The 144,179-nt window shown below is 33.8% G+C and overlaps 16 protein-coding genes across 24 annotated transcripts; 2 read left to right on the top strand and 14 right to left on the bottom strand.

Annotated features, from left to right (window-relative positions):
* Positions 1-5,177: 5,177 nt before the first annotated feature.
* On the bottom strand, positions 5,178-7,804 carry LOC128184581 (uncharacterized). Its single transcript, XM_052854120.1, has one exon. It carries the CDS (start codon positions 7,733-7,735, stop codon positions 5,879-5,881), a length of 1,857 nt encoding a protein of 618 aa, XP_052710080.1. The 5' UTR covers positions 7,736-7,804; the 3' UTR covers positions 5,178-5,878.
* A 3,917-nt stretch (positions 7,805-11,721) lies between these two features.
* Positions 11,722-26,097, bottom strand: LOC128183526 (centrosomal protein of 85 kDa-like). Of its 3 annotated transcripts, none has more exons than XM_052852566.1 (16): positions 25,778-26,097; positions 24,280-24,382; positions 21,346-21,384; positions 19,927-20,612; positions 19,427-19,453; positions 18,473-18,526; positions 17,597-17,733; positions 17,218-17,332; positions 16,701-16,795; positions 16,415-16,493; positions 15,965-16,117; positions 15,607-15,732; positions 15,236-15,394; positions 14,892-15,062; positions 13,824-14,043; positions 11,722-13,549 (listed from the first exon to the last, which is right to left on the bottom strand). In XM_052852566.1, exons 2-16 carry the CDS (start codon positions 24,323-24,325, stop codon positions 13,377-13,379), a joined length of 2,280 nt encoding a protein of 759 aa, XP_052708526.1. In that variant the 5' UTR covers positions 24,326-24,382; positions 25,778-26,097; the 3' UTR covers positions 11,722-13,376. The 3 variants fall into 3 exon arrangements, with proteins under 3 accessions (XP_052708526.1, XP_052708527.1, XP_052708525.1); XM_052852567.1 differs by lacking the exon at positions 25,778-26,097 and adding an exon at positions 25,232-25,764; XM_052852565.1 differs by lacking the exon at positions 25,778-26,097 and adding an exon at positions 25,106-25,764.
* Positions 26,098-26,489: 392 nt separating this feature from the next.
* On the bottom strand, positions 26,490-31,100 carry LOC128183525 (coiled-coil domain-containing protein 191-like). 2 transcript variants are annotated; one of them, XM_052852563.1, is made up of 2 exons: positions 31,001-31,100; positions 26,490-30,087 (listed from the first exon to the last, which is right to left on the bottom strand). In XM_052852563.1, the coding sequence occupies exon 2, from the start codon at positions 29,985-29,987 to the stop codon at positions 27,081-27,083; it is 2,907 nt and encodes a 968-aa protein (XP_052708523.1). In that variant the 5' UTR covers positions 29,988-30,087; positions 31,001-31,100; the 3' UTR covers positions 26,490-27,080. The 2 variants fall into 2 exon arrangements, with proteins under 2 accessions (XP_052708523.1, XP_052708524.1); XM_052852564.1 differs by lacking the exon at positions 31,001-31,100 and adding an exon at positions 30,298-30,976.
* A 215-nt stretch (positions 31,101-31,315) lies between these two features.
* On the top strand, positions 31,316-32,809 carry LOC128184568 (molybdenum cofactor biosynthesis protein 1-like). Its single transcript, XM_052854108.1, has one exon. It carries the CDS (start codon positions 31,512-31,514, stop codon positions 32,682-32,684), a length of 1,173 nt encoding a protein of 390 aa, XP_052710068.1. The 5' UTR covers positions 31,316-31,511; the 3' UTR covers positions 32,685-32,809.
* A 1,565-nt stretch (positions 32,810-34,374) lies between these two features.
* Positions 34,375-39,855, bottom strand: LOC128184569 (CUE domain-containing protein 2-B-like). Its single transcript, XM_052854109.1, has 9 exons — positions 39,778-39,855; positions 39,109-39,206; positions 38,693-38,836; positions 38,305-38,363; positions 37,945-38,063; positions 37,508-37,675; positions 37,190-37,266; positions 36,922-36,982; positions 34,375-36,375 (listed from the first exon to the last, which is right to left on the bottom strand). Exons 2-9 carry the CDS (start codon positions 39,189-39,191, stop codon positions 36,229-36,231), a joined length of 858 nt encoding a protein of 285 aa, XP_052710069.1. The 5' UTR covers positions 39,192-39,206; positions 39,778-39,855; the 3' UTR covers positions 34,375-36,228.
* Positions 39,856-51,839: 11,984 nt separating this feature from the next.
* On the top strand, positions 51,840-63,256 carry LOC128183624 (NADP-dependent malic enzyme-like). Its single transcript, XM_052852731.1, has 13 exons — positions 51,840-51,994; positions 53,361-53,502; positions 53,664-53,947; positions 54,670-54,745; positions 55,382-55,543; positions 56,041-56,144; positions 56,713-56,822; positions 57,626-57,723; positions 58,175-58,288; positions 58,679-58,790; positions 59,330-59,472; positions 59,847-60,017; positions 60,473-63,256. Exons 1-13 carry the CDS (start codon positions 51,933-51,935, stop codon positions 60,719-60,721), a joined length of 1,827 nt encoding a protein of 608 aa, XP_052708691.1. The 5' UTR covers positions 51,840-51,932; the 3' UTR covers positions 60,722-63,256.
* Positions 63,257-68,722: 5,466 nt separating this feature from the next.
* On the bottom strand, positions 68,723-75,178 carry LOC128186244 (uncharacterized). Of its 4 annotated transcripts, none has more exons than XM_052856029.1 (3): positions 75,029-75,178; positions 69,498-70,733; positions 68,723-69,071 (listed from the first exon to the last, which is right to left on the bottom strand). In XM_052856029.1, exons 2-3 carry the CDS (start codon positions 70,609-70,611, stop codon positions 68,869-68,871), a joined length of 1,317 nt encoding a protein of 438 aa, XP_052711989.1. In that variant the 5' UTR covers positions 70,612-70,733; positions 75,029-75,178; the 3' UTR covers positions 68,723-68,868. The 4 variants fall into 4 exon arrangements, with proteins under 4 accessions (XP_052711989.1, XP_052711990.1, XP_052711991.1 ...); XM_052856030.1 differs by lacking the exon at positions 75,029-75,178 and adding an exon at positions 73,222-73,364; XM_052856031.1 differs by lacking the exon at positions 75,029-75,178 and adding an exon at positions 72,583-72,718.
* Positions 75,179-77,086: 1,908 nt separating this feature from the next.
* Positions 77,087-85,594, bottom strand: LOC128186369 (uncharacterized). Its single transcript, XM_052856171.1, has 6 exons — positions 85,368-85,594; positions 85,158-85,190; positions 78,923-79,243; positions 78,369-78,710; positions 78,140-78,218; positions 77,087-77,949 (listed from the first exon to the last, which is right to left on the bottom strand). Exons 1-6 carry the CDS (start codon positions 85,423-85,425, stop codon positions 77,319-77,321), a joined length of 1,464 nt encoding a protein of 487 aa, XP_052712131.1. The 5' UTR covers positions 85,426-85,594; the 3' UTR covers positions 77,087-77,318.
* Positions 85,595-85,722: 128 nt separating this feature from the next.
* LOC128186370 (cystatin-A-like) lies at positions 85,723-87,745 on the bottom strand. Its single transcript, XM_052856172.1, has 3 exons — positions 87,586-87,745; positions 87,009-87,119; positions 85,723-86,436 (listed from the first exon to the last, which is right to left on the bottom strand). Exons 1-3 carry the CDS (start codon positions 87,706-87,708, stop codon positions 86,314-86,316), a joined length of 357 nt encoding a protein of 118 aa, XP_052712132.1. The 5' UTR covers positions 87,709-87,745; the 3' UTR covers positions 85,723-86,313.
* A 585-nt stretch (positions 87,746-88,330) lies between these two features.
* On the bottom strand, positions 88,331-90,380 carry LOC128182771 (cystatin-A-like). Its single transcript, XM_052851521.1, has 3 exons — positions 90,194-90,380; positions 89,228-89,338; positions 88,331-88,858 (listed from the first exon to the last, which is right to left on the bottom strand). Exons 1-3 carry the CDS (start codon positions 90,314-90,316, stop codon positions 88,742-88,744), a joined length of 351 nt encoding a protein of 116 aa, XP_052707481.1. The 5' UTR covers positions 90,317-90,380; the 3' UTR covers positions 88,331-88,741.
* Positions 90,381-91,183: 803 nt separating this feature from the next.
* On the bottom strand, positions 91,184-120,862 carry LOC128182691 (uncharacterized). Of its 3 annotated transcripts, none has more exons than XM_052851408.1 (3): positions 120,604-120,856; positions 93,615-93,725; positions 91,184-91,342 (listed from the first exon to the last, which is right to left on the bottom strand). In XM_052851408.1, exons 1-3 carry the CDS (start codon positions 120,724-120,726, stop codon positions 91,229-91,231), a joined length of 348 nt encoding a protein of 115 aa, XP_052707368.1. In that variant the 5' UTR covers positions 120,727-120,856; the 3' UTR covers positions 91,184-91,228. The 3 variants fall into 3 exon arrangements, 2 of the variants coding, with proteins under 2 accessions (XP_052707368.1, XP_052707369.1); XM_052851409.1 differs by lacking the exon at positions 120,604-120,856 and adding an exon at positions 93,888-94,012; XR_008243454.1 differs by lacking the exons at positions 91,184-91,342; positions 93,615-93,725 and adding an exon at positions 120,329-120,437 and having other exon boundaries at positions 120,604-120,862.
* LOC128182694 (uncharacterized) lies at positions 98,035-107,401 on the bottom strand. The gene is made up of 5 exons (XM_052851411.1): positions 106,738-107,401; positions 105,039-105,177; positions 103,681-103,878; positions 99,436-99,606; positions 98,035-99,339 (listed from the first exon to the last, which is right to left on the bottom strand). Exons 1-5 carry the CDS (start codon positions 106,873-106,875, stop codon positions 98,507-98,509), a joined length of 1,479 nt encoding a protein of 492 aa, XP_052707371.1. The 5' UTR covers positions 106,876-107,401; the 3' UTR covers positions 98,035-98,506.
* LOC128182693 (cystatin-A-like) lies at positions 116,260-117,604 on the bottom strand. The gene is made up of 3 exons (XM_052851410.1): positions 117,461-117,604; positions 116,755-116,865; positions 116,260-116,387 (listed from the first exon to the last, which is right to left on the bottom strand). Exons 1-3 carry the CDS (start codon positions 117,584-117,586, stop codon positions 116,271-116,273), a joined length of 354 nt encoding a protein of 117 aa, XP_052707370.1. The 5' UTR covers positions 117,587-117,604; the 3' UTR covers positions 116,260-116,270.
* Positions 120,863-134,870: 14,008 nt separating the features above from the next.
* LOC128184537 (uncharacterized protein KIAA1958-like) lies at positions 134,871-137,070 on the bottom strand. Its single transcript, XM_052854072.1, has 2 exons — positions 135,886-137,070; positions 134,871-135,581 (listed from the first exon to the last, which is right to left on the bottom strand). The coding sequence occupies exons 1-2, from the start codon at positions 136,838-136,840 to the stop codon at positions 135,079-135,081; spliced, it is 1,458 nt and encodes a 485-aa protein (XP_052710032.1). The 5' UTR covers positions 136,841-137,070; the 3' UTR covers positions 134,871-135,078.
* Positions 137,071-139,385: 2,315 nt separating this feature from the next.
* LOC128186124 (ankyrin repeat domain-containing protein 29-like) lies at positions 139,386-141,528 on the bottom strand. Its single transcript, XM_052855858.1, has one exon. It carries the CDS (start codon positions 141,360-141,362, stop codon positions 140,166-140,168), a length of 1,197 nt encoding a protein of 398 aa, XP_052711818.1. The 5' UTR covers positions 141,363-141,528; the 3' UTR covers positions 139,386-140,165.
* On the bottom strand, positions 141,521-143,940 carry LOC128185470 (uncharacterized). The gene is made up of 3 exons (XM_052855059.1): positions 143,841-143,940; positions 141,645-143,581; positions 141,521-141,544 (listed from the first exon to the last, which is right to left on the bottom strand). Exons 2-3 carry the CDS (start codon positions 143,178-143,180, stop codon positions 141,521-141,523), a joined length of 1,560 nt encoding a protein of 519 aa, XP_052711019.1. The 5' UTR covers positions 143,181-143,581; positions 143,841-143,940.
* Positions 143,941-144,179: the final 239 nt, after the last annotated feature.

Below are 144,179 nucleotides of genomic sequence, written 5' to 3' on the forward strand. Positions count from 1 at the left end.
TTGTGGAATAAACAAAACTGTCTCAAACTATAAGCTATATTTGGGCTTGGGTCAAAAACGTGAAGAGGGTTCACCAAGCCTAGCCCTCTGTCACGTTTTCTTAACCCGACTAAATATAGCTTAATTCATATATTTCAAGACAGTAACCATGTATGTTATATTAATGACCCTTAATATGTGATGTTTTATATTTATTTATCACTTACATATGTCCGAATGTTTTAATAATAGTTAAAAGATCACCATTTCCGCCTTTGTCAAATAAAATAAAGCCATTATCTGACAAATCTGGGAAATAGGTCCGACAAAACAACTTTAATAAGACCCCTGGAACAAACCAGGAGGTAAAAGGGTTTTTTTTATTTGACCATTTGATGCCTTTCAATAACTTTAATATGTAGAACAGAAAGAGACATCCCTAGGGCAGAACTTTAAAAAAAATGTAAAAAATGTGCAAAATTGATACATTATAAGTAAAATCCCGTAGGGTCCTATGTTAAAAATTAAAATTTTGAGATGACCCCTTAAAAACGATGTGGTAAATGTCTTATTTCTTTATCTTATAATAATGATTATATCAGTAGAAATTCATGAAAAAATTTCATTCCAAAATCTAGGGCAGAACAAATTAGACACGGCCTTGTTAATAAATGGCAAAAATCATAGTAATATAATTTGAAGAATTTCTTTACAATACGGTATCATGATAGTACGATGATTTTATTTGTCGAATAAATTCCAGAGCAGAACTCTCTCTCTCTCTCTCTCTCTCTCTCTCTCTCTCTCTCTCTCTCTCTCTCTCTCTCTCTCAATCCGAATAGGGTATTTCTTCACTACGATATATACAAGTATTGGTACTAGTTTAAAAGCACTTTATTTTTCTTAACAACACCTTGACTTCATCACAATTATCTTAATTAGACCTTTCTTTATTATCACTTCAAAACAGTGCACCTATTTCTAAAGTTTACACTAGATATGATAGGATAGGATGTTGGATATAGGATACAGAATGCAGGATACACGATAAAGGATAAAGAAAAAGATGGCATAATCCTTTCCATCCTATCGTGCATCCATCAACCAATCAAAATCAAGCTTGGGCTTTTTTATACAAACAATACTAAATGAAGTATTTATATACTGAACACGTCTAAAAGATAAATCAAAAATCTCTATTACGTCTTTACATATATATTTCAAAACAGAGTTGAAGAAATTGTTTTGCATCGAAATCTTTTAGTGGATGTTAGAATAAGTTCTTGCAAAACTATTTCGTTTTTTTTTAAAGAGTCAATTCAGGCTTTTTTATATCTGATAAAATAGAATGTATAATTAATAGATATGATATAACGGATATGATAACAGATGTTGAATACACGATACATATACATGTTATAATGGATAAAGGTTGTATGATTTATTTTGTAAAATAATATAGAGTAGCTCTGTTTAAAACAACTAAAATATATTCTCGTTAAAATCTGTGGATTACTGATAAGAGTGAGGTAAATATTTAGGATTTTTTTCAATCTAATAAATTTTAAATATAGCATTAAGATGAATACATTTCAACATATCTTTGTCGGTGCGTTTCGCTCTATCGATGGCGTCCCCCAATCTGGATTTGATTACAAACCGTTTACTCTGGTCTATGCAAGTATTCAATAAAAAAAAAAGTTTAATGTTCTTAATCTCGCTTATAGAATTATGATGTATTTTTTGTCTATCATTTAGTCTACCTTTTTGTCTCCAGAAGTCTTACGTTTATAAAATGCTTTTTGAATCGTTGTTCATAATCTTCCCAAGTATGACAGATACATTCAATAACATGAACGTTTGCAGTTGTATAACTGAAATGATGCAATCGGGTCATTGACCCCCTTTCTCTTTGTATGATGTTGAGATCATTTATTGATGTAGATATCCTTTTATTCCCTTTACTGATATGGTCTTCAAGTATGTTTTGATGTTCCATTAAAACAGTTTGCTACCGAAGTCTGGCTGTTATATATTTCGGACGTAATAAGTTGAACGTCAGACATATTGATTTTTTAAGCAGTTATTTGGTCTGCATGCATTTAAATGACATGATATTAGGCTATTTTTATTCTGCACATTTTTCCAAAAATTATTTTTGACTTATTTCGGACGTCAGTGCATTTTCAGAAAACCTATTCGTTATATATGGACATGCAAAGCGATAAGCTATGTTATCTTTGTACCTTACCCTGAAAACCCATTTTACTTTCTGTATCCATATAAAATATACTGAAATGGATAATACATTTATTCTACTAAAACGTGATAAGCAGCTATTTTAGTAATGTATTGATTATGAGAATGCATCACCGATATCAAAACATAACTTATTAGTTTATGTTAAATATTTTTCAATATTTAAATATACTCACATTGATTTAAAAAAATTACAAACAAAAACTGACTGGCTATATGCTTCTTTCGGCACTGTGTTGCTTCTGACATGAGCGTATGCAACTTACGGATACATCACCGTTTCCTCTACTATATCTTTTTGGAAAGAACCATGTCACCAAATAAAAACTTATTCTACTTTCAATACATGAATTAAAATAACTTTCCCCAACCTCATCTTCTAATCAATATTTTGAGCTAGTTGCACTAATAAAACGTTGTTTTTAGACATTTAAGATTAAACATGCAATTTCTTTATTTAAAAGTCTCGAACTGTAACTCATATTATAACAGACTTTAAAAAAAAAATCTTATTGATTCAAAAATAAAATCAAAAGTTTTGTCTATAATGTATTTTTTTTACATCATGTACTAGGCTAATTTTAGGCAAAAATTGGAGTTAATCTTATTTTGATTTTTTATTTGCTTAACATGCCAAAATATGTCAATTAAAATATTAAAAAATTGTATAAATATATTTCTGGAACCAAATGAAAAATCCGATTGCACAAAATACCTGGAAGCTTGTCTGCAATAAAAAAAGAAGCTTGAGTTACAGTTTACCCTAGAAATATTATATTAATAAGAAAAATGTTCATTTTCGATTAAAAAAAAACCCCTCCGCTTCAAATATTTTCTAATTAAGGTAGTACAAAACAGATAAGCTAAATTTTTCCTATAATTCAATTTTTCAAAAAAATTTATATTTTTTTTTGGAATGAAATCTTTTAATACGTAAAATTTTTAAAAAATCCGACCTCACAATTTTTGCCCACATTGCCCCAAACCTACCATTGGAAGCTCCTTTCAGTGGAGTGTAAAATGAAATAGTAATTGTTATAATTTTCTATGCCATTAAGTTATATTTCCAGATATTACAAATATTTGTGCTGCTATATAAACAGGAGACCTTCTTGTTACTTAAAGATACTGAAATAAATTCTAACTGCCAGTGGTAACTTAAGATAATTTCTCATGCGATATAATGTAAAACTAGCACTTATGAATACTCTTTTAAGACGAAAATTTGCAGCACTTAACGGTATCTAAAAAGAAAACGTATAATTCAAAGAATGTGGGCGCTTAAGATGTAGATTCGGCAGGAATCTGGGCGCACAAGGAGAGTGAAAATTTCATCAATTAAGTTTGAATATTTTTCGAATTATAACCGTTATTTGGTTTCTGTTGGATGTGGAATGAGTGGAAAAATATTTGAAATGCAAAAGGTTTTATTATAATATGGGTCTAAATATAGCAACACGATGCAATTCATGCAAAATCCTACTTATTTACAACTGTTTTTAAATGATTTTGTTGTCTCTGGGTCTTCTCTCCACAAATTTGAAACGTGTAAAGGTAACATATTTCAACATTAAAAATGTCGCTTTTTAAAAAAAGATGGAGAGATGACCCAGAGATGACTAATTATGTACTTTTTCAAATTATTTTTTGAAGGATAAAAAACAAAGTCCATTGATATGACAATGTTGTTTCAAACAGTACTTTATAGAACATATATTGACAAGTCTCCGTGGCGCAGTGGTTTCGTCCTGGATTTAGTGAATACATACATTCAGTGTTTTGGGTTCAAATCCAACTGGTCGTCTTTTTAAAAAATATTAAACTTTTTTGTTTTAAATGTTTGTTATTATAACATGATGTTGAATTATAATATACCGGAATATTTTAATTTGTTTTTATTGATTTCTAGATCTGCTGTATGAACACTATAAAAAAATTCTTTTTTTATTACTAGTTTTTAGGATATACCGGGTACACAATATAACTTCATTAAAATATGTTTACATTAACATTTCCAACTAGTTATCGCTTTACCTCTCATTGCCATTTTTTGAAAGCTTTGTGAGTTTTTTAATAACCGGAATAGCCATGTACTTCGACTCTCAACATAATATATTTTTGTTGAAACCTGTACATAGCCTTTCGAGGTTATAGACATTTAAATCCCAATTGATTCGTGTCGAGGATTCCTGCAAACTTACAATCTTGTGCGCTCACTTTCTTTGAATAAAATTAAACAGTATGATTGTCATGACCCTGTAATTAAAATATATCAAAATAAAGAAAATTTAACCATTGGTTTTAGATTAATTAAGGTTTAAGTATGTTTGTCGGAGGTATAAATTGATAAAAATCTTAGATGACGTCATCATATTTGACCTTTGACCTGTTGATATGACCTTGAAATTTGTTTGACATAAAGCCTAAGCACTGATGGTGGTTGTTTTTAAATTTGAGGTCTTTACTTTAAAAAGAACACAAATTACGCATTTTTAAATGATATAAGGCTAAATTGCACAAAAATCATATGAACACCATCCAAATGTATGTTTCAAAATTATCGAAATACGTTGTATCTCAAATTTTTTGGGCCTTGATTAATTAATGGGTATGATTTATATTTTTTTCTTAAAATAATGGACTGAAATTATTTCTTACATAATATTAAGTCATTATTTTGTGTATTTGAGAAAATATTTCAAAGAAATAATTTGAGAGATGTTTCGTACTACCTTAATTCGATGAATGCATGAATTTTCTTTAATTATTTTATTGAATTTATTGTAACATATATATATATATATATATATATATATATATATATATATATATATATATATATATATATGAGAAGAATTTATATACGTCGCAGATTTTTCAGCAAAAAGAGAGGGGGCGCTTAGCCCCCCCCCCCCCCCCCCCCCCGGATCCGACGCCTATGCAGTTATTTGGACTGATTAGGTAAATAATTGATTTCATCAGTAAAGGAATGTAAATATATGCATTAAATGATTTAGTTTTTAGGGTCGTCAAATCAATAACTGCCATTAGATGAGCAGACAAATTGAATAACGCGCGTTGGCTATAATTAGATCAAACATTTATCTACTAAAACGTGATAAACAGTTCTTTTAGTACTGTAGTAATCATAAGACTGCATCATCGATATCAAAACATAACTTATTAGTTTATGTTAAGCCCGTGATATCAAAATGGATCTCTGGGTGTTTTCAGCACATACGATTATTTAAAATATCTGGCATTTTCACACTCGATCGACCCAATGCACGCATAATTATTCTAAGATTATGTAATTAAAGCAATGAATAGAAAATGATACAATACATGTGATTTTCAAATGCCAAAAAATATAGATACCGTTATTTTATAATTTGATATTATCAGTTTTACTAATGATTCTGTTAATACCTTCAAACGTGATTATTTTTCAGAAAAATTCATTTTCAAGCTGCTTTTTTGTTTTTGTTATAAAGTATAACTGTTATATCATTCAATCAGTAGATGCTAAAAAAGTTCTTTTTTGCTAATATAACTTCTAATGTTTGACTAATTGTTATGACATACTATCATATTTAATGACAGTATATGTTTTTACAATATAAAATTGTTCATCATAGTATTAGGATGTTTTCACCCGTCGGATGTATTCCAGCATAAACCTTTCTTCCATTGTATGTCTCGTTATGTCCATCTTGATATCCACATCCCTGATGTTATCAGAGGTAAAGCTGTGAAACATGATATAATCCATACTGATCTTTACGTTTCCAATAACTCTCAATGGTCCCCTTGCAACTTCTGCGTTTTTCAAGATCCATAGTTTTTGGTTTTCCAATGCATAATATTTACAATTGTGTTCAATCACACTGATTTCGTGAATTGTTGTTTCGGAAGAATAAACCTTAATTAGTTCCTTGACTATGGAATGTCCGTTGTATGTATCCAGAATTGTTTTTGTTGAATACAGGATATCTGCGGGATTTAAGAGTTTTCTCTTCTTTGTTGGAAGACCGTGTAGCATAGTGAGTTGTTTCCACTTTTCCCCACCAACTCTGTCGACTGATATTACACAATTTCGAAGTTGCATTGTTAAAATATCGGCTGGTGCAGGAACGACGTCTCCTGCTATTGTAATTTTATCAGAAAATCTGTTCAAAGACTGTATCATCCATAAATTCAAACGTTCCTCCGAATAGTATTTTCCTCTATATATAAAGACTTTTAGTTTAAAAGTAATCATCTTTTGTGGCAACATTTGTAAATTTTTGTCTAAACACTCGCCCATTAAGTTTCCATCAAAATTTCCATCAAAAGATACGAAATATCCTGAACCACCAGCAAATCCCACATCTAATGGGTTTAAGTTAACAGTTTTTACTAATTCTTGGGTGTAAGGTTGTCGAACTACTTTTTTCTCTTCTGACCATGCAACCTTACTTGAACATGTTTTAGTTAATTCGGCTTCTGATTCATATGCTTCACGTGACGTTTGACAAACACTAGTTGGTCTATATTCACGTTTAGAGTCATTCTTGGTAGTTTGATCTGTAATAGACGAAATCGAAGTTAAACCTGAATATCCAGTCCTTCTGGCAACACCGCGGTAACCAGGAAATGTACTGTCAGAGACAAAACACATCTGGGACGATGCCTCAGATGAATGTTCAGTACGATCACTGAGTGACATCGAATCTAGTGATGCTTCTCTGAGAGAAATAAAAGGGTTGACTGGTGTCCTATAATAAGGATTAGGTTGTCGAACTACTTTTTTCTCTTCTGACCATGCAACCTTACTTGAACAGATTTTAGCTAATTTGGCTTCTGATTCATATGTTTCACGTGACGTTTGGCAAACACTAGTTGGTCTAAATTCACGTTTATAGTCATTCTTGGTAGTTTGATCTGTAATAGACGAAATCGAAGTTAAACCTGCATATCCAGGCCTTCTGGCAACACCGCGGTAACCAGGAAATGTACTGTCAGAGACAGAACACATCTGGGACGACTCCTCAGATGAATGTTCAGTACGATCACTGAGTGACATCGAATCTAGTGATGCTTCTCTGAGAGAAAAAAAAGGGTTGACTGGTGTCCCATAATAAGGATTAGATTGTTTAGATTCTAGCGATCTCCACAGAGTTCCTCCTTCATTTCCTCTCACTCTGGTGCTTGAAAGAATATAACATTTTGTTGGTTTAATGAAGTAAGTTACTACAGCATCAATCGTATGACATTTTCCAAGCTTTTGGAGCTTTTTGAAAACCCACAATCTTCGATTATCTGCTGTTACCCATTTATTTCCTTTCTTTATCACATTTATAGTTGGAAGAGCTGTGAGAGTGCTCTTTCCCGAAATTATGTCGTCCAGAGTTTCACCAATAGTTTTATTACGATGCGGTGTATAGCTTCCAAAACAATTTGATATCGAATCTTGACTGAAGAATATTTCTGATGGTGATAATTTCACTATTGCCATTGTGCAACGGGAAGTCGAAAACAAAACAGAAAGTAGAGAGTATAATTTTCCGGGAAAAATCTAGTATCATTCAACCAGACGCTCGGCCAGGGAAAATATTATATGGTACGAAATCGATTATTAAAAGGACAGTTAATGATTTTGTAAATTATTTCTGGGAGTATTCCTTGCATTATATACAAAATGAGTCTTGAACATTTGAATGACATTATATTTTACACCTATTCTCTGTATGCAGTGAATGTACATAAATACATATCATTTTCTCTAATATTTCCTCTCTATAGTTTAGTCAATTGGACTTTTTCTAAAACCTAAGTCCTGTCTGTATGCAGAAAAATCGCCAATGTTACTTTAAAAAGCACAAAAAAGAACAGCTTCAAAGTAGAAGCTTTTGCTATTTAATTTAGTAACATAGACGGCAGACCTTTAGCAATTAATGCTCCAGTAAAGATGAATTTTAGTTTCTGCTGTTTTATTTATAGTATAACGATATAATTGCACACTCTGGGCACATACACTGTGTATAAAACGTTGAATAATCAAACAACTAAGATTTTACAATAATTTTAATTTTGGTATATCAGCCTAATTGAGACAGAATGGTCAGCAAATCATCCATCAGTACTTTAAATATTTAGATATGATATTTTTAGCCAGAAATGTCATTTAGTGAAAAAATTCCAAATAATTTTACTTTAAAATTTGAATGTGTTCAGTCATATTTATATTTTATATAGAAATCTTCTTCTCAACGATCAATATAGTCTACAAATGGCTATGTCTATCCAATCCCTTGGAGATTCCACGTAATAAAATAATTACTGAATAAACTCGACGTGTTCATTCTCCTTTCATTTTTCTATTTCACATTATTTGTAAAAAATTTTATTTAAAATACATTTGTAATTAGCACAACAACTTACATTTAATAATTGCAAACAACGCCTCTAATATACCTTGGTTGACACAATAAACAAAATCAACCCCAAATGGTTTTAGAATGGTTAAGTCTAAATAAAAGGAATGAATAACGGGACGCAAACAAAATCATGCTTCTATGTATACAAGTAAAAGTACAGATGAATTATGGTCTATATAGAAAAGTGAGTTAAGCGGTGTAAACAAATAAGAAAAAAAATAGCTGCATAGATGAATAAGGAGAACTTAAGCCGAGTCCTTAAATTTTTACAGAAAATAACAAATAAAGCGTTCCTTAAAATGATTTGCCTAAAGCATGTTAAACAATTTGAAATATCACAGCATCATGCGCACATCAGTAACAGACCCAGCAGTCCAATAGGTCACATCGCTCGTAAGAGCAAGTATATTGCTAGCTAGTTTGATTAATACAGCGGCATGTCTGAATTTCATGTAAACATTTCATCATTCATCTTTAAAATAAACAATTACATTCTTTGCCCGAGAAAAATTTAAAAGTTTCATAATTTCTTTCTATATATTTATATAAATGATAAATTGCTTTCCTTTTCATCTTTTCACTGTAGTGCTCTGTCGAATATAATATTAGCTGGACTGTGGAATGCTGTGTAACTACAACTTCGATTGAATTGCAAACGCCAAGCAATGGAAATTTCTGGAATATCCAGATCCATCGTTTGTCCACAGTAATCCGCAAACTTATATTAGTTACATTGATAGTTGATAGATAAGCTATCTTGTATCCTCCTGCTAAAATGCCATCCACCGTTTTACCGATCATATTTTACGATAAGGTATATTGTTTCAAAGGTAATATTGAGACAAAATTCTTCTTTACTTTAAAAATTCAGACGAACCTATTTGAACATGCATCCAGACCTGATTTCTGTTATCTATAGGCATATTTTAAAAAAAAAACTAAAGGGTATGAATTTCAGAAGGAATTGTTGGATGTAAAAATTAATTTAAACGGGAAAAACAGTAAATAAAAACTATATAGAGCCTTCTTAAGTATCCAATCGTCCATTAAGTAAGGATGATTCTAGTATCTGGCAATTAACTATTGTCAGTATATTTCATCATAGTTCTGATACTTTTCGAACAAGACAGATTTAAAATGACACCTAAATGGTGTCGACAGTTCGAATAGTTTCAACATTGTAGGAATGCAGCATCATCGGAGATTTTAAGACCTTTTGGTAGCAAAAATCGTTGTTTTGTGGCTCTTTGTAATTATATAAATAAAGGTTAAAGACTGCAAGGTCTCCAGAAAAAACAGACGAAATGCATAGTAGTACCAAACAATTGAATAGATCGTGTTGACTCTCGTCTGCATTAGCAATAAAATGACAAAATGCAACTAATAAAACTTGTGAGATAACATTGAGAGATAATGTCACAGACGCGTCAAACACGTATATCGATTCTATATCAGAAAGGTAAAAGCAAGATCCCGCCATATAAAACAATCATTTACAATGGAGGGGGCAGCTAAAATTTTCCTACTTTTTTTTTGAAAATAATATCTGAGCGCATGCAGTAATATACACTTCATTCTTTCATATACAAAATTAATACAATTCGATAAAATTCACAAACAGGGACAGCAGAATGAGAAAATTGTACCCCAATTTTAAAGCATTTTCAAATGGGCTGCAGTAGATTTAAAATATAGTATGAATGTAAACTGTGTACCCGAGCCACAATAAATTATCAATGTAGTGGTCTCCAATGTGACCGCTACTATTGCGGTTAATAGCATTACTAGACGAGTATCTATGAGTGTACTTGTTTCAAGTATTACATAGTTCTCCCGAGGGAGGCCTTATTCCAAGAAACAATCTTACGAAAGTAGAAAACGGTTTTATGATTTTATTTCTCTCAGCATTAAATGAACTTCAAACACAAAATTCTAAGCATACAACATGTATCATCAATTTCAGAAGTTCTCTCTGAAGTTCTCTCGTCTTTGGCAGTGACTTGCATTTCATATCCTTTAATACTGAAACTCAATAAGAACACTTTTTCGAAGAAATTATGATCTGTTCAATGACATTTAATCATAATTTGTATCGAATTAAATGATATACATGTGCAATAACTTTTTAGGCATCAAAATCTGTCATATATTCCTGAGGTCATACTAACTTGATATCAAACCTACAATGAGATAGATATTAAAAACATGCGATTTGATATTTCAGTATTAAATATTGTTTTATGACTTCTTTCACCCATCAAATGATCCAAAAATGAGTACTTGTAAATGCAATGCCATCTTTTTGTTTTATTTCTGCAAATCACTCGCCAATTACATATTTTAAATTAAAAAAATAATAACTATCCATAGCACTACATACAGATCCCTGTAAATGAAAGTTCTTCACTATGCTGATGTAGCATTCACATGTAAGACAGCAGTTTGATTTACGAGATTCACACATTTAACATTGAACACAATCAAAGACACAAATCCTATACAGTATTTACATCTCCCTGAGTTTTCATTGCACATTACATTTGGATGAAATTTAATTCTACGTGTTTTTTAATCACTATGAGAAACAAATCTTTTATCAAATATAGTTTATGAAACATATCAAATTTTGGTTTAAAAAAAAAAGAAAAAAAAATATTGTATGATAATGATCAGACCCCAGTGTCATGTTCAAATGAAAACAAAATACTTTATAACAGTCCTTTTGGCATTGTGATATGTTAGCTCTCTAATATATACACAGCAGAACAACACTCTCTGTATTAAATATGATAGTAATACAATAACACCTATTGACAAAAATAATCTTACTGTTTGGAATGTATATGTACAATAAAGCAAGATCATGTGCGGATCCAGATTTAATATCCAGGGGTGGGGTGGTTCTGAGAGATATTTCAGTTTGCCAGGGAATCCAAGGCATGGTCTGAGGGATATTCGAGTTTGCAAAGGGGGCCCCGAGGCCTATTTTCAGTACTTTTACTATGTAAATTAAGAAATTTGAATTTTCCTGGTCTCTACCCCCCCCCCCCCCCCATTCCCTCAAGATCTGCTTCATGAAGATCAGCTATGAAATACTTTACTCAGCTTCAAATCTATCAACAAAGATATAAAATCGTAGCATTTCGTTACCTATCAACAGTACATATAATCAACAATAGTTTAAGTTAATAATAAAAAGTTGAAATAAAAACTGAGAATTCATGACATACAACTTACAACAAATAATTCTTACCAAACATACACATGCACATTTTGATTTTAAAATTCTCTCAGTACAACCATTTAATCACAATGTATGCTTAATTTTCTATCAACATTCACACAACAATCAAACCCTCTGACAAAACTCTCTTTCATGACAGATTCATGTTTCTCTATTAAGTGATCTACAAGTTTATGGCACCTGTGTGTAAATCTCGTGGGATTTGGCAATACAGAATGATATGATTGTATCCACATACCATCAGAAAGTTCATAGCTATTACATGTATTGATAACTCAATTTCATCAAATAAAATCATATAATTCAAGTGAAGGCCTTTTTGGACAAATATCACACATTCATGACAACTTTTCTTCAAAAATAAAAATTTACTAATTTGTTTTTTTTCTTAATCATATTTGCAAAACCATCTTACACTGAAATAATTTTTGTTTCATAAGTTTAAAATTTCATAATCTATGACAGTACTTTTTTGTGGTGTTTATTTCCTAGAGACTGAATTTTCAAAAAAAATTCAATTTAGTTAAATTAGTTATGTTACTTAGAAGTTTGATATGAATATGATATTCATGCTGCCTTTCTTTTCATAAAAATGGTTATATTACAATCAGAATAAACTCAAACGTGATGCAATACACATTACCTATATGCAAAAGATATATTTTTTTTTAACTATGCACAAATGAAAACCTTCAATATCACTGTTAAATACACAATCTCAAAAATGTATAACCAACCAATACCCTTTTATTTTGAACATTTTGAAGAAACTGGCAATGTGAATGGAGCCAAATTCAGCATAACTTAACAAAAAAACATTTACAAAAAATTTGCGAGACAGATTTACAGACTAGCAAACTGGAGATTAAAGGGGCATAACTGCACCCATGATCTCAACCTTGTTGAAATATGAACATGGTTTTTTTATGTACATAGTACAGATATGTTCACACTAACTTAATCCTTAAACTCACCCGCGAAACATATTACAGTACTTTTATCATAAAAGAAGTTAATCATCTTTTTTTGTATTTCCATTCAAAGGCAATTCTCTGGCATTCAGATTTCATGAACATTAAAAGAAACCTACCAGATATTTCCAGAACATAAAAATGTGTTCAGCCTTATCAGTAGCCTTAAATTTAACATATTCAGCAAGATCCTCCAAGGTATGGTGTATCCTTGGAAATCTAAATGATGGATTTCATTGGCTGACACAGTTCATGTTAAACTAGGTATTTCCCAGGTATTCTATGGATTTCTTTGGGTAAATATTACGTTATCCCGAGATTCCTTTTTGACAAGGTGTTTCTCAGGAATTCCATGGATTTCATTGGGTGACACTGTTCATGCTATCTCTGAGGTTCTCACAGACAAGCTGTTTACAAGGAGTTCCATGGACTTTGTTTGGTGACACATTTCATGTTATTCCCAAGGTCCCTCACAAAAGGAATTTCCCGGAAATCTCGAGGATTTCACTGGGTAACACAGTTCATGTTATCCCCGAGGTCCTCTGCGTACTTGTTACAGATTAGGCCCCGTAGGCCCTCAATCTCTGCCCTCAGTTCCTTCACTTTCCCTAGCCACTGTTTCAGTGTATGGGCCTCCTGGTCTTTGTTTGCTTGGCCTGACTCTAACTCAGATGGAGCTGAAATTTAATTAAATACAAAAATTACTACATAAACAAAACTAAAGTTAATATCATATTAAACTACAAAATTTCTTTACAGTCAAAGATGTTTTCATCTGAGCAGAAACTAGTTTTATGTTACTAAATCAATCAAAATGCCAAAAACTTGTTTCATATACACTTTTTTATTGATACAAAAAACTGAATTTTTTTTTTAATTAGTCAATTTCTCTGTCCACTTAAGCTTGTGTTTACTACTAAAAAGTTTAAATTAAGGCCAATGACCACTCACCTCTGACCCCAAGGAGCAGTGACATATTGGGGTCGTTGCCCTCCGCCCGTTGAACACACACTTGGACCAGGGACTGTAACTCATGGTAACACATGCTGAGCTCCTGTGTGAACTGTCTCTGAATCTTCTGGTTCTCGTCCGCCATTTGTTCCTCCAATGTTTTAAGCTGCTCTCTTATGATCAGAATCTGCTCCATCAAGTCCTGATTTTTACTCCCCATCTAATTATACAAGAAATCATAGTTAACTCTCTTCTCAAACAGAACTAAATTTATATCTGATATTAACATTAAAGCTAAACACCACTTGTAAATAAGCACCGTCATACAGGTACCTGGTATATAAACCCTTCATTTTCGTTAAACTCGATTGCACACCTTTAACTCGTGGCCGATGGGTAGTATTCCTCTCAGGGTCTTTGGATTTTATGCATTTATTTCTTATTTTATATGCATATTCTGTTGGTAAATTATGCACTGACCAATTTATTTGATGTTTGTATTCTTCTGGCTTGAAAAAAAGTGTGTACAATTTGATAATTTCATCGCAACCGAGTAACATGGCGAGGCAAGATGTACGTTCACACAGGTGAGACCTCTACAGCAAAGTACTTTGAACTGTTTAGAGGTATAGGGGTTGTAGGGACAGAAGTGATGATAGAGAAATATGGCGGACAATGCCTATTTACGAGCGATGTTCAGCTTTAATATGATTTGATTTTGTTGCTATCTACATAATTATAAAAGAATTATTTAACTAAGATCAAACAAAACCAAAATTACATATTTTTTTATTCAAAGTAATTAATAAATAATATAAAAAAATAATAATAAATTTTTCTTGCCAATTTTTGAAGTTTCAACTCCACCAAAAAAAATATGTTTATTATTGTCTTTTTTTTTTTTTTAATTATAGGTCATGTGTTAAGAAACAATTTTTCAATTTTTCTTTTGGAATCAAAATAATAAAAATTGGCAACCAAAAAAAACAGCCAGTGTGAACTGAAAATAAAATAGCAATAATATTTTTAAAAAACCTATTTTAAGTATCTTTAAAGACTTTCCCTGACCTCTTTCATTGAGCGTTTTAATTTTTTCATGGTCTCCTCCTTCATCCGACAGTCCCCTCGGAGGGCCTCCACTGACTCCTCTTCGTGGGTCAGTCTCTCCTGTAGCTGTTTCATCTCGTTCTGACTCTTGACCTCTGAATGTCTCAACTTCCTGTAGCTAGTTTCCAAAAGCTATAAAACACAAAATGGATGAATTATTACAAATGCATTGGGAACTCACATTGGTTTATTCTCCATATAGACTAACCTTATAAAAATCAGTCATGCAAACAGGTATTTATTTAACTAATAAACTCTTTTCACAAATTACAATCCATTGAAGAATTGCAGAACTCTGGGTGTACCTTTTTGGCCTTGTCAAGGTCGACAGCTAGGCGCTCATTCTCGAGTTTGACTCTCTGTAACTGGTCCTCACATTTCTGGAGTTCTGCTCCCTCACCCTCAGACTTGATCCTGTCTATCTCCTCTGTTACCACAGCAACCTGACCGGCTAACCTCTTCTCCTGTAATTTTTTTTTTTTTAAAATCTCATAAGTCAGCTACCAAAGTTATGGAACACTGTTTTAATTCTTGATAAACCAGGAATGTAAAGTTAATATTGTCTGATTTTGTCCAAAAGTATAACAAATTCTTATAAATTCACTAAAAGTACTTTTACAAATCTGATATAAAGTGCATAAAAATCAAACAAACTACACCTTCTAAGTGTCCCCACCTTGTGTTCTAGTTCCTGTATCTGGACTTCCCGAGAAGTCAGGGCTTTCTTGCCCTGGTACAGTCGTTGCTGAAGTTCTTCAATGCGGCTCTCCTGGAACTGAGTTTTCTCATGCAAACTATGAAGGTGGCTTTGGTTAAGGAAAAATCAAAATACCTTGCCATATGCTCCATGAATCAACACAAAATAATTTTGGTACAAAAAAAATTTGGCATTGAAAATAGGTAAACTTTGCGAATGATGACAAATATAATATGTCTAATAAGTCAAACTTCCATTAAATCTTCTCTTTTTCTCTAAAAAACTTCGTAAATTAATGCTGATCAGTCATATGTCATTCACATTACATAAAGGATATTTCCTGGACGTTTTTGAGGCTCTCCTCCACTGTGGGTAGGGCGGACAGGTAGCTCTGTAACTCGTCCAGTTTCTCCTTCATCTGTCCGTGGTTGTCAAACATCTCCAGGTACTTCCTCTTCCAGTCCTCCTTCTCTCTCTCCAACTCATAGAACTGTACACATAAAACATATAATCAATCCTCAACTAATAGAAATGTCAGGAAAATTGATTGGTTAACTCCCAACTCATATATCTTTACAAAAGCAAATGATTGGTCGATTCCTAACTCGTATAACTGTACAGATTTAATGGATAATCAATTCACAACTTGTAGAACATGAAGAGAAAATGAAAATTTATAGAGATGTTTACTCCATTTCCATCTCATAGAACAGTGCTTGGAAAAAGATTTACAAATCCTCATCATATTATTGCTGATAAAACAGTGGGTATAGGTATTTGGTGTTACCTGTGCGTCCGAGTACTCAGGCCCTGAGCCTCTCTTCCTCAGGGCAGCTCTCAACTGGTCCACCTCCTGTTCTGTGGCCCTGAGAAAATATTAAAAGTATTAATGAGATAGACAACATACTCACACTACAAGACAAGCAGTGACGAAGTTTAATCATTCTTCCATGGCATCACATGAAACTTTCATGATTTCTTCATTCTAAATTTGATTATAATTTAAATGCCTACTACTAAAAATACACTTAATTCTAACACAGTGAAATTCAAGGCTTCAAACGCAAACTTACCCAAGTTTCATCTCTAGCTCATCCAGCTCAGCATTTTTCTTGGTTCTTATTTCTGCATTCTCTGCTTTAAGTTGAGCATTCTTCAACTCAAGCTCCTATAAAATGATAGCCAGCCAATTACTAGCAATATAGAAATACATACATGTACTAGTAAAATTACATAATTTGGTATCTTAAGAATGTATCATTTCTGAAACTGTCTACCTGTTTGTTTATCCATATCTGTCTATCTACTGGTTTTTACCGATATCTGCAAAGCTGACTTCCTATTAACTTTTGTCTGACCAAGAACTTATTCACTTGTGACTATATATACTTTCTGTATCTACCAAGTTCCTATCAACTAGCATTAAATTTGTTAGTTACATGTAATGAATGATTCATCTGTAGCGTTCTTTTACATCCACCTGTCTGACATCTTATCAGTTTGTATCTGTCATTTTACCTGTCTACTTTATACCTGTATTTGTCTATCTTGTACCTGTATTTGTCTATTTTATACCTGTCTATGTTATACCTGTATTTGTTTGTAGGACTCGCCATCTCCCCCCTCTCCATTTAATACAGCTCTCTTCAGTTTCCCCTCATATTGTTTATTATCCTCCTCCAATCTCATGACCTGCATCTTTAATCTAAAGAAAAGGTCACAAGTCATTAATTTATAATCAATTCAATAAACATTAATCATCAATTTGTAAGAATAATATTATCCTATTCTAACTATTGCACAGTATAAACAAAATATCAATGTACCATAGTTCCTTCTAGGATGAAATAAGTATCTAATGTACTAGTCAGTGTATTCATAATGAAATCTCATTTCTTACTCATATAAACATCAAAATATCTATTGTCATCACAATTCTTTAACATGAGTTTAGCATGTTTAGACTCACTTTTCAATGAGGGAGTCCTTTTCTTTGTGAATGTCATCGGCTGCCTTGCTGACCGACGTCCATTTTCGGGGATTATCGTCAATGTGCTTCAACAGAGAGTCCAGGCCTCCATTTGTTTCTGCAGCCTTTGGAGTTCTCTGTAAAAATAGGACAAAAGAATTAAATTACATCTGGGTTTGATGTCTGATCCCATTCTATCACGGTAACTAAGAGATATGAGAAATGAAATGTATGAGATGCAAGTGAGAGATTTGGTCTTCTTTATTGACAACAGTTTCATTGTATAGTTGATAGAAAGTGAACAATGTCAACATTTTCCATATTTTCCATATACAATGTACTTTTAATGTATCAAGTAAACACTGTGCCTAAATTCTTATCAAATATAGGAAAAATCATTTGTAAGTTTTTCACCAAGTGAGGAGGCATGACAAGTGTGTTGATATTGATGTTTGGGGTGTATATGCAATTCAAAACACAGATTAACTCAGGTTACAACTGAACAGATATTTTTTTAAACTGTAGGGGGCAGAATATTCAAGCATATGAAAAATAATAACCATTTCACAGTTCTACAAGTTTAACAACATGATAATAAAAATCACCACACTGATATGCAAAATAAAAAGAAACAAAAAATCTACTTATTTAGCATTTTAAATCACCAATTATCTACATTAATCAAATTCTGATTTTTGATAGTGAATAATAATGTTCACCCTTTATCAGAAATTGCCTAGAAATAAAATTTTTAAAAATTGAACAAAAATATAGCATTTCACATTGAAAGCTGATCTAATTAAAACAATTAAATTTCCCTACAAGTTTGTTAAAAGATAAATTCCACTACTTAACTAATCTATATTCAATACCTACACTGTATCGAAAGTCTGTGCTATAGGTCCGGTAGGGGGAATATGATGATGTGTGCTGGTGTAAAGAAAAACTTGGTCATCAGATTAGAGTTATCTCCCTTAACAGAATCATTCTTGATCCTCGTCTCCATAAAGTTTATTTCCTTCTAATTCAATTTATCTTCTAATCCAATTTATCTTTCACTATTTCAACGACTAAAGCTATTGTTCACATCACTAATCATGCTTATTTAATTTAAATTTGTAATTTTCATGCTTATTGTGATACAGAATTAATTTTTAAATCATCAGCATGCAGCTATTTTCTACATGCAATAGAACCAGAGGTGTATTCAACAGATCGGGTGCTCGCTCTGCTGAACACGCCCTAGGAATGCTCTAAACACCTAGCTGTTATATTGGGCTAGTCAATCAGTTCACTTGTTAAACTTGTTACAACTCCCTGTCAATTAGAGGTCAACATACTCCATGCTTTTACTTATTTTCATGAATGAAATTGTGAGGTTGATGAAGTTGATGCTAAAATAAAGTTGTGAGTTGTATGCCCTCATATTTACATGAAATGAATTGTGAGCTGAATTTTTACGGATGAATGAAATTGTGAGCTTGGATTTTGATTGTAATTAAGCACTGGACACTCTCAGGGTAACTGATTAACATGAAAAGAATAGTGAGCTGAATCTTTGAATGGAAATGCAAGACGGAGGCTCTTGGGTTGACAAATTCAAATAAGTGGTTTAGTTATCTGCTCTTGGGTTGACAGATTCAAATAAATGGATTAGTGATCTAAATGCCAAACTGTTGGTATGATGATGATAAATGAATGATGATGTTGGGAGTGTTTTTATGTTCATTGTGATGTTTCACAAATGCACAAGCTACAGAATGTCTGGTGACAAAAATTATTCCAAACACAATACCTAGTGTACCATACTTACATATGTACTATACTTACATATGTACTAGAAATACTTGGCCAGATCTACAAGTACAGTTTTTCATGTACAAGGTATATCCAAGTGTACACAAAATCATTTAATCTACAAATCAAAGAACATCGAGGCTGTCCTTGAATATGTTAAGATTTTTTTTTCCAAGATGGTAAGCATTGCTTTAAAGATACATGTTTTAAGATTGTGCCTATTGATACAAACTGGTGCACTGATGATAACCACAACAATGGTAAATGATAATCCAAATTACCAGACTGCGTTATGAATTCAATAACAATATCACAAGTAATTGTGGCGATATGATAGTCAACATGTTTGCACTTGGTATTTTAAGAGTACCTGTATTTATATTACTAATAAAATGCAACCTTTTTTTTTTTTTTTTTTTTTACTAAAATTTAGATTTCATTTTTTGGAGGCAAATAAAGCCAAAATTCTCCAACATTCCAAAGATTCCTGAAATATGTTATATCATGATCAAGACAGGTAAAAAAAAAATTACCTGTGAGCTTGGCGAGTTAGTTTCACCGTAAGAATCCAGATGGCCCCTCTGCCATTGTCTGAGGTCACCAGACATGTACTTTAGATCACTGCCATACCTGGACCGCGTTTTGGAGCCACCAGACACAGCGTCATTGTCCGAATAATACTTGTCTTCGTATAACGTGGAAGACTTTCTTTCCCTAATAAAATCAGGTGCATCTGTCACAGATGTCCGAGATCTCACAGGGGGCGCATATAAAGAGCTGGGAACATCGGTGGGGGTCGATTTTGGGGGCGAGGCCCAGTTTGTGTCCTCGATCGGACCGTCGATATCGTCCCCTCGAGAGGCAGAATAACTGGAGTATTTTCTTTGGTACAAATCATTTGATGGTTCATATTTACTAGGACGGTCTAGTGAACCCTTACTGTCATAGCGAGGCCTTTCTAGAGGGTCTTTACTAATTGTACTGTCATACTTTGGGTAAGTATAAGTGTCCTCCGCTGACAATTCCTTGAAGTCTTTATCTAAATATGAAGGTTCAGAAATTCCATAATTGGATGGTCGGTATGACTGGTAGTGAGGCCGGCGAGTGGTGTCTGAGTAAGGCAGACCATTGGGTAGGCCGTCCTGGGGGGTGGGGGAGAGTGGACTCTGGGAGTGGGAGTAACTGTTGTATCTGTCTGAACTTCCTCTGCTGCTCCATCCTACAAAACACAGATCAAACAGTGTTAAATCCATTTTTACATAGTGTCCAAAGAAATGAAACCCATCATGTACTTACACAAGGCTTAATGTGTATCATCTTCATTGTCATATGAAGAATTCTGGCTTGTAGCATAAACATATCTCACCAGTTAAATGACTCCCATTTCACTTTTGATAAATTTAAGCATATATTGCAGTAGTCTACATTCTTTGAATGTCTTTGCTTATTATACATTTTCCCATACTCAGCAATTCATAAAGGACATCTAAAGCATACCAAATTATTTATTTCTAGAGGTTGGATAAGCAAGGCTTTGAAAGTTGTCCAAAAGATTGTTTAAATTAAGCCTGTTTATATACACATTGACCATAAATATGTGTATGATAAACATATCTCTGAGGCAAATTCATCACCTGAATAGTCAACAGTCCCAACCCCAGGCCTCTCATTAGGAATTTTTAACTTGACACAACCTTGAAAAATTTGCTCTCTATATATACTAACACACCACATTTACAATAACACACCACATTGTTAAAGGGATTGTTTTATTTTTTTTGGTTCAATCTCATTGCAACTAAGCTTTCAAATCAAATCAGTCCCAATTACATCAGAGTGTGTTAAAATTAGTTCGTTGTTTACAAAAACAAAACAATGGGTCTCAAAAACGATTCAATAAAATGATGTGCTGTTCAAAAGATGAACGAACATGTAAACAAAACGTTCCATACCTGTTGATAGAAGATTACTCTGGAGCATCTTCTGATAATCTGGAAGAACAAGAAGAAATCATCTATGATTATAGGAGAAAAAAATATATCAACATATGTACAGACTACAGAGCAGCTGTCATTGTGCATTAATTCCCAGGCCGAGCTGACAGAATCACAAGCTTCAGCACTCACTGAAATAACGCCTGATTATATCCATTCTTACATCACCGCCACACAGTCAGGTCAAATTTTTCGTTTCAAAACTTGTTCCAATATCATAACTACCTATGCTTTGTATTTTCAGATATAAAATTTTTTTCAAAGGACAGGAATATTTAAATAGTCTATTACTTTAAAATAAAGGCATCATTGATTTGTGGAATCTCAGGTGTTTTTAGTATAGATTTCATTTCTCCTAAGGTACTTAAAACATCTCATTGTTACTGGATTTAAATTTTGCACTTGCATTAGAAATCTTATATTTTTTTCATGCAATGATGTTAGCTATTTCATGTTAGACAAGCATGATACTTACATTTCTATATTAGTCATTGTTAAAGATAACACAATGTTCCAACAGTGTTTCAGCACTGTGTCAGATTGAAATTATAAAGTTGGTTTGCACACATATCATGTTGATAGTTTTGCTAGTTTTAACATGACTAGCTGCAATCAAAAACATTTCAATACTATTATAGGACTAAATAGTCATAATTTGGTTTAAACCCCTACATTATATACTACATGTAGAATAGATTCAAAACATCTTAATACATCTCAATCAGCTTATAAGCTACATAACATGAGTTGAGACTCTTTCAATTTATAAGGAAACAGCATGCAATTAAAACATCTTGCATTGAATCAATATACCTGCAGATATGATTATGGAAAACTGTCAACCCAAAATATCAAAACTATAGGTCTAGAATGTTTAGTGTTTCCATGGAAACTTAATAAGATATAGATCTGCAGGTAAGAAGCACCTGTTGTAGATTCCCCAAATCTTGTCTTACCTGTAATTAAACAGAGCTCAATGCCTCAATGTGCAATGAACCGACAGAGCTTAATTACAGACACACACTGCAGCATAAATCCACGGCCCAGGTCTACGGTCTCAATTAAGTGGAATTTTAAACATTAAATGGCCATTACTTATCATTATGGAGATAAACATCATCATTTCTATACAGAACATGGCAAATCATCTCAATATATTGTGTACAAAGGCCCAACATACACACTCCTTATGAAGATAATGCTGCATGATTAACCTACATTCTGCACCTATAGTTTGTAGTACCGTACATGTCCCTATAAACAACGCACCTCTTTGACAGATTTTTCTATGTTCTGTCCAATGTAACTTTGAAATTTCTTATTAATCTAAAGTTCATTAAAAGTCAATTCAATAAGGCCTAATGCCCATCATAAAATGGCTGTATAAGCAGGATATCTCTCAACCTCTTATGTAACATATATGTTTAACTTTTATGTGACTAGTTACATGTATGTGGTACGTCTGATGATGAAAGAGCATTTATTGAGGAAACTATACACTGTTATCAGTTTTCCTGATAAAGTTAAGTACTAAGTTACATCTTTGCATACTATTATTGCATACTATTAAAGTAGAATTACATCCAAGTTAATAAATAACAGGATCTCCTAGTCATATTCAGTCGCAATAAAATTGATTCGCTGTTGCTACAATATGATAATCAAATACATTCAACATTAAAATCTCAATTCATTTTCCAATAATCAGACTACATAGAGGTCATTCTTGTACATGTATTTTTGGTTTTTTGATTTTAAATTTTGGTTATGTAAATAAACTCTAAACTTCATTATTGATAAAATTGATCACAAAATCGTCTATAGCCCCTGGTACCACTAGGGGGGTAGAAAGAATGGCCCACATTCAGGAGTTGCCATCAAATTGAAAGCCCCGAGGAAAAAAGACAAACATAGGGGAATTATGTTCCAAATGTTCTTTTGATTTTCTGTCAAACATTCCAGTAGACTCAAGAGAGACGAGAGTGTGTTAGACATTGACAGTGACAATGTGCGGTATTTGACAGCAAACATGCTTAGAATAGTATCTCCTCAATATATTCAGGACACTTGTATTTATCTCGACATTGTCATGAACAATAAAAGGAGCTTTAATGTAGGTATTTACTTTTTTAATTCAATCTGCATCTAAAGCCCATCTCTCCATGAATACATTAGAGATTTCACAAGCTTATCATCAGAACATGTTTGAATTCAGTTCCAGGTATATAAACATAGGAATTCAAAAAAGAAATTTCAGTTATTGAAATCTTAAAATCAAACCACTTAAAACTAGGTCACTTTCATTTTCTATAACACATGTACCTTTACATTAAGTTTTCAAAGGCACATTTTTCAGATTAAAAAATGATTACTACATCCGAACTAATCTATATTCATTGCAAATTTATCATGCATACTTCATAAATCCTAATGCATAGTGTTTTTTTTTAATAAGTTATAACCTGTAATTACATAGATAAGATAGGATGTCATGAATGAATAAATGACCATACGGTGTAATACATGAAGATAAAGAAGTGGTAATTACAGGCTCTGACCATGAGGTCCATTTCCAGCAAATACATATGCTGTGAAAGCAGTAATAGTCGTTGAGGATATAATTTTGTTATTTTTATAAGTATTAATGAATACAGACATGATATGTGATACATTTTAAAGATTACAATGTGACGAAATTATAAATGCCAACAAAAATTTGTTTCGTTTAAAAACAACAAAATTTTGACCCAACGAAAATATATACTTCTACAGAAATTTAAAAGTATAAAAAAAATCTTTCAAACATGTAATAATCTGTAACTGCATGCATGTCATGTACAAATGACCATACAGTTTATAACATGGAGATAAAACAATGGTAAAGATTCTCACCTGGTACATTACTTTGGATAGGGGTCCCTGAACCAGTCCATGACATGGCTAAAGTACCACTACACAAATTGTCCGAGTCCCCGAAATCTTCACATTACACAACCTGCAGATTAAAAAAAACCAATGATTTCAAGTCAAACAAAGACCTGTCCATGGTCACTGGGTTTTATTTTCTACTTTTTTTTAGAAATTAAGTAAGCTGACCTCATCGAATAATGAGTGTGGTCTTTACACTGGGATTATTGCAGAAGAAAGCAGCGATTAGTGAATTACATGCAAATCAGCTTGACTTTTACCCTGGAATAAACCGAAATCTATACTGCCTGGCCAGATAACAAAGCCAAATTTTCATGTGTCCAGTCTTGCAATTGGCCATTATTAAAGGACGCAGGATATTTTATCAATACGCATTGTTCCCAAGTTATTGTTAACGCCTTCGTTTGACTTTCCCTTGATCTTAAGATCGTGTTAAGTGGAGATATTCTGTTATAACAGCCCTATAATCTTTCCTCTCAGCCTACCCAACTACCCTACTGCCAAATTCAATACCTGGTATTAAAGGTGACAAATAGGACACTAAATTCCACTTGAATATATATACTCCAACACACACACATATATCAATGGTCACAATTAAGAAAGAGTCAATAAAGAGTGACACACTTACTGCAGCCGAAATTAATCAGTCTACTTTCACATTTCATTCCATACATACTCAAAATTATACAACTATTATAAAATTACCAATGTTAAATATGGCTCCAAGACCCTATACTTGTATGCAAATTGAAAAATTTCATAAAAAAATAACAGTTTAATCACATACCTGATCATCAGAGTTATAATTTCATAAGTCAGAATGATATTTCTCCCCTGAGGTTTATATGCTACAGAACGTGCACATTACTGCTAACAAATCCAATCAGATCTTGACATTGAATGCTATACAAACCTTTCACTCCATTTGCAAAAGAGCTAATGACTGAACGGCAAGTACACAAAAATTTAAAGGACCCTTTGTCTCGGGTCAGACCAAGCCATTCATGCATGTATATATATTATATAGAACATAAATATCAAAGTCCTCCCCTCCAGTTAACATGTCTCCATAATTGATCTCATTGTTAAAAACCAATTTTCCCAAGCAAATGCAGAAATAATACAAGACGCTGTCAATAGGAGAAAGTGTTTAAGAAATCAATGAGAGGGGAATTGCTTTTGGTTATCAAGATGTCAAGATAAAATACGAATGTAGTGTTATTATTTGAGGCTTATCCCTCATTGGGAAAGATAAATAGATGTAAAAAGCTTCTTTTTTTCATACTTCAGGTTTAAACCACTCAAACACAATAATATTGATGTTTTCGGTTTTAACTCCTTGACATGTTTTTTAGAATCATTATCTTTATTTTTAAATTGACCTCTAGCTATAGACAAAAGTAGCATAGATTTGTTCAGCTTAAAAATTCATTGAACTGCTAATAAAACAAAAACATACCAAGGCATGTAAATCCAGTGTGTATTTGTTTGTCTAAATCTAAGAGCATTATACCTGGCAGATCCTTGTTTTGTGTACAGACATTCATGTTTCTACATGCTATTTAACAGATAGGTCGTATTTAACACCTAAAACAACCTCTGGGGTCAGTTCTAAATATTCTATCAAAATATTACTCCCAATAAAGACATAAGCAGATCACTGCCATTATCTCCGCTGTTAACTGTCAGGGTCATGAGACACCTGTAACTCGACACTTACCAATTAATACTAAATCTAACAGGTGCTGAAATGGTGTCAATGACAATTATCAACAAAGTAACATATGCATTTGCATCATACCCATGTTACAAAAGCTCATTTTGGTACAGGAGCTGTGAGACTTTCAATCAGAATTTTTTTTACCATTAAACCACACAATCATGTTAAAATGCCTAGGATTACTAACTTTCTACCTGAAAAATTCAAATTGTCATTACAAAGATTTTTGAAAGCCATTTCAGTAATATATGTCATTCTTGAATTAATTAGAATTATGAACAGAGAGCTCTCATGTCAGTTAACTGACCTGATTTTTGGCTGAGATTAATCAGATTACACAACTGGGAATCATATTTTCTACTTACTATTCATTCAATTTTTAACAAAAACAGCCCGGATGTCATTTGACGTGTCAAGCAAAATTCACACACCAAAAAAATACTTCACACTATCATGTTCCAATCATTTTTATTTTCATTCAAGTCATTGAATGTAGCAAGTCAAATTCATGGAATGAAGAGTTGTTCCCCTTTCATTACAGTACATACACTTTTGAGAAATAAGCAATTTCTTGGAAAATGTTTAGCATTTCATAGCAAAATAAACTTTATTTAATATCAAATAAGTACACAACTGTATAATTTCAAAATGATCTGCTTAATTGCAGTCAGAGCAAACTGGGGCATTTTACATTTAATCATAATCAGATGTACAGGCCTGTATATCATTATTCTTGACAAATTTCAACAGCAGTATGATGTTCAAGGTCCAACTTCTTGTACTTGTCATATTATACTGAAAGACCCATTTAAATGCTCTTATACTACTTTTTCTGCCATGTAAGGCACAACTACTTGTACATTTATTCACGTAGCACAGACATAAGAAGATTCTTCCCCAAAAATTTGATGTAAAAATTTAACATCTGTTTATATGTGTATACAAGTCTTACTATTGCAACAAAATACAATATTTAATAAATTAGAAATATAATTAACAATTGAGCAAAAAATAAAACTGATTATCACAACATCACTAGTTTTCAATCATCCAGATTGTGACTTTTCTTGTTGGATCCCTCATAGTCCGGTAAGAGAGCAGCCACAGTTAGCCGCATCTCTTTCCTTCGCTTCTCTCTCGCCTTCTCCTTCTTCAGTTCCTCTGGATGCCTTTTCCACTTGTGAAAATACTTGGATTTCAAGCTCCACACACAATGCTCCCTGGCTCTTCTCTCTTTCTCCACATTGTCTATTTTTTCTTGCTTGGCCCATTCCCTCCACGTAACAAAAATCTTGTTCTTCTGATTCCGATTGAAATAACGTTTTGCTCTACCTTCAAGGATCTCCACATGATTCTTCACAAGTGTCCAGTTTCTAAAGCACCGCTTGATCAACAAATACTGGAACATATTGTCCGCCATTTTCTCTTTTTGTAGCTGGATCTCCTTTACATTGTCCTTCCACTGTATCAGAGCTTTCCTTTTCAAACACTCCTTCCAGTGCTTCACTGCCTTGACTTCATTCTGCCTGGACATCTCCACCAACTTCTTGAATCTAAGCATGCCTTTGTACTTCATCAAAGACTTTAGATAATGCCGCTCTGCCAATGCACTAAGATGCTTCATCTTCTCCTCATGTTCAATTTTCTTTTGTTCCCGTAATTTTTCCTGTCTCTTTTTCTCCTGAAGAGCTGCAATTCTAGCCTTTTTCTCCTCTTGTTCTTTTTTAATAAGTTCTTCCTCTTCAGCTTTGAGCCTCTCTAGCTTCTCTTCCTCCATCTGCCTTCGTTTCTCTTCCCTTTCCTTCTTCTTCCTTGCCCTCTCTTCTGCTCTCTCATCCATCTTTTTCTGCAAGGCTAGGTATTTACTATTGGATTCAGCAGTGGTTGAGGACACATTTGTTCTACTTGTTCTGTCGCCTTCAGTAGCAGACGACCTGTCTGTTAATGGTGGATCGCTGGAATGTTCTTTAATTTTAACACCTTTATTTGTCTCCTCTCTCTTCACAGTGGCCTGATCTGATAACCATCCTCTCTCCTTCAACACACTCTCTGATATGGGTTCTTTATCAATCAGATTTTGAATTTCTTTCTGAGTGTCAGCCTGTTGCTGAAGTAATTGTTTTTGTTTAGTAAACTTCAGCTCCTCGATCATTCTTTTTTGCTCATGCAGCTGCTTTTGTTGATCTTTTATAATTTTCTCTTGAGCTTTGTGTCGGTTTTCAAAGTTATTTGTAATGTACTTTGTGTTCATCCATGGTTGAGTACCAAACCTCTTTCTAACTTGTAAATCTGTTGGTTTTTCCTGCTCATCCATTGGTTCTCCTCCCCCTAACTTTGCTATCTCCTCTGGGGTCAGATTCAAGTGTTTCCTGGTCACTTGCCATGCCTGTGTTGGGATTCTATTCGGAGGTGACCTTTTCTGTTTTTGGGAGACACTAGTGTTAGAGGACACAGTACTTAACGAAGAGGAAGGCCGTTTAGGTTGAGATTTGAAAAAGTCATCTACATTTACGGAGGAAACTCTCTGGACCTCTTCAGTAACACTTTCATCATCATGACCATCTTTCCAGAGTTTACCTTCGGAGGCAGCCTCTAGAAACACTGCCATCTTCTTTTTGGTTTCTTCCTGCATGTTTTTCATTTCTTTTCTCTCCTGCTCCTGTTGAACCCACACTTGCCAGGCCATGAAGTACTTTCTTAAAATGGCACATTTATGGTGATTCTCTGCTATTTGATTATTTCTGTGAGTTTTGATAATGTCAATTTCATGCTGCTTGGCCTCCAACTCAAGTCTTTTAGACCGCACAACAGACCTCCACGCATTCCATGTTCGTAAGAGTAACTTCCAATCAAAGAGAGCTCTTGCCTTTCCCATTTGTAATCTTCTTTCTAGAGCAATATTGTACCAAGCCTTGAAACAGTTGTGTAAAATTTTCATCTCATTAGCTTTTTTGCGAATCTCCATCTCCTCCATTTTCTGTATTAATACCCTCTGTCGTTCTTCAATTTCTAGCTGCTTTTGCAATCTCTCTGCTAACTCTTCCTCCCGCTCCTGATCCACCAGAAGTTTGGCCTCTGAAATGATAGTTTTCTTCTCCGTCTCTTCACTTTTCTTTGCTTCTTTATGTTTCTTTCTTTCCTCCTGCATTTCTTTCCTGATCCGAGCCATTTCCTTTTTTATGGCCATTTCCTCCTGTCTTGCTCTAGTCATCTTGTCCTTTTCCTCCTTCATAATCAAAAGTTTAGCATGATTCTGAGCTGTCTTCTTGGACTGATGTGCTCTCCTCTTCATCTCTAATTCTCTCTCCCTCTTCTCACGATTTTCTTTAACCTGTTTATGCCTAAGCTCCATTTTAGTTCTTGGATCCTTGTACATAGACATCTCATCCAAACCAAGGTCCTCTGTAAATGCATCTTTCACAAGCTTTTTGTTCAGCATATGTTCAATGATCGAGTCCACAGCTTCTTTTTCATCCATTTTGTCCAGATATGCATAAGGATCAGACTTGTCCTCCTTCATTTTCCTCGGCATATCAACAGGTTCACCATTATTATCCAATAAGTGATCCCATTCCTTCTTCACCTTAGATTCAAGTGTCCTCTGATACAATGCATCATTTGCATATGCATCATCCTCACCATCTTCCACATTCAAATTAACTTTCTCTTCCATCCACTGGGACAAAAGATCCTGTGCCTCTGTGAGGGCTGTGTCATGTTCTCTCAGTTGATCCAGAGTCTGCAGTGCTGCAACACGTTTTCCAGAATGCCCTCTGGAAGGTTTTCCCTGGAAAACACTTTCTGCTGCTCTGTTCGAGGCATCCTCCACTTTCTGGATCCAATTTTGAATGTCTGAGGTTGTTGCCACTTTTTGAGACCTGGAATAAACTTTATTGTCAGTTTGCCTTTTCCAGCGATATAGGCCTCCTTTATGGTTATGATCTGACATTGTTATGGATGGTTGTTGTGGAATCTGCTGTGCTTTCCTTCACATTTTTTTTAATATTTCACATGTCTAAAGATGAAATGTTTAATCTGGTATCCTTGCTCTGTAATACAAGAAGAGAAAAATGAAGTCAATGAAGAATGATATTAATCCTATGATTTTATGTGTGTTTCCATTTGTTTTCTTTTTTATTAATCGCGTAGATAAAACTAAGAAAAAAAATTTATTTCTCTTAACTTTGAAATCTAAAGTACTTTGAAACAATTAATTCTATTATATGATGCATAGACAATATATACCAGTATGTACATACCTGAAGTTGTGATCCTTTGATCTAAGTTTTTCTTCTTTGTTTAATGATACTAAATTGGACTTCACAAAACCAATCATTTTTCTCAAATTCTCTCTTTTCACACAAGAATGACTGCATTGACTTCATCGACAATGTTATGAATTTTAATACAAATGGAAACACACAAAATTGTAAATACATAAAATACATCTATTAAACAATTCATGTCCATATAATATAATGGTAAGAATGAGACATATTTTTTTCATTTAACTACCTTAATAATAATTTTACTCAAATCTAAAAAGAAAGAAATTTATCTTTGCAATCAAATTTAAAAATAATAAAGACGCACGTGACAAAATATTACAGAGCAGGTAGAGATACTGGTTTTAACATTATTGATTTAATTCATTTTGAAGAGGCTCGAATTTCCTCAGCTTTCAATCACAATTATATATCATAATAGAGAGAATGGGAATATATACTTATCTGATCATGCATTGATTGTTATCAGTTTTAATCTTTTCTTTCTATTACAATATATTTCACCAAGTAAAGCCATTTTAGCATGTTTAGTATACACCAAAAAATACCTCGAAAGCTGGAAGTTGAAACAAGTCAGGATTCCGTTTAATTTCTTTGGACATATTTTACATTCTAACGCTAAATAAAACTTCTACGCACGCACACCAGGGCTTAAAAGTAAAACTATTCTACTTACCACAACTGAAATTGAAGAAAGTAAAGGCAGCCACTCTAAACGAAAACAGTAATACTGAATCCAAGTTAAACAAAATATTCGGTATGGCGGGTGTATGACAGCGCCGTCTGGTGAGAAAAGATTTTAATTTATAACCGACAAGATAAGAAAAGTTATCTAGGTAGTAATAGTCTGATTTATAATCTCTTCTAAAAAGCAAAGTAGTTACATATTATAAAGAACAAACTTGTTTGTTTAAAAATCTAAAGATAATATAAGGATATAGAGTATTGTAATTTTACGAACGACTTAACATATTGTGGATACTACTTTCACTTTCATTATGTGGTTTGTTGACAAGTTACAGAGCATAAGGTGAAAAAACATGTGTAAGTTGGATAACTGAAATAAATGGAATATTCATTTGTGTAGTTAATGAGTAACCGAAGAGTGTGCAGTAAAAAAGGCATACTACGTTAAGTAAATACAGGCGTGACCTACTTAACATTGTCCTATATCTTAACAGCAGCACATGCTACATTGCTTTTTTCCTACAATGAAGAGAACAATTTTTGGAGTGTTTCAAAGAGCCCATACTTATGGTGGACACTCTGTAGTGTGCAGAAGAGAAGGAGGAAGGCGTTCACAATTTACAACGTGTTTGGAACAAGAGGAAAAACAAGTACAACCTGAAAGTGAAAAAATCAAATCTTCAGTACTAACAGATTTATTTGGAAGACACCACAACTATCTCAGAATATCAGTCAGTGAACGATGCAACTTAAGGTGTCAGTATTGCATGCCAGAGGAAGGAGTGGATCTTTCCCCCAAGGACCGCATTCTGTCAGGCAAGGAAATTGTTCGAATATCTGAACTGTTCATGAAGCAAGGAGTGAACAAGATTCGCTTGACAGGAGGTGAACCTTTGGTTCGAGGAGACCTCAAAGATATTATAAAGGGAATAAACTCATTCAGATCACAGTACAATCTCGAAACAATAGCCATAACAACCAATGGAGTTACATTAGGAAAGAAACTTCCACAGTTAAAAGAAGCAGGACTTGATTTGATAAATATCAGCCTGGATACCTTGATTCCTGCAAAGTTTGAGTTCATCACAAGGCGGAAGGGATGGGAAAGAGTGATGAACAGTATCGATACTGCAATAGATTTGGGTTACAGCCCTGTAAAGGTGAACTGTGTAGTTATGAGAGGAGTGAACGAAGAAGAAATTGTGGACTTCGTGAAACTGACAAAGGATAAAAACATAGATGTTAGGTTTATTGAGTACATGCCCTTTGATGGGAACAAATGGAACTTCAAGAAAATGGTATCTTATGCAGAGATGATTGACACTATCAAGTCTACATTCCCGGATCTTCAACGAATGTCAGACCATGCGAATGACACATCCAAGGCATACAAAGTTCCTGGCCATGAAGGGCAGATTGGGTTTATTACCTCCATGAGTGAGCATTTCTGTGGCTCCTGTAATAGACTTAGAGTCACAGCAGATGGAAACCTGAAAGTGTGCTTGTTTGGGAACGCAGAAGTCTCACTCAGGGATGAGCTCAGGAGAGGCGCGGAGGAAGAAGAAATATGGCAGTTTATCGAGGAAGCTGTTAAGCGCAAGAAGAAACAGCATGCTGGGATGTTTAACCTGTCCAAAATGAAGAACAGACCTATGATTCTAATTGGCGGTTAATTTTATAAGTTCCACTGTGGGCATTATTGAATCCCAAAACATTTTTATATGTATCATTTCCATTATATGAACTGTGATAAATAAGATGTAAATTGGATTGTTCCATGTTTATTTTAACAGGTTATTCATTGACAAAAAGGCAAATTAATAGCATAGATGACTGGAGTGTGTGTTTGATGCATAAATATTAGCAATACATGAATAAAACATCTTCCCTAGCCAAGGGTTTTCAGTCCACTTCGCTCCCCATTTATGGGGAGCAGAGTGGACAGAAAACCCCTGGCAAGCGAAGATGTTTTTTTGGTCCACTTCGCTTCCCATTTATGGGGAGCAGATCGAGTGGACCAAAATCCCTTGGCTAGGGAAGATGGAATAAAACTGTTACAGTTTTTTTTTTAAATCATGTGCTGTCTCTGGTGCTATATATAACATTCAAAGAAACAAAATGCAAATAGATGTTACTTTGATTACCGGTATTTTGGATCAGAAGTATATATTTCTTATTGCAGTATGATACCTGTATTACTATTCATGTAGTAGTTTAAAAGTGGAACAAAATTAATGTTGTTTCTCTTCTCTCAAATAACACATGTATGTCCTCCAAAATGCTGTTTCTAATTTACATGTTTTATTTGCAGTTAATTACCCTGCATTATTCAACTTTATTACAGATGATAAAACCATACTTTTTGGAATGCACTTTACGTTTTCGCGTAATTTTTATGTATATATAGCCACTAGCTAGTCTTTTTTCATAGATTATATATTCATGTACCTGTACCTGTTTGAAGCTGTGTGTGCAACTGCATTCCATTAACAAATTGTTGATATTTATTTTTATAATACCTGTATACTGCGTTGTACAATGAAGCAGCTCTCAAAACCTAGAACTATGTATCAGAGCCCAAGAGAGCTTCATATTTGTATCATTTTATCAACATTTTTTATAGAAATTCTGAAAAGTTTACATCTGATTTTACTTTGAGATTGCAAGCATGGTCATTGCACAATTATAACATGAGATAAAGAAGACACATTAATCCAGACACATTGGTTCTGAACAAACTTGCTTAAATTAAAGAAGCATCATGCAAACCTAACAATGGCAAAACTAATTTTAGGATTACCATTTCAAGAATCTATTTCCAATAACATTCATCAACTATAGATAATGATTTTTTAGACACTGAAAACTCAGATACATGCCATTGTTTGTGATATTAATAACTGCAATTAAAGATATTAGTTTTGGAAACATTAATTTTCTTGTTCAAGTTTATTATGATTCATTTGTTGTGATGACTTATTCAGTGTAGAAAATTATAAAAAAAAAGAAATTAACTAAATGGACCTGTATCTAGTACCATAACTTTATTAATTTCTGTGATATGTTAGAATCTAGTTGGGAGAACATCAAAAGTTCATGGAATGATTTTAGAACTTTACAAAGTCCTCTGACATTGTTAAATAAGATAACAAGTATACATGTAGTATCAGATATATATACAGGATTCTAGCGAGCCTTTTCTTTGGTAGAATAGTTTAAAATGTACGATGTACTAAACTTTGCATATCAGTGAATAAAATCAAGGAAAACACTGAACTAAAATGATTTGTTTACGCAAATATATATATATATATATATATATATATATATATATATACACACACACACACACACTTTTGGGGGGGGGCGGGGGTATATATATTTTCTTTCGTTTGAACGTAGTGATTTAGATTGAAAATATTTTCTTTTATGGTAATAATGAATATTCAAGAGGTAGGCGGGGTTAAAAGGTGATTATGGGTAGAGTATATTCAAGTAGTATTCATTCTGACGATTCTGGACTGCACGAGAAAGTCGATTTTTATTTAAAAATTAAATATTCAATCTAAAGATTTTGAACATGTTAGACGTTGCAAAGATGCATATATGATGAACAATTTCTAGTGTTACTGACAAGGTGCTTGTCAGGTACACGAAGTTTTGCGAATGGTTTGGTTTGAATTGATGAAAATGTGTGTTATGGTATTTTGAAATTGAATGATTTTTTTTGATGAGCGACTACTTGTATCGGACGTCAATGCACAAAATAATAAATATTATAGAAAAATGTGGTGTTAATGTTATGTTTTATTCGAGGTGGAAGTACATAAGAAGTGTATATTTCTCCTTTGAACCTTTGAATGCATTAGCTTTTGGGAGTGGTTTGACATACAGACTACAAAATACTTGATATAAAATGTTACATATTACTATTAAAACCCAGTCTTACATAAGCCTATAAAAGTAAACAGAGTTTGTAAACTTTAAAAAAAAACATCACAAAACCAGACAAATGTTTCAAACATTTACTATACATACATGTAACACGAAATTAAATATTAACAAAATGTATATTAAAAATGGTATAAAATACACATAATGCAAATTGTCAACAAGTCCTTTGTAATAATAAAGAATGCTTTAAGCTTGTTCAAATGCTAATTGTTCCGCAAGGTTTAAAGATTCAGAAATACATGTATATGTAATGGAATTGATGTAATGAACATTATTAAGATACCATAAATGCATTTCGAAATGGTTACAACACACATAAATGCCAACAACAAAATATCATAATTATGTTAAATGTATACTGCTATTAGGCAATGTATAAAACATGCTAAATTTGCACGTAATAAAAGCAATTTTGATTTTTTTTTTAGAGACAAACCAGTGAGATTTTACTGTTTTCTACATGCAAGTATAAATACATGTAGGCTGACAATTAACAGGGTAGAAGTGTCAATTGACTAAAAATCTGATAAACATTATATTCTTTGGTTTTTAAAAGGACAATTAAGGTGTCACATTAAATGATAAGTGAAGTATTGTAAATGTTCATGGCTCAGTTATAATTATAAAATCAAAATGTTTGTTACCAATGTATACAGAGTTTAATTCAGATCATACATGTGTTTATATTTAAAGTATGGCACAGAACCATCATGTAAACATTTAAATAAATCAATTTATGTGTCCAGTGGACAAGACATGTATCACATGTATATCAATTCAAAAATACTGATATATGAATTCAAAGATAAATTGGTTCTTGTACCATGTACTGGTTGGGAATGGATGAATTAATTATTCATGATAAGAATACAATTTTAAGTGGTTCTTACTAATGGAATATGATATACAGTCTGTTCCATTAACTGAAAATTTTTATCTTACCACATACAAATTAGAAACACAATGATGCATGCTTTCATTTGTTAATGTACATGTATGTTTAATAAAAGAATGTTTACGAACACAACCAGTGTGTAAATTGCTCAATGAAATGGAATCATGGAGAAATGGACACAATACAAATATTATATTAATCAGAACACATACATTTATTTGCTGAAACAAATTGACTTGTTTACGTTTTAAAAATTCTTGTACCCAGTACAATGTATAATGAATCAGAGTTCATCTGATTGTAAACAAGAACTAAGTATATGTGCTACATGATATAAGATAGCTTATTTCAATAGAAAACCAAGTACATCAATGAAACCGGTATTTCCTGGCTGGTTTAAGATTTACGTAAGTCTTTTTCATTTCATCGCTGTCTTCTTTTTTGATTTCTGTGAATCTCTCCCCTTTAGTGCTCACAACACGACCATCCAAATAACGCAGCATCTTTTTGGGCTCCTAGATGAGATAAACACCATTGGTTCAAGATTTCTAATGTACTTATATAGATATCCAAGAAAATTATAACAATGAAGGTCCATGTAAATCAAAATTCTTGGCCAACTTTTAAAACTTCCTGAAACATGATAGTTTACTTCTTGTTACTGAGTATGAACTTATCAAATCTAGACAGTTTTCCATGGTTAGTGATGGTACATGTACATTTTTTCTTTTGCAAACAAGTTGAATTGTAATTGTAAGGCAAATGGAGAGAAAACAGTGAATTTAAAATGAAATAGCCATTAGGCTAAAAAAAATTGAGATGGTCATCCCTTTTAGCTTATGCATCAATTTCATTTTCCATAAATTGGTAGTTTTATTCATGTCATGCATAGACATACATAAAGTCCAATATATTAGAAATGCATCTGAATAGTGAAGAATAGATGTGAAAATATATTGTTCACAAAATTAAATTCACAAGTTTTGACAAGGCTTCATGAAGTTTTACTCATTTGTACATAAAGAACACAATTAATACCTATTTATATTGTATCAAAGTACCTGCTTAAGTGGAGGGGGTCTAAATGTTTTCTTGTCTTCATCTGTATCCTGATAGCCATATCTAAACATTAAGTATCTATTATTTTTATGAGTTTGGTGGCAAACAAAAGTAAGTGATTTAATACTGTCTCATGAAATATACACAGTGTAAATTTAATTTCCGATTGAAGTGCTTACAATATACACAATTCATAAAGATATATCAAATGTATGTTGGAACTTAAAGGAAAATCCATAATGTAAAGAATATTTGGCAATGGCAGAATACCTTTCAACCATCTTCTTCTTCAGGTCTTTGTCATCTAATAATACCAGTCCTTTTTTCGGGGAAAAATTGGATTTCTCCTAAATGATAAAATATTCAACATGAGGCTTAATAAATCTCCACTTTCTCAAAGAAAACAATAATAAGTTTCATTATCTATAATCAGGAAACAATATAGTAACAATAAATTAAAAATTGCTGCAGAGACCTTTGGAGAAAATGTAGATACATTGTATCAGGTACTTGAAAAATTGATTAATATAAGCGAAGAGAAAATTGTCCGCTAAGGGACACAAATCCTAACTACGTGGCTAGACTGACCTTTGGCTTTTTAATGCTGGTTCCTGCCTCTGCTCTTTCCAGAACTAGCTGGGCTGCAGATTCTAGATTACCCTTAGTCAGACCCAAACAATGGGTGATCTCAAGTGTGCAGGCATTAGGAAACATCTCCAGCAACAATTGTATGTCTTCATTTGGTTCTTCCTCCTCCTATTACAGAAACAGCATACCAGGTGATAGTTATTAAGGCACAGCAAAAAATTTTCATTAGAAGCCAAAATTTGCTTTATAATGTACAATCTTTGTACAATATAAATGAAACTTCAAAATTGTTTAAATAAATAGTGTATGATTTGTATCATATATATTTTTCTCTTGAAATTAACTGCCATGTTACATTGTATATATACCAGAATAAAATAAATCAATAAAAGCAAATGTGATTGAGGAGTATGAAATAGAGACATGTTAATTCTCACCAGTGATATATTCCCATTTGTTTCAGTGGGAGTGTTATCATTTGTGGGTGGGAGAATGCCACTGGGTTTATCTCCCTTAGTGCACAGTTCCTCCTCTTCCTTTGAATTTTGATTTTTATCTGGAGAAGTATAAAAAAAAAATTTAAATCTTTTTCCTAATTCTGTGCATGATTAACACTAAAATCTACATGTATTACAAATGTCAATGGTCATGACGCATTACTAAATTTTAATTTATTGTTTGAAGTCGTATAAACTATTAATATTAAGCATTCTGCTTTTAATTTGGAGGAAGTTGACGTTCTTGTCATCAGATTGTTCCAACAAGGCAACAACTAGCTATTAATTAAAAGTTCATACCTTGATTGTCAGCTCTGATTGTGTAAGACAGCTCAAACATCCATTCACAAACTTTGACACTGAAATGTTAGACTTGGTATTGTGAGTTTTAATTTCATTGTTTTATTTTGTTTTTTTTAAAGATAAAATGGTTAATAAACATTACAATACATGTTAATCAATTTTTGAAATATCTTGGACACTCTAAACTTTTCTTTTTTCTGTTTTCTTAACATTTGCCACAGGTACAAGACTAATTTAATATGGGGATCAATTTGCAGATGAAAAAAGATCTGCTAATGAAAACTTTGGGAAAAGTCTTGTCCAATAACTAAGAGCAATGGGTTAACTCTGTAACATTGTAGAAGAAAAGTTGAGTCAGTTTTGAATTCTAATACATGTACCGAACCTGTCTATGTTTCCAAATCCTGGGATATATGCCTCCATCATCTCTGCAAACTGGTCGACATCAATGTTTTCCTCTGCATTGCTGTCATCACCAAGATCCTCCAAGATACTGATTACATAACTCAACACTATCTCATCTATATCTCTGAAATAGTCACAGCACTTCATTATATATCTCAACATCTATCCATCTACATCGTTCTTTAACATAATGCCGGTAATAATGGTTGATTCTTGTTGATTAATACAAAAACACTGCCGGAACGTGTGTAAGAATTTGATGTTCATTAAATTCAAGTTCTATGTAAATGGGAATCCTAACTAACTTTGACACAGATGGTAGAAAAGATATTGAGTTTCAAGAAACAGATAATGAATTTCAGCTTTAGAAGTTTACGTTACAAAACCAATATTCACCCTATGCTATCCTCCAATCCATGACTTTGCAGGAACTCTCCAAGCTTTCCTCGTACTACCAATTCTTTTCCAGGTGTTGCCATGCATTCAATTGGTATCTAGATTTGTATAACAGATAAAAAACAATATAGGTTTTCGGACAATGCATTTTAAAATCAAATTCATCGCATTATCTAACATGAAAGTTTTCATAGAACCGCTGTGTTTTCTTTTGGATTCCTTGTCAATCAAAATATATTATGATAATGTAAGATAAATTGAACAGAAATTTCAAATGGCTACACATGCAAATGATTCGTTTGGTAAACAACTAATCATGCAAATTAAATGTAAATATATATCTTAATATTAATGCACGAAATTACAGTAAATGAATTACACCACATTTTTATTTCTTGAAATCAAAATAAATATCACCGTGGACTCAGTATTCCCTAGCTGCAATAACGTAGCCCTCTCCCGAATTCTTTTTTCCAAAAATTTATTTTAAAAAAAATGTCATCGGAAATGCAATTGCTGTGGCAGTGCGATATAATTTCCGCCGATATAAGCAATATGCATTTGTCAGGCATAATAATTAGTTTTTAAAACACGATTTCGTTAACGCATAAATATGCACTGGATAATTAACAGTTACAAAACTCGGTTGTCTTGAGGTTGCATACTTACCAAACAAGCGAAAACGAACGTTGTTTACACAGGAACAATAGCAGAGGTTCTAAAGGTTAAAATAACTATGTTAAACTCTTTTGAATCCGGATAAATTTTAAGGCGGTATTTGACACTTCCATGTTGTGAAGTATTGTTTATCACGTAATTATATAAGTAGTTTCTTTCACAGTTTTGTTACCTAACAGTGTAGCGCAGTGGGTTAGAGGGTTTACTACGAATCCGTAAGTCGTGTGTTTTACAATTGTTACCGCTCCAAATACTTTTAAAAGTTATTCTTTGGATAAATATTGTAAAATTTGAAAATTCTAAACCGGTTAAAATATTTTAATTATTTTGCACTTTAATCCGTATTGATATCAACAGATGTCCCATACCACCTTAACTCTCGTCAGATGGAAAATACAGAAACACCTAAGGTACATTGTAAAAAAAAAAAAGCCGTGACATTTTTTGTTTTGTACATGTGCATGCTTGATATTGAAAATAGAAGGTTTATCAAAACCATGGTGAAATTCTAGCATGATCTGAAACCAGCAGTCGGTTGGACAGGAAAATTAAATTTGGGACCCTAACGTTACGTTCATAAAAAAACTTTTGATTAACAGTCAAATGCAACAAATAAACTTTTAGCTTACAGCAATCGTACTAATTTCAAGTTTGATTAATTTGGAGAAAAATTCGAATGCTGATAGTTAACTTCCGTCGGATTAGTATTCCATATAGGCGACAGCCAACTGTCAGCTGCCAACTGCTTACTGCTTACTGCCAACTGCTTAATCATGTTAATTAATTACTGCCAACTGCGTACTGCCAAATGCTTTCTTTACCTCTTTATTGGGTTAAGCGCATGTGCAAACATTTATTTGAGGATGGAGGGATTGAAAGATTAAAAGCGTTTATTTTATTTTACACATATTAAACACAAATTAACAACCATTTGTCAGCCCTGAAACACTGCATTCCATATCATCTGCCATTTTACCTTAAATCACAACTATAGCTAGCGAGCGAGCTTAGAGTGCCACGCCACTGCATGATCCTACTATTTATATTACCTGATCACGTGACCAGAAACCTATTCGAGTACGTATGAAAACCCACCACGCACATAATTCCAAATTGACTTCAACAATAATTCTTAACATGTTTGAAAATATACAGGCAACTAAAAATGATTTTGTAATGGGCACATTGAACGAGTTTTCTGAAATTGCTTTAGAAACGATGCTGCATCTAACTATTGCACCCGAGCAAATTTTTGTTGTAATTTGAAATCGTGATTTCATTGCTCTGTACGCGATAATGTTACTAGTTTCCCCTTGCGCAACTTGCTGCAAAGAATTTGCGCTTATATGATGGATTATGAGTGACTGCCAATATTATCCACGGCTTTTAAAACGTGTTTTGACCACCTTTATGTGAGCATATTAAAATAAAACTATACAGTGCAGGGGTGTGTGTTTAACATTTATGATTTTATCTTAACAGAAATTATTTTACTCCATTAAACACTAAAAAACGTTATAAGGTTCCCAAAAAGTTTCATAGCTTTGTGCAGTGTGCTTGGGAGCAATAGATTTAGATGCAAGATTGTTTCTACAGCAATTTCAGAACACTCGTTAGATGGATCAAGTGTGTTTGTTTTCTAATTCTATAATTATTTCATGTGTCCATCACTGTTTCAAGGTCATTCTGGATGACAGGAATGAAACAAAATCTCAGACATTCTATATGAATAGCATCAGACTAACCAAAATTCCACTATCTCTTATTTCTTTCAAATGTGGTAAACACGAGTTAATGTACTTGAAATTATGTGAGTGATGGCATGGGTTTCCATACGGACTGAAATTGTTAATATGTGTTTTTTGTGTAAAATAAAATAAAGGCTATCAATCTCTCCATCCTCAAATAAATGTCTGCACATGCGCTTAACCCAATAAAGAGGTAAAGAAAGCATTTGGCAGTAAGCAGTAAACAGTTGGTACCTGACAGTTGGCTGCATGTCGTATATGGAATTCCATAGGCCGGGAACTTCAAAAATGCATTATGAAATAATTTGGTTTTTTTTAAAATAAGATGAAAGGTTAAAAAAAAAATGTACAAACATCGAGACCAGTGCTCCATTGAAACTTACAGTGTGTGATAGGACGAAAAAAAATTAAAATTACTACTCTAGCGCTCTAGGTTTTTAGTTATTGTAAATATACTTTAAGTGCATAAGTACATAGTGATACGTAGTGCCATCTTATTTAAAAGTTGGGGGGGGGGGGGGGGGCATATCCTCATTCAAAATATCCTGACAAGAAAAAGAAAAAGCTAAAAATCATGAAAATCCTAATCAAAATGACGGGGGGTGGGGGGGGGGGGTGGCGTGGTATTCTTTGTGTTACAGTCTTTGTTTAAAATAACTGACAACAAAGATATCTGTATGGTTCGTTTATTCGTATCCGGACACAGTGACTTTAAAATTTGCAATGTATATTTAAGCCCTGAAATATCATAAAACAATAATATAATTTATATCAAAATATAACATTAGTACAATATATATGTATTTCCATCAAGATAATATTTTTACATTATCTTACTATAATTGTACTTTAAACATTTAGCGGGAGGTAACTCTTATAATGTACATGAATTACATTTCTCCAAAATAAGTCATAAAATATATTAATCAGATAAAAAATATTCGAAAACACTTTCTCACCATTCTATGGGAACAGGCTCATAATACGTACACCGATTGCGTGGTGAAATTATATTGACATTGACTGATTCTGTAATTCGAACAAAATAATTCTAAAAATATTTATTACTGAAATATAATCTAATTGATCTTATAAATGACCAATTTAATCAAATATCTGATCTTCATAAAATTCTTATATACAATTGATTTGAGAATCAATTAATACTATAATAAATAAACCAAATATTGATCTTTATAATCAACACTGTATTCCATATAAAAAAATATCTTTTCATTCCAATTCATTCATACTCCTTAGTTTGTGATCATGGACTTAATTAATGTTTTCTGCAATTTATAGGATAATCAATTTATTAATAGTAAGTGTTATAGGATATTAGTATACTTAGTATAACTTACCAGAAAAAGAGCAAGGTCTGGTCCAAAATAAAATTACTTCTCAATATAAATATATAGTCTGCTTTGGTCAATGTCCAGACAAAGATTGTCAAACTTGGCGGTAAAACACATAAAGCAAAATATACAAACCAACCAAATTCAACCTGACACAAACAACCAATAAAAACCAAGATCACAAATATCCACTGACCAACTCATGATCAAGTACTGCCCTAAGGGTATATGTACATGTGTATGAATTAAAAGAGAGGGTGGATCTTACTTTTTATACGTGTACTGTTTAGATGTATTAATTACAATGACTTTATTTATTTATATAACAATAACTTTATTTATTTATTCAAATCAACAATTTTCATACTCTTACACTCTCCCCCCGGTCGCAGAATGACTTCCACGTCATTCAACTCGGAAGCTGCATATATCTGAAAAGTAACATGGCATAAAATAACATATATTTACAATTTAAAAAAAATATCATGTATTAGAACATGTAGAAGCAGACACAATGTTAAGTAAAGCCATCTGGCATCTACTTTGGTCAATGTATCGTAGTGAACCATCATTCATCAACCCTTTCACAAATACTGCTCTTTGTAGCCAATCTGGTTGTGTCTGGTTCATCATGACAAACTCCTTTGTCCATGCTGGCATTTTTCTTTGTCTGGTAGATCTTCTTGGGGCTGGAGTAGGTGTATCGACATTTTCTCTGGAAGGCATTTCATCTTCAGAATCATCAGATTCATTGATGTCATCATCAGTGCTATCAACATCATGGATGATATTCTCATCATCATCATCATTGTTGACATCATCCTCTGGTTCATCATCATTGATGATCTCTTCAGGTTGATTCTCAGGCTCTCTATCCTGATGGGAAGCGTCCTCCCCTGAACCAGCTGCTGAAGCTTCCTCAGTTGTAGATTGATCGTCATCATCTAAACTGGGAGTAACTTGGGAATTTTCATTTCTAAATGCAGAGTTATCTACATAAGAAAATTCACTGTCACTATCTGAATCATTCTCAGTAATAATGCTTACTGGTTCTGCCTTCCTTCTCTTTCTAGGAGTAACTGGAGGAGGAGAAGTACTTCTTGGAAGCTTTGTTCCGATAGGTAGAAGCAAATTTCTATGAAGAACTCTAGTTCTTCCTTCTCCATCCTCACGTCTGACTTTATAAACAGGAATGTCATCATTTGCTTTCGCTAAAATGACATAAATATCATCTTCCCATTTATCAGCAATTTTATGTTTGCCGTCGTATGCCACTTTCTTGACGAGAACTCTGTCACCTTCCTCTAAAGTGATGGCTCTTGCTTTTATGTCATAACGGCATTTCTGGTTCTGCTGAGAAGATTTTATTGCTGTTTGTGCCTGTCTGTAAGCATCTTGCAGTCTTTGCTTCAGCTCGGATATGTACTTAGTTGTACACTTATCCTCAGAATGGCTGCTGGAAAATCCAAAGACCACATCTACTGGCAAAACTGGTTCTCTTCCAAACATTAGATAGAATGGTGTGAACCCAGTTGTATCGTGTCTAGTAGAGTTGTATGCGTGAACCAGTGTGTTAATATGCTTTTTCCAATTAGCTTTCTGAGCGTTATCTAATGTTCCTAGCATTGATAATAATGTCCTATTGAATCGCTCTGTAATACCATTACCCATAGGGTGATATGGCGTTGTCCTGGATTTAGAGATGCCAAATATGGAGCATAATTCCTTAATGATGTTGCTGCAGAAATTTGTCCCTTGGTCCGAATGAAGTTTAGCTGGAATCCCGTAATGAACAATAAAATGGTTATAAATAGCTTCTGCTGTTGTTTTGGCTGTTTGGTTCTTGGTTGGCACGGCAATTGAATATCGTGTGAAATGATCGGTTATGACTAAAATGTTTTGTATTCCTCCTTTCGATGGTTCAAGAGTGAGATAGTCCATGCATACAAGCTCTAGTGGCTCTGATGTTCTGATGTTGACCAATTCTGCTCTCTCATTGCTGGTCTTGCTCTTAATGCATCTTTCACAGGAGTTGATCCAATCAGAAACATCACGCTGCATCTTTGGCCAGTAAAATCTTTGCCTAATTAAGGAGAGAGTCTTATCTCGCCCTAAATGACCCATCTTGTTATGTAAGTATTCCAAAACAGTGGGAAACACTGATAAAGGAATTACATATTGCTGATGAGTATTGTCATCTACTTTGACTTCTCTGAGTAAAATACCATCTTTTACTCTAAGTTTGGCAAAGTTCCTGTGGTAAACAAAATCATCTTCAGTAATAAGTGTCTCTCGTTTGGGTCTAATACATTCCTGTACCTTGTTTTTCCAAAAACTAACAGTAGGATCTGTGTTTTGGATTTCCATGATATCCAAATACTTTCCAATATCTGTACAAGGTTGTACTTGGTTGCAAATAGCATCATCTATAGCAAGAGATTCTGCATATGGCTGTCCAGTTGCAAGCTGGCAAATTGCCTTAATGGTGTCACTAGATACTGTTTCCACTTCCTTTAATCTGGATAGTCTATCTGCATCTATATTTGTTTTCCCTGGTTTGTAGATGATCTTGAAATTAAATGAAGCTAATGCTGAAATCCATCGATGTCCAGTTGCATCCAGTTTTGCTGAAGTTAAAACATAGGTAAGGGGATTATTGTCGGTGTATACTACAAATTCTTTGCCTTGAAGGTAATCTGAAAATTTTTCTGTGACTGCCCATTTAAGTGCCAAAAATTCCAGTTTGTGAGTAGGATAATTCTTTTCAGATCTACTCAATCCTCGACTAGCATATGCTATAACTCTATCCATTCCATCCTGCTCCTGATATAGCACTGCGCCTAGTCCTGTCTGACATGCATCGGTATGGAGCTTAAAAGGTTTGTCGAAGTCTGGGTAACCTAGGACGGGTGGTGATGTAAGTTTCTGCTTAATGAGGTCAAATGATGTTTGCTGTTCCTTCTCCCACCTCCACTTTGGATCCACTTTCTTACTTCTTGATTTTTTTCCTGTGGCCATGATATCTAATAAAGGTCTAGCAATTTTAGAGAAATCATGAATAAATTTTCTATAGTATCCTGCAAACCCTAAAAATTGTCTTACCTCTTCAGGATTCTGTGGAATAGGCCAGTTTTTAACTTTAGCAAGTTTATCAGGGTCTGGCTCAACCCCATGCTCGGACACAATGTGTCCTACATATTTAACCTTCTTCATAAGTAAGGAACACTTTTTGGGAGAAAGTTTAAGCCCATAATCTCTAATTCTCTGGAAAACTTGCTGAAGGCGATTAAGATGTTCCCTGAAAGATTTAGAAAATATGATTAAATCATCTAAATATATAAAACAAATTTTTAGATGAAGGTCGCCTAAACATTGCTCTTGAAGACGCTGATAGGTTGCAGGGGCGTTTGCAAGGCCGAAACTCATGCGGTTAAATTCATAAAACCCAAGTGGACCAACAGTGAAGGCAGTTCTCTCCTTATGCTCTTCTGCAATTTCTATCTGATGATAACCAGATTTCATGTCTAATACACTGAAGTAGGTGTTACCTGAAAGAGAATCTAAAATCTCTTCTATTCTAGGCAGAGCATAATTATCTTTGATAGTCCTAGAATTAAGATACCTATAGTCTATACATAGCCGCAAGGATCCATCATGCTTTCTAACTAAAACTACATTAGATGAAAACGGAGAATGAGATGGTCTGATAATGCCTGCAGCTAGTAAATCCTTGATATGAGTACGGACTTCCTCAACCAATGCTGGTGGTACTCTCCTGTACTTCTGCTTAAAAGGTATCTCATCAAGGAGTTCAATTCTGTGCTTCACTTTGTCCGTTGTACCTATGTCTGTTGCTCCTGTTGAGAATATATCCCTGTAAGAATTCAACAAATTCAAACAGTCCTGTTTTTCATCTTCTCCAATATCATCTGGGAGTTGAATTTTGGATATAATATCCTCAATTTGCTCTGAGCTTGACAAAGAGGATTTCTCAACTGTTGTGTCCTCAATAGCAACAGGCTGTATTTCGCAAATCACTCCTTTTGGGGATATTGAAATAGTCCTGGTTGTTATGTTGTTGATGGTGACAGGCATTGTTTGACACTCTTCATACACATACTGATGCAGTGTAGCTTCTATGTCTACATCAGATGGAATGCAGGATTTTTCAGATTGCTGCATCATGACAGTTACTTGATGATACGGAATCTTCTTATCCAAGTATCCAAGAATGGTCACATGACTGTTCGGAGGGATGATAACTCTATCTGTCTCAGCACTCTTTACTAATCCTAATACATAGCCATGTCTGTGTAACTCCCTCTCTCTCAATGCAATGCATCTGAATGCTAAATACCATGGTGTGTAAATGGCTGCATCCTGCAGAAATCTTGAGCCAAACTCCTGTTTTGTCACATCCATCAGGTTCTGTAAGATGTTTGTTCCTATAAGCACTGGTACATGTGCATTATAATTGCTCTTGGGAACAACTAAAAACAGACAATCACTTAGTTTGTTCAAAGATGGAATACCAAATGGTGTTAAAGCAACACATACATAGCCAAGATAGGGCATCAGTTGACCATCTGCACACTCTATATTGATAACGTCGTCCAGTGAATGAAGCTCTACGTCTGAAAGGTGCTGATTATAAAATGCTTCGCTTAGAGTGGATACTGTTGCTCCTGTATCTAGAAGAGCTGTACATTGTACATCATTGATGGCCACTGATATTTCATTTGGTTTTCCAATTAGTTGTTTTTCTCTGGGACTCTTGATTCTCTCGCCAACTCCTTGTCCCCAGGTGCTGACGTGTTGTAGTTTAAAGCCTGGCGCCTGTGGTTGACTAAAACTCTGCATCCCACAGCGATATGGCCCACCTGTCCACATCTATAACAAGTAGGGGGTTCTCTTACCCTTGAACTCTGAGGTTCCTTAGCAACATCTGTAGTTTGGGGCTGAGGAAATCTGGGATATTGCCTATATCCTCCTCTGTATCCTCTTTCCTGTCTGCCTCTCTGATATGGTTGTCTTGGTGCCCTATAAGGCTGGGGAATAGGAGTATAAGAATACTCTTTTTCCTTCATACTTCTGACCTCAGTGGTTAACTGATTAATCTTAGCTTCTAAGCTATCGAATCTGTCAGCTGGCTGATCTTTCACTGTTGCAGCTTTTGCTGTAGCTGATTTCTTTTCTGTAGTTTGTGGATGATGTTCAATCTCCAATTTTCTCACAGATGTTCTCAATTCATCGAATGATTTGCATTTATCATATAGATGTCCACATATATCTTTAAGTGAAGGTCGAAGTCCCTTAAAGAACATGGTTCTTAGCATCTCCTCGAACTGACTACGGTCAATGAGGTTTTTCTGTATGGCCTTATTCAGAATATCCTCCAATCTACAACTCCATCTCGCACATTCCTCATCCTCTCTCTGTCTAGCACTGTAAAACTCTGACAGAATGTCCTCTTTTTCAGCCACTGTGCCATAAATACTGTCTAGCTTCTGTATAATTGAGGATATTCGTGCTCCTGGTCCAAGATGCATTACCACTCGACTTGCTTCTCCTTTAAGTGAGCGTCGTATAGCATGATGAATGACATCTGGACTATAAGACTCATTATAGAGACATTCCACCTCATATCTCCAAACTTCATATGTGGCATCATTCTTAGAATCTCCGGAGAAAAATGGAATTTTAGGGAACTGACTAGGAGGTAGAGATTTAGCAGGTCGTGGAGAAGCAGAGGCAGTATCAGTACTTACAACCTCTTCCTTGATCTTCTTCTCCTGAACAGCAGATGACATCCATGATAAGAAATCTTCAGCTGAATCAGCTTTTGGTTTCATCTTTAGCTGCTTGAGTGCAGATACCACTTTGGCTATCTCCTCTGTTGACATTGATTCCTCAGTGTCTGCCATGGTGTTAAATTGTATGATTGTAGCTAACACAAGTAATATTGAATGTATCAAAGAAAATTCACACAAATTCATGCAATAATACAATGCATGTATCCAAGTAGATGTTGGTATAAGCAAATGAGTAACTAAATTTCACACAGAATAACTTTCTGCAAGAAATAGCAAATTCAGCAATGTGAATTGTTTTGAATCAGGAGGGTAGTTCAAAATGAACCATAAATAATTTGGACAGTATGCAAAAGGCACAATAAATTATTGCAAGCAACAGCTGATAATGTTTCTTTAAGTAAATGAATCAAAGAAATAAATAAGTTCTACCTGAAAGATAAGATTCAGTTCAAATATAAAGATGACGATAAACAAATGACGAAAGAATTCAATAAATCTTTTTCTATATTGAGATAAACTAGAAAAAATACCGAGATGAATGGAAACAGCGAATTTCCTCGATTACACTTTGTTTACTTCCGGTGAAACGCAATTATTACGGAAACCGAGCCCGATTAGATTTTTTTTTAACGGCAAAAACCGAACCCGATGATTTTTGAACGGCGAAAACCGAACCCGATGATTTAGATACGAGTAGAAATAATATAAACAATGGAGATAAAGCTTAAAACTAAATTAAAGGGGAAATTAATTAAATGTGTGTTTTTAATACTGTGTATAGCTATCAAACAACACAGAAACCACTTAGACTGATACTACTACAACTCTGCGACAGAAAACTTGTTCAACACTGAACTCACCCTCAAAATAAACAATGATGCAAAACCAACTCAATCAACCGACAAAGTAGTCCAAATCTCACGTCAGTCTCGTCAATAAACTGTCAAGTCTTGAAAGTATACAGCAAATAGTTTTCTAATTAGCTTTTATAACGTTAATTAGTATATTTGGAAATACAAGGGAAAACAATACGGGTTGTGCGCAAATTGTTAATGTTTTCACTTACACTGCACTGTACCCACACTTCCTTTCTTGCTATTGTTGTTCTTAATTTCAAATTCAAATGATCAATACACAATAAAGGGCAAAAATATATCTCAACAAAAAAAATGGTTTAAGGATTGTGGCCAAACGCAACCCTGTCTCAATCAATATTACACAGGTATTTAAATCCGGATAACTTATACTAAAGTGCACTGTCAAACTAAAGAAATCACAGATTTACATGCTTTGTGGTATACCAATTCTTTCAACAGTTTAATGAATTATGATAAATCAAGACTTGTCTACCTTGAGGTAAAGTGTGCATACATGCACGCACACAAATTACTAATGTCAATATGGTGCACCAAAGTCTTATATCTATACGACTCACCAGGTGAGATACACAGTTTGTTTGCACGTGTTGTACTCTGTCAATGAGTTGAACAGCTGATCCTAGGAATAACAATAGATGCGCGGATCCCAGTCAATTTAGGAACACAGGCGCGGAACACTAGTCATGGTTCAATAGGAATACACTGGCAGTGGTCGTCATGGTTCACAGTTCACTGGGTATAGGGTTGGTGAAGTCTTTCCAGCTCCAATTACATATAAAGTCACTGTGTCCCAACGTGGGCGCCAAAATGTTACAGTCTTTGTTTAAAATAACTGACAACAAAGATATCTGTATGGTTCGTTTATTCGTATCCGGACACAGTGACTTTAAAATTTGCAATGTATATTTAAGCCCTGAAATATCATAAAACAATAATATAATTTATATCAAAATATAACATTAGTACAATATATATGTATTTCCATCAAGATAATATTTTTACATTATCTTACTATAATTGTACTTTAAACATTTAGCGGGAGGTAACTCTTATAATGTACATGAATTACATTTCTCCAAAATAAGTCATAAAATATATTAATCAGATAAAAAATATTCGAAAACACTTTCTCACCATTCTATGGGAACAGGCTCATAATACGTACACCGATTGCGTGGTGAAATTATATTGACATTGACTGATTCTGTAATTCGAACAAAATAATTCTAAAAATATTTATTACTGAAATATAATCTAATTGATCTTATAAATGACCAATTTAATCAAATATCTGATCTTCATAAAATTCTTATATACAATTGATTTGAGAATCAATTAATACTATAATAAATAAACCAAATATTGATCTTTATAATCAACACTGTATTCCATATAAAAAAATATCTTTTCATTCCAATTCATTCATACTCCTTAGTTTGTGATCATGGACTTAATTAATGTTTTCTGCAATTTATAGGATAATCAATTTATTAATAGTAAGTGTTATAGGATATTAGTATACTTAGTATAACTTACCAGAAAAAGAGCAAGGTCTGGTCCAAAATAAAATTACTTCTCAATATAAATATATAGTCTGCTTTGGTCAATGTCCAGACAAAGATTGTCAAACTTGGCGGTAAAACACATAAAGCAAAATATACAAACCAACCAAATTCAACCTGACACAAACAACCAATAAAAACCAAGATCACAAATATCCACTGACCAACTCATGATCAAGTACTGCCCTAAGGGTATATGTACATGTGTATGAATTAAAAGAGAGGGTGGATCTTACTTTTTATACGTGTACTGTTTAGATGTATTAATTACAATGACTTTATTTATTTATATAACAATAACTTTATTTATTTATTCAAATCAACAATTTTCATACTCTTACATTTGTAACTTAAATTTCGTGGTTTTGATGTTGAAAGCTGAATTCCTTAATTATATTATCAGTCGGGTTTCCCGCCCCATCAGTGCGTTTTCACTTTGCGCTCTGTTTTGTGTGTGTGTGTGTGTGTGTGGGTAAGCAGGTCTATTCGCCGGAATGGCGACGGAATAGACGTAGTGACATGTGTGGGGGGTGGGGGGCTCGATCATTAAATATCAATTCTTATGCTAATTTAAGCAAAATGTCTGGCAATATACCGTGTAATGCATGTATAATTTACAATAACTTCCAGTGCAGTGCACATGGTTGGGGGTTTTTTTTGTGTTTTTTTTTAACCTCGGATTTAGGTTTTAGCCTTTAGATTTTTTTAAAGCACTCGAGAGACTTGGTTCTTGCTAAGCGTCCTTGAGATCGGAGAGATTTTCGAGACTGACGGGAGTAAGATCCGAAACATGAGCACTAAGGTAGCGATGAGGGCCCAGAGCCAGCTCTTGACAGCTCTGTTGAGAGGAAGGTATGTAATGGGAATTTAAATCCATTTATTTTTACAGTGTTTCAAAGGAATACTTACAGTTACCGGTTGTACTTGCTGACCTTGCAGATCTTTCGATTTTATATGCTGACCTTCAGCGACATTTGACAGTGTCTTTTATCCAGGACATATCAGGAATGTTTTAATTACATCCCTGGACAGACATGTCTGTGAGAACAGACTAATGGTTGTGTGTTTATAATAAATAATGATAAATCTTTGAAGATGAATGTAACGATGTTGTCGAATCGTGGATATCAGCTGTTCATGACTAATGATTAATTTGCATTCATCCGGAAAACTAAACTCGACACACTTAAGTTGTAAATCAGTAGCATAATGTCACAAAATGCTAAGATTATCTCAAATCCCTGTCAAGTATGAAGTAATGAGTAACGACAATGGCGAAAGGAGTTTCATATTTAGTATTGTCATTTATATGAGCATAGACATAAATAATAGAGATTGGCAACTGATCAAAATCTCTCAAAATCCCGCAGTCCCTATAGTAAAGTGTTCCCAGTTTAAATTAGTATATCTTTCTTATAAACAATTATATCGAAATATAAACAGCTAAAACCTATTACCAAAACATTCAAAATATTATATTTTCATGAGTTTATGTCATATAAACAATATTAAAAGAGGAGTTTTAGGAGGCAGTTGGCTAACTGTCGTCTGAGATTTCGCCGATGTTTTATAGCTGGCCAATATATTTTCTATATATTTATCTTATTTTTCAATTTTTTGTTTCAAAAATGTCTAAAACCTATGCACACTTTTTATTAAAACAATATACTTTTGGTTTAAGATCAGTATCTCTGTTTACTAAAATGTAGTTCTCAAAGTAAGGTTGGTCACGTACCATCTTTCAACAACAAAACACGCTAATGGCGGAGTTGCCCATCTCTGTTATTTATGTCTCTGGTATAAGTAGATAGATAATTATCATAAACTTAATAATATCTATCTACTTATACAATTAAATGACAATACTACAAGAATCTTGCGTAGACCTACAGATGTAGATCTTGTGGAAACACAAATCGCTAAAAAATGAACAGCCAATATATCTAAAAATTATCTTAATTAGACTGAATTGAAAATCCATCAAAGTTTTATCAGTATGTAATCATGATATTTGTATAATAAATAATAATGTATGTATTGTTATTTATACTCTGCCCGAAGATATTAATGCTGCACATTTTCTTTTAAAAAAAAATCATCCAAATGTGCTGCATGAATATCTTGGGACAGACTATAGTTCATAGAACTACACTCTACACTGAACTTGAATTTTCATTGAATTTAACTTGAGCTTTTACATATCATGTATTTTGTACAGGTTTGCGCAACCACTGGTTTGTACATTCAATACAACTACTGTGACATCGAAACGTGCAATGCCAATAGGTGCGAAGAAGGATCTTATTAACCACTCCAGGGCAAGGGGCATTGATATTATTCGGACCCCCAAGTTAAACAAGGTTTGTTTGAAAATTAAGGTTTTTTTTCCAGTTGCCCGTTTCAAGTGTGAGAGTATTCATGATAATCTCTTCCTTTGTTTGTAAATTTTGTTAAGAAAATGGTCATTATTATGACAAATTGTTTTACTCTTGCAGAAGCTTTGATTTATTTGTTTTTTAAGGGTCAAGCCTTTACTCTTGAGGAGAGACAGTTAATGGGAATTCATGGCCTGATCCCTGCTGCTATCATAACCCAAGACCAGCAGATGGAGAGGGTGATGGTCAACTTCCGATCTCGAGCAACAGATGTAGATCGCTACATCTATCTCAATGCCCTGGCAGAGCGTAATGAGAGGCTGTTTTATCGCTGTCTAGTAGAACACACGGAGGAAATGATGCCTATCGTGTACACCCCTACAGTAGGCAAAGCTTGCCAACTTTATGGTACAATCTACAGGAAACCTAGGTAAGTGTCATAGTTTGTTTTCTCAAATAAAACTATGCAACTCTTATTATTTTCTTACATATGTACATGTACTTCTATAGATAAGCTATTGTAAAAACCCATCAAAATACTATTTATGCTAGACAGGATGTATAAACAAATCTATCTAAATCTTAAATTTATAGAAGCAAATCCTTTTCTAAGAAGCTTTTGGTAATTTAAGTCAATTTATAGTCCTTTATCAAATTTTCCAATGAACATAAAGGGTCAAGTTTTGTAAAAAGAAGGAATCAAAATTTTAATTTCCTGTTTTTTAAGTTATGTACGTACTTAACTGCCTTTCGCATTCAGATTGTTATTCATGTAACTATATGTGGAATATGCATGCCTTGCAAGTTTCAAATAAGGAAGAAATTTTTAAAATGCAACTTCAATAGCATGTAAATAAATATTACAAAATTTGACATGAAAATGCTTGGTGACAATAATACTACTGAAAGAAAACTATACACACAAATTTACAAATGGTCATTTAGTATATGGCATGTAAAAATAAAACAAATATAATTTGGAAAGCGAATAATAAGTGTATATTGTGCTTGTTTCAGTGATTGTAACGATAAAGAAGTCCTATTATTTGGAAAGTACAGTGTACTAAATACAAAGTATTGTGCTTGTTATATCGATTGTAAAGGATGAAGACTGTTTTTTGGATGTTTTTTTCTGATGCTCCTTTCTTTCAGAGGTCTGTTTCTGTCCATTAATGATAGAGGACATCTCTATGAGATGATTTGCAATTGGCCTGAGATTGATGTGAAGGCAAGAACAAACCTTTCATCCATTCATAAAATGATTCTCTTTATTCACATGTGTTTGCATCATTGTTTGACTGATTAAACAATCACCATAGTTACTTAGACAGGGAGGGGTAAAGAGGGGTATCTTGACTAATATTTAAAGTCAGCTTTATTGAATGAAGGTCAGGATTAGCAATACTTTAAAAAAAAAATTGGATCAGAAACCACTCAGTTATTAAAAATTTTATTGAAAATTTAGGTAAATCTATTAAACAGTAGTATTGACTGTGTGTTTATATAGCATTTTTCTCAAAGTTAAGGTTTTTCAAATCTCTGTTTCTTAAGAAAATGCTGTTTGGGTTTTATCAAACCAATACAATGTATTTTAATCTCTCTCATAAAAAATGACAATGTCTTCAGTTCTAATATTTAACGTCATATGTGTACATGTTAACCCTTTAGTCTATTCTCTTAGTATATTCTGTGGAATTTTTCTTGCATATACATTGTTTTGAAATCATAGTGTTATGTCACTTTTTACCATAACTAGATTAATTTTCAGTATAGTATCATGTGATGAATTTGAAAAAAAGAAAAGGAAAACAACTTAGAGTTCTTTCCCCTTTGACTGGTTTTAATGAGATCAATCTTATTGCAGGCAATAGTGGCCACAGACGGTGAGAGGATCCTTGGTCTAGGTGACCTTGGGGCCTATGGAATGGGAATCCCGGTCGGTAAACTTTCCCTCTACACCGCCCTAGGGGGCATTCCCCCTGAGCAGCTCCTACCAGTCATGTTAGATGTTGGAACAAACAATGAGGTGATTTTAGTTTAGAAAATGCAATATTACAGCGTTTATTACATATTTTAATTTGATTTATCATTTTGAATTAACAAAATGGATAAACTAGTGCACATATTTAGTTCTAGCTAAATGTTTACACTTCCATTTTTCAATGAACCGTATGTGCAAATAAAAATAGTTGTCAGTATGTATACATACTTCAAGCATTTATTACAGGAATTACTGTATACAGGGTTATTTTCACCCTGTCTTTTTTTACGCTCTTTTACATTTGGAAACAATTTGGCCCTATTTTAAATTCCCCCGATAATGGAGTATATGATAGATCCAATTTCTAATCAACACAGTAATTTAAGAATTGTTTTGAATTCGCCCAGATTAGAATTCACTCAATAACAAGGAGGGCGAAAGGGACGAAAATAAAATGGAGGCGAATATTTCCCTCTATATGGTATTTGTGTATTAAATCAAAATAGACATCATATACAGTTGAAGCATTTTTCTTTTTACAGGCTTTGCTAAATGACCCGTTATATATTGGGCTGCGACAGAAGAGAGCGACGGGGCAGGTGTATGATGACTTCATTGATGAGTTCATGGAGGCAGTTAGGAAGAGGTAAATGAACCTGTTCTAAACTATTTTTTTTTTACAAAACAAAATCTCATTTCTTTGTATACTGTAAGTCGTTATAATTTCATGATGTCTAACAATGTACTAATTGCAATCATGGTTTTAATTTCACGCTGCAAGAAATCAATTTAAATTTCAAGCATTCATTTTACCATATCAAATAATGTCTCCGTGACTGTTTCCTAATGCACCTCAGGTGATAAATATGATAGTACTCAGAATTAAAACTCACTTATAACTTCTTCTGAATTTAATTAATTAAAACGTACGTTTAGGTTACACTGCAATTAGTTCAGTACACAACTATAATATGGTGGAATAAGCAAAGTATAAGCATTGATATGTTTTTGAAAACTGTTGATAGTTTTCACAATGGGTTTAATTTCAGGAAAAAATAATATATCGCGAACATAGTGAAATTAATCCACTGTGATTATTTGCCAATCTACAGTATGAAAAATGTTTGAATCAGGCAGTATCAAACTGGTCAGTTCTCTGTTAATCCACTGTGTAGAGTTGTCATTTTACTGTTGTTTTCAAATTATTTTGCTAGGTATGGTCAAGACACTTTGATCCAGTTTGAAGACTTTGGCAATCACAATGCCTTCAGATTTTTGGAGAAGTACAGAGACAAATTCTGCATGTTCAATGATGATATCCAAGGTAAATACAGACTTGTGTAACTTAAACCATTCCTGTGGCTTTAATCAATGAGGATTTCTTTTTACTGTGTCTCTATAAATTTGATTTTGAGATTATACTGTAGAGCAATGTTATGAAAAGACTGTATATAATTTCAAATGATCTGAAAAAAAACTTTTAAATTCAACTAATTCAATTAAAACTGACAGTAATAAGTTTGCATGTATATTAACATAATTTTTCCCATAACATAACCATGATGAGGTTCTGTGTTATGACCCTCTTGAGGTTTTATATTATTACTTTGTTTAAGTTTTGTGACTTGACCCTCAGAACATTAGATGACTTGATATTGTTAAAGTTCTGTGATATGACCTTAAGGAGGTTTGGTGATATGACCTTGTTTGGGTCCTATAAGACCTTCATGATAGTCTATGGTAAGACTTTGTTAAGTTCTTATGTTATATGACCTTAGATAGGTTTATTTATTGGACTTTACCTTGATTGCGTTTTGCAACCTGACCTTGAGTCAGAAAAACTACAAAAGCTTCTCAAGGGTTTTAAACAAGACCATGATGTTATATGTTTTTACTTTAAATATAAGGCTCTATTACTTGACCTTGTTAAGGTTCTATGACCATGACCTTAAGGAGACTCGATGACACAAGCTTGTTTAAGGTGCTACAACATGATCTTCATAAAGGGTCTATGACTTGACTTTGAAAAGTTTTTGTAGTATGTTTTATGATTGAACCTTTACTTGGTGATGTTCTATGACCAGACCTTTTGAAGGCTTTAACTCCCAATTTGGTTTTGCAATACAGGAACAGCATCAGTGGCAGCAGCTGGGGTGTTTGCTTCATTGAAAATCACTGGCAAAAAACTCAGGGATAATGTCTTCCTCTTCCAGGGAGCAGGAGAGGTAATATTAAACACAATGTTTGAAAATTTATTAATTAAATTATCTGTCTGTATTCTTTTCATTTTATTATGATAGAAATGTTTTCTTGATATTGAAATTGTAATAATGAAAAATTAAGTGGTAGTAAAAGATTTAGCCATTTAGCAACTTAGTAAGGAATTTCTCAACATTCCTGGCCCCATTATCCCTAACTTTCCTCAATACCCTGCTTTAAATCTGAGAATTAACCTGAAATTTCTGCACTTTTCTTATAAAACAAATTTAAATGGAGAACCAAGTTGAGTGATTTCACAGTTTAGGCGACAGCAGGGCCTAGTTCTCAAATCATGATGATTTTACTGTTTGCTAAAATAATGTTAGGCATGAAAAAAGATAGACTTATTCATTGTCTCACAAAATGACAAACATTGGTTCATCGGCAATGGTCACTGATTGACGGCTTGTTTTGTAGGCAAATTTAGGAATAGCTACTTTGTTGTCTTTGGCTATGCAAGAGGAAGGAGCCTCCAAAGAGGAGGCAGACAGCAAGATGTGGTTGGTCGACTCAAAGGGGCTTCTAGTCAAGGTAACCACTTTTTTTTCTTTTTTTGTGGTCAGGGTGTTATTTTCTTTGTACAGATACGTGTAATGTATGGAACTTCTTTGACAATGTTTGATGTGTAAAATGAAAGCTTTAGAATTAACACAGATATTGTATGGCAGAACCTGTTTAGTTTTGATTATTTTTTTTGTAAATTTTGAAAATTAATTTTGTCAACTTAACATTTTTCAAACTTCTGTAATTTTTTTGTAGATTGTCAAAAGAATATACTGCCATTTGGCCTATCTTTCATTACCTTTGAATTAGAAAAATTGATAACATTTCTCAGCTGATTTTCTAATGGATTATTATGTTCAATGGTTAATTGATGGATTGGAATTATACAAATGTATTATTAATTTTAAATTTCATTAGGATCGACCCAAGGGAGGAATTACTGGACACAAGGCAGTTTTTGCAAAAGAACATGCCCCTGTTGAAACCCTAGAAGAGGCCGTAAAAACAATCAAACCAACCGCTATCATAGGTATTCAAATTTATCTAACCTATCATAGGTATTTAAAACTATCATCAAACCCACTAATATCCTAGGTATTCAAGGATATCAAACCCACCGCTAGAACACAAGTGGAATAGGCTATCAGGAGTATTCTCCATGTGTTTATTATGTTTTTATCAATTTCATTCTTTAAACTCGGAATCATTTGTCAATCTTTTATTGTGAGGAACACCATATTTATAGTTATTTTTTGTGGATTTAAAAATTGTTTTCATAAGAAACTTTTGTGTTCATATGTATAATTTGTCAGATTAGATAGTGGTTTAGGTTGTTTATTTAATCTATTGATTTATAATGAATGGCTACTGAAACAAATCACAGAAATCTATGTATAGGGCAATGTTTTTTTCATTGATTGCATAAGTTCTGTAATAGGATAAATTAATCTTGGTAGTTTTTTTTAACAAAGTCTTTTTTATAGTACTGAAAGTAAGGAGGATTTCACATTGAGAAAATTAGAAATTTAATAAATAAAACTATCATAAATAATAATTGATTGTTATTAGGGGCAGCTGCAGTGCCGCATGCGTTCACAGAGGGAATTATAAGAGATATGGCAGCCTTCAATGAGCGTCCAATCATATTCGCTCTTAGTAATCCAACAAGTATGTCAGAATGCTCAGCAGAGGAAGCGTACAACTTCAGTGAAGTAAGTATATACATGTTAAGAATTTTTTGAGAACTGGGAAGGATTTAAAACTTTGAAGTAAACTGCAATTCATGTACATCAGAATATGTACAATCAAAGTTAGGTATCTCAGCCACCATGCCCATATCCAAATGAGCTGAAAGTCCAAATCACTGTTTCTTAAAGTATTTTACTCTTGATATTCCAACAAAATTCATTATTATATAAATGCAATTTGTAATATTCAAAGCTTATTAAACTTTCTTAGGTATGAATATTTGCATTCCCTCACAAAATATTTTACAGCAAAATCACTTGGCACCAGATGTTTGATACCAGAAATAATACTTAAATTACTTAAATTAAAATGTATCACTTTTTGCTTTCTGTTTTAGGGTAGATGTGTTTTTGCCAGTGGAAGTCCATTTGATCCCGTTGTTTACAATGGGAAAACTCTGTACCCCGGTCAAGGAAACAATGCCTACATTTTCCCTGGGGTAGCGCTGGCTGCAATCACCTGTGGAATCCGTCACATTTCAGAGAAAGTTTTCCTCACAGCAGCACAGGTAGGCTTGTGATCGATATACAGTCATGTAATTATACATAAATATGGAATTATTATTTCTTTGGAGGATCAGCTTTTAAATGAATGGATTTCCTGAGTATCCCTTGCAAAGAAAATTTCATCCTAATTAATGTTAATACAGGTCTTTCTGTAATGAGTTTTTCATTATTAGTGTATCAATGAAAATTGTTCTTTACAAAAAACTTAAAGCAACATACATGTATGCATATATTAAAATCAAATATTAATTATTTTATGCACCTGAAATTTAAAATATGAAAAAAAAAATTTTCACATTGAATATACATGTAGTTCCTTACAGTGCTTTAAGATATTCAAAGTTTCTAACAATGAATTTCTTTTCCCAATGCTATAAATCTGAACTTGAAATAACTCATGTACACTGTCACTTACATATGAAGTTTGTTCTGTAAATGTGTATTTCTATTGTAACAGACATTAGCAGGATTGGTTACAGAAGAAAACCTCTCAAATGGTCGAGTCTACCCTCCGCTACAGACAATCCGAGAGTGTTCTATCCAGATAGCCACCTCTATAGCCGAGGAAGTCTACCGGGATAAGCAGGCCTCCTACTATCCGGAACCAGAGGATAAGATGGAGTTTATCCGCGATTATGTCTACTCCACCGATTACGAATGCTTCGTACCCGAGACCTGGCAATGGAAGAAGCCAGAAGAAAAGTAGAGATTAAAGAGAGAGCTAGCAATACAATAATGAAGATGATTATTTTTTACACAAAAAGAGACAGATATTTATTATAGTTTTGTGAAGAGAAGAGAGCACAGGGTTAACGTGTTAACATTGTGTGTGTTTTCTGTCCACCGGGATTTGTTAGTTTTCGGATTTGTTAGTTTTTCCATATTATTGATTATCCGCGTAATTTTTCACTTTGTTATTCCTACAAAACATGTTCTGTGAAGCTTAATGATCATTACAGATGATCGCCATGTTTACTACTAGTAATTGTTTGCTTTATAACTGATTTTTTTTTACGGTCACTGTTGTTGCTTTCATCTTATTCCACTGTCAAATCAAATAAAACTTTTTTATTGTTTGTCTTTTTGATAAGGTTTAATGTATTTTTACTAACTGTACATGTAAGTAAATGTTGACATTGAATGAGGAAGAGTCTAGGGTACCTCAAGTTATGGTAGTCTTTGACTTGGGGGATTTCAATCTGTGGTCAGTACATGTATTGCTTGCAATGAAATTGTCAGATGTCATTGACAGAATCTGTAGTAGTCATTATTTGTTCAGAAAACTGTGGCAGCATTCTATTTTGGACATTCATGTCTTTAAGCCTCTTTAAAGAGTGTAGTTGATTAACAATAATATTGATTAGGTGGGAGAAGTCTTGTGTCTTGAATTAAAAATGAAACTAGAAATATTTTGTTATCATTTAGGGTGATAGCATCTCTGGCTATGAACACTTCTGATAATTTATAATAATGAAGGCACCTTTATTCACTGTAGAGTGTTGATAGCTAATTAGTAAATAAGTATACATTTACATGCACTAATATCTCTGTATTGATCGCATAATTTAGAACTTAACACGAATCTTTTTTACTGGCAGTTTGCATTTGTACCAGGTACATTGCAGAAAGTAATAACAGAATCTCCTAACAGTGAACTAAACTGATTTATTTCCTTTTCAATTTGTAATGAACTACATCTACCAGCCAGTTTGTTCATGTCTCAAAAGTTAATGTACACCAAGTACAAAGAAAAAAAGCCTGCATTGTTACTACCAGGTATCAAACCAATCTCAATATGATAATCATGTGCCATTATTTTTTTTTTACATACTAATTTTCCTCTCATATTTGTTTCTATAAGCTTTTTATCTGGCTTTATACTTTTGTTTTAATGGGTGTGATGACTGAGAATGTGGTTGACTGAGGGTGGTAAGTGGTAGGCGGTAAGTGGTAAGCGGTAGATGTTTTTTTCCTGATTTACATTCAGTATTCTATTGACATCTTTCGCAGTATTAAGGTAATACTAACCTTAACATTGGCTTTACTAACAGCAAACTAATAATTCTTCTCCAAGTTGTAGAACTTTCATAAAACTGTGTGTATGCATAAAAAAAGGGAACTGGTTATGGATTTTTTATCTTATTTGTAGATACAGCATGTGCAGTACTTATAAATATATTTTACTATCATGATCAAAGTTAATTAAAAAAAAATATATGAAATGTAATTGAACATTGAGGAATATGTATCTGAGTTGTCCTTTACAAGAATTTTAACATTATTAGATCATACGTTTATTATGATTTGCTTGTTCAAAACAATGAAAATTTTGTTGACCAAATTACCAGATTGTACGACGAATTGAATGTCAAAGAGCTGGATGACTATGATAGTGCTTGTTTTGTTTTTGTTTTGTTTCACTTTATGTTTTTTTAAGGTTTTATTTTCTGTGTTATGATTATGTTGTAGTTCTCTTTACATATTGATTGAGGCGAGGAACAAAAAACACACCGTTCCACTGATGTGATAAATAAAGACCATTTAGAACAAGTAAAACAATGTCATTTAATTTCGATGTGTTTTGTGATCTTACTCCCCTTATTTAAAGCTGCCCACAGGTGTGACATTTTTTCACCTGTGACCTATAACTTTTCAACACTCAAGGCATGTAATGTTATGTTAAAGGTCAAGGCCACAGTCTTAAATAGGTCATGTGTAGTAATTGTTTACCTAGGTCAAATGATGAACCTTAATTTAATAGATGTGTAAGCAAGAGTGACTGGGAATGGTAGAAAAGGGTACTGAAAATGGAAGATCTCTCAAAAGGATTATCTAAAGAACATCTTTTAAGTTACATGTTGTGTGTTCATAATTGTTAATTTAATATTATCTATAGTTTTATTAATGATGATATTAACAAATATACTACCTGGTAGTAGGTATATATTATTTAATTTCATTATCCCCAAGCTTCACTTGGTATACATGTAATTGTTTGTGTTTTGGTGTTTCATGACAGTGCTGAACAAATGTTGAGTCACGTGTTTCTGTGTTGACATGTACTGTTTATGTCTTTACATGTGTTTGCGTCGATTTTTATTTTGATTTCTGTAAATTTATTGTTAACATGATTCTGTTAAAGAGATCAACAGAAACAGTAATAATGGACTGAAACACTTAGAAGAACCAGCTGTCGGTTTCTGCAGATTGCTTAGTTTTGTAATAAAATTATTTATTGTTATACGGTAGTGGTGTTTTATGTTTGAAAGATGATTAATATGTGTACCAGTGTGTCATTAAAATAGCACCACACAAGCACAGTTGTGGAAATCGTAATTCCTACCAAATGTTTAAAATTTCAGTCGCGATTAGTTGTTCTATGGGTTATTTTGATTTACATCTGATGAAGTCCGATTTTCGTATGTGTTTTTAAGTTATTAATACGCCAGAGGTGCATGGATAGAGAATCTATGGTTTTATTATACCAGTCAGTTTCTGATGCTGCATTTTCAATCGATATTTTGAAGTAGAGTGAACGTAAAATATATCGGGTACAATATCTTATTCCCAAGCCAAGCATCTTAGACCCTCTGAACCAAACTTGCAAAGACGAAGCATCAGATAATATATGAAGCCATCCATGCATGCTTTGAATACGGTGTAATTGGCCTTTATTTCCTTGGTATTGGATTTATACCTTAGGGTTTGTTTGGGAAATGCAGAATACACATCTTTTTACTGGGTTGTTTATCACCTGGTTTTAAAGGGAACTAGACAAGATTTGAGGTCCAATTTTTTTTCAGTTTTATAATTAGTTCACCTGAGCTGAAAGCTTCGACTTCTACCATTTGGCCAGAAAAGATGAAAGTTGTTTGAAAATATCCTCTGGTAGTGTAAATTCAATTTTTTTCAAATCATGACCCCCGGGGGTAGGGTGAGGTTGAACTTTTACATAAGAATATAGAGTAAATCTTAAAAAATCTCCGACGAAATCGATGTCATGGGGGGGGGGGGCTCAATTTTACAAAGGAAAATATTTAAATTATTCACAAAAACTCAATTCATTTTGGATTATATTAATCATATTTACCAGGGTATTTATTATATGGTTTTTCGTATATGCAAGCATTTTGACATTTTGATTGTTCTTTAAAAAATTTTTTAACAATTCTTGGGCCTTACAACGGGGTCAAGGTATTCGATAACTGCAATGCTCAGTATGTTATATGACTGTAAAATCATCCTGTTATAAAAGGGCCGAATGATAAATATAATTAAGAATAGGCAGGATATTTTATTATACAGGATCTATTATACTTCACTGTTCAGATATTTTGTATATGATTCCACAAAGCTGATTTTGTTATGTCTGTTGTTGCTCAGGTGAGCGATATAGTTTATTTATGCAATGCGAATTATTGACCCAAATTTGAATTTTAAAAGTCAAGAGATACAAAGGTAAGAATTGTTATGTAAAGAAAGCCCGAGTCTTGTATTTTTTCAATCTCTACCCAGAGTTATGGTTCCTGCTTTGCTCCACTTAGCTTGTGTTGTAGCGCAGCGTAATACGCCCTCTGGTGAGAGATTGGTATTTTTTTCTTTTTACAAATAATGTAATTAAAAGTAAGGCATGACAAAATGACTCGAAGCTAATAAGATCAACCGGTTCAATGTGTTTATAAACAATATTATCAACTAGAAAAAGTTACATTTGATGAAAATTTATACCAATAAAATACGTATTATATGTAAACAATAACAAGACTCGAGCTTTATTTACAAAAACAGAATTTTAAACCCTGTATTTTGCTTTTGCAATGAAAACAATCGTATTTTGCATGTACATTGTATCTCAATATTTGACTTCCAAATTTTGAGGAAACGTTAAGAATACCAATATTAACCATATTTAAAACGGGAAATTTAAATTTCAAATTTTAAACTCAAATCGTGTGTGAGTCCCTTTTATGCATTAAGAGGTCTCGGTCTCAAGTATATATATATATATATATATATATATATATATATATATATATATATATATATATATATATATATATATATAATTGCATACACAGATACCAGAAATAAAAGTAAGGAAGGTCGGCAAGTCAGTGAACGCATTGACACGATCGAGGTTAAGAATACTGGATAATTAACAAATAAACCATCAGATCGGACTCAAAATATTATATATGATATTTCTGGTCATAAGCTACATGCACCATTTAGTAAAGATAAAATCAAAATATTTTGTAAATTTTCCTGCATTTTCATACAGAGCTCTTCATCCAAAGAAGACTAATATATATAGCCAAAAAATTGCCACGAACACCCATCCTTCTTAATCTTGTACCGTAACATCAGTACATCATGGTTCTGTTGAAAGGATGACTTCATATCAAGAACACCAACGTAAAGGTTTTTTTTTTAAAATTGATTTTACATTCCAAATAACATACATGTCATTTTAACCAAGAATTGAGGAAAATATTCAAAGTACTTTGATTGATTACAGCAAATTTTATGAAGTTTATATTTCATGCAATTTATACTAGTTTTCATTTAAGAGCAATCATTCCTACACGTTATTGCACTACTGTAAATTACTATAAATTAGCGTGCGGTGCAGAGGGTAGAGAGTTATTTAATTATATCTTTCAGTAAATAAAGTTCCAAATGGATTTTATTTCGTATGGCCTCATCATAATTTAAAATCTCCCCAAGCTTTTCATAAAAATGTTCAACAGAAAATATCAATTTCATATGTTGACCCAACGATTGATCCTCAAAATAACGAATTCTTCGCAAACAACCGCGATCTTAAATTTGTATTTGATGATTTTGCACTTTTTTTAACGAAAGGTACACATGTACAGACCTTTAAATACGCATGTACCCAAAACTACTAGACTTGATACATAAATATCAAATATGAAATAATGGATTAAAACTGTAATTAAAATAATAGTTTGCGTTCTTCAATACCGTGTTACGTTAAAAGCCGCGTTAGGCTTGTGACCGAAAAGTAGTTTATGAGATAAAACTAGAAAAATACATATTAAATACATGAGAGAGAGAGAGAGAGAGAGAGAGAGAGAGAGAGAGAGAGAGAGAGTTACCTAGATTAATTCCTGAACACATTTACCGCAAGGTAGCATTTTAAATGGCCTTTTTACAGTTACTGAATTCAATTTATTCTTTCGGATATAAAACTTTCAATAACTTTTATCTCTGCTTTTGTACATGAACTAAAATGGACATTTACAAAAAGATATAAAAAAATGCAAATAAGAATTCTTAAATATGAGTTCCTTTCTATGTTATCTATACAGGAATGCAGCAATAACTACGCACATCACATACAAACGTGAAATTTAGAAATAAGGGGTCTCTTTCCTTTGAAATTGAAAGAATTACATAACCTAAGATTTTTTTAAAATAATTCCAAACTTTCTAGCATTAATAACGATCTTTATAACGATTGTTGCAGTTTTGATATCACTTGTAAAAATATTTTGTAAAACCATGAATGTAAATTATACATGTAATAGCAGGTTATTCTGCAGATGAAAGTTTAATTTCACGAAGCACCTAATTATCCAAATTGCGTACATTTTGACTTCTAGAGCCAACCCATGTTATATTTGGGGTTGAACAAGACAGGCCATGAGTAACAACATATAGAGCACCATTATCAATTTCTTCAAGACTGTTTATTCTTGCCTTCAGCAGCGGCTGTGTATTTCTTGTTTTGATCTCCTGGATCAAAGTTCAAAACTGCCTCTGCAAATGTAGCCACACTTGGAGGTTTCCTATCAGAAACACTCGTTCGAGAACTCCCCGAAAATGTTCCCTTTTGAAGCAGAAAGTCCACTTTGAAATTCCGAGATGCTGTTGATTTTTTACTCCAGTTTCCCGCCACAGGATCACGAGATTGGCTGCTGTCCGTATATAAAACCAGTGGTCCTTTTCTCGTTGTGAAAGTCTTCGGTAGTATCAAAGGGTTTTTGTTTCTGTTGGTTGGTAGGTCTGAAACACTCGATGTTTTATTTGGAGAATTCCTTCTGCGTCTTGCCTGACCATTTCGACCAGACCGCCGACTTCCGGTCCGTTCCGTGGTGATTTCCACCCTTTCTCCGTACCCCGTCGCCTTTATTTCCGCCAGTCCTTTGCTCAGATTGGAAAGTAACATGACAGTCCAGTTTGAATAAAGCCAACAAAATGAAGAAAAAGAAATTCAAAACTCCGCGAAACTCGGATACTTCACTATCTCTGATAATATGTGTCTTATTCGAACGTGCGTTTTATAAAAGGGGAAGCACAGTGTTAATCTGAGTAAATCCCATGGATTAACAAAAAGGACCGCAGTGCTTTAGGGCACTTCAACAGCGAAAGGATGAACTGTTTTTCTGTTATCGTCGTAATATGAACATGAATAAAAATGTCTGTCAGCGCCGAATTTTAAATATGATGTAAATGACAGAAAATGTGTATTAAATGGATGGAGGAAAACTTCTTTAATACCCTGACTATTGTCTGCGTCTGTGCAAACAATCACCAAGGTTCAACTTTATCAGCACATGTCCATTGCGGAACAAAATAGAATTTATAGCCTAAGTGAACGGGAAGCTAATATTCATTGTGTATTTGCTTTTAATTTCTTGGGATAAACAAGAAATGACAATCGTTTTCTCGTACGCACACAAGATACGGTAGCCTCTTGTAATCCGACCCTCTCTGTTTCCCCTCACTCCTTTGTTACAAATCTAGTCTTGGGTTCATGAGAACAGCCATGGAGACGACCGAACACAAACTACAGAAACACGACCTCCCTCGTTCACTTGGAATATCCCAATTCTAAAACATATCCTGGAAACCAACTGCATTTATCCTTGTCTCAAAAAGCCCTATCCAAAAGAGACCGTTTTGAGCGACACCTCTTGTATAAAAAATCCTAGCTACCGTGTCGCCAACAAGAAATGAATTCCATTATAAAACAAAGAGTGAACAGTATCTCGTCCCTGATCACTTGTCTTTCAAAGACACAAAGACATTAAAGACAATGAAAGCTTCTTACCTGTATTTGATTTATGCAAACTTTGATAAATATCTCTAACTACTTGTAATTCTCTCTCTCTCTCTCTCTCTCTCTCTCTCTCTCTCTCTCTCTCTCTCTCTCTCTCTCAATATTTATAAAGTCATTTTGTGAAATTGATATTCTTGTTTACTCTGAACAAATGTGCATATCCATTTGAAAAATGAAATGTGTGTCTTATCCAAGCTACGCCGCGTTTTTTCTAAACTGCATGGACTTTCACGTGCGTTCGAATCCAAAGGATCAATCTAACAATCAATCAAAATCAATTTTGCTGAATTAATATTTCTGTTTACTTTAAACAAATGTGCATATCTGTAGGAAGAGGACCTTTTAAAAAATTAATGGGTTTCCTCCTTTTAAAAAAAGTAATGTACGGTATTGTTCAATATTGATTACACCGTTCCAATGAAAGGAACATGCGTAGACTCCGTTGTATGGTTGTTTTATTGTGTGAACTTGTTACCCACGCCTCATTTAATGTTTTTAGTCATTTCTTTGTTAAATGCATGTCAGTTCATCGACGTTTTAAAGTTGTTCAACCGCAAGTAAACTAGAACATAATTTGGAATTAAGCGATTACATATATAAATGATAAGTGAAACAACGAATATTTTTGGCTTTTATCTGATTTCCAAATAAATAATTATGTACATTGTACAAATAAATAAATTCATGCAATCATGGCTTTTTTCATGAATTCTGGCATTAACAGTGCATATCTTTTTAACTATGTGTAAACTACTTCAATGGATTTAAAAGCCTTGTAGAGAAAACGAATGTCTTTGGGCTGATTTGATAGGTGGAAAAAAAGATTGTGAATTTGAACTCTGGGTTGACCTATGGCTATTTGGTCTCCTTGGTGACACGGATGATTTATTCACAGTCCTTCCCGCCAATCGAAGGTTGAATTCCGGAATTCCAAAAGTCAAACCGAGACTTTCCACCGTGTACTTTTCTGAAATCATAAATAATTAAGACTTAGTGTCTTGAAATAATCAAGATTCGGCGCACTTCTCGTGTTAAGTATTTTGAGATGAATACAAGTCTGGTAAAAATCATGATAACAAAACTAGATGAATGTATAATAAAAATAAAAATAAAAATCGAAACAGTATTTTTCTTCGACAGCGTGATTTTATAAATACATTTAGGGTAATAAATTCAATATTTATTTATTTATTTTTCTATATTCAAACGGAGACCATTTATATTCTAAAGCGTTTTATTGTGACGCCGAAATAAAGGAATACGTACGATAGTTTGCGCAAAAAAAATTATGTACATGTATGTCGTCCTAAACGAATGCCTTTCTCAATTTAATTTTCGTATGAATTTCGTAAATCTCTACTTAAATAAATGCTCGCCTTAGAGTAATACTGACCTCGGTGTTGATGATGTTCTGAATCTCCGTATTTGTTCATCAAATCTTTACGAACTGTGCTCCCTTTCATTGCGCGCTTCATGTACATGCTGGAAAATCGGTCAGCGTTCCTCCTTGTGGCCGCTAGAATGAAGGACCGCGGCTTTTCTGAGGAGTCCTGATCTTTCTTTGAATTTTGGCCCGAGGAGGCGAGAGATTCGTGAGCCAAGGAGCGATCGTCCGAGAACTTTCTCCTCAAGATGTCAAGTGACTTGTTTTCATTTGGATCCACTAGAGAAATTTTACTCACAATTTCCGGAAGTGACGTCCCTGATTTGCTGTCTCGGTTTCTACTGTTATTCATTGCTTTATTATTGCACTTATCATCTGTTTGAGATAAATTACCTGAGTCATGTTTTGTCGTCAAGTTCTCCTTTCCTTCAAATATTGCGTTCTCTCTTTGCATATTCCCAATCACAACATGTTCTCCTTTTTCTTGTTGTGCCCCTGGGATTCGAACACTGTTTGCAAACGGTCGTCTGCTTGATTTTTTCGGTTCCGTCTGATCGATAGATTTTTCCCTTTGAAGTCGATCCGAGTTTTTGTCTTTTACCGTAGAGTTTTCCCTTGTGGAGGAGTCGCCTGAATCTGTCAGATTTCCCGGTCGTTTTTCCCTGGAATATTTGTCATAAAATTCATGGGAGTATAGCACCGACATTTTGACAGTGTCTATATGGTCCTCACTGCTTGTCCCTAAAGTCTGGCAGATCGAACACCTTTCTCTGCTGTCGCTAGTTCTATCGTCCCCAGCCAGGTTTGTATTACCTTTTGGAACGTTCGAATTCAGATCGTACGTTCCTATTTTGGCACATTCACTACAAAGAATTCCTTGCGGAATACTAATTTGCTGCAATTCCTTCGTAACCACTCGGTTCTGTTCCTCTTCCTTCCTTTTTGACACCACATCTGTCTCTCTGTCGTCATCGATGCCTTCGAAGTCATAATCATAGTTACCGTCTGCATTTACTCGCACTGGATGACCATTCTCTTGTCTTTTGTTTTGGACATAGTTTCGATCCTCTAGTTTAAGCTTACCTATACGTTTTGTTTTGCGTCTTAATTGGTCCAACCTCATAATGATTCTGTTGCTCCTCTTATGTATACATTAGGTCAATGAAATCAATAATAAATATTTGGTTTTATGATTATATTCTCCAGTCTTCGACAGCAATGCAAACACAGTCCAAGTACTGCAGTCTGTAAGAAACAAGAAAACTCAGCATTAACTTCAGGTCGGGGTAGATGTTACCGAGCGCAGTGCTTTACATGCTAATATAGTCTACACACTTTGTGACAAACGATATCACGCCGAGTTATTGACATGTTAAGCGGAATAAACGGTAAAACCCTCATCAAAAAGTAAAAAAGTAGCCCCTAAAGATCAATGGATCCGCATAACAAACAAGTATAGAAAATCGAAATCGGCAAAAAACCGAAAATGTGATGTATCCAGTTTCACAAACAAGGCGCAGGTATGTCCATATTGGTTGCATTTAGCTGTTTTTGCAAGTTTTCTCTCCGTGATTCGATTTTGAATCGAGTTACATTTCAAACTGATGACCACATTGTATGAAAAAGGATGACGTATTTGATTTACATGACTGCATAGTCTTGAAAGTGGTTACAGGTTATAGCTGCAATTCCAGCATCTTTAAGGATAATTTTGAGTTGTTTGTGTTTTTATTATTTTTGTGTGAACCAATTGCAGTTTTAAATGAGGGATCAATACCAATTTCACGCTTCTTCTAGCATGATTATAGACTTAATTATACGGAAGTATGGCAAATGATTCTGCCTTTCTATTTTCCAGGAAATATATCAACATTAAACGATTTTATTCGTTTGATATGGTGTTTGTTCTTTTAGAATTTAAACACTATTAAGAGTAGTGAATGTCAAAAAAGAGATATATATGGGGACAATTAGTGAACGATTTATAAGTCATACAAGCACGTTAAGATTAATGTTACCATTACAGAACATAAGACAGAATCATCGGGTGTTTATGACTTTTTACAGTTGCTAACTTGGTTTGACTGAAAAAATTGGGTAAGACATTGACTAAGATAACTTTCAAAAGAAGTAATGCATTAAAAATTCAAGACTGAAAGGTATAAAAAAAAAACGAATGGGTATTAAAAACAGAATTGTGACTTACCAGAATCAACATTGGTAATTTCCAAAACATTGACCAAAATTATTTTATATGCTACAAACCAAATCGAAACCAATGACTTAAAGGAAAAGAAATATACGTCGGGGTATTGAAAACAGAATTGTGACTTACCAGAATCGAAATTGCTAAATTCCAAAATAAAGCGCAATCAAGGGCTGACTTAATAACACTGTCAGATTCGAGCGAAGAGATCGAAAAGCCAAACGATAAGAAATTATCGATATCTCAATCCCTGGACAAGAAGGAATCGCATTAAAATTTGCCACAATATTGCTTCCCAAAGTCAATCAGAAATCTTTGAGTTCAAAAGACGAGCGAGAAAGTAGAGATGTTAAGACCGGGGATTTTCGCAGAACTGTAGATGACCTCCAGAAAAATATAAGGTCTCTGACAGCGATAAAAGGCAGGTATATTAAACAGGTACAACACAATATGTGCAATAAATAGGAGGGGTGCTCCATTATTCGGCCCACAGACTTGTCAAGTTCCTCTTGACGATTTCAGTCAACATGTCAATACAGAAAACAATGCCAGATCACTCTTTTTATACTTTCCTGACAATAATTCAGACGGCTTTTAAATCGCAATGATTGACTCGACTGTGTTATAGACCCGACAATGTGCTTCTGAAAAAGGTGATTTACGGGTTATAGAAGTCTGTCATAAAATAAAAACGGAGATTAAGGCCAATATAATGAGAATTCAATATTCATATGCATTCAGTTATATTTAAAAAGGAAACCGTTAATTGCGATTCTTCGAAAAATAGAAATTCGTCTCTCAGTATAAAAGAATAGCGAAATATGACAATGGTTTGATATGTTCTAGATAATATACAAGTATTAGTACACACAGCATACACGTACTTACATTTTAAAGCGTCGTATCACGACCTAGCTTACATTCATAATTCCCCAAATGTTTTGCAATGAAAATTATAATAAAATTCATTGACGTCCTAACAAGCTTTTAAAGAAGATTATAAACAGCGAGCGCCCCGCCGTCCGCATGTAAAGTGCAAACAATCGTTCGCTGCAATGCACGTGTGCTTTATTCCTCTGGCACAGATCGGTATTTGCATGCCGAAAATTATTACCTTGTCAGAGAGAGAGAAGCATATGATAGGCTTGGATTTTCAAAATATGTATACACCTTCTTTAATTCAAAACTTTTAAGTCAGGATAAACCTTGCAAACGTTCCAAAAAATAGAGAATTTCTTTTCAAAAAGAAACACCTTCTAAATAATTGCGCGGATTAACACATTTTGAACCATTTTGCAAATGACTGATGAATCGAGGAATGGTTATAATATGTTAAAAAATGTATATAATTTTCAAATTTTATAGGCGAGTACTGACTGTTTCACAAAATGCATCTAAAATACATTAAGAATCAATATTTTTATTACAAAAACACGAGTATTATTCATTATAAGTTTCTTTTTCTCATAGAAAAACGAGAGCTGTGTATACATGAATGGCAGAATATCATCAATAATTTGTACTTACACAGAAAGAATCGGGCAATAAATCCGTGATTCCACACTCGCTATGTATATTAAGTGTAATGGATTAGATCGTGTCACAGAAGTCTGTGAATGATATTACACAGAATTAGTCCATGACAGATATTTAAAGCTTCACTTAAAGTGATTAAAGATTAAGAATACGAAAATAGTGAAAGAAAATAATTACGTAGATATATGGCTGACGTAATGGCTTTATAAAAGTACTTACATTAAGATGGTAAATAAATTATCAAACCTTAGTAGGAAGCACGTTTTATGAAATTCGGGAGATTGCCACGTTATAATTGCATGAAAGCATGCATGATTTTTCCCATTCATTTATTGATCGGTTGACTTGATGTTCGTTAAGTTGCATAAAAATAGCCTAATGGGTTTTTGTTAATGCCCGTCTCGCCGCATATCTCTTTGCACTGCACAAAATACTTCTGTATACGTCGAATGGTGAAAGTCCATTTAAGCCCAATGGCTGTAACTCAATCATTACTTCTTTGTTACAGCTTTTATACGGGTAATGTGTCCATTGAATCGTCAATCTGATACGGGACGTACATTCTATGAATATACTCTGCCATGTATTTCAATTAAGAAAGTATACAAAGGTGGTCTTTATAGGCAATTTATTTTCAGCGGGGAACATGTTTAAAGACATTGAATGAGATTTAATTAAAGGTTAAGGCCTTTGGATAAAAAATGGAGAATGAAATGCGCTCACTGATAAATTGTGCATGAATCGTTTTGGTGCTCATAGAAATACGAATAAACTTGGTGAAATTGAGTTGGTGTGTTTCGGGGTTTTGAAATAATTTCTTTTCTTTTGTAAAGAAGTGATTAATCATGCCCAAACTTTCATTAGTTATTTGTGTTTTGCAATTTTGGAAAAGATTTACGATACAAACTCGATCAGGTCATTCTTGAGGTCTATATATTATTACAAAAATGCTTTCATCTTCGTCAAACTTTTATATTCCGGATCTGTTTATTAAAAATCATGAACTAATGGCAAAGGATTTTATTTTAATATATATTTTTTGTTGCTTTTATTGAAAATCGGCTGGGAGGTAAGACTTAGAGATCGAATATTAAAACTGTGTCTCTTGTACATAAATTGGGGGAAAGTCAGTTTTAATACATCGAAAATATATTATAATACCTTATGGATATAAATTATACACTGGTTTAGTAGTTCAATTTCCTCTAAAGTATTTTTTTTTATCTAACTTTAAACATAAAGTTTATAGACTCTGACGATCTCTAATTTCAATTTAAAATGAAATTTTCTTCTTCGTAATTGTGGTTTTGAAAACTTTTAAAAGAAGATCAGACATTGCAAAACAGTGATTACTGCACCTATATATTCAAGTATGTGCAAATAAGTTAGATAATATGAAACTCATGTAAATAATAATATCTTTCTTAAAAATGAAACTTATTTTTTTTCTTTATCAACATCCATAAGTACTTTAAGTATCTCATGTTCTGTTAGGCAGAGTAAAAATACACTGTGTTGCATCTCATTCATAATAACTAAACTAATAATGCATTTATAGTCATTAAAAAAAAACATACACGAAATATCTGGAATGGTTTTTGCTATCTTCATAAAATACAGTAACAATTAGTCTTTGTTATCACAGAAAACCCCAGGATTCATCAGTCGGACTTTTAAAAAGACTTAGTATTTTTCTTATTTCACCGAAGGTGGGTTACAAAACAATAGGAATTGCCAGTAAAACCGATAAAAACAGGTGTAAATTTGACATCAGAAATCCCTAAGTCGATGCACTTACCTGTAATGTCGACCAGTCAGGTGGAAGTGTTACCTGCAGGAGATCACCGATGACCTCGCTATGCCAATCTGATAATACACCTTTACCAGGTATTTAAACCACTTTATCTACACGTGTGCGCTTGTGTGCGTCTTTCTATTGTGTTCTAGGTGTTATTTCAAGAATAAACAAACATTTATATTATGTTCGTAAGAATTTGGTTTGTGGGGCACCCAATTCTTACCCCCCTCCCCCAGTCAACCTGCATATGATAGCTCAAAATGTTGATTCAGAAATCTATTTGATTAAGAGTCTTAAAATCTTAAAAATCGTGAGAATAAAGTACAAAGGCATGGACATAAAAGGATCACAATACTTTATAATGTTGATTTTGTTCTGTGATCCTCTTTCAGAAAATCTTAAAACGCCAGCAAGCACTTGTCTCTTTTCTGTCTAAGACCAACAGGTGAAATATACACCTAACATTAATACAGCCAGGTAAATGTTTATCTACAGAGTACACAGTTATACGTCCTTTGTTGTAATAGCTCTCGAGTAGACGAGAAAGTAAAATACCTTTATGTCATGTAAGTAACGAAATAATGCCTTGGTCCAGCCCCAGTGAATTTGAATATCTTCATACTAAATTGATTTTAAACGCCTATTGTAAATTTAATAACAGAATAGAGGGTTGCACAAGAACACTGCTTGATCTTTAAATATACAGGTGTACTAATGAGAAAGGTAGGATATCTAAACCCGTACCATGCTGTTTAATCCGATTTATTGCCTTGTTCAGGGCTATAATTATATCCGATCATGATTATTTACATTATAGATACGCAATATTGAAGATAGGAGTCTTTCTTGTATAGAATTGACGAGGTATCACAAGAGACCAATTTCTGGCCTTTGGTATAAGTGCCTCGATCCCCAACGGATATCCCTTGGGTGAGAAGTTGATGATTGGTAGCAACGCAAAGTAATATTTATATTCTATACATTTGCTTGCATAGTCTATCGTTATTTCAATATCACACGAAAGGCAATATTTACCTTTTTGGTTGAATGAAATTCTCAAACCCAGTCGTAATAAAGAGATTTGGTAAACTTATCATAGAATTGCTAAACTGCACCTTTTTCTTTGCGGGTTTGTGATGGAAACGTTGCACAGATTTGACAAATGACTTAAAATACGAATTTTAAGCAACAAAATAGTGTGTAATATTTCGTTTAAAAATTTAAAATTTCAAATTTACCGTAAGGAATTTCAAATTTCAAAAATACCGTAAGGAATCTAATAGAAAACTGATCTAAACAGGTATCGTAGGGTTTAGGTAATTATGCACACCGTTGCTTCAAAATAATTCCCGCCCATTTCAATGAAGTTCTATATGTCTTAAGTAATTATCTACTCTAGGAATCGAAAAACAAATACATGTATTCTGTCGAGAGGGTTTGATAACCCAACCTCTTATTGTTGTAAGTTGATTAGGTACATATACATGTATTTGAACAACTGCAAAACAAACATCAAAATAGTAAATCATTTGCAGATCAAACCTTTAACTTCACAATTAACACTTACATACATAGTCCAAACCACTGACAACGTTCGTTTCGGTACAGATCGATATCTAAAATCGTTATTGATCCCAGTCTTAACATCTCTGATCAGTTCAACATGAAGACCGGGGAAATAAGCATTGCTTTTATTAGCAATATCAAGATTAAAATCTTTATTCTGAACAGAGAAATACTAACCTAACTTAACCATATGGCGTGACACTTTTTCAAACAATTTTAAATCTTCGATCCCTTGTTATTGCCACAATCCCTCTTCCTGTCCCCGCTGACATTGTTCTTTACAAACTCTGGAATTTGTACAATTTGTTTTCTTACACCACGGCACTTGTTCTCCATGTTTGAAAAATATCTTTTGATCTTTATATCATGCACAGTGGACTTTTTTTCAAAACGAAAAAATAAATTGAGAGAAAACAACTCCTGGAAACTGGTGTCATTTGAAGACTTAGAACAAAAAATAAATAAATATCGCAAAAGTAAATGAAGAAACAGTTATCTTTCTTATTTATTTCATTTAGAGTTTATATGATTTCGATGCAATATATATTAAATCACATAAGATCATCGTTGATAATGTATGTCAAACTTTTTCTTTCAAAGTTGATTACTAGTGCAATTATGTAGTTAAATTGAGGATTTTTTTTCCACACTTGTCAGAATTCCAAAGAATATTTGAGTATATATGATATCATAGCTAAATATTAGCATACAAAGCGTTATTTAGCTAAATATCAGCTAACACGTCAATGATGACATACCCCGTGTCTATAGGAAGTGACGTCGGGGTTTCTTGTTTCTCTGACACAAATGAAGTTTGTTCGTTCACAACACAAGGTGAGGACAGTACCTCTTCATTCACAACTTTCACAGATGTATCCTCCTTACTCGCGTCTCTGTCCTTATAATCCAGGAAAAAGTTCTGGTTCTCTGTATCCGTCGCGCAGATTTTACTGATAAAGGTAGTGATGTCACTCTGCGAGGACCCAGCAGACGATATATTCTGCGAAGAATTCTCGTGAATTGTTTCATCTCCCACAAACCCCGCATTATCCAAGCCCTGTTCCTCTTCCTCCTCCTTCGCCTCTTCTTGTCGTCGTAGTTTCCGGGCCTCGGATTTTACAATGGCTTCGTCTATACTCACTTCTTTGTAGTATTTCTCCACCGCTTTGTGAACTGATTCCGTGGAACGTTTGTCGTTTTCTCCTAACGTTGAATACACACCACTATCTGTTTTCTCAATTCGTGGCTTCAAGCTTTGGGGTGTCTTGGGGGTGGTTACACTCAGCGAGGGCTGGTTGAAGGCCCAACTTGTGGTCCTTGTTTCTGCTGGTTTGTACGTGGACTTAAGGTACCGCCTGAAAACACAGATCAGTAAAAAATAATAGTTATCACGATGTCTAAATTATTAGGAAGAATTCGTGCAAGGTGACAGATACTTTTACTCAACATTGTAATTTAAATATCAACGAATGAAAAGCAATATTTACCTATTGATATTTATACTTTATTATATTTTCACCCTAAAATACAGTATGTCAAACTGACCTTCTTCTGACCTTGAAGATGATGATAGCGACGACAATGAGGATGAAGATAATGATACTTAGTGGTGTAATTATCTCCCCTGAAAAAAAAAATTGGACATTTATATAAACAATATTTTACGGTACACGATTTTTTGCATGACCTGATTTAAATGCAACTATTAGTATCAGTTCTTATTGTTATTTATCTAATGATTATTAAACTATAATGATATATGAAACCCACGTACAGGGAAAATGGGCGAGGCCACGGTTCTCCGAGTGTTCCGTTTCCTGTCTGACCGTCACAGTGTCGTTGTTTACCGTCGTCGCTGACCCAGTGATAAATACTGTGCTGGCGAATTCACTGACACTTGTCAGAGGAAGTGAATTCAATTCAGTGGTAGAAATGTACGCCTGTGTTGAACTGACAGCATTAGTGCTGGTAATGGTAGCGTTTGTGGTACTTAGTTGGTTGTTAGGTGTGGTGATGGTGGTGATATTGGTGGTGACAGATGTGGTAGAAGATTGCTGTGGCTGGCTGCACACTACTATCATGGAACCAGGAACTCTGTCAAGATCATTCATCTGATCTGAAAGCAGAACACAAATCTTTAAATTAAATACAAAGATGTTTTTGGGTCTGTAATTCCCAATTTGTTATTTTATCCTTATTTGTGTGTCTATCACAACAATTCAAATAATATGTTTATCATTTATAAATATCAAAAAATATTTTTTAATTAATAAAAATAGGAACAATCAGTTGATTTTCACTAATTTTAAGATTAGCGAGGTAACTTACAAGCACGCAGCAAATAGCAGTATTTGGAATCAAACGCATCCCTTTCCCGGGTTATTTGAACCGTGACGGAATCTCCAGGCGTCACGGACAGTGATTCTGCGCCCTGCAGACACTGGATGGTGGACGTCGTCTGGTGACTTATTGTAATAGCGGAACCACATCCGTAATATCCCGGGGAGTAGACGTAATTAAACTCCAAGCGACTTCCGGCGACGATGTAAATAGTGCAGCTACAAGATGGCGTCCCGGCGGATTCGAATGGAGCAAAATCAAACATGACACTGTCACCGGAAATATGTCCAGAAACACACATCTGTGAAGCTAGAAGAAAAAAGAAGACATTTCAAGCATTGCATCAGAACTTGTTTTCTATTTACTCAGTCAACAGACATTGATATGGATGTATGTAAAAATCTGTAGTTAACGAAGCATTCAGCACAACTAACCACATACATTGTAATTGTACGATAGCTGTAAAGATTTGCAATATCTATAACCCTTTTTCATTGAAAAATGCTCGGTCCTAGATTGAATTTTGTATTCAAATCTGATTTTGCTTGTGAAACTTGTTAATGTAATATATTTTTGTTTAATATTCTTATTTCACAATAATCCGAAAAAGATAAAAAACTAGAGCCGAGCTCGTTGCAAAGCAACGAGTAGGTCTTCCGTCGCAACTTCGTGTCGCGAAAGGATTGTCCATCAGTCTCATTAAAATACCTCCTTCTCCTGACACTTGTCAGAGCCTGACAGACCCTGTATTGATAAAAGGTCATCTTTACATGACAATTTCTTCTTACGAATTAGAGCTTTAGAAAATTGATTGGAACTCTTCAAATGGAGACAAAAAAAATTAATTCATACCTGTTTTCTATGTAACCTCTAGATTGCGTATTGCACTACTCATTAAACAGATAAAGGCATATCTTTGCTAAGTAGGTGTTTATTTAATTTGTATGCAAATGTGGAGGTCAAGTGGGTATAGTCTGTTATTGATACAGGTCTATCAGAACCTGGCGAGTGTAAGGAGAAGGGAAATGGTTTTTAATTATACTGGATTATCAATATGATAATAGTAAGTTCAAGAAATCGAAAACGAGACTCAATTTCAAAGTATTATTTTCATACCAGGCAAGTTCTTCCTTTAACTTACTTCAAGTTTAGGATAACTTTAAAAAGTACATCATTTATGTACATGTATATAATTAATTTAATTATAATAAAAGTGTGGATGTGGCGGTGGGGGAAATGACCCAAAAATCAATTTTCTAAGCGTTAACTTAAGGGAAATTTTGGTTGAGAGAAAGGGGGCATTGCTCCCACTGGACCATCTAAAAGGTACTGTTAGCAAGCTCACAAATGATATCCCCGCTAAGAAAGAAGTCATTACTCACGTATTTCTCTATTAGAGAATAATGGATGGTTCGTTTTCTTTAATAAGTGAGTCAGACAAGGCAGGGTATATTTACAGGTCACAAGTAATCTTTATGACAAACTCTAGCTTTTACTCATTTCCATTAATACAAGATATGACACATGTTTAATATGACTTTGAACTTGCGCAACTGACCCTGGGTCAAGTTCATGACACATCATCGGTCATCAGGAATCTTTACATGAAATAGAAACTCCCAATGTTTCTCCTTAAATGACTTAGGAACAAATCATTACACACCCTCAGGTCATAAGCAATCTTTGTGTGAAGTAAGAAATTCCAAAGTGGACCGGAATCAAATTTTGCACTTTTCCTGCCAGTGACCTTTACTTTGTCCAAATGACCTTGGGTTTAGGTCATGAAGCTTCGTCAGTTAAAGAGTATTATTTGTATGAAGTAAGAACACTTCCAATGTTTCTCCATTAGAAAGATATAGACCGGACACGACATACGGACGGACAAGGTGATTTTTATTTAACCCCCCCCCCCTCAATTTTTTTTCGTGGGGTTTAAAAATCGTTTTCGCCCGTTTTGTGCGGCACAAAAAAGACCTATATTTTTCAATTATTTCTATCATATCACATATAAATATACATGTAAATGTATGATTTGTATGCACATTTGAGTTCTTCTCATCATCGTCGGAAAGGATAAGAAACCCTTGGGGTCCAATAATGTCTTTTCATGGGCATTTGTCAATTTGCATCACTAAATGATTTCCAAGCGGTAATAAGCTATCAAAGCTATTGAGATGTTACATGTAGATATTGAATTTCTATAGATTTAAATTTAAGGTTAGGAAAAACAACACTTTTTTATACAGTAAAAAAAATCTAAAATAGCTTTATGTACGCGTACACATAAATAAGAAGATGTAGCGAAAGCTATAAAGACTTTATTTCTTCTGTTCTAGACTTTTTCAGAGTTAACAAGCTACAAGTTAACAATCTCCCATTTTGACAAGCTAGATTAAAAATAAAATATTCAGCTGAGTTTTAATCTGCATTACAACCTCATATTACACAACTTCAATGATTTTTTTTATCAATGTGCATATAACAATAAGTAAAATCCCCAAGAACAAATATCTATCGCAATTAAATGCATACATTTTTGGGAGGCAGAAAAGTCGCTATATTATAGTCTGCAAGTCAATTGAACTACTACAAATATTTCAAAGAAATAAGAAACTGTCGACACTTGCAGTACTCTGATGATTTAATGACGATCGACCGACTTTATTGCTTAATGTAGTCGTATATCATTACTTCTAATCCTGAGAACAAATTTTATTTAATATTTGACTTAAAACTGTTAACTTATAAAACCAGAGACATAAATAACTTTTTAAGTTATTTAAGTCTCTGATAATATATATTTTATTCTGTTCATAACTATAGAAGTTTAGCGTGTTCAACAGGTTAATTTTTTAGCCACATTCTCAGATTACGATATCGCACCTTTAATGTGAGGTTGATTGACATCGAATATTTAAACACTTATTGTTTAACAATTGACCGCTGCATTGAAAACATCCTTCCAAATGTTACTTAATTATTTATCAATTGCTGATCTGCAGCCCAGGGGCAATACTCTAGGCTATGTGCGCTGACGCGACACGAGATTTTCGGTCGCACGTGGAGCGGATTCATTTGACTTAGCATAGACTGACCGAATAAACACACGGATGGGAAGGTGACATACATTGAGGAGAAAAATGTACACATGTTAAGCAGTCGCCAAAAATGGGTCTTCGCCACATTTTGAAAAAAAAAAAATCCCTTGCACTGTGATCATGAAACCGATAAAATCTAAACAAATCTTGTTTAAAAACTCATGTGAACATTCTAAAAATAATCACTAAATCCCTCAATTCTATAGCTATCGTGTCAGCCTCTACCGCCAATCGCAACTTCTCGGGCCTTTCTGGCAAGCTCGGAAAAACACTTCGAATGTATTACCTAGGCGTCCATGACGACCCCCCTTTTTTTAAAACTTGATATAATTACAACACATTTTATGATCTGTTGAGATGTGAGCTATATTTCATTAAAGGTATCAATATACACTAAAATATAACACAGAAACGACATACAAAACTTCTTGCCGATACTTATTTTAATGGGAAGCGACTCCATTTTGTATAATATTCTAACATCCGGTGATGTTAATACATTCGAGGTGTTTTTCCAAACTTGCCAGAAAGGCCAGAGAAGTTGCAAATGCCTCTACCGCATGTGTTAATTTGATATTTGATTTTTTTTATCCTGCCTTGAACGCTTGGAGACTGTTTCATTTTCTTAATTCGGCTAAATAATGCTTCCAATTTTGAGCGCGCTCTCTCTCTCTCCTCTTTCATTTTATGTGCAACCTTATGAAGACGTCAACTACTTTCTACGATATCTATAAAACCTCTCAGCAGTATCTAGCGGAAATATTCGTGGGTAAATAAAAAAAATCTTAAATTGAAACACAAGTCAATCTTACATGTACCGGTCAAAATCTCGAATAAACAAATAGTTGGAATCGTACAAAATATCAATAAACATGCACGTGTGATCAAGTACATGCAGAAGAACACGAGCTACCGCGGATAACTTGTCCACTCGCGCGGGATCTCCTTGGCTATGTTCTAGGGGTGATCATTTGAAGGTTTAATCTTTGTGGTTTTTCGTTGTTTATCTATAACATTATTAGTACATGTATAGTTTTTAGAACATTTTAGAATTACAAATTCACTATTGATTTATGTCTGATGATGTTTCTGATTTGGAACAATATTGCTTTTATCAATTTTTAGAGGGGCTTCTAAATTCACATTCTAATGTTTCATTCAATAAATTGAAGGTGAACAAAAAGAACATAAAATTGAAACAGTTCTTGTATATATATCTTGTTATTAGATAACCGCTGACCTCTAGGTAGTGCAGCCGCGACCGATTTCCTCGGCCGCGGATCGGATGAGGGATCATATTACTTACGTAAAGTTAAAACACACATAAAAAGCTCAGAACCCAGGAAGATTTACAATGTTTGCAGTATGATGAATAAACTCTAATTAATATAAGTTTTTTTCCCCTTTAATCCCACAGTTGATCTATCTGTCTGATACTGCTTCAGTTCGAGTTTATGATTAAACAGAACGATTTCTTAATCTATCGTTTATTTCAAATTAAGAAGAGTAAGCTTTAATGTCATTGTGTACGATTCTTGTGTTTGCTGCTAAGTAAAATCACATATGACAGACGCGATTCTTGTGTATTAGATAACAGCTGACCGCTAGGTAGTCCAGCCGCGACCTTGGCGATCGAATTTCTCGGCCGCGGGCGAGATGGGTTATGTAATGACGCACGCAACTAAGAATTTAGGTCGATTTGAAATGCTTGCAGTAAAATGACTCAAATCCATTTCATGGAAGTTATTTTTTTTTAAAATCTAGTTTATGTATCCCACTAGATAAGAAAAAGAACGTTTATATTTTCTCGTTTTTGTTTTTCTTAACGGTTGTCCACTATAGGACCTAAACAGAGGTTACTCCAAAAAAAAAGGCTGTAAGAAAAACATGTACACGTATACTTTTTAGACACTTTTTCAAATGAATCAAAGCATCCCGTATATGCTGGAACACTTTCAGCTGTTAATATATGTACGTTATTCGCACGAAGACGATTCGCTTACTTGCCAAATGAATACAGGTACATGTTAACAAGACAAGCTTTTTACACTCATAATACGCATTACCGGTACAAAATAGTTTTGTAACGACATTGATAACACAATAATGAACAACTTTTCTATCGACAGCTATAGCGAAATATTAACCATTTTTGAGTTATAAAGCGAAGACTTTTAAGTGCTCTAGACCCCTAATTTAAGGGGCCAGCCCTTTTTCAATGGTGTCAGGTGAAAGCCCTTGACATTTTGCACATATTTTGTTCTATATGTGTTTAGAGAAAATTTTAAACTAAAGAGCTACATAACAAAAACACAACAAAAAATCAGCATTTTTTGAAACACAAATTCAAATCAATTTTTTGAAACTTTAAAGGAGGAAAATTGTAAAAACAAAACTCGGAGGACAACGTTCAAACTCTCTATTTTGAAGATTTGTGACTTTGTAACACAGGCTGTGAGCGGTTTCAGAGCCTTTGCGTGCACAAGAATGCCTATATTTTGGGGGAAAAGGGGAATAACTCGGTACCGGAAGTGTCGATATCAACGATTTTCCAAAGATATTGAGAAATAGTAACTACCAATAAGCTCTGCAAATTTGAACTTTATAGGACAACAAACAAGCAAGATATTTGAGTTTTAAAAAACGTCTAGAAGAAAAAAAAGAATAAAAAGAATTACCAACAGAATCAGTACAAGGTCTTCCGTTGAAAACGGAAGACCTTAAAAATCTCCTTATGATGAACTGCAAATATTTTATATAAAATAAAAAGTTGATTCAGGAAGGAAGATTCATCAAATCCGGATCCAATATAATGACCATGTACATGTATGTGGTATTGCACTGTACACATATTTTCAAACTTTTAAATATATATACATGAAGAAGAATCGTCAAAAAGTGTACAGAGAATATAATATATATACATGTAACGGTTATTCAAATACGGGAAACATGTACATAAGCGTTTATATTTTATATCCAATAAAAATCCGAAGATATGCAACAGTATTTTATATCAGAAGTTTTTGTAACTTGAATCATTAAAAAACGAAAACAAACAATACTGGATCTAAAATCGCTAGACCCTAGGTTAAAACACACACAAAAGCAAAAATCATACTCACTATTCATGAAGCTGGATCCGCATAATTTTTGTGCTAAAGAAAAGAAACAAAAAACTTATAAAGAATGAATGCTTAAATTTTCGAAATGTTTCAAGATGACTCATTTAAAAATAAATTATAGTTATTGAAAGGTTAATTACTTTGAGGTGTGCAATTTAATGCATGACATTTCCTTTACAAAAAGTTGGTATATATATCCAAAAAACGTACCCCATGCTGTATATAGAAATATACACAGATATCCAAGAAAGGGCAAAATTCTCCTCATTTTTCATCCGTGGCCAGCAATATACGGAATTGAACAGGTAAATGAAAAATACCTGCACGAGCCCCGGAAGAGGGGACATGTAATTAACGAAACAATCATGGGGCCACGACACAGACATTATATTCTCTGTGAAGATGAAAACGAGCAGAGATCATTCCACTAACTAAGCATTTACACACTCGATTATGGCTCCACGGGACGACGCGATCCCCAATGATGACCGTTTTATGTCTTTATTGTTTGGGAAACACCCTCTCACGTTACTGACAGTGTGAAACAAGGTGTTATTACGGTAAAACATCGGTATAACACGGCCTCATAAGTGCTTATTGCGTAATCGCCTAAATTCGTTACATTGTACATGGCGAAGTCATCATTGTAACATGGGTTTTTTTTGACGAAAATAAAAAAGGCAAACAATTTTGTGATTTATATTATGATGTGTGCGGTTTCAATTTTATATGTTGCAACCTTGTCTAGTTTGAAAATGAAATCAGATTTTGTAATAAAATATTATACACAAATGAAAGCAACCTTTTTGTTTATATTTTGTTTATTTTATGTTTTGCCAATTACGTTTATTAAATAATGTAAGGACATTCGAAGAAAAAGAGAACATTTTTTTTTAAATCAGTAATATGTATTTTCATGTTAATTACTCAATGATTTTTGGTCGAATACATTTCTCATTATACTCTAGATGGTTAAAAGTGAATCCCATGAGGTTCTCTGAAAGTTTTTAGCTGTCAGTAAGAATATATCGCAGTGGATCCGCCAATGATCCGCCGAGTTTTTCCCTATAAGTGAGAAGGTTTCTAGTGGATCTGCCAATGTTTTCCCGTTGCGTTAGAAGGTTTTCAGTGGATCCGCCAATGTTATTCCTTTGAGTTAGAAGGTTTCTAGTGGATCCGCCAAAGTTTTTCCTGTCTGGATCCCCGTTACTTGGGTTGGATTACCGGAGAAATGTTGGTAAATGATGACATGGATATAACGCCCATAGCCGATACTTATCTGCGGAGGGGAAATTAGAAAGAATTCAGAAAGTCTACAGCATTGCAGAAAATTTTTAAATAAGAAAATACGCGACTTTACCACGGTTCTTTTTCAACCCAGTTACAAACGATATCATATCAATAAAATATCTTCAGTATAAACCTGCTTGACTGTAAAGAATTTTGAATTCGCTTGATTTAGACTTGTATATTTACATTTTCCAGTGTCTTTGCCTGTGATAACACTATACGTATCGATTTTGTACTATAAAACCCATAATACAAATTACGCCAAATTGAGGCGCCAGCGGGGTTTGCTAATTTATATGTATATATTTAATCTTATGATGGCTTAAAATTATATAAATATAAGTAATAAGGAATCATTCTATGAATATTATGCGGTGATAATTTCGGTCGAGGCGTGATCAAATCTATCATAAAGCCCTTCGCCCTTCGGGCTTTATTAGATTTGATCACGCCCCGACCGAAATTATCACCTCATAATACTCAAAGAATGATTTCTTATTCCTTATATAAATCCTCGTTGTGATTTTGACTATTTTAAAAGTATATAAAAGTTGTACTCACCTTGACTAGATAGTTGGTTCCCGCCACTACCTGTGATCTGTAGAGGAGGGGCTTGAACTCTCCGATCCGGATGTACTTATCCCCCAACCAGCTCACGATGTCTCTCTTCACCTTCAGAAAGTGTAGGAGACGCGTCAAACAAATAGAGGACATGCAAGTTTTATATCAGATATAGATATGAATGATATATGATATATATGTACTTGTTAATAGTAAATTGAGTATTATGTCGGGTATATCTAGAAATGCTACGTACTTGACCAAAACAAACAAACAAACAAACCAAAACAAAAAAAAAAGCAAAAAAAAAAAAAAAAAATACAGACAAACAAATAAAACCCGCACTGGTTGCAACATAAAGTACGTTTGGACTCGACTAAATATCACACATTTCAATAGAAAAAAATTGAATTGATTACTACAATATGTATATAGAATACAATTTGATTTTATGAAATGTGTCTAAATATTGAGTATTGCGAACATTTGCAATATTTTCCTTAGAAATGCATCATTCTGTATTTAATTAAAAATGACTGGTAACAATTTTCAGATAATGTTAAGATAATTAACTTACAGTAATAACAATCTTCCTTGTCTGGCGGTCGACTTTCCTGGTCTCTGTATATCCTCCCGGAATCAACTGCGCCAACCCTCCCGTTACCGCTACTATACACAGAAACAAGGTTATCCGTGTCATTGTTAGAAATACGCCCGTAACACTCGCAGTGACTGCCTTTAACACAACGTTTAAACACAATTTTTCATCTTAAAAGCCGTTTTTTATTTGCAAGTCATCATTTGTTAAAATGATGCGAACGTGAAAAAAATCAGATTTGCATATAATTAATATTAATATTACTAATTCATATTTTCATTATAAGCAAATTTTAGTTAAACCTAAAAACAAATAACATGAAGCGTATACTTTTTATGTAATGCAGATTACACATTCCGTGACTAACGTCTTATTGTAAGAGTGTGACAATGACGGCATGTATTCGTGCGCCCTTGAGAATAAAAATTGAAAATTAGTTACAGCTATAATGAAAACTTAATGAAATTTTTACATTAAATTTCAAATTCACTTATACCGAAAACAATATAACAATAGACAGAAATCACAATCACGTGACACTCGAATTTATGTCCAAAACAACTCGTATAGTGTACATGTACTTGTGGAATTACGGATGGCTTGTAAACAGACATGTAATGACTTAAAATGCGTGGAACTTCCAGTATGATCAACTTTTGTATATTTCTTATTATTTGCATTTAACTTGTCATAATTAAAAGGAAAACTATCTTTTTGAGTCATCTTGTCACTTTAAAAATGTTACTCAGCGCCTCTTAATATTCTGAATGGTATCTTGAAATATTTGAGCGATGACCCGGAAACCAAGATGTTGCCCATTGAAGGTCACAAGTCGAACTTACTTGAGAACATGAATTATATAAATCATGTACGACATTTATAAATTTCATGATTAAAAAATTATACAAATACTAACTTATGATAAATTTTATTGCATTAAAAAATTCGATTTGAACATTTTTACATTGAATGCAAACAAAAGAGTTCGTTAAAACGCATTACATATTGAATTTATACTGGTTGTAAGAAACACATTACCAAAAACAAATTCTGTATGATAATCATAATTTTATTACAAAACAATAATAAAACAATTCTTATAAGCTGTAATAGTTTCAGAGTCGCCGTCCCCTGTCTATGTCAGGGGGTCCGCCAGAGTTTTCCCGGTCTGTATGTCCTGTACCTCGGTCGGAGTTCCGGAGAAATGTCGGTATATTGTGACGTGAATATAGCGTCCATAGCCAATACGTATCTGCAAATAATATCGGGACAAAATGGTTAAAATGAAATATAATGTATCTAATTTAAACAAAAGAATTTTGGATTGCAATTTACATATATCTAGTTAAAACATTACAAAATGCTTAATATGAGCTTTCAATTTGTTATTGCTTGTCTTTGGTCTGCTCTTTTATCTTTGCTTTTTTGTAAAGATGTATTACCATATACATTTTTTTATTGTGTCTTATGCTTAATAAATGATTAATAAAAAAAGTTTCATGCCATTACATTCAGAACGTCTACATATATATACTTATAAAACAGGCACGAATTTTATAAAAGCATATTTTAACTTTATGAACAGTGTTTATATAGTATATGAGACCTAAGGTATACATACCTTGACCTGGTAGAAAGTCCCCACAGCCGCTCTTGACCGGTACAGCAATGGTTGGAATTCGTTTACAGTGATGTACATTGAGTTCAGTCTACTCACAATGTCGCTCTTCAACTGAAGTATTGATATATGTGTACATGTATTGTACACATGTAAAACAAAATATGTTGTTATACTTTCATGTTAAATACTGAAATCTGATTGGTTTAGACGCAGTTCATAATTTTTTTCTATTACCCTCAGCGTTAGCAACGCACTTAGCAACGGGTAACATTAAAAATTGTTACATGCGCGAAAATTATGCGCGTACGGTTCGCCGTTGAATTCACATTTTTTCTATGTAAAAGCAGTTGAGTTTTCTTTAAAATTAAGACATTCAGTATATCAAAATAAATAGTGCCTGTTTGGGAGGATAACAGTTGAAATTGACACCCCTCGAAAACCATTGTCAACCTCCGCTTCGTGTCGGTTGACAATGGTTTTCTCGGGGTGTCAATTTCAACTGTTACCCTCCCAAACAGGCACTATTAATATAATATCATGTACTATAGTACATTTAAGTCGAATGCTCACAAGAAATACTTGGATGCAATACAGGACAATTTTGTTTGTTTAATTACTATACTGGCGTGCGACCAGTTCTCGCCGAGTACCATTTCTCGCCAGTACACTGTGACGTCATTTTATCAACACATAAAATTATAGACGAAAAATGACGTCACAATGTACTGGCGAGAAATGGTACTCGGCGAGAACTGGTCGCACCCCAGTATACTTATTTTTTCCTCCTGCTACGTTTTTTAATAAATTCCATTGACGCTTTAGTTAAAAAATGATGTTTTTAGTATATGTACAGCAATAAAATTCAATACTTATATAAATCACATTGAAAACCTATTCTAAACAATTTTAACATAAAAATGTCTCATATGTGGTTACATTGATTATAAATTAAAAATGTTAACATACAGATAATACGACTTGCTTGGGGTAAGGGTCAATAGGTCTGGTTTCGGTCCATCCGCCGGGTATCAGCTGAGCGAATGCCCCCGACACCGCTATTACACAGCACACGAACGTAACCAAAGACATAATGTAGGCAGCAGCGATGTATGCAATGTTCTTTTAAATGTTTCCTTCTTTTATACAAAATTGCGCAAAACAAAAAACGTCTCATTACGCTTAATTTGCAAAATGTTAATTGTTTTATTTAAAATAAAAACAACAACCCAAAACCGCACGCCCGTCATGCAGTCACGTTTGCATGTTTTTGTTTTTAGCAATTTATCTTTAAAAATACTTTGGTGCATTTAGTCTTGAAGTGAAAAACATGGTTTTTCGAAAATTCGCCACTACAAGTACACAGCCCAACAGTATTGTCCATAGATTTTTACCATACATTTACATAACTACATATGTGGTTCATACTTGTAAATCCATCAATCCTTATAAAAGTTTATCATGTAATCGTTCTACTAGTAAATTTGCACCCCCTCCAAACAACCCAATACATTTATTATTGAAACCACATATATTTTAGGGCGAATCTCAGTTGGGCCGAAATCGGTGTTTAAGTATACTCGGGGAATATATAGAAGGAGCCGTCTTAAATACTGTTAAACATAATCTTTACTATATACCGTACCGTTTTTTCAACCAATCATTTTTTCGCATTAAATTAATATATATATATATTTGATGATCAAAACAAAAACTGATATACTATAACATGCATATTTAAGAAGCGCTATTATTGCCATCGAAGTACTTTTTTTTATAAAGTTCATGTATATGGAATTAAAAAAAAAATATTTTAGATTTAGTATTTGAATGCCTGCGATTTAAATTTTACATTCCATCATTAATTCGCTTCATAGAATAATAAAGTGTTCATAGAAATCATTAACACATGACTTTTTTCTGTTTTTATTGACAATAGTCAGCAACAGCAGCAAGGTTGTGATACAGAAATGATAGACTGGTCCTCCTTATATGTACATTGGTTCACTCAAGGGGATCATAATATGTTTTGCCGACCTCGATGTCCAATATCTCGACCGGTCCGTTTAAATGGTCGAAAAGATTGGCGTGAATAAATCGTCCAAAGCCAATGTGTATCTAGTAACAAAAATAGCAACAGTTTGTTAATTATTTTGAGAAAATGTATGATTGCTTTTCAATTAAGATCTTAAATCAATTAAGATTTGTAATTCTGGTTTGGATATTTTTTCATTATTTCATATTTAATTTAATTTTCATAGTATATAATCTTAGTTTTGGACACTTGAGTGTCCTTTTGACATACATGTATTTTAATTTATCAATGAAAATATGCATATATATGGTGGCATACTTCTGTCCCCTACATGCAAGACAAAATATGTCATGTAGACATAATTATGTTGCATGTTGAGATAATTTTCTTGCATGTTGACATTATTTATCTTGCATGTAGGGGGCAAAAATATGCCACCATAATAATGACTACTGAAAGTAGTCATAATGCATATTCTGATGCTAAAATTATAGAACCATTTTAACAAGACCTTTACTTAAGTCAAAGGTCCCAAAAAGTTATGTATAAAGATCTTTTGTCAAGCACATCAGAAATTTCAGCAGGTGTACCCCAGGGATCTGTATTAGGACCTCTTTTATTTTTGATATATGTCAATGATGTGGCGGTTAATATGTTATCATTGTGTAGATTATTTGCTGATGACAGTTCGCTTCAATACTCTTCAAACAACATACTTAACATTGAATATATTTTAAATCATGATTTAAAAATTTTGGAATCGTGGTCCAAAAAGTGGCTTCTTAAATTCAATTCATCAAAAACTAAGGTTGTTTTTTTTACTAAGAAGCATAACTCTGTTTTACCTAAATTATTTTTTGAAGGCGATAGACTAGAGTTTGTCTCGACCCATCGCCATTTAGGACTTTTATTATCGCAAAATCTCAGCTGGTCTGAATACATTGATGGTATTGTAAACTCTGCATACAAAAAATTAGGACTCTTAAAAAAACTTAAGTATAAATTGGGTAGAGAGCATCTCTCTAAATTATACATTTCATTCATTAGACCTACCCTTGAATATGCTTCGATTGTGTGGGATGGCTGTTCTGTGCATGATGCAGACAAACTTGAAAAGGTTCAATTGTGTGCTGCACGAATTGTCACTGGGTTGCCAATTTTTGTACCAAGGGAAGCGCTTTACTTAGAAACAGGGTGGGAAATTTTACAAACTAGACGATACATCGCCAAGATGAAAACTATGTTCAAATTTAACATGGGGAGTCTCCCTGATTATTTATGTGACATTATTCCTAATAAGAGGGAAAATATATCGCGATACAACACACGAAACAAGGATCAGTTTAATGTACCTAAGTGCAGGTTAGATTTACTTAAAAAATCATTTGTACCCAATGCTGTCAATCAATGGAATTCACTAAATATAGAAGCCAGAACAGCCACCTCAATCAATTTGTTTTGCAAACATATGCCTAAAGTTACGAAACCCCCTATTTATTTTTCTTTTGGTAAACGCTGTACCAACATTATTCATACAAAGCTGAGACATAACTGTGTATTAAACTATGATCTTTGTAAACGTAATATTATTAATAATCCGTTGTGTTTATGTGGTAAAACAGAAGATGTGTATCATTTCTTTTTTTCTTGTAAAAAATACTCTAGAGCGAGAAACAACATGTTTGATCAATTGTTTATGTTAGATTTAGTCAATATTGATACTGATTTACTTTTATATGGCAACAATAACCTTCCTTTACATATCAACAAAAGCATTTTTGCTTCTGTACAAAAGTTTATAGACGAATCCTTGAGATTTAAATAATATTTCTTTGTGTATATCAATATTATATTCTTTTGTTCTATACTCATATGCATGACAACTATTGTTATATTTAAGGAGAGGAACTTGTAAGTTGTTAGAACTTGTTTCTGATCCTTTTGTTTATTCAATAAAATATGTTCAAAACAACAAGACCTTGGACTTTCAGTAGGACGTCAAAACGACGCGGTCTCAAGCGAAATAGGCACCGATTGCTTAGTCTTAGCTCAAAAGCCAGACAAATCTTGTTGATTTCAGAGAGCCATGACTGAGTGGCTGCCAATGAAATAGACAGGCATATGTCACATTGCTGTTTGACACAACTACACAAAGTCCAAGCTCTTGTTAAAATGGTTCTAAGTACCCAATGGCCATTAAGATTATTTTATTGCTAAAATTGGTCATTGTCAATAAAAATATGCATTATGACTGCCTAAAGTAGTCAAAATGTATATTTTATTGCTAACATTACAAAAATGTCAAAAGGACACAAACCCTAAAGTGCCTCGTCAGATAGAATTTATTACACGTACCTTGACTAAGTAGCCACTCCCTGCAGCAACCCGTCCCCGGTACAGTATTGGTCTGAAGTCGGTGGGTATGATGTTCATGGAGTACAACCTACTCATTATTTCATATCTTACCTGAAATTAAACAACGTTTAAAATGGACTGTTATTAGTGGAGTATTGTCAACATTTTAGAATTATTATACGTTTTTCCTATAATTGCACACCTTTATTCTTCCTATAAAAATTAATTTTAGTTGATTTTTTTTAAAAGCCAAATATTTAAACTGCAACCTACAGAATATACGACTTCTAAAGTCCGTAGATCTACGGGACTTGTTTCGCCCCATCCACCTGGTATGGATTGTGCCAAAGCCCCCGATACTGCCAACACACAGCAAACCAGACTTAACAAACCCATGGTCTTCTCTGAATGATTCAATTTAGGAAATGTTTTCTACTTAAATACGCAAAGCAATTCAATCGAAGATTGATTGCGATGTTTCGAAATGTTAATCGCTTGTTTTGTTGTCTAAAATTTCATACAAAACGTAACTTATGTCATGTTCACGGCATGTTTCAAAAAATGGAAACACAAAAAAAAAAAAATAAAAAAAAATAAATAAATAAATAAATAATTAATAAAAATAATAATAATATGAAACCGTCTATTACTGGTATTACATGTACTTTTTGTGCTAACGCAATTTTTTCTAAACCCTTTTACAAGATATTGTATGTTTTAATGTTTATGAAACAAGTCACTATAAAGTGATATTATGTGACGTTAAAAAGTAAATATGGTCGCCCATTCATGATTCATATGTTCACTATACTTGTTATTTACTTTGTCATGAAAGCGAACAAGTTTGTTACAAGGTAGCTTTGTATGTGACAGGGTAATATATGAGGAAATAGCAAATGTTACATTAAAAACATAGGTTTTCTGTTAAATATTTCTGACGTTAACAATTTTTAGTTGTCTGATAGTTTATATGATTGTTTAGTATAACAAACATTCTGAGTGCATTGCATAATTCTTCTTCCCTACCGGCACCCCAAATCTTTAAACAATTGTCGTTTTAGCTGCTTAATACATGTAGCTTAATAGAAAATTTGATAAAAGATTTTTTTGTTATAAAAGGATGAACCCGATTCGTGATCAAAGACAAGTCTTTTTATATTGTTTTCTTCGCCAATTGTTGAACTATCTTGATTAATCTATATAAAACTCAAAATTTGTCTACAGTTTTTCTTTCTCTATGAAGCTTCGCAGCAAGTTTCAAATTAATTCGCTAAACGATAACGAAAAAAAAAAATCTAGAAAACGAAGATGAGATAGAATGACTGACAGACAGCGACAAAGACTATAGTCACCTTCATTTTCAGTCATTTGTCAAATAAGCGAAAAAAAAAAATTGCAGTTGTGATATAAAAAAAATATCTAAAAATTCAATGCAGTAAGTAACGAAAGGCCGTTTCGATCATCAGAGGTCAGCCATTTTGTGATTATGTGTTATTCCACCTCAAACCCCGAATAGAAATACTCGTTCTTCCAACAACTACAAGATCGAGGTACAGTGCTAACAATTCATTGCTCAGTAATTGTTGTTTACTTGTTTATCAAAATTGAAATTTAAGAAACTTTAATTTTCAAAGGTTGGGTCCAGCATAATTATAAACATAAAGTCTGGTTAGTTTTGAAATATTTTTAAACTAATGAAGTGATTGAATTGTAAACATCTTTCTAGCATACATACCTGAAAACGATAGATGGATTGTAAACAAAGTTCCAATAATCTATGCTTGAATTGACACAGATGCACAAGTCGTTAATTACAATGTGCAAGTGTAATTATGTTAGCTTGCCAGATCCTTAATATTAACCAAATCCTTAATGATTCATCTAATAGATTGCTCATTAAAAATTTTGCTCTATCAATTAGGAAATGACTGCAGCTAGTGAATTGAAAGACAGAACTCTGTAATTGAAGAACAGAGATCAATGGTCTAATGAAGATTATTAGGTGTTGTCAAGGTCACGACTGCGGTACTTCACTCCGAGGGAAATCGCCAACTTCCTGTGTTTTCCAGCAACCTACAGTATATTTATCCAGTACCTCAGTCCTATGCCTGTCTATCCCGTTTCTTTCTGTAAAAATATTGTAAATATAATGTAGTTCAAAACAAAGAGAGAGCTTTTTGATTTGTTTTCAAATTTTCCCCCAAGACTTATCTAAAATTCAGCTATGCAAAACATTTGGAAACAGCTTAAATGTCCGAGTAGTGTCTAAATTAATTCAACTGATGGTGATTGAGCAAACAAGTCATGTACAAGTTTAGCAGGACACTGGGTGTAGTGTGAATTATCTTAAATGTTGACTAGACTTTTAACCTAAAGATTACTGTTGACTGAAAAGAGCATTAATATTCTAATGTGTTAAATCAGCTGTTTCCACCTATTTTTAAATGTGTATAGAAATGGAATTTGTAAATAAAGAGAAAATTGAAATAAGGATTTACATTTTCCAGTGTCTTTGTCTATGATAACACATTGATTTTGTAATGTATAGTCCAATATATTTTATCAATGACTATTCTAAAATTAATCGTACAAATGCTAAAAATCATATAAATATAAAAGATAAGGAACAATTCTTTGAATATTATTAGGTGATCAAATATGGTCGGATAGATCTAATCTATCATAAAACCATTCGGGCTGTATTGGATTTGAACACCCCCTAACATTTTTTATCACCTCATGATACTAAAAGAATGATTCCTTAAATATGCATTCATTAAAACATTTTATTCAGAAGAATTTTGTTTTTCCCCTGCACTGTTTATAGATATTACAAAATAAAAGCCTTGCTTCACACATGTCCAAACAATTGGAGTATGAAAAAAAAATAGAAAGCGTGAAGTATGTTATACTCGTAATTTAAAAAAAAGAATTGTAAAATTGCTATCAAATTAATTTTTTTCCTTTGATTCAATTGTGTATAAATAATTTTCCTTTGATTAAATTGTGTTTAAAGATATACCTGGTACTGTGCATTGCAAACAGAAGTTTAAGCGTTAAGAAAACAACTTAATGACTTTTAATATTCTTTGATAAGACATATACAGGAGCTTTGTACTAACATTCCATTGAAATAAATTATTGGCAATACAGACAAGTACACACAAATGTTAGATGCAAGTATCAGAGGAAATTTTTTTCTACAAAAAGAACAAAAATTTAAATGTGCATGAAAAATGACAAAGATTATAAATCAATACAGTAATAAGTTTACCCTTTTACGAAAACGAAACTGAACTTGATTTATAAAGATGGTATAGGACATATTCATATTGTGAAGTACTTCCAATTGAAATAAACTATAATTTAATTTTTAAAAAAACTTTCCCAAAACTGTAACATAAGAGGGTAGCGCAATGAACGAGAGCGAATCTGTATCTTATAAGTTCGCATTCTTATTATTAAAAAAAAATTAAATACTGCAAGTATATTTTATATAAAGTTTCTAGTCCACTTGTCGATATAAATACTTGTATCCAAATACTTGTACTAGTACTCCGCTTTTAAATCTCATTCATCCAAAACCAATACAGTTGTTTTCATTTTAGCATTCATGTGCATACGACAGCTATGTAAAAGGATGTGCAAGGTCTATTAAAAACCACTAATTACAAAAATAATCGCAGCAAAAATGTTAATATTCCATCATCGAAATTGTTTTGAATTAGTGCATTTATACAATGGTCATTCTATTGAGTATATTACCATTCAAAACCTATGCTTAATCAGAGAACTATGCGTACAGTAAAATTCTAAGTATATGTTTAAAATTGCGCTCCGTGTACATTATGAAATAATGACAACTCATGATATTCTGAGGAATTTGCAATGATATCAAACTCCAGGTCAGATTACTCTCTTGAGGTATATATTTACTTCTACATGTCCCCTATTCAGTCGTAATGATTGTATTTCGTACATAATACAACCATTTTAACAAGACCTTGGACTTTTAGAAGGATGTAACAATCTATTTTTTGCGTCAAAACAAATTAAAATGACGCTGGTTTCAAGCGAAATTTACACCGGTTGCTTAATCTTCACTCAAAAGCCAGACAAATCCAGTTGATTTCAAAGAGTCATGGCTGAGAGGCATACAATGAAATAGATAGGACTACGTCACATTGCCGTTTGATTCAACTACCCAAAGTCAAAGCTCTTGTTAAAATGGTTCTAATCATTTCAATTTTTGAATGTTAAATTGGATATTGATTGTCAAAAAGTTCATTGAAAATGATGTTGCAAAAGGAATACAACTTTGTATACTTGTGCCAGTTTATTACCATAGCGTACTGAATTGTTAAAGAAGTTTTTCCTTTTTTCGTTTTTACATCCATTTATCATTTCATTTGATTAAAATCAAAGGTACCTCCTCTATTTATTAATTCGCTTCGTCAAACAGCGCTACTTAAAACTGTACACTTCCGTTCCTACACTGTGCATGTAGTATATTCATGTTTATGGGGGGTACAATCAGTGGATCGGTATATAAAGTTCTTGATTTAATCTTTATAAGACACTTTAAACATGTATGTCATATATTTTCCTCAAGTTCTTTTATTCCTTGATTTGTTGGATAATTTTTTACGTGACTAAATGTTTTATTCTTGTTAAAGAAGACGAGTAAGAAGAATAATTTTATTCTCAAGAGGACAAAGAATTGCCATGGACTGTTGAATATCTTTAGTTCCCATCTTGGTTACCCCACCTCAAGATTATGTAATGAGCGCATGTGTTTTATCACGCTGTAGTTTTAAAGAAAATTTAAAATGCAATCCACGAAATTCTTCTGGAACTGTAAACCTGTTATTTTACGTCATAGAACAGGTATTCTAACCAGGTATATGACCTTTCTCCACGTAGGTCATTAATCTCACAGCCTCCAATTTTGTCATTTTACAATCCGTGTGAAGAATGTCGGCAGTCAGTTCGCTCAAAATAGCACCGTCGATCCACTGTTTTTCAAAAACAGAAGCGTATTTTTCAAGTCTCAGTTTCTTCAACAGAGCACCTATATCCGCAACATTCATTTTTTGCAAGTCTTTCTTCACATCGAGGATTGCTGGTTTATGTGGTATGTTTTTACCTCTAGGGTTAATATTCCTCGCGGGTAGCACGGGGGCGTTTACGTCCTCAGGGTCAGTTTTGGCAGAAAACGAAGATTGGCTAAACAGTCTACTCGGAGAGGACATGTTATCTCTCGAAGTTTCACTAATGTCTTCATATACGTCTTTCAACTCTGAAGATGTTTTACCAGTGTCATTGTGTTTCTTAAAAGGTCCCAATAAGGATGTTTGACCTTTCACCTTATTTGTTCGAGTGACGCAAGTTCCTCTTCTTGGGGGGATGCCGGGAACGGCGCCTCCACTTTTAGCTGAATCATCAGCAGATCTTGACCGATGCATAGATTTAGACTTGTGCCGAGGCTTAGGTGGGATTTTTGGTTTTGTATCCTCAGAACAAGATGGCGCCTGTTCTCTAGTACATGAAGATATCACTTCATACGTGTCAGAGTTCTCATCTGGGCGACGTTTTTCTAATTTTGACCCAGTAAGCGTTTGGTACACATTTGTTTCATTGAGACAATCATGTAACGTCCAATAAACTTGAGGTACTTGAACTGTGGCATCAAAACCTCCATCCTCTTTAGTGTAGAGGGCTACATCTGCAGAAAAAACTGAAAAATTAACACTGATTTTACCTTTTTTAAATGTATTGATAAAATTAGATTCTGATAAGAAAGGATTACTGTCTATTTTACCTGGATTGCCAAAGTAATTATCACAGTGTATCTGGTTGTTGCAAATTTCGTTTAAGGAGTGGATGTAATTGCTCCATTCCGTTTGTTCATAACCCTCTCTACCAACAATCAGAGACATGCGAAGGTCTGTCGGGAACAATGGAATCAGTTTAATGGCGGAGGTTACTTTATCTGCAAAGAGGTGTTAAAATTATAGCCGTTAGGGAGTTGCTGCAACCGAAATATACACATCATATTCTCCCTGATAAACAGTAAAAAAGATATTTTTGAATTACAAAGTAATTATTGTTTGCAGAAAATGCATAATTTCTATGCGATTTTTCATAAACAGAAAATGCAAGATATGTTCCCCTACTTATTTTGTGGTTGGTATGCGTTGGTATTATCTGGTGTATGCTTTACCATTCATTCAGAACTGGAATGCTGTACCCACACATAGTAATACCCCTGTAGACGAAGTTTTGGTGGGGGTATATATGTCCGTCTGTCCGTGTGTCCGTCTGTCTGTGCAAAATTCGTGTCTGGTCCATATCTTTTTAATGGGTAAGCATTAAAAGTTCTTACTACACACAAAGATTGCTTATGACCAGAGGATGTGTGTCATGACCTTCACCCAAGCACATTCGGGCAAGGTTAATGTCACTGGCAGAAAAAGTGCAAAATTTGTGTCCGGTCCATATCTTTTTAAAGGATAAACATTGGATGTTCTTACGTCACACAAAGATTGCTTATGACCTAAGGGTGTGTCATTTGAGCAAGGTCAAGGTCACTTGCAGGAAAAGTAAAAAATTCGTGTCTGGTCCATATATTTATGCCCCCCTTCAAAGAAGGGAGGGCATATTGCTTTGCTGCTGTCTGTCAGTCTGTCGGCCGGTCGGTCCACCAGCAGTTTCCGTTCATTTTCTTTGCAGACGATGAACATATTGAAATGAATTTGGTATACAGGTTAATCATGATAATATCTAGGTCAAGTTCGATATTGGGTACAATCGAGCAATTTTCGACAGAGTTATGGCCCTTGGACGTAGAATAATTCCAGTTATTTGCTGTTTCTGCTCATTTTCTTCGCAGAGGATGAACATATTGAAATGAAATTTGGTATACAGATTCATCATGATAATATCTAAGTCAAGTCTGATATTGGGCACAATTGAACAATTTTCGACACAGTTATGGCCCTTGGACGTAGAAAAATTCTAGTTATTTGCAGTTTCCGCTTATTTTCTTCGCAGAGGGTGCACATATTCATGTGAAATTTGGTACACAGGTTTATCTAAATAATATCTTGGTCAAGTTTGATTTTTGGTATGAGAGAGAAATTTTCGACAGGGTTATGCCCCTTGGACGTAGAGAAATTCAAAAAATTTGCAGTTTACGTTCATTTTCTTTGTTGATGTTTCCAAGGGAGTGGGGCATAAATGTTTCACAAACATCTCTTGTTTTAATGGATAAATTGGAAGTTGTGACTTCACACAAAGATTGCCTATGACCAGAAGATGTGTAATGACCTTGACCCAAGGTCTTTTGGGCTGGGTCAAGGTCATTGTTTATAAAAATGCTTAATTCCTGTCTGTGTCTTGTATGAACATGATTAGAAGGTAAAATTTGACACAAAGCTTGCTCGCATCAGGTCACAAAAAATTAATTATTAGATTTTTTTTAATTGTGTAGAAAAAGATTTTCGATAAAAAATTGGACTCGGAATACCAAAAATTCAAAACATATTATGGCTGCTTGACATATGGATTATCGTTTGTTTCCAGTCATGTTTGTTATCATAAGAATCAAATGTTTTCATGCATTAACAGTTAAGTTGAAATTAAATGGAATTTAATGAACAGAAATTGATTTGTGTACTCATATTAGCATTAACAAAAAAATATAAAGCAGTTTTTATCGATAGGACATGGACAGTTAAATAGATAGCATCCATCATTTTCTATTATAAAAAAATATTGGAGTTATGATTTTTTTCTTAGATGGGGAGGGGGTATCATTTGTGAGCTATCCTCTAGTTTAATCTGGCTCTTGTGGTTTTTGAAAATTGTACGAAAATACCCTCTTCCTAATAAAAGATTTTATCTGTCCCCTTCCGTTCAAATCAAAAAAAGAAATAAGTCCATAAGACATCATTTTTGTTTTTATTTTCTGAATCTGCTAAAATACAAATTTTATTTTAAACTAAGCGCAAAGATAAGTTTAAGTAATAGGTTTAGCACCTGCAGAAAATACCATGCGGTTATACAGCGTCTAACATGGTAAAATTCGCTCAAATGTCCTTGAAATTTTAGTTCGTTTTTCATTGGTAATCCTATCCTTATATTTTATACATCAACTCATACGCTTGCAGTTTAAATATAACAAATTAATTAGGTCAAACTTTATCGCCCATTCATAGCGTTACTACCTCGAGAGCTCCTAACGTAAAGATATTGCAGTAATTTTGGTAACATTCTATCTTCTAGGTTTTTTTTTTCTGAACTTATACATGCATTCTACGTATCCCATTTAGCAGTATCAATGCCAATATTAACAACAAGCTTGCAAGCCCTTTCCAGTACTTTCAGTACTTCGATTCCTACCAGTTGTGTTTGATAGTGGTATGTGCAAGATTTTAAAAATCTTTCAAATGTTCTAAAAACGATTTTAATGAAGAGAAGTGCATATCTAAAAAGTTTAAAATTATTTTCTGTGTTATTATCATAAAATTAAGGGCCGCCATGCTTTATCGATGATGGGGATAGACAAGATTCAATATAAATGGAAAAGTTCTATAGGTTGGCGTGTTTATCTCTTGTCTACTGGAATCGGGTATATACAATTTGAATGCCATGTCAAACAAACAGACGAAACCTTGCAATGTAGTTGTGCAACAAACTCAACGGCAATGTAAACTTTTATGTATTTTATCGGTGAATATTTAAGTCATTTAAAGAAGACCTGAAGTCCTGAAAGTAAATTTTATCTCAGATTTAAATATAAAAAAATCTCTTGCTATACGCATGCATACAAAGTACATGTATGACCATCATATTTAAAACAGTATGATCCATATGTATCCGGATTTTATTTGGCAATGATCTATTTTCGCTATCTTTTACGATCATTTTAACATCGTATAAATTTAATATGCAAAAGTATTGCAAGCTATGTGTATATATCGCTAGGATATTCTTAAATTAATGCAAAAACGGCTCGCAAAAAATAGCAAGAGGCCCATGAGCGACATCGCTAATATGAGCAATAATAGCCCTATACCGTCTTTAGAGTATTAGTATCAAATACACTTATCAAGAAACTTAGTAGAGTACTAGTATATCTTGTTTAAAAAGATTTTTAAATTTATCTTCTATTCTAAAGTTAGACACCGAGCTCCGTTTGATGATGTTTAAAAAGATTTTCTCTATTTTTTCGAACGTAAAATTACCCCTTCCTCCATAGTGGCCCACCCCTAACCATAGGTATAATGATTTAAATAAACTTGAAGATGCATCTACACAACTTACAGATTTTTAAGCCAAATGGTTTTTCGAGAGGAAGCTTTTTATAGATAAATCGCTATATACTCTTTAATATGTATAATGAGCCCCCCCTCCCCCAACTCTACTTCCGGGGATCAGGATTTGAACAAAACCTGAAACTACACTATATTGGGGTGATGATCTTTTCAGATTGTCTGGCTAACTGGATTTTGAAAGGTTTTTTTTTAATATACCAACAAATTTCAATAATTTTCAATTACATGTAACTTCCCTTTAAAGAGGGACTGGCAATGTAATTGAACAAGCTTGATAGCCCTTCACTTACAATGATGCTTTATACCAAGTTTAATTGGTTTTCAAGAGAAGAAGATGAAAATGTGATTGATAAACAAAAGTACGTAGTGCCATACTTTACTTCCGTCTATCCAAATATGGGCGCATAAAGTGGTGGGTACTGAGCACGGTCAAACTAGAAATAACAATTTGAATAAGATCGGTAGCTACATGTAGCTATGTTAAAGTAAATAAATAAAAGAAAGTACACAATCTTGGGGTTTATGTGTCCTCTATACATCGTAGGTAAATAAATTTAAAAACATCATCAAACGCATGAATTCATTGGTTCTTTTGTTTGCTTTTGAAAGCGTCCAGACGTGATCTAATGAATATGCGTAATATAAGCTCAGTTGTAACACAATAAAACTTTAAGAAGTGAGAATGTTTTACGATGAGAATTGTAAAACATATGTACTAGAAAGTACACCTTCTGACAAGTTGTGACCTAGAAGAAAGGTATCCTGGTACATGTGTGTCAGTCTCAGCACCAGCTTGTCATCACTGTTTATCAATCTCATTGGTGTAAACGATTCCGAGTCATTTGACGTCATTTCCGGAATGAAAATAACGTCAATTGGAAGCCTTCGTTTAGACAGTACCTGACGCAAACTGTATTTTTTGTTTCCTGGAATATATTATAAACAATATATATCTCAAATATATCAATTCAATACGTAGTAATACAACAACTGTAAGTTTTTCAAGGAACCTTTCGGAGAACTCTACAAGTGAAGGCAAAAATGGATTAAGAAGATTGTATTTTTTGTACCAGCGAACAATTTGCAGTTGTATTTTGTATTATTTCTGGTGTACTGAATAAAGAAACCTTTAAAATGTACGACAGAAGGGTTTCAATGCAAAATATTGAACTACACAAGTTATTTACTTCGGACATTTCATCTTGAAAGCACTAAGAATCCTTCGTATGGTGTACGACTCTTTATTTCTACAATATCTTTATTCCCATAGTATGCATAATGCTTTTGGCGACCTTTCCCTTTCATTACACGCCTTGTGAACATTGTACATGTACAAGAATACATGATGTTTGAATGAAGACTTTCTTGTTTTTTGTAAGAGGATGCGTATTTAATGTGCCATACAATGAATTAGGTGAATTTCTAAACGTATGCACACTAGCTGCAAATTCTATAAATGATCAAAACTAGCAGTACAATATTATATAAGGAATAAGGAATCATTCTTTCAGTATTATGAGGTGATAATTTTGGTCGGGGCGTGATCAAATCTAATAAAGCCCGAAGGGCTTTATGATAGATTTGATCACGCCCCGACCGAAATTATCACCTCATAATATTCAAAGAATGATTCCTCATTACTTATATTTATATAATTTTTAGCCAATGTACGATTAAATACTTAAATGAAAATAAGCAAACCCCGCTGGCGCCTCATTTTGGCGTCATTTGTATTATGGGTTATATAGTACAAAATCGATACGTAGTGTTATCACAGGCAAAGACACTGGAAAATGTAAATATATATTGTTGTGTTCAGATCAAAAATAAGTTAACGTAGAAAGTATTCCTATAATGGGCATGAAAACAGAAAGCAAATCCAAAATTAATTTATCTCCGATTTTATCTTTGGGAGTTGGGATCAAGTAAAACAACACGTAACCATTATATAACCATTATAAATCAGACCCAATTTGCGATTCAAATTTAAGTGAATTACGACAGAGAAAGAAGTAAACTTACACGACAGAAAAGGAAGTAAACTTACACGACAGAGAAGGAAGTAAACTTACAAAGATAAAATTACCTTTTTTAGCCGACACAAAGCAGAATTGTGCATTGTAGTCCAATGGTATACTGAGGAGTCTGTGGGTCAGAGAGAGGGGGCCATGCAGTACGCTGGCGACTACGCGCTCCTGAGATCCTGCTCGTCGTAAAAAAAGGACCTGCACGTACACAACATAATCTGCATAAGTCAAAATCTTTTATTACAAGCTGGTGGCAAACAATAAACGTGTAAATTTTAACAAAAGAGCACTTGGCTTGCATATTATCAAATTACAAAAATATGTACTTTCGATATTGGCTGATGTGTGTTCCTACATATCATAGCGCACAAATCATTTCCTGAACTATAAAAGTTTATATATAAATTAAGTTCAAACTATAAGGCCATATTGTCCCCACCCTAGAGCCCGAACCCCTGACACAGGGGTAAGGAATTAACCATTTTGGTAGAGGGCTTCATGGACATCATAACCATGCAACCAGTTTTTTCCTCACATGTGTGGGAGTAAAGAAGAAGATTTTTGAAAATTTGGCTTTTTTTTGCATATTTGTCTCCACCTGTGGTGCCCCGGGGGTGGTAGAGCAATGGATTTCACAATAGATTCCTCTTACCATAGAGATACCTCACATAAAAAATGGTAACAATTGGACTAGTTTTAAGAGGAAGTTAAAAATGTAAAATTGTTCACGCACGACGACGGACGAAAACGGATAGCAATAGGTCATCTGAGTTTACTCAAGTGACCTAAAAAACATATCTTGTGATTCATTATTAGTCGAGACTCTATTTATGTTAATCAATTGTAGAGTATTTTTTTAAACTTTTCTTTAAATAAAAAGTAATATTAGGATGTAGCCTAGACCCGTTCACTGAACTTTGCAATTGAGCACTGAAAAGAATAACAATTTGTGTTGCATAATTTTGAATCAGAGATATGTTATGTTTACAAAACGTATGTACATAATTCACTGACTTACATCATGAAATTTGTATAAACAATGTATACGAATCCAAAAAGGATATTTTTACAACATTTAAAATTCTCTCGTCTTTATTGGTGCCAGTATGGGATATCTAACGCCTTATACGCCAATATCCTTTTTTTTTTTTTTTATACCAAAACAGGACTGAATGTTATATTTAAAGATACTATTTATTCCATCAAGGTACGTATCAGTAATCGAAATACTTCTGAAAAAGTGTATGGATCCAAGCAATATTGGACTCTAGTTTCGTTCAACCAGACGCTCGGCTGTCTCCGTTAATCTCCGACAAGCAAGAGAGATTCTCTGCTTGTCGAAAATTTACGGAAACCACCGATCGTCTGGTTGAACGAGACTATAGTAATCTCTAGCGTAAAAATACATACCACTACCAAAATATATAAATTGTTCCTACCATTTAAAATCTGACTATTTTCATGGTATTTATAAATAAGTTTCCTTGAAAAACAGTGCTTTAGAATTCATTACAGCGAATTTTTCGATTATTTTCGAGAACTAAGTCTTGTCAGCGGTGATGATTTGTGCTTAGGTCCAAACACTGTTTCACTTTCGGTTTGCCAGAGTAACTGCATAGGAGAGTTGATTAAAATCAACTCCCAAAAATGCCTGCGATTTTTTTATGAAGAGTTCTTGTCTCAAGAGTCCAATTTTTACCAATGAGAGAGAGAGAGAGAGAGAGAGAGAAAGCAAATAAGATTGCTTTTTAAACTAACCTGTCCCCTTTCGTACGTCTTGATCTGGTCCTCGCCATAGTAACCTTTTGTAACCTGTATAAGCCTCGGCAAGTAATTGGAAAACTGTTCGTGAAAATCTTTGGGGGAATATTCCACACTGTTCACTACAAACACCATGCTGGTAGAACTTGGCGACAGAACTTCAACGCTGCATACCGAGAACTAATACATTTCCTTGTTTTAATAATGCAACACAACATGCAAAATCATTGAGAGTTTTTAAACACACCTGATTATTCTTGATTAAATAACACAGGTGTTTGTAAGTGGACTGTAATCTATTATTTATACAGTTAAAGACTGTTACTGACTGTCAATGGGGAAAATTTCCGGTTGTTCCCATGAAAGGCGAGGTGATTTTTTTTTTTACGTCGAGGACCAATTGCACAATGTTTTATTTGTGAATAGAATTTAATGAAAAACACTTTTTCAGTCGCCATACTTTGCTACCGTTCAAGAAGTAAAGCAGCTTTTTAAAAACGATTAGTTGTGTATGGGAACTGTTTAAAAGATACACGAAGAATTCGTACAGCGCTGAAAGAATTTCGTTTATATTTTTTATCAAAAGAACATCGTGTATTTCTCAATTTTTAAAAATTTCTTATAATGCGAGTTTATTTTTAAATATCGATTTTTTAAACCTCAATATGTTACATAAAGAAAAATAAAATAAAAATAGTCTTAGACCACCGGTTCCTTTGATCAACAAACGAAAAACATCTATTCCAAAGGATACTTTGAACAAAGTTTGAAAGAAATTGGTTCAGTTGTTCTGCAGAAAAAGTTTATGGACCCTCTGTACAGAAATAAAAACTAGTTTGTTCGTCACATAAAAGTGTACTTTATAGGCATACAAGTATCTAAACAAGGAAAACGCATTGAAGACAAAATTTCCTTATGAATTAAAAAAAAATGCTTTTTACTACCATACTTCATTTGGTAAAGTGCGTGTTCAATAAGTTCACAAATACTTTATCTTGGTCAGAGTACTTTTATAAGCAGTGTATACTAAGAGGGTCCCTAAAGTACATGTACATGTACATTAAAGCCGTTAACTGCATGAGGTCTCTAGCCCAGGTAAGCTGAAAACTATGTCAGTCGATCATGGGTTTATAATAAATAAAATCCATCAAAAGTCCTCAAAACAATTTCCTCATAATTGCTGATAATTGTCACTAATACAACAACTCTTTCCTATATATAGTATGTAACTGGAGTAAAATGTCCCTGTTATTGCAACAACAAAATATTTCTAACACATTTTTTATTACAATTAATTTTAGTATCCTTTACAACAAATTCAGTGTCAATGTTCAACAAAATTATAAGTACTTAAAGGGTCAATTGTGTATCATAAACATACACATTTCTAGAAAATCATAAATTAACATCCAATTCTCCATCTCTCTCTCTCTCTCTCTCATCCCCCTCTGCTCTAGGAGTATTTGCTCCATATATCTAGTAAGGATTTAGTCACAATAATGTCACCACAGTCTTCTGGAAGCTGAAAAAAATATCACAAGAATGCATGAACTACTATTTTATTAGACAAATACAAAAATATTTTTATTTTCTAACCGTAGTATTGTAATTTTACAGGAAATCATACTTATTGATAAATAGAATGTAATACATGTATATATGTGATGAAAATTATCATCCTGGTTCAGAAACCAAATAACATACCTCCAGCAAATATTGAACCATTTCATCTTTACTTTTCATGCTAAATGTCTGAAAAATGGCGACTGCTACAAACACAACTATACCATGGGCTCCTCCTATCACTTTATCCCAGATCCTAAAGGGGGAAAAATAAAGTTAAGTGTTGTGACATTTATACATCTAATGTGTAATCATTCATAGTTAAAGGGGTATGTACATTGTATATTCATATTAATCTAAAATGTACCAATTCAAGCAAATAAAACTTGTGGATGGATGATGTTCTCAAATGAATATTTATTCTGGTATACTGTATACAAGGTTATTTTTGCCCTTTTTCTCTTCTACACATGCCAACAGTTTTGAATTTGCTCAGACACAATTGTGTTAAAAGAGAGATAATTTTTAGACATCTGAATTCGTTCAGTCTTAAATTTGCCTGCTGATAAAAATAAAACGGTGGCAAATATTTCCCTGTGTAAGTAAATACTAGATGCTGTCATTAGACAGTAATACCCGCACCAAGCGTTTGCCCCTAAATAACACTGTTTTGTACCAGTTTAATTAAAAATGAAGGCCACATGCAAGCTTCGGTAATATATTTAAAAATTATAATTTTCATAACTGAAGGATGAGATCCCTTCCCATATGATGGATTTTAGATTTGCTTCTGTGTGCCTACATGTACATCATCGTATGCTTAGATTTAGAGAAGGGGTGGGAGTGAGGGGTCCAGACCCCCCCCCCCCATGAAAATTCATTTATATCAATTGCAAAATTACCAAATATACACCTTGGACCCCAATGCTCTTACAGACATGTAAACGTTCTAACCCATTGTTAGGTAACATTATTTGGGGGGTAAATATTTAATTAATATTTAATATACTTTATTATTTATCTCAACAGGAAGTATACATCATTATATGCAGGTGTCCTGCACGACCTTAAAGCTGTTATTTACCTAATAAAATAGTGCAAGTGGATTTGAAGAATAGGTCATAAAAATACATGCATGTTACAAATAACTGATCTTTGTCTGAAGTTACGTACACAACACAGGTCTGCAGGTCTCATTAGCGGGTACTAGTTTTACACAGCTCTTCGATTAGATGGGTTCACGCGTATACATACATGTGTGTGTTTTCCATATGCAGAAAAGGATTAGTTAAGATCAGCTAAAGGAATTCATTATTGTGTTTTAATTGGATTATCATTAATATGATGTTGACCAATTTAGGTAAGCATAATACATGTAGTAGCAGTAGCACAATATAATGAGATGCCATCATGCCAGCATACATAAGTTCTACTTTCACTTTCTAAATGTGATCTTCCTTTGACAGCATACTGTATCATCATCTTTTAATATTTAAATAAGCTTATCGTCGTTACCTATCCTATTGCATTTGTAAAGTTTCTGTCATTTTAGTTGCAAATGTTATTTTTTTCATTTGTCAGACTTGCACTATTGAGTTGACCCCATACTGACCCTGACATATAAACAATTTCTTATTAGATTTGTGTATTAAATGTAAGTGTAGACACTTATCAATTTTATATGAGTTATAATAGGAAGGAAGGAGTATTTCTTTCTCAATGTATTATAATGCATCATCAAATGGTGTAAAGTGCATTAATGACCCCCAGGTGTTGTCTTTAACCCCCCCCCCCTTATGAAATAGGAAATGATGATACACTGTATATTTTGTTAACTTCTGAGATCTGAGATCCTCATCCCTAAACCATATATATAATTTATTCTTGCTCTTTGTGTCATTGCGCATAAAATTGTATATAGAGTATGCCCCTTTGGAGACACCCTGACATTCTAGAACTAGAAATAATAAAGTATTTTATCTTATTCATATGTTACAGTAGTGATTGATCCATGTAGGTAATTCCTAGCCTAATGATGTCACTGCTTTGTTAAGGAGACTTTACAATTGCCCCAAATAGGCGAATACACATGCATATAACATTTTGTTTATAAATCCTAAAATTTGAATTAAGCAATTTCCAAAATGTTAATGTGCATTAGGAGAGAAAAAGCAATCAAGAAATGATTTAAAATTTGCTACTGTACACATGTAAGAATGTATTAAGAAGACTGAATCTTTAGAACCAGGTTAGATTGGGAGGGGGGGGGAGTGAATGTGGAGTATAAACATTTATAATTTGAATCATTTATTGTTTATTAATTTTAACTTGTCAGTGAATATTAGTTATTGATCCCAAGGTAGAACTATGACCTCTGATCATATTTCAATAGATCATTTGTCAGTTATGCAAGGTGTAATGTAATTTTTTTTCAGAATAACATTTTTTACCAGTTTATAAAAGTTTTTAGACACCCAAATTATATTTTGATTTTAATAGATCATTCGACAATTAAGGGGGGGGGGGGGAAACAGTTTATATTTGAGTTTGTTTGGGGGTGGGGGTTCCAAGTCATATATTTGACAATTTTTTAATGTAATTTAAGATAAGACTAAGCCTACTACAGTCATGAACATGAATAGTATAGAACAAAACACAAACTAATACATGTATATATACATAGGAAATATTACAAAACATAGATGATTGTTCTATATCTGGGTTCTTAAATTGAATCATATATCATGTACATATTATATTATTGTTTCTTTGTTCAAGGCATTTCAGATGGTATGTAGGTCATGATCCCAAGTGCTCTTCCTGAAATTATCAAATATCATAAAAACCATTGAGATCCCCACCTTATCCCAAAGATATTATTCCTCCTTAGGTCATGGCACATCAGATCATTATGGCATGTAAGTCATGACCCTAAGGGGTCATCCTGACCCCTTTAGAATCAGAAATTGTCAATTATCTTTAAATTATTGATGTTTGATGATCCTATCTCTATTTAACCTTTATCATTAAGTCTCCCGAATGAAATTTGGAGACTTATTGTTTTTGTACGGTTCTTAATACATGTATTGTTATTCTTCGTCTTCTTCTTTTTCTTCTTTCCCGCTATGAACTTGTTTCTCAGAGATGGCTGAATGATTTTTCTCATTTTGGGTTGTGGGGGGGGGGGGGTGTCAAAAGGGTGTGGGGTCTAACATTGAACCTTGTAGGAAGAATCGTAGACTCTATTGTAAATGGTAACTTGAAAACGGACAAAGATAATAATATAGGGTTTTCATAATCATATATTGACTGTTACTGGCAATATATAGGGTTTATTAGATCTGCCCCTGGGGTCATCCCCACCCCCCAGGAATTTGAAATTACCATATATCTCAGAACCTGTTATAATCATGACCCCTAAACCATATATATTCATGTTTCTGATGTCAAGGGGCATCAAATGTTATGTAGGTCAAGGGCCCTGTGGATGGTCCTGATCCCCTCAAACAGCAAGTCCCTTAATATCTTCAAATCAGTTCAGATCCCCACCCTTACACCATATATATTCTTGTTCCTTGTGTCAAGGGGCATCAAACGGTATGTAGGTCATGGGCCCCGGGGGTGGTCATGACCCCCCTCAAACAGGAAGGGCACGAATATCTCGAAAATGGTTGAGATCCCCACCCAATAACCATATATATTCTTGATCCTTGAATGGCATCAAAAGGTATGTAGGTAATGGGACTCAGGGTTAAATTTTATTTTTCAATACCGTAATGCACATCTATGAGTTCCTATCATATCCCAAGATATGATGTGTCTATCCATTAAATCATTAAAGGATTTCTAGGATCTTTGTTTTTTTGAAGTGATAAACGTCAGTTTTCTGCTACTTTTTGACCCCCTGGATGAAATTTAAATTTTTAAAACCTTACTGCACATCTATAGAACAGTCCCAATCATATCCCAAGATATGATGTGTCTATCCATTAAATCATAATAGGAGCTCTTGGATCTATGTTTTTTTTAAGTGATAAATGTCAATTTTCTGCTACTATTTGACTCCCTGGATGAAATTTAAATTTTTAAAACCTTATTGCACATCTATAGGACAGCCCCAATTATATCCCAAGAGATGACGTAGCTACTCCAAAAGTTGTAAGAGGAGTTCTGGGAACCATACTTTTTTTGCAAAAAAAACGTCAATTTTTGTTCCCCACTGATTCCCTTAATAAAAAAAAAAATTCTGGAACATGATCACACCTCAAAATGACACCTCCAATTATATTCTAGAAGATCATTTGGCTACTGCCAAAAAAAAATGACGTTTTTGAAACCGGTTTTTTTGTAAAAAAAAAAAAAAAAACCCGTCATTTTTCAGCCATTAAATGACCCCCAGGACAAAATTGAAAATTCCGAAACCTTATTGCGCATCTATAGGATACTCTAAAAAATATTCCAAAAGATGATTTGTCTACTGTTGAAAATGTAGGAGGAGTTCGAGGAAGAAGGTTTTTTGTGAAAAAACATCATTTTTTACCAATTATTTGACCCCCAGGACTGGCAGAGAATTTTTGAAACCTTTTTACAAAACAACATGATACCCCAAATCAAACTCCAAGAGTTCAGTTTGCTGATTTGTAAGATGTAAGAGCAGTTTGAGAAAGTAAAATGTGACAGACAGACGGACGGACGGACGGATGGACGGACGGAACAGAGTAACAACAATATACCCGAACTTTCTTTAGAAAGTGTTGGTATAATTAGGTATGTCAACATACATAGGAACTTATTCTCATTCATATCACAACATTAATAAACAAGAGGCCCATTAGCCACATCGCTCACCTGAGGAACAGTAGGTATGATAAAATCAGCTTAATGGAGTCATAGTACAAACTATCTGGAAAATGTACAATAATACATGTAGATCCTGTATAAATTAAATCCATTTTTCCCATTGGATATTCTTATGTTTATAATCTTTAGTCCCTTTTCTAACAAGATGATTTGATAGTCGTATTACATGTTGAGTACTGCAGTTTTCAAAAAGATCCTTAACGATTGTTTATACATGTATACGGGATATAAAGCTATATCAAACTCTGAACCTTCTTGTGAGGCCCAAGAATTGTTATGGGGCCAAAGTCTTAACAATTATAAAGAATCATCTGGCTGATTAGTTTCTGAGAAGAAGATTTTTAAAGATTTACTCTATATACTCCTATGTAAATCTTCGACCCCCCATTGTGCCCCACCCTACCCCCGGGGATCATGATTTTCACAACTTTGAATCTACACTACCTGAGGATGCTTCCACACAAGTTTCAGCTTTCCTGGCTGATTAGTTTTTGAGAAGATTTTTAAAGACTAGGTAAAACTTCGACCCCTCCCCCCATTGTTGCCCCACCCTACACCCGGGGGTCATGATTTTCACATCTTTGAATCTACACCACCTGAGGATGCTTCCACACATGTTTCAGCTTTCCTAGTTGATCAGTTTTTGAGAAGATTTTTAAAGATTTACTCTATATATTCCTTTCAGCTCAGGTGAGCTAAAAAGTAGAGAACATGCAAGTTATATATCAGACCTTTATATATGTACAAGTAAATCTTAAATTAGGTATAATATCGGGTATCTCTAGAAAAGCTACGCACTTGACCAAAACAAACATACAAAAATACAAAGCGACCAAAAAAACCCAAAAAAAAACAAAAAAAAAAACAAAAACAAATAAAAAACAAAACAAAAAAGAAACAAAACTACAGACACATAAATAACGCCCGCACTGGTTGGAACATAAAGTACGTTTGGACTCGACTAAGTATCACACATTTCAAAAGAAAAAAAATTGAATTGATTACTACAATATGTATATAGAATACAATTTGATTTTATGAAATGTATCTAAATTTTGAGCATTGCGAACATTTGTTATATTTTCCTAAAAACTGCATTATTCTGTATCTAATTAAAAATGACTGGTAAAAGTTTTCAGTGAATGTTAAAATTATAAACTTACAGAAAATGCAATTTTCCTTGTCTGGCGGTCGATTTTTCTGGTATCCGTATACCCTCCCGGAATCAACTGCGCCAACCCTCCCGTTACCGCTACTATACACAGGAACAATGCTATCCGTGTCATTGTTAGAAATACGCCCGTAACACTCGCAGTGACTTCCTTGAATACAACGTTTAAACACAATTTTTCACTTAAAAGCCGTTCTTTATTTGCAAGTCATCATTTGTTAAAATGATGCGAACGTGAAAAAAAAAAATCAGATTTGCATATAATTGATATTAATTATACTAATTCATTGTAAGCAAATTTTAGTTAAAACCTAAAAAAAAAAAAAATAACATGAAGTGTATACTTTTTATGTAATGCAGATTACACATTGACATTTGAGAATTCCGTGACTAACGTCTTATTGTAATAGTGTGACAATGACAGCATGTTTACGTGCGCCCTTGAAAATAAAAATAATTTTTTTTTTACAGCTATAACGAAAACTCCAGAATTTTTTTTTCATTCAATTTCAAATTCACTTTTACCGATCGAAAATAATATAATAACAGACAGCAATCACAGTCACGTGACACTCAAATCAATGTCAAAAACAACTCGGATATTTTACGTGTGGGAAAATCCGGATGACGTGTAAACTGATAGGAAATGCGTGAAACCTCCCGTATGATCAAATTTTGTATATTTCTTTTAACTTGCCCTAATCAAAAGTAAACCATCTTTTTGAGTCACAGTGTAACTTAAAAAATGTCACTCATCGTCTCTGAAATAGATTTAAATTAAAAGTTTTATATTCTGAATGGTATTTTAAAATCATTGAGCGATGACCCGGGAACCAAGATGTTGCCCTTACATGTGTCACAAGTCGAACTTACTTGAGAACATGAATTATATAATTATATATATATATATATATATATATATATATATATATATATATATATATATATATATATATATATATATATATATATATATATATATATATATATATATATATATATATATATATATATATATATATATATATATATATATATATATATATATATATATATATATATATATATATATATATCATGTACGACATTTATAAATTTCATGATTTATCATGAAAGAACTATATATGATATGAGTTAAATCTGGCCCCCATAATTCGCCATTTTTTAAAGTGTTACGGGTACAATAAAATGTCATATAAAATGTTATATTTTAGAAGAGTTCATATAAAATATAGTTTTCACCTATTTATTTGTTTTATTTGCAGTCACTGTCAGTATATGACGTCAGGAGTGACGCTATTTCTATAATTCAATCAAAATCAGCCAAAAATTAACATTTTTCATATCGTTTTTTGAATGGGAAATATAGAGCGCATGCTTGAACAAGGAAAAATTTTTTGTCACTTATTAGCCTTGTCTAGATACATCTCTGATTAAAATATTTCGTTTGTTCAAGCATGCGCTCTATGTTTTCTGAAAGAAAAATTGCTTGAAAACAAGCTGTTTTATGCTAAAAATGCAAAAATGGCGGGAAAAGGTTGTTTTTATGATGTCATATTTTTAAATTGTGGGCAGTAATATCAATATGAACATTATGTAAAAACATCACATATATATCTTTACAAAGAAAACAAAGAATTACAGTAAAATGATGATGTTCATTTTAGGGGGCCATTTTAGGCCCATATCGTATATAGTCCTTTATCATCAAAATTTCACTAATTTATCATAAATTTTATTGCTATAAAAAACTTCGATTTGAACATTTTTACATTAAGTGCAAAGAGTTCGTTAAAATGTACATACTTCATGTATACTGGATGTAAGAAACACAAACCAAATCAGTAAGATCAGATAACAATAATTTTATTGCAAAAAATAACAATACAATTCTTATAAGATCGATGTAATAATTTCAGAGATGCGGCCCTCCCGTCTATGTCAGGGGGTCCGCCAGAGTTTTCCTGGTCTGTATGTCCTGGACCTCGGTTGGAGTTCCGGAGAAATGTTGGTAAATTGTGACGTGAACGTAGCGTCCATAGCCAATACGTATCTGCGATTAATATAGGGACAAAACGGTTAAAATGCAATTGAATGCATGTAATTTATACAGAAGAATTTTGGTTTGTTGTATATATGTATTTGTTGAAAACATTCAAAAGAGCTTGAGTTTTGAGCTCCCAATTTGTTATTGCATGCCTTTGGTTTGCTTTTTATCTTTGCTTTTTTAAAAGATATATACCAAATACATTTTATTTAAGTCTTATATAAATGGTCCTTCAATAATTAAAAAAAAAGTTCATACCGTTGCATTCAGAACGTCTACATATATATACTTATGAAACAGGTACGAATATAAATTAGCGAAGCTTAACTTCATGTACAGTGTTTATAGTATATGGGACCGACAGCACACATACCTTGACCTGGTACACAGCGCCTACCGCCACTCTTTCCCGGTACAGGAATGGTTGAAATTCATTTACAGTTATGTACATGGAGTTCAATCTACTCACAATGTCACTCTTCAACTGAAGATATAGATATAGATATATGTATTGTACACATGTCAAAAACCAATGATGGGCTCAAAATAGAACCATTTTAACAAGAGCTTGGACTTTGGGTAGTTGTGTCAAACGGCAATGTCACGTAGGCCTGTCTATTTCATTGTAGGCCACTCAGCCATGGCTCTTTGAAATCAACACGATTTGTCTGGCGTCTGAGCTAAGACAACGCATTCGCTGTATATTTCGTTTGAAACCAGCATTATTCCTAACTTGTTTTGACGCAAACAATAGATAGTTACGATCTACTGAAAGTCCAAGGCCTTGTTAAAATGGTTCTATCATGTAAGTCGGCAGCTCACTAAAATACTTGGAGACAATGCCAGGGAACACACGACATTTATTGCTCATTTACATACTAACTACTGTTATGTTTGCCTCTTGCTAATTTTCACTAATAACATACACGCCTTAGATTTAAAATTTAAGTTTTAAGCATCTGTACAGTAATTATTTAATGCTTAAAAATTATATATTAACCTAATCGGAAAACCTATTTTAATTATTTTGAACATAGAAATCTTTTATGTGGTTAAATCGATTAAGAATGTTAACATACAGATAATACGACTTGCATGGGGTAAGGGTCAATAGGTCTGGTTTCGGTCCATCCGCCGGGAATCAACTGAGCGAATGCCCCCGACACCGCTATTACACAGCACACGAAAGTAACCCTAATAGACATGCTGTAGGCAGCAGTGATGTACAGGTATGCAGTGTGCTTTGAAATGTTTCCTTCTTTTATACAAAATTGTGCAAAAAGGAAAAAGTCTCATTACGCTTGTTTTGCAAAATGTTAATTGTTTAGTTCAAATAAAAAAACAAAACCGCACGGCCGTCATGCAGTCACGTTTGCATGTTTTGTATTTAACAATTTATCTTTAAAAATACTTTGGTGCATTTAGTCTTGAAGTGAAAAACATGGTTTTCCGAAAATTCGCCACTACAGGTACACAGCCCAACGGTATTGTCCATAGATTTTTACCATACATTTACATAACTACATATGTGGTTCATACTTGTAAATCCATCAATCTATGAGGCACCGTTTTAATATTTTTGAGGTATTTTCAAAAAATAAATATTTGATATCAATAATTCGAATTATTGATATCAAAAAATAATTCTTGATATCAAAAAATCTATTTTGCGATATCAGAAAATCATTTTTGATATCACAAATTCGAATTCTTGATATCAAAAAATTATTTCCTGATATTACAAAATAGATTTTTTGACATCAAGAATTAAAGTTGATTTTTTTTATATAAAAAAAATCGAATTCTTGATATCAGAAAATCATTTTTTGATATAAAAAATCGAATTCTTGATATCAGAAAATCATTTTTTGATATAAAAAAATCATTTGTATTTTCTGATATCAGAAAATCGATTTTTTGATATCAGAAAATAAAACCTACATAAAATTACTATCAACTTAATGAATGCTTCCTGTGATGCAGCTTTTGGAATTTGTAAGAAATTGTGTTTCAAACCTGTAGATGCATGTTAAGCTAGAATAATAATGTATGCCTAATTCTAGACCTGATTTCATTTTGGCAAGGGTATACACATATACAATGATTAGCACTGCTTTCTTTGTGATTCGCTGTGAATATTGAATGGAATTCCTTAAAACATGATGGCGTCGCATAATATAAAGGAATTATACTGGCGTACAGTTAGCGCTTTCCATACATAAGATCAGAATGATAAAAAAACACTTAATAAATTTTTACATTAAATAAATATTCAAACAAAAAACAACAAATATTAAAATGCAAATCGGGCTCTGTAGTTCTGCAATTTAATTTTGGGTCAAGGGAGTATTAATTAAATACGTGAAATTTATTCGCCATTTTATTTGAATTTCCGATATCAGAAAATATAATTCTTGATATAAAAAAATCAGTTTGAGTTTCTGATATAAAAAAATCATTTTCTGATATCAAAAAAACGAATTTCTTATATCAGAAAATGATTTTTTGATATCACAAAAACGATTTTTTGATATAAAAATGGATCGTATTTTCTGATATCAAGAATTCGAATTCTTGATATAAAAAAAACCATTTTTTGATATAAAAAATTCGAATTCTTGATATCAAAAAATCATTTTCTGATATTAGAAAATACCTCAAAAATATTAAAACGGCGCCCCATATCAATCCTTAAGAAAGTTAATCATGTACTCGTTCTACTAGTAAATTTGCATCCCCTCCAAACAACCCAACACATTTATTATTGAAACCACATATTTTTTAGGGCAAATCTCAATTGGGCCGAAATCGGTGTTATAAGTTTACTCGGGGAATATATAGGATGGGAAGGAGCCGTCTTAAATACTGTTAAACATAATCTTTACCATATACCGTACCGTTTTTTTAACCAATCATTTTTTCGCATTAAATTAATATATATATATATATATTTGATGAACAAAACAAAAACTGATATACTATAACATGCATATTTAAGAAGCGCTCATTATTGCCATCGAAGTACTTTTTTTTATAAAGTTCATGTATATGGAATTAAAAAAAAAAAAATTTTTAGATTTAGTATTTGAATGCCCGCGATTTAAATTTTACATTCCATCATTAAATCGCTTCATGGAATAATAAATTGTTCATAGAAATCATTAACAAATGACTTTTTTTCTATTTTTATTGACAATGGTCAGCAACAAAGGTTGTGATACAGAAATTATAGACTGGTCCTCCTTATATGTACATTGGTTCACTCAAGGGGATCATTATATGTTTTGCCGACCTCGATGTCCAAAATCTCGACCGGTCCGTTTAAATGGTCGAAAAGATTGGCGTGAATAAATCGTCCAAAGCCAATATGTACCTAGTAACAAAAATAGCAACAGTTTGTTAATTATTTTGAGAAAATATATGATAGCTTTTCAATTAAAATGTGTAAATCTGGTTTGGATATTTTTTCGTTATTTCATATTATTTGTCATAGTATATGATCTTAGTTTTGGCCATTTAGTGTCCTTTTGACATACATGTATTTTAATTCTAGCAATGAAAATATGCATATTTTAAAATGGTGCCATACTCTTGTCCCCTGCATGCAAAATAAGTTATATCATGTAGACATAATTCTCTTGCATGTTGACATATTTTTCTTAAATTGCATGTTGACATAATTTATCTTGCATGTAGGGGGCAAAAACTATGCCACTATTATAATGCCCACTGAAGGTAGTCATAATGCATATACTGATGCTAAGATTATAAGTAGTCATTATGCTTATTTTTATTGCTAAAATTGATAATTGTCAATACAAATACACATTATGACTGCCTAAAGTAGTAATGATGTATATTTTTATCGCTAAATTAAGATATGCATGTCAAAGGACACAAACCCTAAAGTGCCTCGTCAGATAGAATTTATTACATGTACAGTACCTTGACTAAATAGCCAGTCCCTGCAGCGACCCGTGACCGGTACAGTATAGGTCTGAAGTCGGTGGGTATGAGGTTCATGGAGTACAACCTACCCATAATTTCATATCTTACCTGAAATTAAACAACGTTTGAAATGGACTGTTAAGTGAAGTATTGTCAACATTTTAGAATTAATATACGTGTGTTTTTCCTATATTTGCACATCTTTTTTCTTAATTCTTATGAAATTAATTTTAGTTGATTTTTTAAAACGCCAAATATTTGAATTGCATCATACAGAATATACGACTTGTAAAGTCCGTTGATCTACGGGTCTTGTTTCGCCCCATCCACCTGGTATGGATTGTGCCAAAGCCCCCGATACCGCCAACACACAGCAAACCAGACTTAACAAACCCATGGTCTTCTCTGAATATGATTCAATTTTGGCAATGTTTTCTACTTAAATACGCGAACCAATTCAATCGAAGATTGAATGCGATGTTTCGAAATGTTAATCGCTTGTTTTTTGGTCTAAAAATTCATAAAAAACGTGACCTATGTCATGTTCACGGCATGTTTCAAAAAATAGAAACACAAAAAAAGCAACAACAAAAAAAAATATAAAAAAAATTAATAATATAAAACCGTCTATTACTGGTATAACTTTTTCGTGCTAACGCACTGTTTTCTACCTTTAACAAGATATTGGATGTTTTAATGTTGATGAAACAGGTCACTTTAAAGTTATATTAATTACTTTAAAAAGCAAATATGGTCACCCATTTATGATTCATAAGTTCACTAAACTTGTTTAAAAATACTTTCTGTCATGAAAGCGAACAAGTTCATTACAAGGTAGCCATGTATGTGACTGGGTAATTCATGAGGAAATAGCAAACGTTACATTAAAAACATAGGTTTTCTGTTAAATAGTTTCTGATGTTCACCATTTTTAGTGGTCTGATAGTTTGTATGATTGTCTAGTATAACGAACATTCTGAGTGTATTGCATAATTCTTCTTCCCTACCGGTACCCCTAAATTTTAAAACAATTGTCGTTTTAGCTGCTAAATAGCTGCTAAATAGATCTCGAGAAAATTTGATAAAAGATTTTTTTGTTAAAGGACGAACCCGATTCGTGATCAAAGACAAGTCTTTTTAAATTGATTTCTTCACCAATTGTTAAACCATCTTGATCAATCTTTATAAAACTCAAAAGTCTATAGTTTTTTTTTTCTTTAAAGCTACGCAGCAAATTTCAAATCAATTTGCTAAACGATAACGGAAAAAAGTATGGAAAACGAAGATGAGACAGAATGACTGACAGACAGCGACAAAGACTATAGTCACCTTCAGTTTCAGTCATTTGTCAAATAAGTGAAAAAAAATTTGCAGTTGTGAGATATAAAAAAAAATATCTAAAAATGCAATGCAGTAAAGAATCGAAAAGGCCGTTTCGATCATCAGAGGTCAGCCATTTTGTGATGATGTGTTATTCCACCTCAAACCCCGAATAGAAATACTAATTCTTCCAACAACTACAAGATCGAGGTACAGTGCTAACAATTCATAGCTCAGTAAGTGCTGTTTACTTACTAATTTTTGTAAAATATTTAATTAATATTAAATTATTTATGATTCTAATATATCAAGCATGTTTTCTGAACTTAGAATAATTTGAAATTTTCAATCGAACAACAAATATTGTATGTCAGTGGTCGGACTATTAAAACACAACGGCAATACCTATAACGTTGATTTTTTTTAAGCAAGAGGCCCACAGACTTTGATGGCCACATGAGTTCCATAGCCCGTAGATTGACCTGTCAGGGAGTCTTTTGTTTGCATTTTAAGGTTCCTTTTGCAGACGAGTTAAAACCCTAATCCCTCATTTCTCAGACAGTTACATCCGCTTTTGATGTTTGCAAACATCAGTTCAGAAAAAGGAGAGGAGGAGGGATTCGGATGAATACCCGAGTGACTCAAGAGAACTAAAAAGGAATGCATGCTCACAAAATGCCCATATTTGCCCCCCCCCCAAAAAAAAAAAAAGCTTGAACCTCTCTTCTATGGGGAAAGAATTTCACAATCCAAGAAGAGAACATATTATTTAACCATGCAAGATTAAATACATTTTCACTATATGGCCATATATGCCCTGTCAAGGGGTCGAAGCCTCTGACCCAAGGGCCTTGAATTTTCTTAATTTTGTTAGATGGCTTCATGAACGTCATAACCATGCTGCAATTAATCCCATACTAATGTGGAAGTAGCAAAAAAATGTAGGTAGTTTCACTCAATTGTCATGCAGAAAAACATTTATGAAAATAGCGATACATTATATGCGTAAGTTTACAATCATGCCGTCTTGATCTAAAAAAGGAGAAAGTTCTTCATAAAAGGAGAAATTGAACTGATGTGTGATTCTGCTATGCAATTATGAATGAATCTGTATGCTTGGAGGTACATCGTTGTAATTATTCATTCCATAATTCATTTCATGATGGATTTTTAATTACATGTATATTGTTTTGAATGACTAGCTGTTGCCGTTATTGTCATTGCAAAATCAATATTCTGGTTTTCAGAAACAAAATAAATATATATTTTCGAAAATAAAAACGAATGATTTATTAGAGAGAGAGAGAGAGAGAGAGAGAGAGAGAGAGAGAGAGAGAGCTCTTTAGTAAAATAAAACTAGACTTTGACCCGTGCGTGCACGGGTTGACATTGCATATCGAACATTTAGAAATAGGTACTTCGATACACCTTATTATTGACATTTACATAACAAAGCTATAAGCCTACAATGATGCTATTAATTTCACTACACTTTCCTTAGTTTGAATAACCTAACTGTGTCTCGGGAAAAGCCCCTCCCTTACTTATACCCGTAAAGTAGCAGAATATTGCAGAATCGCTCTGGAACGATTTTGGAGAAAGTTAATGAATGATGTTGCCTTGAAAATAACAGTCAAATACATCACAACAAACCTTTTTGAGACTGCAAATACCTTTCAACTAAAAATTTTAATCCATAGAATGGAAGAACTCAACACCTTTTCACCAACGTAATCGTATATTCTTTGTAAAACTGGGTCTGTAGGACATTATTCATTTTTACGATAAAACATATTCTATCTTCACTCTCCTAACAAATATAATGTAACATTTTTGCATGTAATCAAATATTTTTTGTCATCACGAAGATGAAAGTAAGTGCTTAGTTGAAATGTATACTTTCTCTCATAAGAAATCATTAATTTAAATGAACAAAATATATAGCGAAAGTCCAATGAAAATTTACCCGTATTTGTATTATCATTTCTGAGTTTATTCAGGCAGATGTGATATTGTGGAAACAAATATAAACTAAAGATCCCGTTAGTGTGAATGTATTGCGCAAGTGCAAGATTGTAAAATCCAAAAAATCCAGGTGATTTCCGGGATTTTTTGAGGAATTTTCGTTGATTAGTAATTAGCGAAGCTTAACTGAGAAAAAATAAAAACAAATTGGTAATCTTCAAGTACCAAAGATGTTTAAAATATATAAAACAAAAGACAGTATTCTTCCGATTTCTCGGTATTAAAGACTAAAAATTCGAGTCTATTATTTTAATATAGTAGTATAGATAAACTTTCACAAAGTAGTTGGTCCCAGCAACTACTTAGGTTTTGTATGAGATTGGCTCAAATATCCCAGTCTCCGCTTCATCAGGAGGTAAACGTGCCACACTGTCGTCCTTTACCTGTCAACAAAACCAAAGGCTATAAACCAAAGGCTATACAAAAACCAAAGGCTATATAGTATTAATAAACTCATATAAGGCTATACACAATAGCAATCTGTAGAGAGCTGGATAGTCGTGAATATATTTAGAATATATTAATCTTTTTTAGAAGAATAGAATGGGATGATATTCTAATCATAAGGAAGTTTTTTCCGTACTAAACAATATTGCATAGCTTAAAATCATATAAAAAATCACAAGAAAGATCAAATGAATAATTCATCGACAATTTAGCCTCCCCAATCCGGAGGGAATTAAAAATCAGAGATAGGATTCATTTAGACGAGAAATTCATTTAAAAGTATCTCAACACTCTATAAAAACCAAGTTTAACGAGTTAAATTATTGCTCTTAACGTCTTAACTCTGTCCGTTCATTGTATACCTAGCCCCACCGTGGTTGCACTAGTCGCACCCCTAGCCTCCTATGGACACATTTGATTCAATTATTGCTGTGTAAGCACAAGAACCGAATCTTTAATTATTAAGTCGCTCAATACACAGTAAAGACAACTCTCTCTCTCTCTCTCTCTCTCTCTCTCTCTCTCTCTCTCTCTCTCTCTCTCTCTCTCTCAACACACATTTTTATAAACGGTTAGATTTTTCGATCTTTTGCTTTAATTAGCGGCTTAATGATAAAAATTCAGGGGCCTTGTGTAAGCTAAAACTTTCATATGGATAGAAAATTTGAGAAGCATACAGATTTTGACATAAACTTACACTATTCACAACCACCAGGGCCGTAGCGTCCACAGGCCGGGCATCGGGGTTGAGACCCCCAGGTCTAGATCGGAAACGGCCCTGGGAAGCCGAAAACCCGAAAAAAAAGCACAAACGAAAAGTACGTACATTTGATTCGCCATCTTTGCGTTTCTGTCTCAAGTGTTGATCATGAACAGTCTAATTGACAAATGCACGTGCATCTACGTGATGCATAATATTATTTATTTTTGTTTACTGTCAATCAAAGGACGATAACTTTGATGCTTAACGTCCACAGCTTTTAAGGTGGCTCTATACACCCACAGTTTATTCCAATTTTCAATAGAAGACCACAAAACATATACTTATCAAATATTAAGATGATGATAGGGATACTATAGGTATTTTTAAAGAATTTTTAAATGTTTTTTTCCGTTTTTGTAAAATAATTTTTAAAACGTTACCTATTAACATTTTAAGAGATTTTTTTTGTCATATGATGGATATTTCCTTCGGACACCTAAAAGAAAATATAACACTTCTTAACATTCAAAAATGTTATTATTGCAATTTTTTTTAGTATTTCCCCAAAACGTAATTTTTCATATTGTCTTACTCTGTTGACAAATCATCTGAAAAGGCTGCTTGATGTTATAAGAAAATGTATTTTAATAAATGTCACATCAAAAAATTGAATGAAAATCAATGCAAATAAACACAAAAAATATTTTAAATTTTATTTGGTATGAAAGTTCCTCGGGTAAGAGTTATCGTTCCTAAGTCCCAAGGCCCAAACACCTTGGGGACTTTTCATTTCTGAGATGAAGAAAATTTCCTAAACATCATGTTGGAATGATAAATACATACATATTTCATAATAGGCCTATATAAGTAGGTATATTTGCTTTAATGCAAAACTAAGTCAAATAAATAAAGGGGAAAATTAACTAATAGGATTTATGTATCCCAACCTGAGAGAAATTCAAAGCCACCCTCCCATCCCCCTTAAGGTGATAAGGAACACCTGTCGATATTAATGTGGATTAAAGTATATTATAATTGATATACTTTCACCGGTTTAGAATTTTCTTTCGCAAAATTCAACCAAAAAATACGTTTTAGAAAATTTTGAAAAGTTAAAATTTTTATAGTCCTCGACGGGATTCGAACTTATGACCTGCAGGTTAGTAGTGAACCCACTAAACCCACTGCGCCACGCTGTTAGATGAAGATGATGGGAAAGAAAGTACATGTATTCAAAAAATTATACTTGAATTTATTGTTTATTTCGATAAATAATACGACACAACGTGAAGGTGTCACATACCGCATTATTGTAAGTAATGAATTTTCCAATTATCAAGTTAAATCTATTCAGATAACAATTTTTTGAAAAGAGCGGTCCCCACACTATTCGCCTCAGTTTAAATCAGCTAGTACCGGAAATGCATGCTTCCAGATTAACTTTTTTGCGTACTGCGTCATCAAAAAGTGGTGTATAGAGCCACCTTAAAGATGATATCAATTTATGATATCGGCAATAAAAACGTTGACACCTATATAACCGATGCATGTAATAATGTTATAAAAGAACAACGTTATTTTGTAATTCAGTTTTTCCTCAACTAAAGCCCGGTCGTGCGGATCCAAAAGTTTTCCTTGAGATGCAGTGAGGTCAGTATCATGTGATTGTTTCCATCAAAGAAAAAGTGGTTATAAAATAACGGAAATTGATTTCACATATATAGCTTAATCGAGTCTGACAGGACGGAATTTTATTCGCAATAGGTCCTTTGAATTCTTTACCTTTATTCATATTTAAATACATCTTACACTTAACGGATACGGTTCAAGCGGCTTGGTATTTATAAAACAAGTTGTTGCAATAAAAAGTTTTTACTAATACGGCTTAATAATGACACGTGTCGGTAAATAAAAGCTACAGAAAGATCATCTTTCTTTAACAATGGAATAGCATGCATGAGTTTCCAATTCTCTAGAAACTTGTTTTCAGCCAATGACATATTACATAAAAGACACAGGGGCTTCGAAATTCTAACTTTTTAAAGTTTTAGCATTTTGTGGCAAATACATGTATTGTCAGGTCCAATAGCTTTGATAGCTGGCAAAATAGAATTGATATTGTGGTGTATTTCGGATTTATGATAACTACAGTATGGGGTTCACTGTTATATTGTGCTGCGTATTGATATAAATAAAAAAGTAGTTCTACAATGGCGATCACACGTGTTGGCTGAGTTCTAATATAATGTAATAATTCCGGATATTTTAGGTTCGGCCCAGACCGGGTTTTCTTTTAGTTCCTTTGTTTATGTCACGTGATACAAGGGTATAAATACGACAGTGAATCGGCTGTCGGCTGCTTAGTTGGAAATCAGCCGCAGAGAGAGGAAGTTAGTGAAGTTTAATAAAAGGTATTGTGTCAATACAGTGGTCGTCCGTTCGTAACGGCGTTAAGTGTTTTGATAGGCCATAGAGAGGTTGTCCTCTTGGTACTATAGGTTAGGCATTGCAGTCGTTTTGGCCTATCAGTGTGTCACAGTAGGCTTTCTTCAGAGAGGCTAGCCATTGTTCTTTATAGTGGCTGATCAGACTGTCGTCCAGGCCGTTGTGCTCACTGTACGTCCTGAATAAGGCAGCCTACAGTGTGCACAGTGGTTGAAGGGCTACCACATATACTGTCCGTCCTGAATAAGGCAGCCTACAGTATATGCGGTAATCCGAGGACGGTCAGTCATTTTAGCTGAGTGGTTGACCTCAGTGGATTGTCACTGTGGGTGTGTACTGTCCGACCTGAACAAGGCAGCCCCAGTACATCACACACAGTGTCAATTATATATTTGTTTATTATACCCTTGTTGTGTTTGTAAATATTCTAGATTCCCGGAAATTACTTGTTGATTATTAACCTAAGGAAGGTTAGGCTATACCAATCATTTTTGACAATCAATAGAAAATCATCATATTATAAGACTTGTTAGTGTACACCCAAAACCCTGGAAAAGACCAGGCACGAACCCTTCCCCTGATAGTATAAGTAGCTCGGTACGTTACAGAAATTTGGTGGCAGCGTCGGGATTTTGGGTTAACAATTAGATACACTTGCATAGTTTTATTTGCTTTGTTTATATTTTGTTTGTTAGATTGTATCATTATATTGGGTGGCATATCTTGACATGATGACAGACCTGCAAGATGAATTAATGGGGCTTGAGGATGAGTTTAATAGACTTCAGGAGAGCATAAATAAAAGTAGGAGTAAAGCCGCAAGAGATTCAGGTTTACCTGAAAGTATGCGGAATTCCACAGAAGATCAAGGCTACTTAAAACAGGGTGCAGGACCTAAAAACATTAGGACAGACACCATAGAAAATCAAAGGCCTGAAAACCCCCTAGATCCTGATAGACGTGTTGATAGAATGACAGATAGACCCTCATTTACTAGTACACCCTATCATGCAGATCTACACAGATATGGTTACAATTTACCAAGGGAGAGTAATGTTACGACTCGCCGGGGCACTGGTACAGCTCGAACAGACAAGTCTAAAAGTAGTTGTGTTAAGCCAGATAAATATGATGGAAATTCCTCGTGATTGACTTTAAGTACCATTTTGATGTATGTGATGAATTAAATGAGATTGACATTGAGGAAATAGAAGAGGAAATATTTGTTTTGTTTGACATTTAAGTAAATGTTGTATAAAAGATTTTTAATTGTTCAGCATGAACAGTTAGTCTGCCTGACATTTGGAGTATCGTTATTATTATTATTTTGTGTGAAAAAATGAATCCTAAAATTAGTTTGAAAAAAAATCTTTCTATTTGATCTCTTGGTGTACATGCGGGACGCATGTCATCGGAGTCGTGGTTAGTGTAATAATTCCGGATATTTTAGGTTCGGCCCAGACCGGGTTTTTCTTTTAGTTCCTTTGTTTATGTCACGTGATACAAGGGTATAAATACGACAGTGAATCAGCTGTCGGCTGCTGAGTTGGAAATCAGCCGCAGAGAGAGGAAGTTAGTGAAGTTTAATAAAAGGTATTGTGTCAATACAGTGGTCGTCCGTTCGTAACGGCGTTAAGTGTTTTGATAGGCCATAGAGAGGTTGTCCTCTTGGTACTATAGGTTAGGCATTGCAGTCGTTTTGGTCTATCAGTGTGTCACAGTAGGCTTTCCTCAGAGAGGCTAGCTATTGTTCTCTATAGTGGCTGATCAGACTGTCGTCCAGGCCGTTGTGCTTACTGTACGTCCTGAATAAGGCAGCCTACAGTGTGCACAGTGGTTGAAGGGCTACCACATATACTGTCCGTACTGAATAAGGCAGCCTACAGTACATCACACACAGTGTAAATTATATATTTGTTTATTATACCCTTGCTGTGTTTGTAAATATTCTAGATTCCCTGAAATAACTTGTTGATTATTAACCTAAGGAAGGTTAGGCTATACCAGTCATTTTTGACAATCAATAGAAAATCATTATATTATAAGACACACACTGACACAGAATGGGTGAGGAAGGAGATGGAAACGCACAACAATTCCTACAGATGAGATCGTCATCAATCGGTAAGATTGAATCATTCGGCGTATCAATCGAAACACGGGATGTTTAAACTGAACGTGTTGACCTCTACTTCAAGGCTAACGGGGTATCAGCAGATTTATTAGTACCTTCATTCTTAGCAGTAATAGGAGCTAAAACGTACGGACTATTAAAGAACATTGTTGCACCAACTAAACCTGCAGATCTTACATACTAACAAATTCTGCAACATTTGAACAGACATCTCTGCCCAAAACCGTCCGTTATCGCGGAGCGATTTCGGTTTCACAAGTGTGAACAAAGATCTAATGAGACTGTTCTTATATATGTAGCTGAACTCAGAAAACTGTCCATTCACTGTAACTTCGGAGAGACTTTGAATGATACTATAAGAGACAGATTTGTTTGTGGGCTAAAAAATGAATCAGTACAGAAGAGACTGCTGGCTGAATCAGCACTTACCCTGGATGGAGCAATAAAATTCACGCATGCGATGGAAACAGCAGGACGGGATGCCACGGAACTACGCGAACAGCGGAACACCAGTGTCACAGTATATAAAGTTGGAAGTCAGAAATCGAAATCTAAACCACAGATGCGAAAACATTCACCTGCATCACAGCAACATAAGGACAGTCATAGACCATGTTGGAGGTTTGGATATGATCACAGTGTGAAATCTTGTAAACACTTGCACAGTATTTGTCACTATTGTTCAAATGAAGGCCATATTAAGAGAGCACGTTTGAAGAAGAAGAAGGATTTAGACAAGAAACCAAGAAAAGGGTGAACTACTTAGATGATGATGGTGACAACGATGAACATCAATTTGAACATATACTACATGTGCATTCTGTGAACAATGTGAAGAAAGTGGATCCGATTATACTTCAGCTAATGATCAAAGGACAACAAATTGACATGGAACTTGATACTGGATCATCTGTCTCCATCATACCAGAGACGTTCTATAGGGAAAATCATGTTGAATAAACAACAGAAAAACATGGACTTGATGGTTGTTGCTCAGAAAGGACCAGCACTATTTGGGCGTGATGGATTTTTACAGTTTTAGTGAACTGGCATGAAATCAAAGTACTGAAGCTGCAACAATCTACACAGAAAACACACGCGGTATTGAAGGAGATTCTCGACAAACATAAAGCTGTATTTGGATCAGAGATCAGAAAATTGAAAGGAATCACAGCTACATTGTACCTGGAAGACACTGCCCAACCAAAATTCTGTAAAGCTAGACTCGTGCCCTATTCACTGAAGCCAAAGGTTGAGGAAGAACTTCAGCGTCTGGAAAAGAAGGCATTATTAAGCCTGTTACTCACAGTAAATGGGTTTCACCAGTTGTGCCAGTAGTAAAGAAGAATGGACAAGTACGTCTTTGTGGGGACTACAATGAAACCATAAACCCAGTCATGAAAGCCGACCAGTATCCATTACCTCGAATCCAAGACATATTCGCCTCACTCGCGGGAGGAAAGAATTTTCAAAGATAGACTTCACTCAAGCTTACAACCAGATGGAAGTTGATGAGGCGACAAGAGAATTGATGACAATAAACACACAGAAGGGCTTGTACCAGTATACACGCTTGCAGTTCGGAGTAGCGGCAGCCCCTGCAATATGGCAACGTGCAATAGAACAAGTGTTACAAGGGGTACCGTTTACATCTTGTGTTTTAGATGACATGATCATTAGTGGGAAAACAGATGAAGAACACCTTGCAAATCTTGAAGCGGTTTTAGAGCGCCTAGAGAAGTTTGGTCTACGAGCAAACCTTAACAAATGCGACTTCTTGCAGGAACGAGTGTCCTACTGCGGTCACATGATCTCCGAAGAAGGATTAAAGAAGTCACCAGACAAAGTCAATGCAGTACTCAAAGCACCTAGACCAGAGAACCTACTACCAAACCTGTCAACAGTCCTAGGTCCACTGAATGAACTTCTGCAAGGAGAGAAAACATGGAAATGGACAAAACAGTGTGAACAAGCCTTCGCTGAAGTTAAGAAGTTGATGACGTCAGAGCAAATTCTTTGTCATTATGACCCACATAAGCCTCTCAAGCTAGCCTGTGACGCTTCTCCATATGGGCTTGGTAGTGTACTTTCACATGTCATGGATGATGGTACAGAAAGACCCATAGCATTCGCTTCAACATCACTTACAAAGGCTGAAAAGGCATATTCTCAAATCGACAAGGAAGCCTTAGCTTTATATTGGGGAGTAGTCAAATTTCACACTTACCTTTATGGCCGTCGATTCACATTAGTAACCGACCACGAACCTTTGGTTAGTATTCTGAATCCGAGTGCTGGAATACCTGCCATGACAGCTGCAAGATTACAGAGGTATGCACTGTATCTGGCTGGACATACTTACAACATTGAATACCGAAACACCAAATCTCATTGTAATGCAGATGACCTGAGTAGACTACCTCTCTCCATAACCACAGATTATGAAGACACAGCAACAGTATTTTACAATACTCAGATGGAGAACCAACCAGTTACCAGTGCACAAGTTAAACTGGGAACTCAACGAGATACGATCTTATCACATGTGTTGGACAGTGTTCGAACAGGACACAATGCTGTACCTACAGACGATGAGAGATTTCGTCCATACAGTTACAGATTTAAGGAACTGACCTGTCACCAGAATTGCTTGATGTGGGGAAATCGTGTTGTTGTGCCCGAGAAACTTAGAAACCTTGTTTTACAAGAGTTACACGAGGGGCATATTGGGATTGTAAAAATGAAGTCTATTGCAAGATCATTTGTATGGTGGCCTAAGATGGATCAAGATATTGAAAAGTTATGTTTTACCTGTAGTGGTTGCCAGAGACATAGCAACATGCCAAAATCTGCACCTGTACATCCTTGGGACTGGCCAAAGGAACCCTGGGATCGCTTACATATAGACTTTGCTGGGCCCTTTATGAACTCAATGTTTTTACTCATCATAGATGCACATTCAAAATGGGTAGAAATTTTCCCAATGAACAGTACTACTACAACAAATACCATTGAGAAATTGCGTATTTTATTTTCTCAACTTGGACTTCCTAAGGTGATTGTGTCTGATAATGGGCCTCAGTTTGTTTCAGAAGAATTCCATTTATTCCTCACACAAAATGGAATCAAACACATTACATCAGCGCCCTATCATCCCCGGACCAATGGACAAGCTGAGCGTCTCGTTCAAGTTTTCAAACAGGCAATGAAGGGTGCTAAGGAATCTTGCGGTTCTATTCAACAAAAACTGAGTACATTTTTATTTAGATATCGCACAACACCGCACTCTCTTACAAATGAAACACCTGCTAAGCTACTTTATGGACGCAATTTACGAACCAGACTGGACTTGATCAAACCGAGCCTACACAATACAGTGTCATCTGGACAAGAGAAGATGAAACTTTCCATTCAGTCCAGTGTGAGTCATGACGAGAGATTATAGGAGCGCGAAACGCAAGCGGATTCCCGCAGAGATACAGTCTCGTACTGGGCCACTGTCATACACAGTTGACACGGGACTTGGCACCACATGGCGACGTCATGCTGACCAGCTTCGCAATGGAATCAGCGATACCAACGTGGAACCAGTTATAGATATACCGGAAGTTGTCGTTCCCACAGCAACTCATACCGCAGGAGGAAATGATGCGATTCCTCCAACTGTATTGAAATCTCCGGTAGTGTCAGAAAAATCTTCCAAACCTTCCACAAGTGCGCCAACTCCAATGCCTCGACGCTATCCTCAAAGAGAGAGACGTGCTCCAAAGAAGCTTAATCTGTGAATATTATTTCTGATTACACTGTGTTTGGGAGCATAATAATCTCCATGTAGTCAGTTAGAACCAGAGGTTCTTTCCTGTAATGATGTTTATGTTATACTATTGTATGCATTAATATTCTAGTCATTTATTGTAATATGATTTTGTTAGCTAAATAGCTTGTTACATAAAATATTCAAAGGCCATGAACAGTAATATCAGTAGCTTTGAAAAAACACTGAAATGGTTAAAATGTGATGTAATTTTATTGATCATTATTGATATGGACGATATAAATGAAGGGGAGGAATGTGGTGTATTTCGGATTTATAATAACTACAGTATGAGGTTCACTGTTATATTGTGCTGCGTATTGATATAAATAAAAAAATAGTTTTACAATGGCGATCATTTGATAATTTTTTATTGCAGAGCGAGTACATTGACGGCAAAACGTGACCTGTTATACTATTGTAATGTAAAGCAGCTCCACTTTAACTAAATCTGAAAAAACTACAAATTGTTCCACTTTGCCGGAGACATTATGTATAGGTGGAATATCTGAACTTGGTTTGGTTTTGAGTGTGACTTTAATGAGTTTCCAGTACAGCTTATTATTATATTATAATGCCTCATCTAAATGGAATTCACTGTTGTCATAATAGTTGGAAGGTGCATGTTTTTTCATATTGATAATCTAATTTTGTAGTCTTTCTGAATTTGTTTCAGTCCGTTTCGCGCTTATATTTTAAAGCCAAAATACGTAACGATCATGCTTTCTTATTGTTATCCTTAACAGCGAATCGAACCTTAACTTATCTTTCGGCCTAATTGTAACGGTCTTCTCTGGAATACATTCTGGGACAAGTGTCAATATTTTTGATGAAAAATTTAAAGTTGCAGAATCAATATCTTCAGCATTACATAATACACTACCCCAATCAGTATTCATAATGAGTATGGTTAATTTTCGGTATCTTCATGTTTGTATTGCCAAATTTAACGTGTATATGAGCGGTTTAAATTATATTTAAGAGAGATAAAAGTATCCCTGTGATCACTGACGTTAGTATCGTCATTGCGAATGTCTGCTTCAATAACCTCAATGCTGTTTGTGTAAGAATTGGGTCAATAAGTGTTCGCGTGGTATTCGTAATCCTCGTCATTTCAGAAATTCTAGTGGTGAGATTGTTAATAGACAAAATGTCGCGCATTTTGTGTGCGTTTTGGATATTGAAAAAAATAAACGTTGACATCGCCTACAATGATGATTTTATCGGATATTTCATTAATTTATCTAATGACCACGAAATATTCTTTCAGAATGCAGAATTTATGTGAGGTGGACGATAAAGACAACATAAGAAGTATTTACAGGTAGAATTGTTAATTTCTAGCCAGATACATTTGACATTGTTAGGTTCAAGATTTACGCGTCTGCGAGCACGAACACCATTTGATAAGTAAATCATTACACCCCAGCCAAAAAAATTTCTATCTTTACGGTAAATGGAATTAAAACCACCAAGTTCCAATTCTTCCTCTAAAAAGCTGTCATCTAGATGAAATTCAGTGATGCATGCAATGTTAAAATCATCCAAAAATTTATATTAAAAATATGGTTTGTGTCCTATGCTTCTTATATTCTTGTGACACGACTTGGTAACTTTTACTATAGGATTTATTGTGCTGTATCTGTGATACAGAACACTTTTGATGGGCGTTTCTTATGCAAATGAGGCAAAAGTGTTCTGTATCTGAGAAACATCACTGATAAAACATCGGTACTCTTTGGATTGCTGCCAACCTTAAGAAGAAAAAAAAACCATGAATAAATTGATCAAACTTTAATGTTGCTGTTTGGCAAAAACCAAAATCCTGAAAAAAAAACCATTTCATGCATTTTTCTAAAATTTAATTTCCAATGCTGAAATTGAAGTTGCAATTGGCAAACACGGCTTTGTTTGAATTTGTAAGATCCTGCAAAATGTTTTCACATGGAATATTTTCAGATTTCATTTTTTTTCTCGGGGGATCGGTATCACACGCTGGTTCCATAGGTGGATCCAAGATCTTTGACACATCCATTTCGATTTGTTCACTGCTTCTCTTGTACTTTCTTACACTTTTCTCGCACCTATGACCAGTGCGTCGCATGATTTCCTGCTCAGATACTCCATTCATATACAACTGTGTGGCACACGTACGTTTTCCACTATGATTAGTGAAGTTTCCTTTTAATCCACCCTTTTGAGTTATGGTTTTCATGAACGACTTCAGTTTATTTACTCCAACCACCTGCTGTCCGAAGCGAATCTGCTCTTCATCTGTAGGAGGCAATGGCCGTCTATAAAACGCACCGGTATTTCCTAATGATCCCAGATATAGCTCGAAGTAATCAACCAAGCATCGGTCCCCTTCAATTAAAAAATAAACATGATTCGATTAACTGTAAACTCTAAAAATGTTATTTTCGGTTAAATAAGCTCTATATGCGCGGATTCAAAAAATTTTCCAGGAAGGTCCAACGGTTATTCAAGTTTGACGGGGGGGGGGGGGGTTGGGTAACGATGCATATTTATGGTATTTTTATAATAAAAATTTAAAGAAATTTGAATTTTGCAAGGGGGAGGGTTTCTGGACCCTTCAGACTCCTCCTCTAGATTCGCGCATGTAAATATGTTATTTTATCACCATTAAAAAGTGCATTTATTGGCTTACCTGGCGATGAATGATGTCTCAGGTTCTTAGACTGCACATTCAGATGCCCAAGGCCGCCTTTGTAGGTCTTTGTGGCCCTTCCCGAGAACTGAATAAATCGCCCAGCGCTGTCCTCTCCGATCGTGAACTGCTCACACTGCAAGTCGTGGTGTTCGTCGTATCCCCTTAGTCCAAAGACTTTGCATGCGTAAAAGAAAACGGTGTGTTGCAACTGTTCGGCACTTTCCTTTCCAAACACGTGCTTTTGCCACAAAGTCTCTTCGTCTTTAGGCAGAATAGGGTCCGCTTGTTTTAAACTACACCCGAATCCTTTGTCAATTAAGGATTTCATTCTTGCATCAACCAATTTCCGGAAATCGGTAAATTCTCCGTTATTTTCGTCAAGGAAATTCTTATCATAGACACCATTGTCTTTCAAATATCGCAAAAGTCCGCACAGTATGAGGTAGATAGATCTTGGCGGATATTCTGTTCCATCGCGCTTCCGCGCCTCCATTACGAACCGTCCAAGCCAAAAACTCATCTGCTCCGTGGTCATCAGCTTAAAATCGGGAATATTTTCCCGCCGGTTGGCCCGCCATTTTTCAAAGAGATTCATGGCCCACTTCGTGTTGTTTTTCGTATTAACGTTTTCTTGATCTTTGATAAGTTTCAAGATTTCATCATCACTTACAGGTTGACCAAAACGACTGTCGCTTGATGTAGATGCGCTGTCCTTACAATCTACGTCCATTGCTCCGGTTTTTATACCATCAACATCCATTGCTCCACAGCCTGCCGAGTCGGGAGTTAAACATAGGTCCAACAGTCCCTCAAATGCGGCGTTTTCACATTCTAACGTCTCGCATACTTGCGATAGGGTAATGTCATCTATTTCGTTGACCAGAAATTCGTCAATCGGCGCCAGTTCGGCGAGCAAATCAAAATCAAACTTTAGATCAAATTCTCCGTCCATCGTCTTCAAAGTTTCGGCGCATTATGTCAAAATTAAAGTCTAATAGCATGATCAGCTAAATAAAACATATCTCATTGGTCATTTGATTGCGTGATCTTGGAATGATAATTTATGATTGGTCATTTTATTAGGGAGAGTGTTATAACCTTTTTTCCTATATTTGGGGTCGAGTCACAAGTCATTTAGAATACTCGTTTCCTATTTTATCAGAGATACAGGGCGGGCCCGGCTCGAGCTGTCGCTCTCGCCTTAAGCCACGCCCTGTATCTCTGATAAAATAGGAAACTCGTACTCTAAATATAACATGTGAACCTGGGATTCGACATCTCATTTAATCGAGAGCAAACAGAAATATATATGAATGACGTAGATGCACGTGTATTTCAAGACTTTCAAGACTTGAGCTAAAAGTCTAGGGGAATGAATATTTTATTTTAAAATTTCATTATGTTATCGTTGGTAAGAGAAACATAATATGAGGGTACATACATTAATGACTAGGTACATATAAAATGAAACACAAATATTCTAAAATAATTTTTAGCTCACCTGAGCTGAAAGCTCAAGTGAGCTTTTCTGATCACTTTTTGTCCGGCGTCCGTCTGTCTGTCTGTCTGTAAACTTTTTTTTACATTTTCGACTTCTTCCTCTGAACCACTTGGCCAATTTCAACCAATGGAACAACGCATCATTGGGTTAGGGGGATTCAAGTTTGTTAAAATAAAGGGACACGCCCTTTTTTAAGGGGAAATAATTAGGTTTTATTGAAATTTTAGTGATATTTTTCAAAACTCTTCTTCTCAAAAACCATTTGGCCAGAAAAACTGAAACTTGTGTGGAAGCATCCTCAGATAGTGTAGATTTAAGTTTGTTCAAATCATGATCCCTGTGGGTAAGGTTGGGCCACAATGGGGTCAAACTTTTACATAGGAATATATAGTGTAAATCTTTTAAAATCTTTTTCTCAGAAACTAATCAGCCAGGAAAGCTGAAACTTGTGTGGAAGCAGGTAGAATAGATTCAAGTTTGTTCAAATTATGATCCCAGGGGGTAGGGTGGGGCCACAATGGGGTCAAAGTTTTATATGAAATATATAGTGTAACCCTTTTAAATTCTTCTTCTCAAAACCATTTGGCTAGAAAAGCTGAAACTTCTATGGAAGCATCCTCAGATAGTGTTGATTCAAGCTTGTTCAAATCATGGTTCCTGGGGCTAAGGTGGGGCCACAATGGGGGTCAAATTTTTACATAGGAATATAAAGAGAAATTTTATTTTTAAATCTTCTACTCAGAACACGACTGACCAGAAAAGCTGTAACATGTGTGAAGTATCATCAGGTAGGGTAGATTCAAGTTTGGTCAAATTATGATCCCTTTGCAAAGGAATATATTGAGAAAAAATCTTTTTCTTTAAAAAACATTTTCTTAGAAAAGGTGCAACATTAGTGAAAGAAACCTTAGATAGTGTAGATTCAAATGTGTCAAAATCATATTTTTTAGGAGTAGGATGGAGCCACATGGGGATGGGGGTCCAATTTTACAAAAGAAAACAGTTTAAATTCACCAAAATTCAAATGTTATAATATATGGTTTAACTTATATGCAAGCATTTTGACATATTTTTGATTCTTAAAATTTTTTTAGACTTTGGCCTCTGGACAATTCTTGGGTTTCACAAGTTTGATGTAGGTTTATATCCCATTTGATTTTGATCTTCTTAAGAACTGTAATGCTCAATATGTGAAATGACTATACTGTGACAAAAAGGGATCAATGAGAAACAGAATATCCAGGGGAAAAATTGACTTTGTGATATACAGGATCTGTTAGACTACATTACATTACTTTACTCCGTAAAGCTGATTTTATAATGTCTATTGTTGCTCAGGTGAGCAATGTGGCCCATGGTCCTCCTGCTTTCCAATGTACTGGGGTCGTTTTTCAAAGCATTATTTAGAATTGTTGTGCAGATTCCGATTTCTTTTATTTTCTCTGTATTTATTTACATTCAAAAGAATATTATATAAGCTACGTAGAATTATACTGTACATAATATTATTTATCTCACTTTTAAACTTTAATACATTACAACATGTACGTATATGTACAAGGTACATCAGTAAAATTCAATTCAATTCCACTTGATCATGCTAAATGCATATATGTTTGTTTGATTTTGACAATCACGAACAAGTAAATTAGTCGCTGTTTTCTTTAACAAGTAGAACATAAACAATATATTTACGATCATTAACATTCATTTATTAATCTATAAAATATGAATGCTTATCCCCAATAAAATCAAATTAACATATAATATATTTGTATTGTAAATATAAATGCAACAATACAGTAAAACATATATAAATTTATATCCGAACTGCAACTGACATATAATCGTGTAAATAAGTTACATGAAGGAAGATAAATTTGAGATTATGTTAAATAGATCTGACAGCACTGAAGACATTTTGCCTCTTTTTGTTCTTTTTGTTTTGTTTTTGTCATCAAAACAACATGTTAGTTCAAGCATATCTTTTATTAAATCATACAGTCACCATTGCATAGCGTTTAAATCTCATTCGATAGCACTGAAATCTCATACCACAGTAAATGTATTTCATAGTATTTCATTAGATTCTCTTTCGTTATAGCATTCCAAAGCATACTATAGCATACCGTAGCATCGTATACAACTCGTTTTTGAATTATTTTATTTCAAAGAATAAAGGTTTACATTGAGTATTAGTGGTACATGTATACATTGGGATTACTTTTATTATTTAGTTTTGAGATGTGTAGAACTCTTCTGTATGCGAATGTATTTTTGTTCAAATCTCATGGCTTAGTATATCATAAGCCTTTCATTTCAACTTTCATAGCATAGCACACAAATATCATTGCATTTCATTAAGATATCATGAAAATTGCATAGGAAAAGATATGCATAAAATAACTATATAAAATAACAAGCTGAGTATGATCTGTCTGTTTGACATACATTTGTATAAATATCATGATATTAATGTTACCTATCTCATTGATAACTTCATACATATGAAAATTGCATAGGAAAAGATATGCATAAAATAACTATATAAAACAACAAGCTGAGTATGATCTGTCTGTTTGACATACATTTGTATAAATATCATGATATTAATGTTACCTATCTCATTGATAACTTCATTAAGGCAACAATTGCACATTAATATTACAACATTGAGGAATCATGATAATACTCATATAGCCACAAATATCATCATATTCATGTCACGTAAATCTTGTATATACACGTACCAAGAAAATTAGTGCTGACTGTGCTGTTATATTAAAATATCATAAATATCCATGTAACCCATTTTATGAGCAATTACACGTGGACAATTTTGATATTTGTCAATTATGCGTTTGTCAGCTCCCCTTTCTAATAAATACTTCACGATTTCAATGTGACCGAATTTAGCGGCGAGAAAAATTGGCGTTTGTCCTGTATCATTAGAATCGTTGACGTTGCATCTATTTTCACATAGCATTTTCACTAAATCAAAATATCCTTTTTCAGTTGCCCAGAGAAGTGCTGTTTGACTATATCTGTCTTGGACATTGACATCAGCTTTTTGTTTAATAAGATATTCAACAACTTCCAAATGATTTCCTTTGGATGCAAAAATCAATGGTGTTTGATGATCTGTGTTTTTAATATTAACATCTGCTCTTTTTTCAACCAGTAATTTTACAATTTTCAAATAACCACCCTTGGCAGCACAAATTAGCGCTGTATTACCACTCTCGTCTGTTTGATCAACATTTGCTTCGTAATCTAATAGATTTTTAACAATTGAATATTCACCAGATTGCGATGCCCGAAACAAAGCAGTTTCTTTTTTTTTACAGGAGCAGTTTACGTCTGCTCCAGCGTCAAGAAGGATTTGGACTATTTCTAGATGACCACGTTGTGCAGCAAAATGAAGAGGTGATGCACCATTGTCATCAGCAAGATTTACGCCTGCTTCTTTACTCAAAAGTGCTTGAAGTACATGTTTATGACTTCTCTTAGATGCGCACAATACCGCTGATTTTGATGTTATTGTTCTTTTATTGCAATCTGAACCACACTCGATAAGAAATTTTACCATTGAAACATGACCACGCTTAGAAGCGCAGTATAAAGGACTTCGTTTGCGGAGATCTTCTGTATGCACATCGGCCCCTTTTTTTATTAGACTCTTTGCTATGTCAACCCTACCTGATTGTGCTACACAATGCAAAGCTGTTTTCCCTTTATCATTTTTGTTGTTTGTCGATGCTTCTTTTTCTAATAATAAATTTACGATATCAATATGCCCCCTTTTAGCTGCCCAATATAAAGGCGCACTCCCTTCCCTATCGGTCTTATTCACATTTGCTCCTTTCTCTATTAACATTTTGCAAATTTCAAAATATCCCCTCTTCGCTGCTCTAAATAGCGGCGTTTTGTTATGGTGTGTTGCTTTGTTTACGTCAGCACCTTTATTCAGCATGAGTTCGGCAATACTAAAATATCGTCGTTTCGATGCACAATATAGAGGAGTCTTTTCTTTCGTGTCACACTGATCAACACTTGCTTGTTTACTAATAAGATATTCAGCAATGTCATGGAATCCATTTTGAGATGCCCAGTATAAAGGCGTTCTTCCCTCTATGTCAGGTTCGTTGATCGATGCTTTTTCGCCAATCAAAATTTTCACTATGTCCAAGGACCCTAATTTTGCTGCGTAGTAGAGAGGACTTTTTCTTTTTGAAGAACACTGATTAACATCTACGGTGCGCTTCAGAAGAAAAGCAACCAATTCGACATTTTTTCCCATTACAGCAGCAATAAGTGGTGATACACCATTTCCAGAGGTACAACATAATTTTGCTCCCTTGTCTATTAGAAACGTAGTGTCGGAAAACGATGCAAATCGACAAGCCAAAACTAATGGTGTGCTTCCATTTTTGTCCATATAATTTACATCTGACCCTTTATTGACGAGTTCTGCGATTGCTTTAGAAAAACCTGTATAGCAGGCTGCTGTCAGGGGTGTGAAATTGTTATGCTTATGTCTCATATCGCATTCCATATTATTGGATATGCATATTTTACTCAAATTTTTAAAATTTGCAAGATCTAATGCTCTCTCAAAGCATTTTATGCTTTTACTAAAAATTGCCAGCATTAAAAACCTTATCATTTCAGATGAGTCTATTTCCCATCTGTGTGTCATTTTCTTAGCATTCATTTGATCAGTGAGTAGACTTGGAAAAATTTGATGGATACCATAACCAAAAACCCAGCTGACAGCCTTGATTTTAAGTTCATACTCAATTCTATTTTTACTAATAGTTTCTGTTCGAATTTCGAGAAGTTTGTGACGAAACCATTCGGAATCATCATTTTTAAGAGAAATGTATTTTTTGTCCGTCCTATTGGATAATAAACGTGTAGAACGTTTTATGTTTTGGCATTTCCAAAACAAGTCGTCAATGACTGATTTATCTTTTCCTTGCAATTCGGACTGAAAAGCGTCGCAAAAGGATATATTTTTCCAACAATTATTTGTAAAAACCTGAAAGTAATTGATATGATAATGAATGTCATGAAACAATCTGTTTGCAAGCTTTGAAGCATTTACATCAAGAAATAATTCATCGGCGTTTCTTTCACTTTCATCATCCAGCCTTATCTTCTCTGCAACAAAATTCGAACCCATTTCTGTCAATAAACCATCTATATGATTTTTTCCGTAATGATGCGCCACTATTTCATGCACAAACTTATGCTGAAAAGTGTAAAAATTAGATTCCTTGAGTTTTTTCAACCATTTTGTTTCCTTGACAAATTCTTTAAACTCTTCAACAAGCTCTTCTTTTGTCATTTTTATATTGCACTCAGGCTGGAATGCTTGCAGTGCTAATTTCAGTTTTCTGTGATTGTTTTCTTTACTATCAAGTGGACAGTCGATTTTGTCATGCAATGCAACACACACAAGCAAACGGTATGTAAGAAGTTTGCACTTTTTTAAAGTATTAAGTAAAATAAGAAATGCTTCGACAGGGTTCTCAAATAAGCGGCTCGGTGATTCTTGCAATTCAGGGAAATCAAAAAATAGTTCACAAAGAAGTGGAAAAGACGCGTGTTTACATTTCACCGCCGTTGTCAAATGTTCAGCGAAGGCCGGACAGCAAATTTTTTCATATATATTTTTCTTTTCATGGTCGCTTAGTGAAAGTAATTCACTATTTAAATCAATGACACTAGCTACGACGGAAAAATTAAATTTTTCCAATTTCTTGTACACGGAACTTCTGCTCGTCATAATAAGTTTTGAATGTTTACGTTTCAATAACAACTCAATATCTCTGTAATGGTCCAAGACATCAATAAATGAATTGTCACAGTTGAAAATTCCAAATACGTCATAAAAAATGTACAGTGTTTTTTGGCTTAAATTTGGGTCTATTTCACTGAAGCTAGTTACTGTTTCTAAAATATAATCATTTTGGTGCTGAATAAAATTTTCAGCCACATATTTGACTGTTATCGATTTCCCGCAGCCTGCTTCACCAATAACCAACACGCACTGATTACAGGTTATCGCTTCCTTTACAGCCTGATATGCTTTTGTTTCCGAATATTTGGAGCCATTTCTGTGAGCCAAATCGTCAATACTGCGTTGTGATTCATGTAGCTCATTGCAAATATGAGCACCTCCAATTTCTTTAAAAAAAAAAACAAATTAAGATTGCCTGATATCTTGTTAAACATTCTACTCGAACAATTTAACCATGATGTTTCACTTAAGGTTTACATCTTTTATTTTGAAAAAAAAAATAAAGAACTAATAAATCTGCATGCTGTCATATATATGATTTAAATATATTCATAATCTATAAAACGACAATTCCTGTTTGAATGAAAGGATTTATGCAAGTACATTTCCTTTCAATATTATAAAATTTGGTTAGCTGGTACAAACCTTTTTTCCTCAAAGGTACTCTCTCCGAATTACAATCATCTTGGAAAGTAAAACAGAAATACACGTAAAGATATATGAATTAACAGTTACACTTGAGTTTGTATAGTTTATTCGTTATTTAAGAGTGAAAAACATTCTATAGCGCAGATTGCAATTTAAACATAATTATTCCAATTTGGGGCATTAAATTTTTAGGGATATCTGCTAGTGGTAAACCACTATCACTCTGAAAAATGTTGATCTAGTCATCTCTAGTTTATGACATCTGTTTGACAGAATTAACCTTTAGTTAATAGAATTATACTTGCTAAAAAGTACGCTGTTCTATGATACTTATCT

Source organism: Crassostrea angulata, chromosome 5 (assembly GCF_025612915.1).
Source record: "Crassostrea angulata isolate pt1a10 chromosome 5, ASM2561291v2, whole genome shotgun sequence".
Taxonomy (NCBI): Eukaryota; Metazoa; Mollusca; class Bivalvia; order Ostreida; family Ostreidae; genus Magallana; species Magallana angulata.

Coding starts and splice junctions, on each gene's coding strand:
- LOC128184537 (XM_052854072.1), bottom strand. CDS start 136,840: ATGGACGGAGAATTTGATCTAAAGTTTGATTTTGATTTGCTCGCCGAA. Junction 135,582..135,885: donor GAGACATCATTCATCGCCAG/GTAAGCCAATAA, acceptor TTTTAATTGAAG/GGGACCGATGCTTGGTTGAT.
- LOC128183624 (XM_052852731.1), top strand. CDS start 51,933: ATGAGCACTAAGGTAGCGATGAGGGCCCAGAGCCAGCTCTTGACAGCT. Junction 53,503..53,663: donor GGACCCCCAAGTTAAACAAG/GTTTGTTTGAAA, acceptor TTGTTTTTTAAG/GGTCAAGCCTTTACTCTTGA. Junction 58,791..59,329: donor CAAACCAACCGCTATCATAG/GTATTCAAATTT, acceptor GATTGTTATTAG/GGGCAGCTGCAGTGCCGCAT.
- LOC128184568 (XM_052854108.1), top strand. CDS start 31,512: ATGCTACATTGCTTTTTTCCTACAATGAAGAGAACAATTTTTGGAGTG.
- LOC128186244 (XM_052856029.1), bottom strand. CDS start 70,611: ATGAGGTTGGACCAATTAAGACGCAAAACAAAACGTATAGGTAAGCTT. Junction 69,072..69,497: donor AGAACATCATCAACACCGAG/GTCAGTATTACT, acceptor TTATGATTTCAG/AAAAGTACACGGTGGAAAGT.
- LOC128184581 (XM_052854120.1), bottom strand. CDS start 7,735: ATGGCAATAGTGAAATTATCACCATCAGAAATATTCTTCAGTCAAGAT.
- LOC128183526 (XM_052852566.1), bottom strand. CDS start 24,325: ATGTCATGGACTGGTTCAGGGACCCCTATCCAAAGTAATGTACCAG. Junction 18,527..19,426: donor CAAGTATTTCTAGTACATAT/GTAAGTATAGTA, acceptor TCTTTACACCAG/CACACATCATCATATTCCCC. Junction 15,733..15,964: donor GCCTCAAAAACGTCCAGGAA/ATATCCTTTATG, acceptor AACCAAAGCCAC/CTTCATAGTTTGCATGAGAA.
- LOC128182694 (XM_052851411.1), bottom strand. CDS start 106,875: ATGGTGTTTGTAGTGAACAGTGTGGAATATTCCCCCAAAGATTTTCAC. Junction 99,607..103,680: donor AGGTCACAACTTGTCAGAAG/GTGTACTTTCTA, acceptor ACCTCTTTGCAG/ATAAAGTAACCTCCGCCATT. Junction 99,340..99,435: donor TAATTACTTTGGCAATCCAG/GTAAAATAGACA, acceptor TTTTTTCTGCAG/ATGTAGCCCTCTACACTAAA.
- LOC128186370 (XM_052856172.1), bottom strand. CDS start 87,708: ATGACACGGATAACCTTGTTTCTGTGTATAGTAGCGGTAACGGGAGGG. Junction 87,120..87,585: donor CAAGGAAGATTGTTATTACT/GTAAGTTAATTA, acceptor CACTTTCTGAAG/GTGAAGAGAGACATCGTGAG. Junction 86,437..87,008: donor GAACCAACTATCTAGTCAAG/GTGAGTACAACT, acceptor TCCCCTCCGCAG/ATAAGTATCGGCTATGGGCG.
- LOC128182691 (XM_052851408.1), bottom strand. CDS start 120,726: ATGGGTTTGTTAAGTCTGGTTTGCTGTGTGTTGGCGGTATCGGGGGCT. Junction 93,726..120,603: donor CTTTACAAGTCGTATATTCT/GTATGATGCAAT, acceptor GTTTAATTTCAG/GTAAGATATGAAATAATGAG. Junction 91,343..93,614: donor GGAGTGGCTACTTAGTCAAG/GTACGTGTAATA, acceptor TTTTGTTACTAG/ATACACATTGGCTTTGGACG.
- LOC128182771 (XM_052851521.1), bottom strand. CDS start 90,316: ATGTCTTTGGTTACGTTCGTGTGCTGTGTAATAGCGGTGTCGGGGGCA. Junction 89,339..90,193: donor CCAAGCAAGTCGTATTATCT/GTATGTTAACAT, acceptor TCAATACTTCAG/TTGAAGAGCGACATTGTGAG. Junction 88,859..89,227: donor GGACTTTCTACCAGGTCAAG/GTATGTATACCT, acceptor TATTATTTGCAG/ATACGTATTGGCTATGGACG.
- LOC128185470 (XM_052855059.1), bottom strand. CDS start 143,180: ATGACGAGCAGAAGTTCCGTGTACAAGAAATTGGAAAAATTTAATTTT. Junction 141,545..141,644: donor CTTTTCTTCTGAAGCGCACC/GTAGATGTTAAT, acceptor TTGGCGAAAAAG/CATCGATCAACGAACCTGAC.
- LOC128186369 (XM_052856171.1), bottom strand. CDS start 85,425: ATGAGGAGAATTTTGCCCTTTCTTGGATATCTGTGTATATTTCTATAT. Junction 79,244..85,157: donor CGGATCCAGCTTCATGAATA/GTGAGTATGATT, acceptor TTTTTCTTCTAG/CTTCACAGATGTGTGTTTCT. Junction 77,950..78,139: donor ATCTTCAAGGTCAGAAGAAG/GTCAGTTTGACA, acceptor CTGTGTTTTCAG/GCGGTACCTTAAGTCCACGT.
- LOC128186124 (XM_052855858.1), bottom strand. CDS start 141,362: ATGCTGAATAAAGGTGCTGACGTAAACAAAGCAACACACCATAACAAA.
- LOC128182693 (XM_052851410.1), bottom strand. CDS start 117,586: ATGTCTATTAGGGTTACTTTCGTGTGCTGTGTAATAGCGGTGTCGGGG. Junction 116,866..117,460: donor CCATGCAAGTCGTATTATCT/GTATGTTAACAT, acceptor CTATATCTTCAG/TTGAAGAGTGACATTGTGAG. Junction 116,388..116,754: donor GCGCTGTGTACCAGGTCAAG/GTATGTGTGCTG, acceptor TATTAATCGCAG/ATACGTATTGGCTATGGACG.
- LOC128183525 (XM_052852563.1), bottom strand. CDS start 29,987: ATGTCAGATCATAACCATAAAGGAGGCCTATATCGCTGGAAAAGGCAA.
- LOC128184569 (XM_052854109.1), bottom strand. CDS start 39,191: ATGGCAACACCTGGAAAAGAATTGGTAGTACGAGGAAAGCTTGGAGAG. Junction 38,364..38,692: donor GGATTTGGAAACATAGACAG/GTTCGGTACATG, acceptor CTAACATTTCAG/TGTCAAAGTTTGTGAATGGA. Junction 37,676..37,944: donor CAAATGGGAATATATCACTG/GTGAGAATTAAC, acceptor TTTCTGTAATAG/GAGGAGGAAGAACCAAATGA.